Below are 144,179 nucleotides of genomic sequence, written 5' to 3' on the forward strand. Positions count from 1 at the left end.
TGTCAATCACTTGTGTGTTTTATTTTAATCTGTTGTGCGGTGTACGTCTGTCTAGGTCGTCACAATTTTCTATTATCAATAATAAATTCACAGCCTTGAGCTCGTTTATTCCTACATATTATTTATTAATCTTTTAAAAAAAATTAATCATTTAATTTTTTTAAATGTTAATTATTTTGATGCACTTGAGCTTCTAAAAAAATTTATTTTATTTTATTTTTAGGTTAAATTAGTAATTAATTTTTTTATTAATATCAAACAAAAAAAACATTATTGTAAAATAGTAATATTATAAAAGTAAGACAAAATGAGCAAAAAATGACGGCAAGAATGTCAATAGTTTAATGACAAGGATATTCTATGGTACTTTAGAAATATATGTTAGCTTATATGGCTATAAATATTGATTTTGATGATAACAAACCACATGTATTGATTAAGCAAAGATTTATAAATTGCGCTTTTATAATAAGAAAATGATGTTATGGAATCAAAGTGTTTTGGATTAAAATGAATGTATTTTAAAACCTTTGATATTGTTTTAAATTTCGGATTTAGATTTATTTGAAACTATTTAAATATTTTGGGGTCATTCTATAATTTCACATAGTTTTGGTGAAATCATAATTTCAGAAAGTTTTGAGATTGACAAAGTAATATTTAGAAATTCTGAAATTGGACCTTTTTGTAAAGTTTCATAACGTTTTGGGTCATAATATAGTTTTATAAAGTTTTGGGGTCAAACTATAAAATTAAAAAATATTTCACTGTAGCAAGCGGCTAACCGGATCCTGATAAACGGTAATCCGGTTGTTGGGCAGTAAGCTTCTGAGCATAAGCGGCTATCCGGATTTGACAAAGCGGCATACTGGATGTTCAGAAATTCAAAATTGTGGCTGTAACGATAACATTAAGCGGATAACCGGATGTCCATAAACGGTAAGCCGGTTATGACCAAAATGTGCATAACGGCTAGTTTTTGAGCTCAAACTATATAAACTCAAATCCTACTCATTTTCAAGCTCTCCAACAAGCAAAAACAAAAAGCACACGAGATATCTTGAGCCTTCAACTTGCAAAACACAAAACATTGAATCATTCCTTGTTCTTCATTTTTAAATATCTACTCATTGAGTGAGTTTCATTGTAACTTTCATTTCTTCATTTCAATTGTAAGAGTTTGAGTGTGTGAGATACTTGAGTGAAGAGATTGGGAGATAATCTCTTTGTTGTAAAGGTTCATTGACACCTTGAAGTCAATTGTAATCGGTTGAAGCCTTGGAAAGACTTGGATAGTGAAATCCTCAAGTTTGGATTGCTTGGAGGCGTGGACGTAAGCGGGGATTGCAGAACTACGTAAAAATTCGTGTGTTTGTTTCTCTTCTCCCTTACTCTTTAATTATTGTGCTTTTATTGAACTTATTGCTTTCAATTTTTATTAAGACATTAGATTGCTTGTTGTGTGGATTTGCTAGGATAATTTTTAAAATTTCAATTCACCCCCCCTCTTGGATTGCACACTTATATTTCAATATAGGTATTATATGAACATTAATCTCAAAATATAGAGACAAAGCGGGTTTTAACCTATAAATTCACATATATAATTTCATACATAAGTTTGTACTTACAAAACGAGGAAAAAACATTATTCATGTATTGTTTGACTTCTCGGTTGCAACCAATCTATATATAAGATTAAGATTTTCTCTTGATCTGATTATGTATTGTGTAAATAACTCACATATTAACTAATAGTTAATAAATAAAAAATAAAGAAATTAAATTTTAACCATATACTATAACTAAGGGTTAGTTTGGTAATATTGTAAGTTTTAAGATAATTATTATTAACTGTGATGTAACAATAATAACTATGAAAAAAACTAGTTGAACGATTGACAAAATTTATTTTTAAAAGTACAATGAATTTTGAAAGCAGTCGAATATTTTTGGCAAAACTTACTGTTAAATTACTATGAGAATGCAAATAACTGAATTGGATATAATGTTTATTCAAATTAATGATTTTATTTCCTAATTCATAAAGATTAATTTGAATTTTGAATGATTTTGAAAAGTTACTTATTCCATACTTTTGAAAATATGTTGTAACATAGAATAATTTTGTCAAAAATAATTTTTTGAAAACATTTACTAAATAATAAAATTAACTTTTAAATTTTTAAAATTACTTTTGGACCTAAAAAAATTTTAAATGGTCCATAAAAAAGAACTTTAAACATTCAATAAAACTCACATCAGGAAAGGATTCTATTAACAAATCTCGAGAGATGTGTGGTCATTAATTCTACGCCAAGACAAAATTGATGAATTTTTTTTTTTAGTATTTAATCCGTCAAGTGGGCTAATATAAACATGATCTTAGTAGAATTTCCAATGAAAGGGGAGATGGTTAATCAGCCTCAAACTTTCAAAGTTCCCATTTTCTACAAAATTTTTTTATTCTTCAATTTCTCAAGTCATCTACCTACCTACTACCAACCTTTCAAACCATTGGACGATAAATTTCCCCCACTTGCTTCCTTTTTCTTTGGCATGTATGTAGACTTGGTATTTCAGTGATTTTTTTGACGTTTTATGCCCATAAAAATTAAATAATAGATTCAACTAATAGATGTGTACTTACTTGTACAATAAATTGTGTACACTAGGCAAAACTAAATCATTTTTTTTTTTTTTGCATCCCACTGTTCTCTTAATTAAAACTCGGACAAACAGTAAAAATAATATTTCTTAAAAACTGTTCGGTCAAGTCCTTTGGGACAAAACTCAAATTTAAATAAATCCATAGGATGAATCGTATAGAAAACCCAAGTTGGAAAAATATGAAACAAAGAAAAAAAAATATGTAAACAAAATCTATCCAATCGTCTTTTCTTGGTGTGCATCCATTTTCGTAACCCCACCTTTGCCTGCTATCATCATATACATGCCATTTACATATACATAACACATCTCTCTCTATCTCTCTCGCCGAGTCTGTTACTATAATTTGTCTGGGTGAAAATGGGCAGAAAGTGCTCACATTGCGGGAACATAGGCCATAATTCAAGGACTTGCACATCTCACAAGGCAGTAGGTGGAGGAGGAGGAGGAGGATCATCACTTAGGCTTTTTGGAGTGCAACTAATTGACGTATCTTCCTCTTCTCCATCATCATCCTCTTCTTCTTCTATTGCCATGTCCTTGAAGAAGAGCTTTAGCATGGATTGCTTGTCCTCTGCGGCTGTACCTTCTTCATCTTCTTCTAATTCTTCCTCTCTAGTTTCCATTGATGAAGATAAAACTGCCGTCGGCTATCTATCTGATGGTCTGATCATGATTCCTCCAACATCTAATCATCAGCATCAAGAGAGAAAGAAAGGTACGGTATATGTGCTTAAATTTCATAATTACGATTAGTAAAAAGTTCATCAACATCCTGTAGTTTGGTAAAATGGTTACGGAGAAGAGTCGCTATATCCAAATGGAATAGTCGCCTTAAACGGACTGTTAGCGACCAATTCTGAAAAATTCTCCATAACTATTTTGCCAAAATACGGTATCACTATTCCTTTCCCGACAATTAATATTGAGTTTGTGCTAATGGCTGCCCCTTCAAATTTTATTAGACCTATGTATGTATGAACTATATATAATAACATATATATAGGAGTTGCATGGACGGAAGAGGAGCATAGGAAATTTTTAATGGGACTAGAGAAGCTAGGGAAGGGAGACTGGAGGGGCATCTCAAGAAAATTTGTGAGCACAAGAACTCCAACGCAAGTTGCAAGTCATGCTCAAAAGTATTTTCTGCGGCTTGCTAGTGATCTCAACAAGAAGAAGAGACGTTCTAGCCTCTTTGACATGGTAATTAATTATTGATACAGTATCATAACTTGGACGTTGTTCTATTTATATATAATATCGATTTTGATTAATTAATTAATTTCTCAAAGTTTCTGAAAAAATTAACAGATTGGAATCCGGAGTAGTATGGCTGCGGTGCATCATCGTCAAGTTAATAGTAGTTCCAAGCAGGAGGAGCAGCCAATTAGAGATGAATCAGCAGCTCGGCTGCATGGATTGATTGATTCACAGCAGCAGATTAAACCTTCATCAAATGCATCATCATCAAAGCCATCGTTAATGCCTCCAAATAATAGTATTTTATCACCATCTGATGATGATCTTGAGCTCAAACTTGCCACTCCAAATTCTGTTGAAGAAAATAAATCTTCACCTAAACCCCTCCTTATTAGGGTTACCTGATTTATGCTTCACTTTTTTTTTTAATTTTATTTTGTGTCAAAATCCCAGCAGAGGAAAAGGGTCGACAACACATTATTTATGGTGAAAAATGAAAAAAATCCACCCTTTTCTGTTAAATTATTAGGAAAATGAATAAAAATATTCATTTTTTTATTTAATGTAGTTTAAAGTTATTTATGAGCATAGCTGCAAGGATCTATTTTGTTCGCCGAGGATGACTCAAAATATTCCATGATCGGTGGGGCATTGAATTTAGTTTAGGCTTAAACAACCAAAATGTGACAGCTTTTTCATTCTCTTGTCTCTTATATTTTATCATCTTATGCTAACCTGTCCATTCTATTCGTGTGGATAATATTTAATCTTTGTATATGATGACATTTTCATTTTAATAAAGTGATAATGTCATTAAAATAAAAAATATAAATTTTAATATATTAATAATTATAATTTTTTTATTAATACATTAATTTTTTTTCTTATTAGTAACATCATCACTTTATTAAATAAAGATATCCTCTTAAATAACTAATTAATACGGGTAATTGTTAATTAAGCTATAGCGTACACTTCCATATAATGCAAGTACATAGAGATAGATGTGGAAAGGAACCAAAAGCAACATATGGAGGAGGATTAAGGCTTAATTTTGAAATTAATCTCTCTCTTGTATAGCTTTATTCAACATTAAAATATGTGGTACTACTTGTCTGGCTGCGGGAGAGAATGGGAATATCGGAAGAAAATTTTCGTATGTTATTGTTTCATGTGTGTCAAGCCATTGTTTTTAATAGGGTAAAAGCTTGTTTAGTCCCTATATTATGAGGTTAGTGTCCATTTAGTCCCTGTATTTTTAAAAACACCTCAAAACGTCCCTGCTACTAAATATTGACACTTATGCCATTGTTTTTGATTATTTTTAACTTGCTTTTACAATATTACATTTTTACAATAATGTTTCTTTTTTGGATATTAATAAAAAATTAAATTATCAAATTAAACTCAAAAATAAAATAAAAACAAAAAGGTAAATATTAATTTTTGTGGAAGCTCACATATGTCTAAAAAATTAATATCGTAAAAAATTACATTATCAATTTTTTTAGAAAAATTAATATTTTAACTCAAGAGTGTGTTCCACAAAAATTAATATATATATTTTTATTTTATTTTATTTTTTGGTGTTAAACTGGTAATTTATTTTTTTCTTTTTAATAATGTCTAAAAAAATTATTATAATAGGGTTATTTTTTTCTTTTTAATAATGTCTAAAAAATTATTATAATAGGGCAATATTATAAAAATAAGTTAAAAGGAACAAAAGATAATGGCAAAAGTGTCAATAATTTAATGGTATGGATGATTTGAGGTATTTTTAAAAATATAGGGACTAAACGGGCACTAACTTCAAAATATAAGGACTAAACGAACTTTTACCCCTTTTAATATTGAGTTACGCGTATTTAAACAGAACATTTAAACTGTAACCTCTAACATAACTCGTATGAAAATAAGAAGAACATTCATCTAAATCAAACTCAGAAGCACCAATAATTTGATATTTTTTTTTTTTATACCCATTGATCATAATTGTGAAAAAGTTGAAGTCTACGTATGACTTGAAGCATAACATAAATTTCAGCAAATCTTCAAGTTAATTCTCTCTCCACTTCCACCATCTATTCTTAATTAATTACAAGACTTATTATATTATTACAATTTTTTTTTATCTTATTAAATGGTCCCTGCCTTCTCTGCTGGGGTATAAAATGTTGATGAAGAGAGTGCACTTTTTACATGAAAAGAAAAGAAAAGAAAAGAAAAGAAAAAGCAAAATACAAATTCATGCATCGACAAATATAATAATTAAGTGGTCAATAATTACATTGAAATAGACAAGACTCATGCATTCTGTCATCATAAGTAGGTCTGGGGACCATGCTGATTTGATACACTTATTAATCGTGCTGCATTTGCAACCATGCATGCAGTATCATATTTCCGAAATTCTTTGCGTATATCTCACTTAAAAATTCGAGTCATGCTCAGATGTTGACCTTCGGATTTTATAAATTTAAATTTGAACTAATTAAATTCAGAGTTGTACGACGGTATATAAATTATTTATTTTACAATGTTTTATAACTCTGGCTCTAGTTGTCTGGGTAATTTTTAGTTTCAACACTATTTATAGAAAGAGTTATAAAATTCTGTCGTATGTTCAAATGCTCAATATATATGATAGATAGTACTGATGCTCTCATCACATCATTTTTCTATATATCCACACACACACTTGCATTCCTATATTAGGCCTGCGGTTACTTGTTAATTTTGTTGAGTCAAAATATATATCATAGGACATTTATATGTCAAATTAAACAGTAATTTTGATGAAAATACGCGACCGGTAAAATGCTACCCGATTAAGAAGAATAGGATATTCAAAGTCTACAATCTATATGAAAGCACCTTGGCTGGCTCCATTGGTAAAACGTCCGGACTCTTGACTTGTGAAAAGACGAGTATTATAATATTAATTACTATAGATATTGACAACAATTCATAGACTTTTTTATTCTTTGATCCTCCACCGTTAGAACTTAGAAGTTCTGTAAGTTGATTTGATAAACATTTATTAATTTATTTAAACTCTAAAGTCAATGCGGCATGATTTTCAATGAATTGACATCAACATTTGCAACCGAAATCCTGGATCTTAGACATTTTTAATTTCATTAAATTATGAATAAGCTGCATCTGAAAAAAATTAAGAAGAACATAAACGCTATTTGCACTCTAAATAAACTTCTTCTTCTTATTATTATTATTATAATATAGTGACATTCCACCAAACCTTAAGTTAAATGCATCTTCTTAAACGTGAATCATTGACCTCTTATTTACACACTACAAAAGTTAAGTTAAAATATACGTTTTCATTATTACTTCAAAATTTATTTTCAGGCACCTTACCACCCCAGAAATTCAATCTTAGATAGCTAGCCAAAGAAAAATATTTGGAAACTGTTTGACTAGGCCTATAAAGACAAAAACACTAATATCTTTTTTGTAAAGTTCTACATAACACCAATTAAGTCACATATAAGTAAATTTACAATTTTTGATAATCAACTATAAGCTATGTCCAATTATCTATATATATCCAATGGATGATGGGGATGATTATATTAGTGGTTTCAGAAGTTATGAAATATTACTATTTAATTAATGAATGACAAGCCATTTCAAATGAAATCTCTTGGAATATATTACTTTAAAAAATGTAGAATTATTGATAATCTACTATTACATAGGAAGATCTCATGGAATATATTATATAAGTAATTTTATAATAAGAGAATTTTTTATTTTAAAATAAAAGAAAAAAACATATTTCAATATCTATAAAATAAAATACATTATATTTAAGTGTGTGTTTCCAATTTCCTTAAAAGTACTCACTATATATAAAATTTTGAAAAAGGCAATCTATGTTGTAGATTGAGTGGCTAGTAAAATGGCACATTTCGTTGCCCTCTGACTCTTGTTTTAAAGATAAGGAACAAGGAAGAAATGAAGCTTGTCCACAATCAAAGAAACAAAAACCCATCATCATTTATGAGTGTTTGGCTGAATGGTTAGAATCGAATTCCTATTTCCTTAATTATAGTTCAGTGGAGATAATCTTCTCCATTATAGAATGTGAATAGAGGATATGTTCCTTCAATATTAAATAAACTAGTCTTATCAATAATCTAATATAAAATATGAGTAGAGTAGACGTTTATCATTGAATATTAATAAATTAGTTTTAATTATAGCATAATTATAAATATTGGTAGATTGATATCATATCAATAATAGTACGAGTGTAAACTAGTCTTATCAATAGTCTAATATAAAATATGAGTAGAGCAGATGTCTATCATCGAATATTAATAAATTAGTCTTAATTATAGCCTAATTATAAATATTGGAAGATTGATATAATATCAATAATAGTACGAGTGTGATATCAGTGGAAAGAAAATAAAAAACAGACATTGACCTTTCAACAAACAATGCAATGTCTTATTTACTGGCTGTAACCATCAGTGAGGTGTCACACTTTTTGGATTCCTCTGTTTACAAAGCATGCATGTAATGCATCCTGTAGGGGATAAAACTTTATTCTCCATCACATATAGATATCTCTGTTATCTTTTTCTAGAGTTTATATTTGCATATGCATTAATGCTACATACGTACAAATCGTCTGAATTGTTGTTTATTATGCTGTTGTCTTGCACGATAGCTATTTTTTGTTCATTTGGTTTCTTTCAATAGAACAATGTCAGTCTCATTTTTATAGAAAAAACTTGTTTAATTATTTATTTTCCTTTTTGAAGTTGTTATTTTTAGTTATTGTTGGTATGTGAATCGTAGTATTGTGCATATTCGCTTTGAAAGTTCTGTTGCCCTGAGAAAAAAATGATTTGCACTTGGTGATGATTTTGAGGGAAAATTATCAATACCCTTTGTTGTTTTGTAAATTATTCGGTTCCCTCATATTTTAAAACTCGTCATATTAAGAAATTGTTGATTTTTGTCGTTAAGAAAAGGTTAACTTCAAACAATTTTTTTTTTCTATTTTACGTGACAATGTGGTAAAGGCCATCATTCATAAAAAGAAATTAAAAAAACAAAAGTCTAAGAGGTAAAATAGTAAAATTAAAAAATTGAAAACTAACATTCTAATTAATGATACAACTACAAAATTTTGTATAAACTAATGTGACATATTATTATTATGGTTGAATAATAATAAAAATAAATAATATGGGCACGTGGTGTTTTTATCCAAAAAGACATTAGTTTGTAAAAAAAAAATCATTTATACAAGAGTTTGTATTTTGTAATCTTATCGTTATTTTTCTTTGAAATAGTATATACAGTCTTGATAGGGCAAAAAAATTTAAGGGAAAATTGATTAATTTTAACAAATAATATATCGTCGAGTAATAAGTCTTACCAGCGTAATGACTTTGACTGATAGACCACAAACTAACTGGTATAATAATGGCTCTATTGTAATGGATGGTGCGAGAGCGGAGTGATTAGTAAATAATGGAGAACCAGGTGTCAGGATATTATCCGAAGGTTTGAGATGGCCAGGGGCCATATAAAGCATACAGAGTCGAAACCCCCATTGGGGCTCCAAAAAGTGTGATTGGGTTGTGCTTATTATGGTATATGAATGGCAAGTGGATTGAACATGCTTTAGTAGCAAGAAACAGAAGCTACTGGTTTTTTAAGACTTTTAAGGTACCGTACATAGCTATTATGATTTATGAGGGTTTGATCAAGAACAAAGTGATTTTTGAGGGTTTGATCAAGGGCGAAGAAACAACGGTGAAGGCTGCTGATAATATGTTGTCTGATGGTTGCTAATTGCATAGTGAATTTGATTTTTTTTTTTTTCTCATTATGCGTACAGTTGATGGCCGATGGGATTCCCTACCTCACGAATCACTCGCTTGCTTTTTTGTACCACTAATGATTTTTCCAGTGACTGTTATTTTCATTAGCTTTTTTTTTTTCGCCCCCAATTCACTTCTTGTTCAGTTGTTTCAGTTTAGTGTTTTAAGATATTTTGAGAGATAAGGTTAACTGTGTTCTTCCTAATTAGTAGTATTTTATATTCTTTATTTAATAATAAGATTTCTTGCTTCATTGAAGTAGTAAAAAAAAAAAATATCATTGTTTGATGGGTGAGTGAATGGATGTATCTGTAACTGAATGAATGCCAAGAGGTGCTATTTATAGGTTAAAGGAAGAAGTGAAACTCTAAAATGAAGTGAAAAGCAAAGAAAGAACAAACTTCTGAAACGTTTAATTTTACTGATGAAAAGATAATGATAGGCTAGGGTACCCCTTTTATACTAAGAATCCCCAACATGCGAATCTAATTTGTTTTAACATAAGAAAATTCTAATATCCGAAATAAAGTTTTTTTTTTAAAAAAAAACCTCCTAATATAAAAATATGAAGAAAATTAAAAAAGAAAAAGAAAAAACCTTCATGCCAAAACGAAGGAAGGAATTTGTGGATGATCTGCTGACCCGTTACGAAGAAGCAATTGTGACTTGTACTTTTCTTTCCATAAATTTCCAAATGGCGTATTATAAATTCAGAACCAACATATGTAGTTCTGTTCTCGCTACAATCCCAAAAGGTAACCCACAAAAAAAAAAAAAAAAAAAGAAAAGGGAAAAAGAGAAAACATGTCCCACGTCACTTTTTGGCTTTAAGGAAAACAAATCCCTACAAGATAGGGCGAAATCTTAGCATAAAAGGTGGAGATTTGGCGAAGGACGTGTTTTTATCTTCTACATATTGTAGGGAGGAGATTGTTTCTTTTTTGGAGATAGGATTTTGTGTCTTTATGAAAGCCACAGAAGGTAAGGTTGCGTACTTGAGGCAAACTAGTGTTTTTACAAAGGATTTTCTAGAAGGTGTTCTTATTTATTTATTTTTTTGACTGTGATCGGCGCAATATGACTTTTTTTTCCTTCTTAATTCTATTAAATAAATACCTACCTACACATATTATACAAGACTCGAACGCAAGACTTAAACGTGAACACCTTAGCCTTTTCTTCTAGTATGATATGATAGATTACCCCGTATCACAAGACATTCTCGCTAAGGTCTCACAAATGATCTCAGCTGAGATGCACTAAAACGTACGTACGTGTAAACAAGGTCAAGTGTTTACACCTAGCGTCTCCTTTAGCATTTGGGGAGCAACAGCCACCAATTACATGAAGCTAAGAAAGCATTTCAAGAAAGAACATCATGTAAACACTAAATTAAAAAAAAATAAAAATTAATGCTTAATTTGGTCAAAACCATAAATGGTTATGATATTCAATAACCAAGAAAGTCCTATAAGGATCGCTGTTTATGACAAAGAAAATCCTATAAGGGAGCTTGCAATGATGTGGTTTTGGAAAGAATATATTGATTTTGATACGAAAATTGACACACACACACAACTTTCCGGCTAGCTAAAGATATAATAAACTAATCGGCCTCGGCCTTGAATTGAAGGAAATTCCTTTTATTGCATCGAGTTTCGGCATTCAATTGCTCCATGTGCAGTTTGGTTGGGGGACTTGTCAACGAGGAAAAGGGGACCACTTTCTTGTTGTTGTTGGGCAGACATCATGTCCGTTTTCTTGATATTGATTTCTGAACTGGAAAATTAAAATTTGAAGAAAAAAAAAAAAACGTGTGAGCGTGCTTCCAACATTTAATTCTGATTTTATGCTGACTGTTAAAGTAAGCGCCTGATTCTTTCTCTTGTTGGATAATATTTTCAGAACGAACGCCACCAAACTCATCATCCACAATTTACACAAGATAAGACCACTAAATTCTTGGTACAGCTCTATGTTACCTACTCTTTATTTATTTATTTATTTATTTTTTTAAACAGTAACCATAGATATATAAAACTTGTGTTCCAAAGTGACGCGTGACAGATAATGTGATACATGATAGTCATTAATCCATAATACATCATTTAGTTGGTGGATGATGTGATACGTGACAGATATTTGTTGATTAACACATTTTTGACGATATAAACTTTGTTAGCATTAACAATAATGGGCATCACTTTCAAATTTCAACCTATAATATCTTTTTGTCTACAAGATGAACTCTGCACATATCTTATTGAAATTCTTTTTTTTTTTTTTTCCATTTCTAATAAATCTGTAAGAATCGTGTCCGGGCCTAGAATCATCCCCAAGCCTAGTATCTCCTTTTTTATTTTTTTATTTTTTTGGGGTTAAGTTCTTTAAAATATTTTTAAAAAGAAAAAATTCTTACATAAGACGAAGAGAAGTCTATATGTAAATTCCCAATCATTACACTTAACATCAATTATCAAGGTATTTTGAGAAATGAATTAATAACAAAAATACTCAAAAGAGTTCACGGAGTGCCGTACCATTACGTGAACAAAAACGTGACTGATACATTCCGGAGCTTTCTGCTTGTTATGATTTCAAAGAAAAAAAAATCAATTGAAAAAAATAAAATACAAAAAATAAATTACATTACAAGATGGACACTATATTACAAAATTAGGTCATCGTCATCTGGGACGGTAACAAGATGACCTGAATGGGAAATTAGTAAGTATATACTCAGACGTGGGTCATTAACATCTTGGTCCCGGCTGGGCATCATGGTCTCTCTCACTCGAGCTTGGTCAGAAATAGAAAGCCAAGTGGGAATTGGGCAACAAATGAAGAGCTTTTAAACACACAATTTGTACATTCAGTCAAACCTCCTTGGCACTTTTAAGCACCTGTCCCCCAGAGCATAAGAAGCCCATCAGGATAAGGCTGAAATATTTTGCATTTTTTTTCTGGTTCGTGTTTTATTTAATATCATGAATCATGATGTGAGCCTTGGACCATCACAGTTATGCGCTTAGCACTGTCTGCACGAAGACTATCTCCCTTATATCCAATCTGGTAGGACAAATCATATTCAATATTACCTCAAAACACTCGCTCTGGCAGCAATTAGGCAAAATTCTAAAATTACGCGCCCTTTGCTTTGTACCAACTTATACATTACAAGTATGACTATATTCTGAAGACAGATGATTACCTCGATTGGAGAATCGGGGGAGAACCACCGCAACAGTACCCCAAGATTTACAACGGCAGGGATCAGCTTGAAAAGCAATGGTGTGGTCACCTGCAAATGGGTTAATTTCAATAAATGAAGGCCACTTGACATATAATGCAAATACCCGAGGATAGCCAAATAAAGAATACTTGGAAAACCTCACATGTCAGAAACATGTAACTAGACATCCCACATACCAGACTGAGAGCTGTCGTGCCAAGAAGCAACAGATACAGTTTTCCCTGCAATTGAAGAAACTTCAGAAACCTTTTTGGAAAAACAATGCAAAAGCTTTTGACAAGCACCGGACATTTCTGATTGATTCAGGCACAATGTTAAAGCCAGACTCTGCCGAAAACATATGCAACAGTTTATTCACACTTCTCATTCAAGTCCACCTAGTTCCATTTTGTTCAGTTAGACACATTATGCCAGGGAGAAAATTCAAATTACATTACAGGAAGTGAAACGACAGAAACCTCCATGCAACGTCAATTTTTATTTCCTTCCAACATCATTCTCAGCAACCAGTAGCTGGAGTTGATAGGTCTAAGATTTGACAGACGCATGCATGTGCAAACAATAAATGATACCATAACTTGTCCAACAAAAAGGCTTTTTAAAATAGATATCACACAATCTTTGATAGAAAAGTCACTTTTAGTTAAGGATGGATGCAGAAAATGAACGGAAGAACAAACCTCAACTAGATGGAGATTAGAAGCTCGACTAAGGAGAACAAAAGCAAATTCTCCAATTTGTGCCAGAGACATCCCAACCTACACATTTGGAAAAACTCAAGGCCTATTGTCTTATAAACAACGTAAAAAGTCAACTGTAGGCACAAAATGTGCAAGTAGTTCAGTGAAGTCTTACAAGAAGTGAAGTTTTGTTGCTGTATCGAAATCCCTTGATAACTGTGGCAACCACAACGGTTTTTACAACAATCACCAATAAAACAGCTGCTAGTAAAATATCAACATGATTCCAGAGAAAATGGACATGAATCAACATCCCAATACTGGCAAGAAAGAGAGCAGCAAAGAAGTTGCGAATTGGCTCAACCTAAAGATAATTAAAGCCCAAATAGAGCAAACACATGTCACAATCACAAATAAGAACACTTGAAAGATAATATAGGCAAGAAAGTCAAAGCATACATATTAAATCAACGTAAACTTTGAGCCCAAAGAACTGTTTCAAAAGCAGAGAGAAGAAAAAGAAAAAGGTTCAGAGGATAAAACATGACTAAGTTATGACAGTAGAATAAACTCTGGCAAATCTACCTCAAAGACATGCTTTAAAGGGCACTTCGACTTTGCTTACAAAGACATCGTTAATTGTGAAATACTAAAGAGTATGAGCATAAAAGAATGGTCCGCTACAAACTAAAGATAAACTTTACATGCTAAGAGGCATTGATTTTGAATAAATCTCTCATCATTTTAGATGATGATTGAGTCCAAAAAAGACATTGCAGCAGAATCCTGGAGCTTAGTTTTTAAATAGAAAGACCTAAAGGTCGGAGTAGTTTTATCAGTTAGGAATAATACAGTAAACTACCTAATTACTTATGTTTTTATTTCTTTCTTTGATATTACACCTGGTTCAATTTATAACTAGGGTTCATTTTCATTCACCACCCTGCAATTTAGCATAAGATGAGTAGAAATTTCAAATTGAAATGAAAATCTAGTGATTTTTTGTTTTTAACTCTGAGAATGGAGAAAATGATTGGCAATTCAAGAAACCTTTCTTCCTCGAAAAAGTTTATATCAATAGTGGCAAAGTCACAATTTTGTTCACAACAGTTCCAAGTTCCAAAAATTCACATAATAACCAACATTTGTACCAGCACAGAAGTTCTAAGTGGAACTTAAAATAGTTGAGCTATGATATATAGGATTCAAATTAGAATCTTTGAAGTTTAGAATCTTACTTGTTCAAGTGTATGTTGAGCAAGATCAGTTGTTGATATCATTACTCCAGCAGCGAAGGAACCCAGTTCAAGGCTCAGACCCAGCTTATCACTGCACTGAAATGTCATCAAAACCCATGTTACATACATCCATTCACATAAGTGTGCATCAGTTAAAATTAAATAGGATGGGATATGGGCTGGGTATCTATATTTTCTACATGCATGCACATGCACACATGCATAAATTTTAAGCGACTGGGAAGTAGGTTGGCCTTAGAAGTTGATGAGGCACCTAACTAAGGGACTGTTTTCATGGTTGAAAACTGACTATGACTAAAATCTAGTCATTCAGAATTTCAGAAGCTTTAAATGTGTGTTTGTGTGTTTTTATTTTCCTTTCAACCTAACATTGAGAACTTGATATTTACATCAAAACAGAATTAAGCACACAATTTTAAATTAACATTTAATAGAGATTTTGAATAAGTTTATTTAATATTAATTCTAAAAATCCATATAAATTTTATTTATTCTCCATCCATATAAATTTATCAATTTGTTATAACATGTCAAAACATTAATGGTGATGTTAATATTCAGGTGTTATGGATAAACATAGAACATTTCATTCAGAAAAAAAATCATCGCTACCTGAGACTGAAAACCTACAAAATCTTCGGCAAATATTTTATTGCATTTAAATCAATTAAACAAAATACAGATCTGTCCAACAATTAAACATATAAGAAAAGCTCCAAGAGCTTATAAATCACAAGGCAAGGAGAATTAGGAAATGAGACAAACCCAAGCAACAAGCAAGTAGAAAGCAACAGATGCTAGTTGATAGAGTTCATTAGTCTGAACATTAATGGTGACATTAATATTCAGATGTTATGGATGAACATAGAACCTTGAATTCAGATAAAAAATCATTGCTACCTGAGACTGAAAACCTACAAAATCTTCGGCAAATATTTTATTGCATTTAAATCAATTAGACAAGATATAGATCTGTCCAACAATTAAACATATAAGAAAAGTTCCAAGAGCTTATAAATCACAAGGCAAGGAAACTTAGGGAATGAGACAAACCCAAGCAACAAGCAAGCAGAAAGCAACAGATGCTAGTTGATAGAGTTCATTAGTCTGCAAAAGTAAGATTTCAGTTAATAGAGTTCATTGGGCTGCCCAAATAACATTTCAATCAAAGAGTGTCAACTCTACACTTAGAATTAAAAGAATCTATTCTTACCTGCGACGATAAGCTTATCATTAGCTTAAGACACCATGGTACACAAGTACGAGATAATATTGTCAAAATGGCCAGAAATGTAATCAGCGTCACCAACCTGGAATCAATATTATTGTGTGAAAAGCAACACATGGATATTTTACTAATAAGGCAAAAAGACAAAATTACCCAGCCAGGCAAAAGCCAAAAGTACTCATTTTCATCCAGTCAACAGGGAAATGACAAATTATTTTGAAGTTATTATTCCTAAACATATTAATTTTCCAGCATGTCATGAAACATTGTATTATTCCAACAGGTAAATTTGCTACCCAATAAATGGCATATAAAACATAATAGAGAAACAAAGAAGCGGTGGACTGAAGCATTTAAGTAATATTAGGGATAAATAGCATAAAACTATTCGAAAAGCTGATATTCAAGGTAGGCAGAAATAGCTCGTATAAATTTTGCATATAGCTCAGATTCTATACTTACGATTTAGTCATAGATATTACTCCTTGAAGAACTCCAGAAGAGCCACCAAGAACTGGAAGCAGAGCAAAGAGCAACCCCACCGCACAATCCTGCGGGCAAACAAGAAATATACCATAAGCAAAACAGATAATCAACTTTTATGGTTTACAGATCTAAATGCGAGAAAGTTAATACCTGCAAGATAAGGGTGCCAATCGTGACCTGACCATGTAGTGCACTTATACTATTTCTTTCCATCAAAAATTTCAAAACCTGCAGTCAAACAAGGTAGAATAAACATGCATATGAGGAGAAACTTTATATTCATTTGTATTTGATGAGAAACTTTTATATCTTGTATGAGAGATAAATACTACAAACTCAAACATAGTGACCAAGAAAAATGTTTAAGCAACCAAAAATACTATTCAACTAAACATTTTAATCAGAGGAATTTTTCTTATCTACATCACCCCGTAATTTGTGTCTAAGAGAAATTATATTAAAGCAGAAATTTTCAACAGTGTGCAAGCTGTCAACAAAAACATATCCTAGATGTATTGGTTACCTCTGATGATGAATTACAAATACAAAGATTTCAAAACAGTTAACTGTTAAATATAAATTCCTACCATATATGTGATTCATGTCAAGTCATGAAAAACACAATAAAAATATAATGGAGATATCAAGCATCTGATGGAAAAAAATTTAACCAACTCAACTTCCATGGCAGGATTCAGACACAGACACAAACCCAAGTATGACTCAAATAAACCTTCACCTCTCAGTTTAAAATCAGCAAATACAATAAAATAACACAGCAATGCACGAAAATTACCACTGCAGTTGAAGACATAGATAGCAAGACACCAACAAATACACCTTCTGAAGGCTTTCCACCACATAACTGCAAAAAGAATGTGACATTCATCAAAAACTCAAAGCTAGAATAAATAAGTGCAAGGTGTAAAATCCACTAAAAATATTAACAGCAGAATTAAATATTTTGTTTAGGCCAGAGCTTTAATATTTGTAATGGTTGTAAATAGTGTAAAATGCTGAATTCAAGGGATATCATCAGAGATATCACATGAACTTAAGGTGGTCTTTAGTTTTGGCACAAAAGTGGATTTATTATCAATGAACCTAATCATTTTGACAATAATGAGTCTTACTGATGCTATTATTCCACACAAGCACATAAATAGGAAAATCTGAAGAAGGCCTCCTAGAATGGCAACTGCTCGGACAACCCGAAGCTGTAATCATGAAATGAAACATTTATAACAACTGAACAGAAATAAATTGAAACGATGAATGTTAAAATAAATACAAACAAACCTTTGCCGTAGAAAATTCAAGGCCCAATGCAAAGAGAAGGAAAATCACACCAAATTGAGCCACTGTTTCAACCTGAATGAAAATAACCAGCAGAATATGGAAGCGATATGCAAAATAGAAGCAATTATATTTGAAGTGTACAAAATGAAGAGTGAAACAAACTTATTCTAATATGAAACTTTATCAAGGTGGCAAACAATATAAAACCTGCATGTTCGAGCTGGATCATACTTTCTTTTCATTTCACTAAGGAAGTATAATGTCAGAAAGGACCAGTTTTATTTGGTCAATTGTAGTAATGATTTGCAGATCAGCGGCTAATAATGGGCTTCTAAGTGATTAAATGCTTATCATTTCTTCCCACATGGACATATCTCATACACAAGAAAATTGTGAATGAACAGCGAGCATACGAAAACAAAAATATGAAACAAAAGTTCTAGAGTTATTTTGACCAAACCGAGCTATGAGAGAATTGTATGAATGCATTAAATCTTCCCCACAACTTTTAACTAAATCAACTAAAAATGGAAAGGGGGAAAGAGAACTGGGCCAGCATATATGCATGCAAAAGTAGCATACCTGCACCATCTCACTGACAAAGCTGAAACCCCCAGGGCCAATGACAGATCCTGCTAGCAAATATCCAGTAATAACCTGCAAAAATGTGAAAATTGAAATATTCTCCTTAAGGAGCAATGTATAAAAAGTTGCCCAAACCAAATTCTTTCTGAGACTCAAAATCTTATGGATTTACAACATACATCCCCAAAACACTTTATAAACCAACAAGAGAGTAGTTTATATGAACAAAAATAAACAAGAAATATTGGTCTCACCGGTTGCCCAGCACAAGCGAAGGCAATGCCACCACAAGTTGCAGAAACGATAACAACAACCAGATCAGATATCAACCTGTGCTTACAGCATTTAGAAGAAATTGGAATGGTCAATAAGTAGGTACTTTGACTTTGGATTGAATTTAAACAGAAGAGGCAATAATCTAACCTCAAATCCAGTTGTAGCACGGGATACTTTGACTTTGGATTGGATATAATAAAGACATTGTCCTGATTGTAAAAAAATTAAAATCAAATCAACTCAAATGCTGTCCGGTCAAAATTATACTTATTCAAGGCCAATGTCAACCATAATTTATGAACGAGGTAAAGATTTCAATGACCTGAACTGGACATACCTTCCGATCAATCAATGTTGGTGTATCTTCTGCTCCATTTTCATTATCCAAATTGAAAACATCATGAAACTGGAAAGACCTAACATAAGGCTCATAATAGCGTCAGCAATTTCCAAATCAGGAGTTGTGAAGGTCAAAATAGAATTACCAACCCCCCCCCCCCCCCCACCCAAAAAAAGTTTTATTAACAATGCCCCTTCAGAAATCTAAGAATGAAAAATAAAAATCCATTTTTTCTTTCTCGGAGCTACAAGTACATACTTCTCCTCCTTGGTTTCATTTTTCTTGTTCTTAACTCTGGCAACAGTTTCCAAAACAGCCTGGAAAACCCAAAATTATCAAGTTAAAACCATCATATAAGACCCTAGTTTGTTTGAGCAGCATCGAGAAGAGTATTGATTAAAAAGCTATCTGGGAAACTTTGAACATGGCAAACATAAAATTTTATTTAGCTTTTCAGTGAACCATCAGCAATAAATATTATGAAAATCAATTGTTTACCACCAAATGGTTCACTACGGAGCTGTCTTAGATATAATATTTCAGATTCACTTTTCATCCTTGAACACTTGGCATTTTTGCAACAATTCATAAGCACATTGATGCACATTCATTGTAGTCTGTTTACAAGTGATAATAACCCAAAAATGGCTCATATACTTCATATTCTCTACTACTAGTCATTGGCCAAGAAAAAAAAAATCACATAAGCTAAAGCAACATTACATACAGAATTTTCATCCATTATTGTCAAAAGTAATTGAAGGCATACAGATTTAAAGAATACGGTAACCAACCTGCTGTCCAGCAACACTATTATTAAAGCTACCAGGATCAGCAGCTGCAATAGGAAAACAGACAGTGAGCACAATATCTCTTGCATATTCCACTTGTTAATTTTTTTTCCCCTAATTCATCACTGAATTTCACTTCATGTGCTTTATGAAATCAGATATAACAATTTTTTTCCCCTTTTAAATGACAAGTTCAGATACAATGCATAAATGCGGATCAAATAAAATGAAACGAAATAGAAGACAAGCTGATCCACAACCTAGAAACCCTAGCTGAACAACCGCAAATCCAGATCTAGTACGGACCTTCGTTTTGTTCACTCTCATTGAACTCCTTTTCGAGAGCACGATCAATCATGTCGGCGAAGCTATCTTCCTTGGATCCTGTATTGTTCAACTCGGTTGTAGTGGCGGTGGCGGTGGCCGTGGCCGTGGCATTGATCTCGGAGTCCAACTCGGTGACGGACTCGGTGGACGCGAAGCAGAGAAGAAGAGAAACAATGACGAACAGCGTGAGGAATATCCTCATTGCCAAAATTGTCTATCAAAACGCAGCGTTTTCGTCTTCGTCTCGTTTCGTTTTGTCGAGAACTAACGAACGAACGAAGGAGAGGAAAATTTGTTTGTTATTTTTGTTCTTTCACTTGATGGTGTCTGTCCGTATGATTGTTGCTGGCAGTAGCTGCGGAGTGATGTCAGTCAGATGGTGGTGACTGCTGGTAATGAAATTTTGTCCTCATTACGCGCGAGACAGTGCGCGTGTGGTTGTTGGAGGCAGTGAGTTGGCAACGTTGCTATTTTCATTGCAGCCTACTTGACCCGAGAATGGCCCGATCTATTGAGGCGGACTCCGATTTGCGATTACGCCATAACCACCGTACCTTTTCATCTGAAAAGTGAAATGAAAGCACGCGGAATGATTTTCTAACTGATTCAAAAATGTAACGGGCAATGAATTGATTGTGTACAAAGATATTTTAAAAGTACAAATGAAGTAATCGAAGCTTTAATCTAATTTGATATTTATTTATTTTTAAAAAAGAAAAAAGCAAGTAAAATTTAAATTATTTTTTAATTTTTTATTTTCGAATTCAGATTGTTAATTGAATAAATTTGTTCAAAAATTATTTGGTTATCTCTTTATGTTCAAACTAGGATGACTTTAGGTAAATTTACTTACATTTATTTGTTTACATTAATTTTAATTCAATTGAAATTCTATAGTAACTTAACCTAAAGTTTAACACTCACAAATAATTTATACTTCATTGTAATTCTACAAAAATATTGGTTCTTGTAATTTAAATTATTTTAAGGAATTGAATCATAATATTTTGAATTTAATTCGATCTTTCATGTGGCTTTGTTGAATAACTTCCCTTGATTTACACTGAGCCCCAATGTCTCCCCAATTTTTTTATAAATGACTTTGCTTTCGAGATGGAAAAAAACCACGCAACAGAGTGGGAAGGCCGTGTTCTCACGCTCCCGAGAAAGCAACTGCACTGCACTACCACTACACCTGTCTGGATTAAAAAATGATTAGGTGCAGTGACGGTACATGGAATGCTATACAATATCAATTACATGATTAATTGTCTATTAAAGAAGGTCAAAGGTCTACTAAATCACGTGATCACAACCACTCGCCCTGGAACGACGGTCGGGAAACTGGAGTGAGAACTAATCCGAAAACCATGCTGTGCACATTTTTTACTCCTGATATAAAATCAGTCGGAATTTAGAACAAAATTTCAATCCGATTAATAGCTCGGGAAGTTTGTAAAATCAATCCCGATAGATCTCGATGTACCGGTATTTTTCTTGAAAAAGAAAGGGAAAAAAAAGTGCTTGTTTCTTTGGATTAATAACTTAATTGATTTTATTTCAATTAAGGCTTTGTTTAGGTTTAAGGTTGAAATATTATAGTAGTTTATTTTATAAGTTTTGATAAAATAGTGTTTGGTAAATTTTTTAAATAGATTTTTATTTTATAAATTTTTTCATTTTGACAAAAGTTTTTAAAAGTAAATAGGGATTGCTTTTTATAAGCCACTTATTAAATAAATTACTATACTTTTTTAAAATTCCTATTATAATCTTAATATTTTAACAAAATGATAATTATGTCTTAATTTTTCATAAGACCTAATATACAAATGAAACATAATTTAAATTTATTTCTATTTCGGTTATTATATAATAAAACAACATTTTCGATAATAAAATTTATTAAATACATAAACTCTTATTTTTAAACTCATAGCAATTACAAAAATGGTAAATTAGATGCTGAGTTTTTTTTTTAATCAACAACTTATTTCATTCATATAGTAAAAATAATTTATTTCATCAGCCACCGTAATTCCAAACTAACCCTAAGTGATTAAATATGTTTGTTTTTTTAACTTCATTTTTCATTCATTAAATTTTTAAGTTAATTTTTTTAGCTTTTTACTTATTTTAAAAATCGAATGACATTATTAAAAAATATTCTCCAATGTATCTCTGTGTAATTTAATTTATTTTCATCCTTAACTAAATAAAACTTACTAATTAGCATTATTATGCATCTCCATCACTTGTGATAATATTGTAGTAGATTTTATTATTTTTTATCTTTATTATGTTCTTTAAATTAGTATTATCATCTTTATATTTTTTGGATATTTTTTGTAGAGTACGTCCCAAACTACAATAAAATTGATTAACATTTCTAATTTAGAGTATCAAAAGGGTTATATTCACTTGAATGATTTATGTTATGATTAAATACTATTTTATTTATGTTCATTGAAATATTTATTATTAATTCAACATTTAAAATTTGTAAGGGCAAAAATATAAAATATTGATTTTGAAAATTTTTAAGTTAAGAAAAACAAATTAATGCTTATTATCATATATTAAAAAAAATGTCATTCAAATTCAAATACTTAGCTCTATCCAAACTAGTTTAGGTCTATTCATATTTTAAAAAAAAAATGCAACTTAAGCCTTTTGACACCCCTCTAAATTCCTAATAAAAATCATTTTTAATTAAATTAACTAAATAACTAAAAATTATATAATTTAATTATTGTTTTGAATAAAAATTCAATTAAATAATTAAATAAATTATTTTAAAAAAATATTTTTACATCATCCTATTTGATCATTTGTATTTATATTTTAATTTTTAATTTTTTAAAATAAAAATAGGTGATATTAAAAAAGAGTTTTATGAGGATAATCAGAAGTTGCTCATAGTTCAACTTTATTTGTAAGAGTCAGGTCCATTCTAGTTGGGCTGTGGCCTAATTTTTAGACCCTTGAGCTTGAGCTCAATGTTGTCAGGGGGGAACATGCTCAAGGTTTAACTAAAAGAAAGGCCCAGTCCTTGATTCCTCATGGAATAAAAGTAATATTTAAATGCACCCTTAAAGAATTCTAAGGGCAACATAAATTCTACATTATGTTCCATTTTCCTTAGATTATACTTTATAAAATGTGGGTGGTAAAGGAGTTTTTACTTCCATGAAGTTTGTTCATTCTTTTTTCTTCATCTTCAAGTGGAAAGACATAGGGATTTTGATGTAGAATGGTTATGTGGAATGAGCATGTATTTTCTGGATATTACAATTTAGGCAACATATATCTGTTTTTTGTGTATGATATATTATTTTAAAACTTGCGACGAGATGAATCAAATTCAGTGCATTATTCTGCCTTCTAGACAAGTTGAAAATTTCACTTCTTTCTCGGTCATGTTTTTTAGTTTTAAGTTACTTTCTTATTTTTCCTATTACTTTAAATATTTTATCTTCTTTTTCCTTTTAGATATCAAATTTATGTGCCATTTTTTTTGTTTTGCTTATTTAAATTACAAGAATTTTATTATAAAATAATATTTTAGATTGCCTATATTAGTAAATTTGCGATATTTAAGGTTAATATAAAAGGGAATCTAAAACCCTAGTTTTGTTCATTCAAACTTGTTTTAATAAAATATTCATTATTTGGAAACCTAACATTTACTATCAATTAACTTTTTGTGTTTTCGCATCATTAGATATACTTAGGTATACCTGCTGTTGGAAAAACGACGACAGAAAACAGTGTAAGTAAGCATAAACAAAAACAATGAAGGAATAGTGAAAACGAAGGAATAGTTAAGGCGTGAGGCAACACTATCCTTAAGACCAAATTTCGTGCCTCAAGATACAATATCTCGATGCAAGAAGGACTGATGAAGGCAGTTTAATCTCCAGGATACAATGACTACTATCGCATTGCTGCATTCCGACACGATAGTTTAGAACAACAAAACTCACAATGATTGCAGCAAAAGCAATATAGAAAAGAGAGCGTCAACTGGATAATCAGAGTGTAATATAATTAGCTCTTTAGATAGCTAGATACCCTCTAGCTCCTTTTCCTCTATAAATCAGAATTATAACTATACAAGGATTTAGAATAAATCTCAATTCAATTAGGAATCAAATTCTCAACTTAATTCTAATTATAAATAAATAAAATTAAAAAAAGGCCAAAATAATAAAAGGTGGCCAAACCAGTGCACATACACGACACCCCACGAAGGGGGTCCCCCTTGTGTGTGAATTATTAGGTGTGAGCACCTAGTTAATAGATTCTCGGAATAAGCTCTTCTCTTGGGCTTAGTTTCGTGTGCGTGAGCCTCCTCTTAATGGGCTTGTTACCACACCATATTTGATTTCTAATATAAACCAACTCAAGCTCTCTTATCTAAGCAATGTGGGATATTCGTATTTTGAAAAATTAACATGACTAAGTCTCCTATGCCAAAGATTAATAGAATCAACAATATAAGCAGAAGAAGAAGCCTTTTCATTTATTATGACATTGAATACATTGAGTTTGAAGAGTTCTCCACAACAATACCCTTTTCCAACAAACATCCCATTTTTTGTCTTTACAATTTTATCACCCTTAAAGGACACTTATCCTAGCTTTGCCCAACATATAAACATGCACTAGATTGTATATGATATTAGGAACATATAGTACATTACTCAGTGAGAGAGTTTTCCTAGATGTAAGCTTGAGAAGAATTTTACCCTTGCTTATGACAGGTGTAGATCGAGAATCGCCAAGGTAAATAATTTCTTCTCCTTCTCTCACTGGATTATAGTGAAAAAAAAGAGTTTTTATTGCTACATATATGGTAGTTTCTCAATCAAACAATCAGTTATAAATCGTTCAGAAGAAATATTTCCTCATTTTTAAGATTATTAACCAATATATGATATTCATGGATATGGTTTGACACAAATTTATCATCCACCATCCGATAATGCAGGAAATCACTAATATAATGTTGTTGAGTACCAACATCCTCTACCACATATTTTTTTTCTTAAGGAGTGTTCATATCTCAGATGCATTCTTATATAGACAATAAACATCAAAACAGGGAACTAATAAGAGTATTGAGTATTATATACCAACAAACCTAACTATCATCCTTCCAAATATGAAGTTTTTTGTCATAATCTTCAATGCCCTATGTTGGTAGTGATGATTGCAGAGCAAGGTTATGAACTTCCAATACATCGAAGACATTTTCTTGCCAGCGCTTGAAATTTTTGCCATTGAACAATTCAATCTTGGAGGCATCAAGCAACTTTTAGTGATGACAGCGGAAGCAGGAAAATCGATAAAAGGGAGATCTGCTAGTGCAGAAGCTATAAGGGTAGGAAGTCCAGCAGTTGGTGAAGATGGAAGATCACTGATAATTTAGTCTTAAGATTGTTGGAAAAACGACGACGAAAAACAATTGAAGTAAGAGAAGAAACAACGAAGGAATAGTGAAAATGAAGGAATAGTCAAGGTGTACAGTAGCATTTTCGTTAAGACCATATTCCGCGCCTCAAGATACAATATCTTAGGGCAAGAAAGACTAACAAAGGCGGTTTGATCTTCAGGATACAATGACTACTATTAGAATATTGCACTCCAACATGATATTTTAAATAATCAAAGTGTGATATAACTAGCTTTTTAAATAGATACCCCTAGCCCTTTTTCCTCTATAAATTCGCATTATAACTATACAAGGATTTAGAATTCGATTAGGAATTGAATTCTTAGTATAATTTGAGTTAAAAATAAATAAAATTATAACAAACGACAAAATCGTAAAAGGTGGCCAAACTCGCGCACATACACGACAACCCGTGGGGGTTCCCCCACGCGCATGAGTTATTATGCTTGAGCACCTAACTAATAGATTTTTGGAACGAGCTCCTCTTTATGGGCTTGTAACCACACTGTATTTGGTTTCTATATATAAACAAACACAAGCGCTTTTATTTAAACAATGTGGGATATTGGTATTTTAAAATACCAACTCAACCTCTAACACCTGCAAGGAAGCTCCAACACTTAAATAAGGGTGTGTAGATATATGATAGATGCAAGAAACACAAGCAAAGAGAGAATTTAATAAGAATGGTGACTTTAGTATCACTAGAGCTAAACTTAAATCAGTAGTTTGTAGGTACATATCTTGAGATAGATTTATTACTCTTTGGCTCGCCACGTGTCCTTCATTAATTTGGGGACATTAAATTTCTTTTTTTGCCATTTATTTCCTTTTCTCCAAAGTTAGAATATTTGCTGAAGTTATTGCTCTATTCATGAGTCATGTTATTTTGGATTAGCTTTGGTCTTTACGTGCTTCTCTTAACAAAGAGCGTGATATTTTTATTGGCGGCGCTTGTGTATGCATTTTTCTTTGGTGTTCGAGCAGAAGCTTGTGCATGTCCTGCGCATCTTATACTAACTATACTACTGTGCGGAAGTGAATTTGGAGTCCACCCAGATTAACTCTTGGTAGTATATGACACATGTCATTTGCTTATTGACTTGGTAATTTTGATACCTAAAAGTGAGGTTCGCTTTACTTCAAATTTTAAAAAAGGTGAATTAATTTTTGATCCATTGAATTTATCCAATCTAATGGTAAGATTTTAAAATTAAAAAAATAATATTTTTGTTTCAAGATTGAGTGACCTAATGTATGAAAAAATAAGTTTCTTTTGGAAGTCAAAATTTGAATTTAAGGGAATGCTCCCTATAAAATGTATTCCTAATGTACTAAATAAATCACATATAGGCTACAGGCATTATTCCTTTCTCATCTATTTTTTTTGTTCTAATTTTATTTCAATTACTCTATTATTAATTATTTGTTCCACTTTATGTAAATTTGTATTTGAAAATTGAAAATGATGCATCTAGTCAACTTAAACTAATATCTATTTTGAGCATTATACAATAAAACAAAAATTTAATAGTAAAATGCATCAGTTATATTACACTTTGTTTTTTACCCACTCTCTTAGCACCATAGTATATCAAATACATAGGTTTTTTTTTTCCAGCTTATTATCATTTCACGAGTACAACACAAGAAAATTATTTTACAAGCAGTAGCAATCTCAAACCTGGCCATGTTAAGCCTTAAGCTTTGGAAACACAGGACATAGCTTTATCTAATTAATGGAGTTGATTAGATAACCGTGTTTAATAGAGAAAAACTTTCATGTGTTGGTCGCATCACGTTAACATATTTCTAGACTAAAATTACCTTACATCCGACCAATTATAGTCTCACTATATGTCCACTCACTTTAATTGGCAGAATATTTATTCTGAAATAAAAAAATGCATAACAACAACAACCATATAATAGAAGTACCATGTCATTCATACAACAAGCAAATGATACTATTACATGTGAGCATTTATTTTGAAAAAATCACCATGCAAAGGAGGTACATGTCATACATGCATTAGTTGGTTACATTATATGTATTCTAGAATTTCTCTCGGTGTTGTTGATGTTGTTGATCAAGTAGTTCTCCTCCCAGTCACCAAATCACAAACCATTATTCATTTTGCTTTAAATTGCAGTCATAACTCAACAAATTCAGTGGTCTTTCATTTATTTGAATATTTTAATAAAATTGAAGTATCAAAAAATGTAATATAATATAATGTAATATATATAATGTAATACAATACAATATAATAACTATATATATTATATAATAATTCTCTAATGAGGATGTCACTACAGATAAAAAAAATACAGTCTTTAATGTATTGAAATATGATTTTTTTTTTGTAATTTACCGTGCATTCTCCCTTTAACAAAATGAATAATTCTCTAATAAGAAGATAAAAATAGGGATTTTGATACACTAGTAGATAAGAAAATATCATCTCTAAATATTGATTTGTATTTTTTTTTTAAATTTTAGAGGCATCCTCACTTTAATATCAAATGAAGATATTTTCGTTAGAAAAGGTAAACAAAGTGAGGGTACCATTACCAGACAAAAGTACAATCTCCAAAATATTGAAAGTTGTTTTTTTTTTAATATTTTAGTGGCATTCTCATTTTAACAAAGTAAAAATGTCCTCATTTGTGAATGACTCTCTCTCTCTCTCTCTCTCTCTCTCTCTCTCTCTCTCTCTCTATATATATATATATATATGGGTGCCTCTAAGTTACGTTAAGCGTAACTTACGTTTTTTGTCTTTTTTCTTCTGGCGAATTTCACACGAGTCCTTGTATTCTTTATGTTTATGGATGTATTTGCCTTCTTTTATCAATTATACATCTATTTTTCATTCTTTCCAATGTTCTTTTTATTTTTTTAAATAATAACATACGATTATCAAATGGCCAAACCTAGGTTACGTGTAACGCAACATACATTCAAGAAGTGAAATATCTATTGGCACCCTTGAATTTTATGGAAACTACATTAATTGAATTAAAATGGTAAATTAAAATATCAAATGGTATCTATTAATCAGAATTAATCAGAGTATATGTTGATAATGCCCTTTAATCAGAATTAATTCTTAGGAATGATTTTAACGGTAATTCTGAAAGCTATTGCATGTTAATTTTGAAGTCTGTCATGTATATTTTTTATATTTTTTATATAATTTCTCTTTAATTTAATTATATAATTAAATTACATGCAATAAACCTACAATTCAAGACTAGGATTAATAAATTTAGGACCAGAAGTTTATTCTGAATTTATAGATTTGTATGAATTTGATAATCATTTAATAATGTTTAAAGAAATAAATAAAACTTTAGAGAAAATAAAAAAATCGATAGGAGGGATGGAAGAATAATCAGAATTAATTCTTAGGAATGATTTTAATGGTAATTCTGAAAGCTATTGCATGTTAATTTTGAAGTCTGTCATGTATATTTTTTATATTTTTTATATAATTTCTCTTTAATTTAATTATATAATTAAATTACATGCAATAAACCTACAATTCAAGACTAGAATTAATAAATTTAGGACCAGAAGTTTATTCTGAATTTATAGATTTGTATGAATTTGATAATCATTTAATAATGTTTAAAGAAATAAATAAAACTTTAGAGAAAATAAAAAAATCGATAGGAGGGATGGAAGAAGACAAATACATCCACAGCTGTAAAAATTGAAAATAAAAAGAATTAGGAGGGTTCATATGATATTTGCCAAAAAGAAAAAGACAAAGAACATAAGGTACATTGATTGTAACTTAGGCGTTCCCATATATATATATATATGAGTGACAGATTCAAAGGACACAACTTTAAACACAATTTTTTAACCATTAGATAATTTAGATTGAGATCTAATGAATTGTGAAGATTACATATAATATTTAATTTTCTCTCTAGCTCATTCACGTTTCACTCCTCTTTTTTTTTTTCTTCCTAAGTTCCAATTTTTTTCTCTTCTCTTTCACACTTATTTCTCTAGCACTCTCAAACTCGTGCTTACAAATTTAATCGATTTTTTATTTTTATTTTTTTAATTAACCAAGAGTATGAAGAAGCCCTAGGTCGCCCCTTGGATAATTGATCACTGGTACCGGAGAAAAGGAGAGACAAAATTAAGATTATAAATTGTTTAGGGAGAAATAAAAGGAGAAAAAGAAAGGAAAATGGGGCCAAAGAGGATGAGCACTGCTCATCTTTCTCAACCGCCTATTTTATTGGCAAGATGCAATGGCCAAACTACCATTACCAAAGCCTAGACACTGCTTGTATATTCAAAGGCCATTTTAGGGAGACGAGGACAAATGATAAAGGGTGAGGAAAATATAGAGGGGCCCTCTCGGGTTAAATGGGGGATGGCAATTTGCAAGGGGCTAGGTCAACATGGCTGTCGGCTTCTCTTTTGTTTATATAAAAAAAAAGTATGGCAAGCCGATTAAATCTACTGTTATATGGTTATTTGGTTTTTTTTTTTCAGTTTTTGATTTCCTAAACATCCTGCTTTTATTGTTTAAACATAAATTATTTATTTATTTTTCCTATAAGCCCATAAACTGACTTGGGCGTCGGAGGATTCATGCCAGAAAAACTTCCGATGCCTCTTATCGTCTTCTGTGATTTCACATATTCGCAGGTTAATTACTAGTGGTCGCAGGACATCTTGACAATTGGCAAGCTGATTCTCCACCAAATAAATTTAATGCTGGTGCATGAGTCTGATATTAAGTCCCTAACCGAGTAGATCAGATTTCGACATGAACATAAATAAAATCAGATAGCAATACGTAAAATTCTTAACAATATTATATAACAGGTAAAGCTTACAAATGAAATATGTCTAATGCCTATGGTAGTTGAATCTAATACAATGAACATAATAAACTAAATTAATTGGGAGATTAATTGATCACTAACAATTGTAAAGTCGACCTCACCATGCTTTTTCCAAGCCCTGTCATACAGTAGCCACTGTTTTGAATGTTGAAATCTTATCAAAAGTTGATAATTTTAATTAAAATGGATTTTTTATTCTAATTAAAATGGATGCTTATACTATATAAGAAAGGGAAATGATCATTTTACTACCATAGTTTCCCGAAAGTGTATTTTACTACCAAAGGTTTGCACCGTTATCAATTCACTACTATTCCGTTAAGAACGTTAAAACTTTGTTGATGTCTTGCTGATGTCATAAGGGCATCAAAGACATTTCCAACTGTAAAATTAAAATTGTCTGTTAATTTGATAGATAAATGATCATTTTAATACCAAGTTTTAAGGAGAATTATCATTTTACTACCAAAGTTATTATGACATATAATGCTTAAATTACAACGGGTAAAATTGTCTTTTAAACTTTTGGGGGTAAAATCGACTTTTAACTCAATTTCTGTTAAACACTAACTTTTTTTTTTAACAGAATAGTAGTGAATTGATAACGGCGCAAACGTTTGGTAGTAAAATACACTTTTAAGCAAACCATGGTATTGACATAATATGTCAGAATAAATTTGGTAGTAAAATGATAATTTTCATATAAGAAAATTATGTAATAGAAGGTTTATGGAATTGAAACTCTTTCGGGGGGGGGGGGGGTTGAAGGGGGGAGAGAAAGAGAGAGGAAATTTAGTATTGTGGGATCCATATTAATTAATTAATTTTTAATATTATAAAATTATATGACAACTTTAATATTAACCTATAGATAAATTTGAATTCAATAGATAAAAGTTTGTGTATGAAATTATATTTCTTGAACGTGTATGAAAAGTTGTATATGAAATTGTATTTCTAATGAGAATATTTTCATTTTAATAAAGTGAGAATGCTATTAAGAGAAAAAAATACAGTCTTAAATATGTTGAAATCTGTGTTTTTTTAATTTAGTGACATTCTCATTTTAACAATGTGAAAATGCCCTCATTAGAGAAGGACCCTCTCTCTCTATGTATGAGTTAGGTTCCATTAAAAATCTCACATTTTAATTAAAGTATGAGATCCTAATTGGAGTCATTAAAATCTGCACATAATAACACACTGTGTAAATTTTAAAATAAAAAATAATAAATCATTAGATTCAAATCCAATTATCCAAATTAAAATCTTGTGTTTTAATGAAGGTCTAAGATTCTTAATCAAACTTATCTCTCTATCTCTCTCTCTATAAATATAGAGTGATGATACAGCCACAAACTCTTGTACAAACTTATTTTGTACAAACTGATGTGACATTAATTCATTGGTTAAATGAAAATATAAAATAATATAAATAAATAATGTGGGCCAAGAGATATTTAATTTAACCAATGAATTAATGACACATTAATTTGTACAAAATAAATTTGTACAAGAGTTTGTGGCTATATCATTACTCATAAATATAATCAAACTTATTTCTCTATCTCTATCTCTCTCTCTTTCTCTTTCTCCCTCTCTCTATAAAATATACATTTTGGATAGAGATGGCAACATTCCCCGCAGGGACCCATACCCGCGGGTCTCCGATTAATTCGGGTCGGGTATGGAGCCCCAAAAAGCTTTAAAATTAGAAATGGGTCTACTTTGGGGATTAACCCAAACCCCAAATATATTGCGGGTTTGGGTTGGGGAATTTTATCGGGCCCCGAACCCCAAATCAAACCCGAACTAATTTTTTAAATCAAAATACATTTTAATTTAATCAAATAATAAAAAAAATGTAACAAAACTCTAGATCTAAACTCATTAACTCACGGCCTAACCGCCTTCGCAGCCATTTCATTAATTAAGGTAATTTTTTTCCTTTTTCTGCAGCATTTTAACATATAATATCACTGTAACTGATATAAAAAATAAATAATAAGAAGAAGAGTTGAAGAAAGAAGAAGAACCTAGCAGCATTTTCCTTTTGGATGTATGCATATACTTGCATAAAAACAAACCTGAGATGAACTTGACCCCTAGCAAGCGTTTTGTTTGCATAAAAAGTGTCGGAATGTCACAAGTCTTTACTTATACATATATTTATAATCAAACATAGCTGGACGCTTAAATTTTATCGTCCGGCTTTTATTTTTTTTATTACGTCCGGCTTTTATATTAAGTATAAAGAAAGAAGGATTTTTGTCTAGTGTGTGATGTGATGTTACGAGCGTATAAAAATATAATTGGCCTCTCGCACCGTATGAGCCCTCTTTTAAAATATGCAACATGGTGCTTGATTGAGTGAAATGATTGGTCTTGGGTAGGGATGGCAATTGTACCCGCAAATCCGCAAACCCGCCCAAATCCACCCGCCAAAACCCGCCCGTTGCGGGTAATTTTACCCGTTGCGGGCGGGTTTAGTATTATAAATTAAAACCCGCACATGGATGCGGGTGGGTTTGGTATTAACCTTATATCCGGTGGATACCCGCATGGATATCCACCAAACCCGCAATATTTTTTTCAAATATTTTTAATTTAATTTTAATCTAAAAATATATAAAGAAAATAATGTCATTAATTAAATTACCAAATAGCCAAAGGCTCAAAGTTGTGTATGTGTGTATGTGGCCTATATCATATTCTAAAGTCATAATCTAAAGAAAACTAAAGGCATTTTCCTTCGAATTAGTATTTGAAAATATTAATCTTAATTATTATTATAGGCATTGTGTTGGATGGGTGCTTATGGTGGTGAATGAAATGAATATCTTCTCTTGGAGCTTGTTTTAAATGATAATATGAAATGTAATTATTATTTTTAGATACTAGTTTGTGTTTTTTAAATGGATTTGTGTAATTTATACTTAAATTTGAGAATTTGTGTTGAATTGATGTGGAAATTTTAATTTTTTATTTACATTATTTAAATATAAAATTAAGTATGTTATATGGAATTTGAGGTTATTATTATAAATTTATATATTAAACATTTGTGATTTTAAATACGGAAACCCGCAAAAAATCCGCCGGATACCATTGCGGGTTTGGTAATTGTTAAAACCCGCTGCGGGTGGGTTTTTGTACAAAAATTAAAACCCGCTGCGGGTTGCGGGTGGGTTTGGTAATTTAAATTTTGTGCGGGTTTGAGTTTGGTAATGGCAAACCCGCTGCTGGCGGTGCCCATTGCCATCCCTAGTCTTGGGGAAAAAAAAAATAATAAAGCTAGTGAAAAGAACGTGTTGGTGGATTGGTCACGAAAAACAAGTAATAAATTCGAAATTCCACAGCCAAAAAAAAAAAAAAAGTTAAAATTACTAACCACTCTGGAAAACAAAAGTTTAAAAACTGACCAAGCAGTCAAGCACCTAAGAAAAGGCGTTGATTTCCGGTGACATAAACAACTACGATTACACCATTCCCCCTACACCAACTCGTCTTTAAATGATCAGGCTAGGCCAGGCCGTTTCTATTGATCAAACTCAACCTCACATTCACACTCACACAGGCTGTCCTGTTCAAGAGTTGAATTTCAAACGTCAGAGATAGTTAATTAATGGCTGAAAATAATGAAAAAGCAGGTGGAGGTAGTGGCGGTAAAGACGAAGCAGGTGGTGTGTGGAAAGGTCCAGAGTTCAGGATTCATCTTCAGGGAAAGAAGATTGGTGATGTTCAGGTCAGGATTGTACGCAAGAAGGAGCTCCTAATAACTGAGCGTGACAGTATGGATTTGATTACGCGTTCCAAGTTGCCGAAAAGGGTAAGTACTAAGTTTACGCATTTCATGAAGGATGGCTTCCTCGTTGTTAGTTTCGAGAGATTGAGCTTCGGGAGAAAAGTTTGGAAAGTTTTGCTTGGCGGAGCGATTCTTGTAGGTGCCCTTTTTGGTTGCGTAACTGATGTAGACAGTTTTGCGGATCGCCAACGCAGTGCAAATGACGAGGGGAATATTGACGACGGCCAGTAGTGAGTGCTGAGCACATAGTCGGAGCCAGAGCCAGGAGGAGGAGAAAATTTTAGATAGCTTGTTCTACTTTAGTTTCGCAGCTTGCATGCATGTCATGTACGTGTTGATCTAGCTAGTTTCCTGTTTGAATAAATAAAATTTTGTAGTTAAGGCATGCTTCAGTCGTCACATTTAGTAATCTACGGGCTTTTCTCTTTTCTTCTGCAATTATAAAAATGCATGAATCACATGTGTCTATGTATGTTTATTGTCCGGATTGATACTCATTTAATTCCTATATTTTGGTTCAAGTCTTCGATTAATTCTTATATTTTGAAAAATACACTCTTAAATATGCAATACTCATGCCCTTACTTTTTTTTTCCGATTTTACAATAATATCTTTGATATAATATTCTTGACATTATTTAATTTATCTATTGAAAAAATTATTTATTTATTAGCAAATTAACTAATAAGTATCAATTTAAAAGAACTAGAATTTTCTATGTCCTTACAACAATCTTGCTAATAATTATTTATAAATAAATTAACATCAATCAACTTTAAGCAATGTTTGATATTCTTACAACTATCTTACTAATTAATTATTTTAAACAAATTAATTTACAAAATTAATCCTAAAAGAAAATTAATAATAAAAAAATTTACAGTAATTTTTATTTTACTTTTAAGGCAAATTTGATGAATTAATAATTTTTTTTATTTTCATTAATATCTCCAAAAATATTATCATAAAGTAAAGAAAAAAAATAAAGATTGCAGTGTAATATAATACATAATAAGGATGTCTTGAGATATTTTTTAAAATATAAGAATTAAACGATTATTTAACTCAAAATATAAGAATTAAATAAGTATTTATCCGATATATTCCACACACTACTAATAAGGAATTTCTTACTAAATCAAAGAAAGAAAATATAAATTCTCCGATATAAATTTGTGTGCGGACTTTAATTCTAACATTTGAGTTAAAATTATATACTAAAAAGTAGACTAGAAGCTGAATATATCGCTTATTTAATTTTAAAGAGACTTCTCTTGGCCCCTCTCCATAATATGCTCTCTATCCCACGTCCATCCCAAAGGCTCGAAAGTTAACCAATTGAGATTTGAACAGGGTACACGACAACAAACACTAGCACTACTAACGTGATATTTACTAAGGCTTTATTTGCCAAAAAAAATTATTTGTAAACATTAAAACAAAAAACCATTACTTTTTTTCAAGGCCAATTTGCTCTGGGTGATGAAGAATATGCTGTTCAGAAATACAAGGGCTCAATTAAGGTTAAATTTTCTGAAGTTAGACCTAATGTTAGTGATATGTTTAAAAATAAATGAGTAATGCTGAAAGCACTTTTTTATGCTAAAATTCAACGGAAGGCGGCTATAAAGGGCTTCTACATTTAAAGAGAGCCATACATTTGCCTCTTTTTTTTTTCTTCTTTAATAGTGCTATTTGTCTCTGAATAAGAGAGCACTGAATGGAAGCTAAATTGGATTTTTATGATCCGAAGTGATGCTCACTAGTTGAGCGTTAACTCTCGTTATTTTTATTCCTTCTTTACATTTTCATTTTCTTTTTAAAGATTTCGTTATTTAAGTTGGGCTTAAAGGTAGGTGTATGTATCAAAGGAAAAGGTGAAAGAGACTTCAAAGACAAAGATGGAGACTTAAAACACAGGAGAGTGGTGGGGTTGGTAAGTGCTTTATTCACGCCTTAATTAGCATTGATGGTGCCTATTTAAATGCCATTGAAACAGATGAATTAATAAGAAAGTGCAGTGTTATAACTCTACAAGAAGAAGAAGAAGACAAAAAGTTATTTTTGAGGGCAGTATGAAAGAAAAAGGAGCTAATATCACTGCAACCTGCTTAATGGGAAAAATTCTTTCTACGAGAGGCATTAGTCACGAGGGTATTAGAACAACTCTATAACAAGCCTGGTGTCCAATGGGGTGGTAAAATTAGGAAGCCTGTGAAATAAAATTTTCATGTTCATGTTTTCTTTAGAAGAAGACAAGCAAAGAGTGTTAACTAGAGGACCATGGCATTTTGATCGAACTCTTATTGTACTCTAAGACCTAAGTGTTATAGGCAACATTAGAGAGCAACCATTTTCACATGTCTCATTTTAGGTACAACTACATAATGTGCCTTTGATGTGTATGGATATAAGCTCAATCTGTGAAATTGGATCAAAGAGAGGAAAAGTGGAAAATGTAGCTACGGATGCAAAAGGGGATTGCTTTGGCTAATATAAGCAAGTTAGAAGAATCTCGATAGACATTACACAACGTTTGAAGATCTTAAGAATTGAACAAGAAGATGGGAAAGAAATTCTAACTGGGGTGGTTTATGAAAAGTTGCTAGATTATTGATTTTGTTATGGTTATATCGGGTATCATTACAAGAGTGCGCTAAGTATAAAGGCCAACCAAAAGAAGAGTTGGTGTATGTGGTTTGGTTTAAAGCAATTCCACTAGCTGATCGTATGAAATTTTATAAGAGCAATGAAAGTGAAAATAGGGAACAAGAAAGATAAATGAAAGCAGTTGCAAATTCAGAGAGCTCATGCATTTGCCATCTACAATAACTAAACCCAAGTGGTGAAAATAGGTTAGGGTCAACCCAATACCAATAAGAAGCAAGAAGCCCGGAAATGGATTTAAGGCACATGAAGGAGGAAGTTGAGGAAATATTAATGATCTAAGGGATAGAACGGAGATGATAGCAAGTTGATAGCAAAAAACAGAAGTGTGTAGATGGAAATGAAGAGGCATTTGAAAGCTTGTGTCAAAGAGCTGGAATCATAAATGAAAGTGAAAGTTTGGAGGGAAAGAATGTGAGCAAAAATTGTTAAGTGAGCCAAAAAGTTCACCAGCCCAAAATATTCTTACAACTACAATAGAGATGGCCAATGGGCCGGCCGACATAAAAACAAGGCCTATGCGTGCTCGTGCCTGTGTTGTGCTGTGCTGTGCCGTACCATGCCCACTATGCGTTTCGTGCCGTGTCCAATTTTTTTTGCTTAGGCTCGGCCCGGCACTGGTGTCGTGGGTCGTGCCGTAGAAAAAAAGCCCAATAAGCTTTTTTTCTAAAAAAATTTTTTAAGAGCGTAGTCAAGTTGTTAGCGTACTTTTTTCAAGTCTATATTTTTTTTAGTTATTTTTTTCAAGTCTAAATATTTTTAGGTCTATGCCTTTATTTAAATTTAACAAAATTGAAAATTCAAAACTCAAGTTCATATTCAATAATAATAAACTAATAATAGTAAGAGAATGCAATGTTAATTACTAAGCTTGACCCATAGTATCAGATTTTTTTTTAATACTTAACAACAACAACAATAATAATGATAATAGTAATAAATTTTCCTTAAGGGTTAACTTAATTGTTAGCTTAGACTTATATAAAATCATAGATCATAGTTCACAATAATATTAATGCATATTTATAAAATCATGATATTTATAATTTTATTCATTAAAATCATGATGTCAATCATTTATTTAATAAATTATAAATATAAATTAATTATAGTATTTTTTAAACTAAGAATTAAATGAATTTAAAAATTCAATTTCATGTTATTTGTAAAATCATAAAATTTTAACTTTACTTTCATTAAAAAATCAAACGTGCTTATAGCGAGCTTTTTTATTGTGCCGTGTTTAGCCAATCTCTAATTGTGCCACGCTCTTAAGGTCCGCGTGCCAAAAATTCTAAGCCGACTCGTGTCATGTCGTGCCCGTACCGTCCGGCCCATTAGCCATCTCTACTCTACAATGCAAATGGGTTCTAACGAAGATGTGGTAGATAATGAGTTATCTCCAAAGCAGCCTAAGAAGTTGATGGAAAACCCAAGCTCGAAACTTAAACAAAAAAGATAACACCAAAGTGGTGCCGAGTTCTTCTAAGCGGGCTAATTATGATATAAAAATGACAAGTCCAAAAAACAAGAAAACAAAGACGGCAAGCTTGAGTGAGAGTACCCAAAATTTGATTTTATATAATTCTCCCTCAGTAAAGTTCAAACTAAGCTGAGATATAACAATTATGGAGGTAGTAGAGTTGACAGAGTTAGCGATGAAGGAGATACTAGCAGAGGCTGGCATCCAATCCTACTGACAGCCATGAAATCATAAATTAGAACATCCGGGGTTTAGGGAATACCTAGATGTCCTTAACGTTAAAAGATATTCTTCGAGAACACAAGCCTTAGATTCTTTTTATATGTGAAATGAATATGAAACCTGTGTAGATGACAGTGAAATACTAACTAGGCAACCCAAGAGGGGGGGTGAATTGGGATTTTAAAAATTAAGCTAAGCGATCCACACAACAAATCAATCTAATGCCTTAATAAATTCGAAAACAATAAATTCAATGAAAGCACAATAATAAATGAGCAAGGGAAGAGAAAGCAAACTCAAGGATTTTTACGTGGTTCGGCAATCCCCGCCTACGTCCACGCCTCCAAGCACACCAGGCTTGAGGATTTCACTATCCGAGCTTTTCCAAGGCTTCAAACGTTTACAATTGACTTCAAGGTGTCAATGAACCTTTACAACAAGAGATTATCTCTCCAATCTCTTCACCCCAAGTGTTTCTCACACTTGTACACTCACAATTTGATGAGAAATGAAAAATACAACAATGAATCTCTCTTTAAGAGTGGATATACAAATTGAAGAGCAAAGATGATTTAATAAATAATGAGTTACGAAATTGAAGCTCAATATATGTTGTGTGCACTTGTTTATGCTTGCTTGGATTCCCAAAAATGAATTGGTTTTGAGTTTATATAATTTGAGCTAAAAAACTAGCCGTTATGCACATTTTGGTCATAACCGGATTGTCGGTTATGGACATCCGGTTAGCTGCTTAATGTTACCGTTACAGCCACAATTTTGAATTTATGAACATTCGGTATGCCGCTTTGTCAAATTCGGATTGCGGCTTATGCTCAGAAGCTTACTGCCCAACAATCGGATTTCCGTTTGTCAGGATCCGGTTAGCCGCTTGCTACAGTAACTGCTACAGTGAAATATTTTTTAAATTTATAATTTGACCCTAAAACTTTATAAAACTGTACTATGGCCCAAAAAGTTATGAAAGCTTTCAAATAGGTCTAATTTTAGAATTTTTAAATAATGCTTTGTCAATCCCAAAACTTTCTGAAATTATGATTTCACCTAAACTATGTGAAATTATAGAATGATCCAAAATATTTAAATAGTTTCAAATAGGTCCAAATCTGAAATTTTAAAAACAATATCAAATATTTTAAAATACTTTCATTTTAGTCCAAAACACTTTAATTCCATAACATCATTTTTCCATTAAATATGAAACCTTTATAATTTGAAAATAATGATTTATTTAAAAAGAAAATAATTTGAGCTTAAAAAATTAATCATTCTTAATCTTGTTTGTTATCATCAAAATCAACATTATGGAAACATATATGTTAACAGACAGATATGAGAAAAAACTTAGGGTTTGATAATCGCTTTAATATTCGTAGGAGTGTATGGGGGTGGACTGGCAATGTTATGGAACAGTAAAGTAGATGTGAATATCGTTTCTTACAGTAATCATCATATATATGCTGTGATTTATGGGGCCAATGAAGAGAATTTAAGATACACCAGAATCTATGGCCATCCATAAATTAAACAAAAATACACATTTGAACATTGTTAAAGAGGTTAAGGAGGCTTGCAAGTCTCTTTCTTTCTCTCTCTCTCTCTCTCCCTCCCTCTTTCTTTCGCATGGATATGCTTTGTTGACTTCAATGAAATTTTGAACTTGAATGAAAAATTAGGTCGTAAAGACATAAACTTGAGTGTGGTGGTTAAGTTTAGAAAGGCTATAAATGACTATAATCTAGCGGATTTAAGATGTAAAATTTATCCTTTCATTTGGTCCAATAGAAGATTTGGACCATTTTGTTGAAGAAAGACATATAGATTCTTTGGGAGTACGGATTAAAAGAATGGTCCTTATGAGCTAACAGTTTCTAATTTGAATACATGGTGCTCTAACTATAGCCTTGTTAGTTTAGAAATGCATGAGTGAAAAAAGAAAACTGTGAGGTATAAGAGAGATCCTACCCAATAATTCATTGTAAGGGAGTATGAAACCCTTATGAAGATTGTAGGTGTATGGTGAAAAATGAATAAATGAAATGTGGCGATTAGAATGGAGGACATCATGTTAAAATCTTTAAAAAGACAACTAGCACTTTAATGGCTCAATTGCAAATATAGTGTAAGAAAGAATTCAATGGCAGAAAAGAAAAGTTAAAACATTTAAAGAACAACTACAATCTTGTGAAAAAAGAAAAGTTAAAACATCATGTTAAAATCTTTAAAAAGACAACTAGCACTTTAATGGCTCAATTGCAAATATAGTGTAAGAAAGAATTCAATGGCAGAAAAGAAAAGTTAAAACATTTAAAGAACAAGCCCTTAGAAATAAAGCACAATTTTAAACAGTATAAAAAAGTGATGAGATCAAATGCACTGACGACAAATTGAAAGAGCACCAATTAATGAGGAAGTATATTGGAAGCAAAGATCTCAAGCTGATTGGTTAAAGGAAGGGGATGAGAATACGAAGTTTTTCCACTTAAAAGCTTTTTCAAAGAAAATGAAGAATTGAATTTAAGGAGTCATGAACCAGTAGGATGTTGAGCTGAAGATAGAGAGGAGGCTGATAGAGTGTTTTGTTAAAGTTTTATAAATATTTTTAGAGCATCTAGCCACATAGATGTGCAAATTGAGATAGAACATGTAGGTTGGCACCAAAGATGAATTTAAATATGAATGACTAATTGGATCTGCCTTTCATAAAAGAAGAATAATGGACATACCTTTCTTAAATGTGCCCAACCAAAGTCCTTGGACCAAATGGATTGCCAATAGCATTTTTTTTGAAAAAAACATTAGGACTCAATAAGGATTGGTGTCAGCTCTACTTGCCTCTATATCCTGAATGATAGAGGTACATTTACTCCTCTTAATCACACACACATTGTATTGATCCCAAAAATTCATAAGCCACAGAAGGTGATATATTTTAGACCATTAAGCTTGTGTAATGTCATTTACAAGATTGTAGCCAAAATAATTGCAAATAAGCTAAATTATATCCTTCACCAAGTTATATCCTGAGCTCAAAGTACATTAATCCCCAATAAACTAGTTACTAATAATATTATTATTGGTTATAAATGTTTGTATAAAATTAGATGTAGCAAAGGAAAGAAACATGGGTTGATGGCACCAAAATTAGATATTAGTAAGGCTTACAATAGAGTAGAGTAGAGTTTTTCGAAGCACACAATATAGGCTATATGAGACTGATTTAACCTCAAAGAGGACTTACATATGACTATACTTTATCTCTTTGCGTCTTAATAATATGTACAAAAGCTTTTTCCAACCTCTTTGTGCAGGCAGAACACGAAGGCTTATTCATAGGCTTCATTTCAGCAAAGATGCAACAATCCCAGATTTGTTATTTGTTGATGGCAACTTAATTTTCACCAGAGCAATAGTGGAGAATTGTAAACACTTAAAGGTCTTATTTAAATATTATGATAAAGCTTCTGCGCAGATCTTCAACTTCAAAAAATCATCTATGTTCTTCAATGATGGCACAAAAATCCACTGAAAACATCAACAACAGAATAACATATTTTGTTTAAGCCAGAGCTTTAGTATTTGTAATGGTTGTAAATAGTGTAAAATGCCGAATTCAAGGGATATCATGAGAGATATCACACGAACTAAAGGAGATCATTAGTGGATTTTGTTTTACTAATGAACCTGATACTATTATTCCACACAAGCACATAAATAGGAAAATCTGCAGAAGGCCTCCTAGAATGGCAACTGCTCGAACAACCCGAAGCCGTAATCATGAAATGAAATGTTTGTAACAAATGAACAGGAAATAAATTGAAAGGATGAATGTTAAAAAGAATACAAGAAAACCTTTGCCATAGAAAATTCAAGGCCCAATGCAAAGGGAAGGAAAATCACACCAAATTGAGCTACTGTTTCGACCTGAATGAAAATAACCATCAGAATATGGAAGTGATATAGAAAATAGAAGCAATGATATTTGAAATGTATAAAATGAAGAGTGAAACAAACTTATTCTAATATGGAACTTTATCATGGTGGCAAACAATATAAAATCTCGAGCTAGATCATACTTTCCTTTCGTTTCACTAAGGAAGTATAATGTCAGAAAGGACCGGTTTTATTTGGTCAATTGTAGATCAGAGGCTAATAATGTGCTTCTAGGGAATTAAATACTTATCATTTCTTCCCACAAGACATATCTTATACAAAACAAAATTGTGAATGAACAGTGAGTATGTGGAAAAAAAAAATATAACACAAAAGTTTTAGAGTTATTTCGACCAAACCGAGCTATGGGAGAATTGTACGAATGCATTAAATCTTCCCTATAACTTTTAACTAAATCAACTAAAAATAGGGAAGGGGGATAGGAAATGGGCCAGCATATATGCAAAAGTAGCATACCAGAACCATCTCACTGACAAAGCTGAAACCCCTAGGGCTAATGACAGATCCTACTAGCAAATATCCAATAATAACCTGCAAAATAGTGAAAATTGAAATATTCTCCTTAAGGAGCAATGTATAAAAGTTGTCCAAACCAAATTCTCTCTAAGACTTAAAATCTTATGGATTTACAACACACATCCCGAAACTTTATAAACCAACAAGAGAGTAGTTTGTATGAAAAAAAAAACAAGAAATATTGGTCTTACCTGTTGCCCAGAACAAACGAAGGCAATGCCACCACAAGTTGCAGAAACGATAACAATAACCAAATTAGATATCAACCTGCGCTTACAGCATTTAGAAGAAATTGGAATGTTAAATAAGTAGGTACTAAGACTTTGGATTGAATTTAAATAGAAGAGGTAATAATCTAACCTCAACTCTAGTTGTAGCATAGGATACGTTGACATTGGATTGACTATAATAAAGACACTATCTTGATTGGAAAAAATTAAAATCTAATCAACGCAAATGTTGTCCGGTCAAAGATTATAGTTGTTCAAGGGCAATGGCAACCATAATTTATAAATGAGGTGAAGATTTCAATGACCTAAACTGGACATACCTTCCGATAAATGAATGTTGGGGTATCTTCTGCTCCATTTTTATGATCCAAATTGAAAACATGATTAAACTAGAAAGACCTAACATAAGACTCATTATAACACTAGTAATTTCCAAATCAGGAGTTGCTAAGGTAAAAATAGAATTACCACAAAAAAAAAAGTTTTATTAACAATGCCCCTTTAGAAATCTAAGATGAAAAATAAAAATCTGTTTTTTCTTTCTCAGAGCTACAAGTACATACTTTTCCTCCTTGATTTCATTTTTCTTGTTCAATTCTGGCAATAGTTTCCAAAATAGCCTAAAAAACTTAAAATTATCAAGTTAAAACCATCATATAAGACCCTTGTTTGTTTGAGCAGTAACGAGAAGAGTATTGATTAAAAAGCTATCTAGGAAACTTTGAAGACGGCAAACATAAATTTCATTTAGCTTTTTAGTGAACCATCGGCAATAAATATAATGAAAATCAATTGTTAACCACTAAATGGTTCACTCTGGAGCAGTCTTACATATAATATTTCATATTAACTTTTCATCCTTGAACACCTGGCATTTTTACAACAATTCATAAGCACATTGATGCACATTCATTGTAGTATGTTTACAAGTGATAATAACCCAAAAATGGCTCATATAATTCATATTCTCTACTATAAGTCATTGGCACCAAAAAAAAAAAAAAAACTCACATAAACTAAAGCAAAATTACATACACAATTTTCATCCATTATTGTGAAAAGTAATTAAAGGCATACAAATTTAAAGAATACGGTAACCAACATGCTGTCCGACAACATATTATTAAAGCTACCAGGATCAGCGGCTGCATTAGGAAAACACAGACAGTAAGAACAATATCCCTTGCATATTCCACTTGTTCATTTTCCTCCCTTAATTCATCACTGAATTTCGCTTTATGTGCTTTATGAAATGGGGGATAACAATTTTTTTTTAATGCATAAATGTGGATCAAATAAAATGAAACGAAATAGAAGACAAGCTTATTCATAGCCTAGAAACCCTCGCTGAACTACGGCAAATCCAAATCTAGTACAGACCTTCGTTTTGTTCACTCTTATTAAACTTCTTTTCGAGAGCATGATCAATCATGTTGGCAAAGCTACCTTCCTTGGACCCTGTATTGTTCAACTCTGTTGTAGTGGCGGTGGCCGTGGCACTAATCTTTGAGTCCAACTTGGTGATAGAATTGGTGGACGCGAAGCTCAAAAAAAGAGAAACAATGACGAACAAGGTGAGTGTTAAATATTTAATGGCTACATAAGTTAATTCGAAAAGAACTTGATGAATTGAACTAGATCAACAAAACAAGAAAGCAATTCTAAGAATAGAATATAGAGCATTGTTTCAAGTTTACATCTTAATGAAAGAAAAAAAAATTGTTCTTTATTTATCACGACAGTTGAGATACATGTTGATTATGCAGAGAGAATTACAAGGATCACAAAAGAACCAAATTTTAAACCAAATAAACAAGAAATAATGTAGAAATAGATATTTGTTTAGGACCTAATCACCAGCTCCTGTTATTCTGATATTTTTGCAAAGAGGCATAGCTAATTCTCAACAAACTCTGCCTTATCAATATAAAATTTTTAATAAGACCCCTCCAACTGAAGTCAGTTTGCACACAGTCCCAAGAACTCTTCAAATCTTGCATTTAAGCCCAAAACATCAACAACTTATAACCTCACACTCTCTACCTTATAGACTCGGTTCAGTTGATCATTTCAGTAAAGCAACCAAAAAAAAAAAACCTTCAAACACACCGCTTAACAACTAGGGATTACTTTTGTTAACATGTCAGTAGGGTTGACATTTGTCTGAATCGTTGTTACTACAACATAATCTTTACAACCTCATCCCTGATAAAGTGTAACTTCACATCAATATGTTTGGTTCTTTCATGGTAGACTTGATTTTTTATGAGCTAAATTGCACTATGGTTATCATAAAAATCTGAACAGTCTCTTGCTTAAACCAAAGCTCATTTAACAACCCTCTCAGCCATATTGACTTCTTTATAGCTTCTGTTGTTGCAACAAACTTAGCCTTTGTAGATGACAAAGCCATAATATGTTGTAGAGTAACTTTCCAACTTACAAGGTAGTTATTTCACATGAACAGATATCCTAAAATAGACTTTCTGCTATCTAGATCCCTTGCAAAATCAGAGTCAACATGACCCTTGATCTCACTGAATTCTTGTTTGGTTTTTCCATACACTAAACCATGATCTAAAGTACTTTTCAAGTACCTCATAACCCTCTTCATAACATCCTAGTGAAGCTTACCAGGATTACTCATGAACATGCTTACTACACTTACTGCATAAGCTATGTTTGCTCTGGTACAAACCATTGTATACATCAAGCTTTCTATGGCCTGTGAACATGGAGTCTTAGCCATTTAAAACTTCTCAACATCCAATATTTGTGACATCCCATTAGAGGGTTTAAATTAAGCTCCCAAAGGTGTCAATATATGTTTTAAATCCATCATCCCAAACCTTTCCAACACATTACTGACATATCTTAATTAGCTTAAAAATAAAGTACCAGTAGCTCTATATCTAAGAATGTCTATACCAAGGATCCTCTTGGCATTACCAAAATCTTTCAATATATGTGACATCCAATTAGAGGGTTTAAATTAAGCTCCCAAAGGTGTCAATATATGTTTTGAATCCATCATCCCAAACCTTTCCAACACTTTACTGATATATCTTAATTAACTTAAAAATAAAGTACCAGTAGCTCTATCTCTAAGAATGTCTATACCAAGGATCCTCTTGGCATTGCCAGAATCTTTCATTTTAAATTCTCGCTTCAGCAGATTCTTAAGCTTCTCAATACCACCAGAATTTTTACCAACAATGAGTATATCATCAATATACAACAAAAGATACACAGCTCCATCTGAGTTTATGTTCCCATGATAGACACAACTATCATATTTGCTCTTGTAATAGCCATTATAGATCATAAACTAGTCAAATCTCCTATACCACATAGAGATTGTTTCAAGCTATATAGAGACTTATGCAAAAGACGCATAATCCTCACGTCCCTTTTCTTCAAAACCTTTAGGTTGTGGTATTAGTATATTTTCTTCAAGATTGTCATGTAAGAAGGCAGTCTTTACATCCATTTGTTCAAGCTTTAAGTCCAGTAAGGCCACCATAGCAAGCAAGGTTTTGATTGAACTGTGTTTAACAACATGTGAGAAGATTTCATTGAAATCAACCCCTTCATTTTATGTAAAACCTCTTGCCACTAATCTTGGCTTATACCTTAAGTCTTCAACACTTGGAATGCCCTATTTGTTCTTGAATATTCACTTACAGCTAACAATATTTCTATTCTCTAGATAAGGAACCAATGTCCAGGTCTAATTCCTTACCAGAGAATCCATTTATTCAGTTATTGCTTTAATCCAGTTATTGTTGTCCTTACTACTTAATGCTTCTGCGTAACTATTAGGTTCCTTAATTGAGACATCCTCTGCACTCATCAATGCATATGCAACCATATTTGCATATGCATACCTTTTTGGAGGTTTGGTAAACCTTCTTTCTTTATATCTGGCCAATTGATATTCCTGCAAGTCAATAGCTTGTGATACTACACCTCCTGTTACTTCTGTACTTTGTGAAGCACTTTCAGCAACCTGTGAAATATCTTCCTTAACTTGTGGTTGCATATCTTCTCTATGGATATTGATGGCTCAACTTCAATCTTGGTACTTTGATTACTAGCTTCAACATTCTTTACCTTATTTGTATTGATATCAGTATCAGAAGTGGCATAATCAGACTTATTGATCATTGCAACTTCATGAAACTAAACATCTCTACTAATTATACACCTATGAGTTTCACCATACCAGATTCTGTAACATTTGATCCCATCTAGATTATCAATAAACAAGCCCTTAACAGCCCTTGCATCAAGGCTTCTCTTGTTTGATGTAGACATAAGCAGGACATCTAAATATCCTGAGATGTTCATAATTTGTAGGCTTTTCAGACCAGTGCTCTTCAAGGGTTTTAAAACCAACTGTAGTATATGGACTTCTATTAATAAGATAACATGCTGTAGAGATAATTTTTGCCCGAAAACTTCTAAGAAGCATAGAGTTGATCAACAAACACCTTGTTTTATCAACAAATATTTTATTCATCCTCTATGCCAAGCCATTTTGTTGAGGGGTAAATCTTAATGTTTTATACCTCCTAATTCCACAATTCTGGCATTATTCCTCAAATTATTTGTTACAGAATTCAAGTCTATTGTCAATTCTCAAACATTTCACCTTGAAACCAGATTGAGTCTCCACCAAAGTCTTCCAAATCTTGAACTTTTCCAAGACTTGGTCTTTGGTTTTTAGTATGTAAATCCATACTTTCTTAGAATAATCATCTATCACTAACATGAAGTATTTACCCCTACTTAAAGATGGCACATGAGCAGACCCCTAAAGATCAATATACACATAGTCTAAAGGTTGTTTAGACACGTGCATCCCCTTTGTAAATTTGGAACTATGTGCTTTGCAAAAAATACAGTTTTTACAGAAGTCTAACTTATTTATTTTATCCCCATAAAGCAACCCTTGCTTACTCAACTCTTGCATTCCCCTAATACTCATATAGCCAAGTCTAAGATGCCATAACATAGTTCTATCAACATAAAAAACAATAGACATTACAGCTGACACAGGCACTGATGATCTTTCTAACACCTAAAGACCATTTTTCTTAACCCTTTCATTACCATCTCAGTCCCCTCCATAGTCTTTAAACTATTATTTTCAAATTTGAAGCATTATACATACTATCCAGCATGCCTAAAGAGATCAAGTTCCTATTTAGCTTAGGTGCATGCCTCACATAGAGTTCTAATAGTCCCATCAAACATCTCTATTTTGACAGACCCCATACCAACAATTTTGCACACATTGTTGTTTCCCATCAAAACTCTACCACCATCCACAGATTCATATTCATGGAAAAGATTTCTATCAGGACACAAATGAAAGGAACAACCTGAATCAAGGACCCATTGACCTTTAATATTGTTGTTTTAAGCCACCAACAAGTCAGCACTATGGTATCCATAATTAGAGGAGTCATCTGAGGCCACTATTGTATCTTATGTTCTTTCTTTATGGTCTTTCTTTTTCTTAGCACAATCCTTGATGTAATGACCTTGCTTCTTGCTCTGGAAACATTTCCTCTTCTTCATCTTTTCTTTTGCAGATACGTCATCCTTCTTTACTTGATTATTGTTCTTGTTCTTTTCGTTTTTTCTATCTGTACTAGCAACTAAACCTTCACCATTACTTACTCATGCCCATTATTCTTTTAAATCTCCTTAGAACTCAGAGAGACTTTCACATCCTTTAAGGTTAGAATGGATCTGCCATACAACATGGTGTCCACAAAACCTTTATAGGTTTTAGGCAATGAGCTCAGTAGGAAAAAAACTTTATCTTCATCACTAATTTTCACATTTTCAACCCTTTCAAGATCAAGAATGATCTTGCTGAACTTGTCATTGTGTTCTTAAATAGACACCCCATTTGTTATTGATAAGGTGTACAATATTTTCTTCAAGAACAACCTATATGATAAAGATCTTTTCATATTGTTGTACTTTTTTCTAATGCTGTTGGTGTCAATATGCAAGTATACACAACAAGTAATATAATAATAAATATTCAAGATCGTCTCTATAGGGATTGTTGTTATGGAAATTGCTACAACAATTTTATTAGTGCAATTTTTATTCTAAATTGGAATTAAAACAAATTATTAAACTAATGAAATAATTAAAATAAAAATGCAATAAAGAAAAATATCACGGTAAATATAAAAATGTAACCAAGGGGAATGGAGTAGTTGAGTGATGCTATAACATCTGTTACAGCACTGGGCAGAATCCTTATGCATCCTTAGCTGTCTCATGTTGGATGTCTTATATCTAAATGCAACTTAACAGTGACCAATTGTTATGCCAACATCAGATATAGTATTACACGTTTTAGATTCTAATTATCCTACAAGGTGAATCCTTATATATAGTTCATCACTAATTTTAGATTAAACATGAACTTTTTTGAATAAAGTTAATCCCAACTTAGGAAACTCAATATAAACCAAGTATTGCTCTGATATGTTCCACTAAGACCGGCCTTTTTGAGGCTCTATCTTAACTAGTATCACTAAATGAGTGGCCAACCAAAATAGTGAATTGAAATAAGTATTATCAAAACAATGTGCTATAGCAAACATGCAGCAACGCAAAATATCAATCAATTAACCATCAAGTTGGTTTATCACTCAACCACAAGTAAAACAAGAAGCCAAATAGTTTTAGCCATCAAACAATTCATCATAACAACATAAAAACAAGAGAACAAAAATAAGAGTTGAAATTCACTAGTTTTTATGAATCTGCTTGATGTTATTCTCGTTATCCTTAGTTGCAGCCCCAAATTCTCTTTCTTGATTTTTTTTTCTCTTGTTTCGTCTTTCAATTTCTTAATAACAACGACCTCTTATTTTTCTTTTCGTGTGTACTTCTTTTATAGTTTAGAATTAGGGCAACTGGAAGTCTAGGACGTGTAGCTATCAGAATTGGAAACTCTAGATCGCAATATACTAAGTATCTCATGAGAAATCTTCTTTATCGTTGCGCCAGGATTGCTACAACAACAATGCTACAACATTAGCTTCAACATCTGCACTGTTCTAGACTTGTTTCAATTCTGGTCATCTACAATTATGCATATGATCTAAGCACATAATTTATTCTAAAACAACACAATTTATTAAAAATAAACTAAAATAGATATTCATGCAAAATGTAACTAAAATGCAATAAAAACATGTCATTTACTCTATAAGTAATCTTGATTTTAGTCTAAAAGTGTTATGATAACTCTTATTTCATAGAGTTATCATATATACAGGCCTCCACCTTGTTGCAGATACCAAGGGCTTTCTTCTCCTCAGAGATTTCCCTCAGAATTAAGTCACTAAGACTTAAAATCAGTGAATTGTGAGCCTTATTATGTATCTGTCTTTTCTTTTCATCAGGGATTGAACTTGAAGCACCCCCAAGATCATCTTCCTCTAGAGCTGATTCAAGACCCTGATGAATAAGGACAACCCTCATCCTCATCTTCCAAAGTGAAAAATCACCACCAATGGTGAACTTTTCAATATCAAGTTTTGGAAGAGACATGTTCTTGAACCACCAAAGCTCTAATACCATTTGTTAAATCTTTAACGGCTACACAAGTTAATTTGTGAAGAACTTGATGAATTGGACTTAAAAAATCAAACCAGATCAACAAAACAAGAAAGCAATTCTAAGAATAAAATACAAAGCACTGTTTCAAGTACACAACTTAATGAAGGAAAAAAGCTGCTCTTTATTGATCACAACAGTTGAGATACAAGTTGATTATGCAGAGAGAATTATAAAGATCACAAAGAGCCAAATTTTGAACAAAATGAACAAGAAACGAGGAAGAAATCAATCTCTGATCAGGAGCTAATCACCAGCGCCTTTTATTATGATATTTCTATAAAGAGGCATAATGAATTCTCAACGAACTCTGCCACATCAACATAAATTTACAATAAGACCCCTTAAACTGAAGGCAGTCTGCACACAGCCCCAAGAACTCTTTAAATCTTGCATTTTAGCCCAAAACACTAGCAACTTATAACCTCACAATGAGGAGTATTTTGTCTATGAAATTGCAGCGTTTTCATCTTTGTCTCATTTCGTTTTTTCGAGAACGAACAAGTGAAGGAGAGAAAAATTCGTTAGTTATTTTTTTTCTTTCACTTGATGGTGTGTGTCCATGTGGTTGTTGCTGACAAGAGTTACGAAGTGATGTCAGTCTGATGGTGGTAAGTGGCAACTGCTGGTAATGAATTTTGTTAGGGGGATTGCCACTTTCTCCCTTACAGTAATTAACATATACCATTTACCATCCTTCTGTTTTTATAATGGCCAAAAATCCCCCTGACAACATAAGTTTACAATATTACCCTTATTTTTAACTACTCTTTTGTTTACATTTATTATAAATTAAATAAATTACATGAACAGAAACTAAATAAAAAAATTAAGTATTAAAAACAAGAAATATATGTTTTGATATGAGCAAAAAAATTAATAATAAATTTTTTTCTTGTAATTATTTATTTTGTGAACATTTTCTTATAATAAACATTTTGTAATATTTTAAAATTAAATGTAAAAAGTATAGGCAAAATATTTTATTATTTATCTTATAATAAATTTTTATTTGTCGTTCAAGTTTTCTTATAATAATTTTTTTATCATTTTACTAATAATTTTCTTATATATTTATTATAAGAAAATTTTCACAAAATAAATAAGTATAAAAAAAATTATTATCAATTTTTTTTTTCATATCAAAATATATATTTCTTGTTTTTAATGCTTAATTTTTTATTTTGTTTCTATTCATGTGATTTATTTAATTTATAATAAATGTAAATAAAAAAATAGTTGAAAATAAGGATAATATTGTAAACTTATACTATTAGGGGGGTTTTGCTCATTATAAAAATAGCAGGGGGGGAAATAGTATATGTTGATTACTGTAGGGAGAAAATTGACAATTTCCCAATTTTGTTATCGCTACGCGCAAGACAGTGTGTGTTTGGTTGTTGGTGGCAATGAGCTGGAAATGTTGCTATTTTATTGCAACATACTTGACCCGAGAAAATGGCCTGATTTGTTGAGGCAGATTCCGATTTGCGATTATGCCATAACCACCGCACCTTTTTATCTAAAAAGTGAAATGAAAGTAAAGGGAATGATTTTCTAACTGATTCAATAATGTAATGGGAAATGAATTGATTGTTTATAAAGATATTTTCAGAAGTACAAATGAAGTAAATTGAAAACTTTAATCTAATTTGATATCTTCTTATTTTTTAAAAAATAAAAAGGTTGGTAAAATTTAAATTAAATTTTTTGTTTATTACTTTTGTTTTTTTAATTAAATAAATTTATTTAAAATTTATTCTCTTTATTCGAATTTAAATAACCAACTAAACAAATATATTTGAAAATCATTCTATTGAAATTCCATAGAACTTAACTTAGTCTCACGAATAATTTGTAATTCACTGCAATTCTAGAGAAATATTAGTTCTTGTATTTAAATTATTTTAAGGAACTGAATCGTAATATTCTGAATTTAATCCAATCTTTCATCTGGCTTTGTTGAATAACTTCTCTTGGATCTTGATTGAGCCCCAATTTCTCCTTAGCGATTTTCACAAATGACTTTGCTTTCGAGATGGAAAACAACAAGGCACCAGTGTGGCTAGAATGTGTTCCTCACGCCCCTAAGAAAGCAGCTGTACTACAAATCTACAACGCATCTGTCCGGATAGAAAAGATTAGGTGCATGACGGTACATTTATGCAAAGTGCTTACATGATTGATTGTCTGTTAAGGAAGGTCAAAGGTCTCTTAAATCAGGAGATCACAACCATTCACCATTGAACAACGGTCTGGAAATGGGAAATGGAACTAATCCGAGCACTGTGCTGTACGCATGTATTACTCCTGATCTAAAATCAGACAGTACTTGGAACAAAATTTCATCCCAATTAATAATTAGGAAAGTTTGTAAAGTCAATCCTGATAGATCTCGATGTAGTGGTTTTTTTCTTGGAAAAAGGGGAAAAAAAAGGGAAAAAGTTTTCTTTTTAAGAGTCCACTCACGGTTAGAGTTGAAATATTTTTAGGATTACGAGTTGAAATGTTAAAAAACAATTTATTTTATAAGTTTAGATACAAATGGTGTTTCGTAATTTTTTTTTAAAATTGCTATTTGGTAGGTTTTTAAATTTTAAGAAGTTTTTAAAAATTGAGAAGAGATTACTTTTTATAAACAGCTTATTAAATAAATCACCATATTTTTTTAAAAAAATTCTATTATAACCTTAATATTTTAATAAAATAAAAATTTAAGCTTATATTTATTTTAGTTATTATATAATAAAACAGAATTTTTGTAATAAAATTTACCAAATATATATAATGTGATTTTTAAACTCATAGTAACCGTAACAATACAATTACCGAACATCAATCTATTTTTTTAATCAACAGTTTATTTCATTCAAATAGTAGAAATAACTTATTTCATGAGCCATTGCAATCCCAAACTAGCCCTAAGTCATTACATCTATTTATTTTTTCAAGTTAATGAAAATTTTTAGTCATTAAGTTATTACACTATTTTTTTTTAACTTTTTACTTAATTTCAAAAATATGAATGATACCATTGAAAGATGTTGTCCAAAATATCTTTATATAATTAATTTATTTTCATCCCTTCATAAATAAAACTTACTAATTAGTATTATTGCTCATCTTTATAACTCGTGATAATGTAGTACCAAATTATTATTATTTTTATATTCTTCAAATTAGCATTATTTATCTTTACATCTTTTTTGAATATTTTTCATAGAGTACATCATAAACTACAATAAAATTGATTAACATGATCTAATTTATAATATCAAAAGGAGCAAAGATATCCGCATATTAAAAAATGTGGATCCGGATGCAAGTGCATCCAGAAAAATAGATATTTGAATTCGGTTAATCTTATTTTAAATTAAAAATATATGTTAAAATTAAATTATAAATTATAAATTATAAATTAAATTTTCTTTGTCGATTTACGATGTTGTTGTATGTTATTTATGTTGAATTATTAATGGTTGAATTATGATTGAATTTTATTTCATATTATTAAGTAAATTATTGAATTTTATTTTAAATTAAAGATTAAATTAAAAATATAATTTAAAAATTAAATTTAAAATATAATTTAAAAATTAAATTTAAAAATTAAATTAAAAATATAATTTAAAAATTAAATTAAAAATATAATTTAAAAATTAAATTTAAAATATAATTAAAAAAATTAAATTAAAAACTAAAAACTAAATTTTATTTGTGATTTTATGATATTGTTGTAAGTTATTCATGTTAAATTATTAATTGTTGAATTATGATTAAATTTTATTTGATATTATTGGGTAAATTATTAAAATTTTAAATTATATATTAAATTATTGAATTTTGATTGTTGCGGATCCAGATATTTGGAATATCTACCTTGCATCCGTTGTGGATATTACCCTCATTTGGATCGGCATAGTTTTTTGTAGATTTAGATATAGAAATGTAAATTCGGATCCAAATTTTGTCAACCCCACACCCTAAAACCAAACTTCTTAGAAATAATTTTGTACTCATTACGACCTTGATAACCTTGTTTAATTACAGAATACATTGGTTGCACTATGTTAGCATGTTAGAGATAGAGCTTTTAACCAATTAAATATGTCATTTGGATAGGTCAAATGGTCTTACTATGAGTACACTCACTTTAATTTACAGAATATTATTTTAAAATGAAAAAACTTCCTCAATAGGCCTCTAAGGTGCTATTAGTCAAGTAGTTCTCCTCATGATTACTGATTCACAAACCAATATTTTTTGGAAAAATATCCACCGTCCACCTATTTTTTCCAACTTTATCAAAAATACACAATTTTTTTTTTTTGGTTGGAATCCACCTAAACTTACGTTTTGTTTCACTTCTCCACTTCCGTTTGCTGCCCGTTACGAAAACTAACAGATTCTTAGTCAAATGACTATTTTGCCCCCAGAACAAAAATAACAATTTCACCCTAAAAAAAAGCAAAAAATGGCAGTTTGTTATTGTAGCCGTTAGCTGCCAACAGCTACAATTTGGGGCATATAAACACAAGAATTAGCATGCATGAAGAGGCCACCCATGCAAGCTGCTCCCAACCAGGCATATAAACCTCCTCATACAACCATAATCCATAACACATCATAACTGTACCATTCATCATAACACATTGAAATATTACAGCCACTCAACCATTCATTCATTCAAACTCAAGACCTGCTCAACCATCATCCACACATCACTTGATTAACCATTCATTGAAACACATCATCTACACATTTAAAATGGCATCAAGTTATAGTTCAAGTTCTGTAGCCAGTGGACAGCCACAGAGAAAAATTAAATGCATTCCCAAGTACTGCTGGTGTGGCATGTAGGCGTGTGCTATGGTTTCCACTACACTACAAAATCCTAATGCAATGTTTTAGTCATGCAGGTTGAACAAATGCAAGTTTTGGCAATGGTTTACTACTGAAGCTCTCATATACCCTAGTAGAAGTGATCAAATGGTAGATAATCAAAATTTGGAGCTAAATACAGTAAACTTTGGAGCTGATGAGATGGTGAAGATAAAGAAAAGGCTTAGGCTGATTGAAGGAAAGCTTAAATATATAATAATACTGCTAGTGTGCCTCTGTGCAATTGTATTTATTAAAATGTAATGTATCCTATAAAACATGCATTACTGAAATAAAGCTTATTGTTGACAGTCCTAGCATCTATCTTTGCAATTCCATTTAAATACACCTTAAATAACATTTTGTTAACCACAATAATTGGAAAATATTATCATATCATAGTTATCCAAAAGTACAACCAAAATAACCATTAATCATATCATCAAATTACATTATAAATGACCTTTGACAGCCACATAATTATCCAAAATAACCAGTAATATGCCAAAATAACAACCAAAATGGCAAGTTAACAAGTTTAGTTTGTTTAAACAAGTTTAGTTTGTTCCCATTACAAAGAACTTGTGATAATTGAAGCTTGAGATGGATTTTGGGATTGGTTCAGTCCTGGACTTGATTGTCTTTCCCTTGTTCCAGCACCTCGAAGAGCCCTTATTTTCTTTGTTCCAGCATTTGAACTTTGACCTGGGCCACTAGGTATCTAAATTATCTATTATGTTAGTTTAAGAACTTGAACAAAAAATACAAAAATGTATAAATATTACACTAAGATAACACATTTCTTGCTGTTTCAGATGTAGTAGCTGTTGGCTGGCCTGAACCAATTGACTTTGCTACTACTGCCTATAAAATATGTTGATTTGTAAATGAATTTTATATTATACATAAAACAAACTATGAAGGCACAAACAAACTGCTAGCAGCACCTGTTTTCTTCTCAATCTTCCCTACTGTGAAGCATTTAATGGCTGGCTTGATGTTGTTGATGCCTACAAACCATTATGATAGTAAACATAACGACAGTATAAATATATTAAACATAATAAATAATAATAGTATATTAAATATACCTCAAAATTATTGTTCCTCACTCTATTTGACCTTGCAACAGATGGCCTCAACGGACAGCTTCTCACGTTGTGATTAGAACCACCACAAAATGAGCAAATGACAAAGAATTTTCTTTTCTCTTTCTGAGGCTCATTTACTGCTCTTTTTCTGGATTTTTTGGGCCTTGCAATATTTCTTTCAACAATTGGTGGGTCAATCAACGGCCTTCCTGTAGGCTCCCATGTACACTGATCTGGAAGGGGGCTGAACATCACTGAATAAGTGCTAAGGTAAGCTTGTCTGCTAAAGCAAGTTGGAACATATTCCTGAACTTGATGTCTTGCATATCCCATGGCAGCCATAGCATGTTCACAAGGGAGGCCAGCAATTTCCCAATAACCGCAATCACATGTGCTAGATTCTAGCTTCACAACAAACCTCCTAAGTGGATTATAACCTCTATCCATGACTTGAAAATTAAAATCACCAGAAGCTTGTACAATCATCTTCTGTGCAATCTTTTTTTTTTGGTCCAAGTCTTTCAAAACCTTAGGGGTCAGCTGTTTTTTCCAAGTGGCTGCCTCATTTCTTCTTTTTGTAAACCGTTTCATAAGTCTACATCTTATTTCTTCAAGCATTGTCAAGCAAGGTCTGTCTCGGTAAGCTAATATCCAGCAGTTGAAGCACTCCGATGCATTGTTATCGGTACGATCTACCATGCAATTTCTATCATATGTGTGCATCGACCAATTATAACTATGTAGTTCTCATTCCAACCACTCAAATGCAGCTTCTTTTTCAGCCTTGATCTCTGCCATTGCCTCGTCAAAATCATGCTTGTTACTGCTCTTGGCAGCTTTCCAAAATAATTGTTTCAACTGTGCACCAGCAAACGACTTAGAAAAATTAGCATAAACATGCCTAGAACATGCCCTATGATAGGCAGTAGGCCAAGTGGTTGAAATTGCATTAATCAACCCCTTTTGTCTATCACTAATGAAAGTGAACTGCCTTCCATCATCCAAATAATTATTCAAGTTCTCCATAAACCATCCCCATGTCTCTATATTCTCAATCTCACAAACACATAGTGCTAAAGGGACAATCTCATTATTGCCATCTATGCCAACAACAGCTAACAACACTCCACCGTACTTACCTTTTAAGTGACATCCATCTACTCTAATAAAAGGTCTACAGCCGTTAAGATATGCATTTTTTTGTGCTGGAAAGGCAACAAAAAACCTTTGGAATAATACTTTATTAGGAATAAAAATAGCATCACATAACACCTTGCATATTGCTCCTGGATCAGCCTTGTGAATGGCAGTAGCATAGTCAAATAATTTCTGATATCCCCTCGAATGATCCCCAAATACCTCAAGTCTTGCCTTTGCTCTAGCCCTATACAGTGTCAGCTTCCCAATCTTTAAACTATACGTCTCTTGCACATGATTCTTCAGAATATCAATCTTGACATTAAGGTCAACAACAACCTGACCATTTATTTTAGAAGCAACCCAAGCAGATGTAACTTTTACTGTCTTGTTAGTAAGCCTACACTCGTGGTTTTTGTTGTATTCTCGCAATATAAAACCAGTCCCATCATTCAGCTTTGCACCAGACACGTACCATGGATAGTTAGCTTCTTTACAAGTACCTACGAATCGTCTTGGCTCACTATATACTGTTTTAATGGCAAACCTTTTTCTAACCATTACCTTATGCAATATCTCCCTAAAATGACCAACATCTCTAAATACATGCCCTAATTTAAGCCTATGTTTCCCATCGGCACCTACTTTGTACTCATGTTGCTGTAAGTAATTAGTTAATTGGACAATGCCTAGCTCAACATCATCATCAGAAGAATCAACCAGTCTTCTTACCTCTTTATTAGCATCAGACAGATTGTCATCTGAATCGGATTCCAAGTCGCTGCTTTCACCCCTCTGATGATCTCCACTGTCCTCACTACCCTCGTCAATAATAGGTTTAGGTTCAACAGCACCATCAAATTCAGTTTCTATGAATTCCATATTAACATCATCATCATCACTATCAGCTCTTCTGTCTGAATAGTCAGATAGCCATGCATCCTCATTAGATTTATCAGCCCCAACAGCAACTTGTTCCCCAACAGCAGCTTATCTCCCGACAACAGTTTGTCCCCCAACAGAAGCATTTCCATCAACAAATTCATTCAACTGAGTAATTAATTCATCAGGCAACACAACTCCCAGGTTCGTTAATAATGCTTACAGTAAGGAGGAATCTTGAAACTGAGGGTGAAGAACTGGTACAACTTCAACAGTTAAAGTACTGACACCCACAATCTGATGAATTTTACGCAAAAATTCGAGTGCAAATTTTGAATCCAGTGCAACTTTCATCTTATTCTCCGGGTTCGTGGCATTCAACATAATTTTTGAAGTGGAGTCTAATCCATATGGACTCGTAATGTTTACAGCAGCCTCTTTTATCTTCCCAACAATACAATCAGGTTCAAGCAACCCTAAATTCTTCCTCGTGCCTCGAAAGAATATCACTAACTCTAGAGGTGGCATCCTGAATGTTCAAAACAAACGATCAGATTCACCAAAGTAACAAACATCCTGGAGGACTTTGTCAGATTAAAAATTATAATCTTTGAGAGATTCAAATTTCACATGCATATGCCAAACCTTCACCAGGGGGGCTAGGGCATATAGATAAATATTTTCTAAAAATCATGACCCATAGTGTAGCAACTACAAATTTTCAAAAACCCCAAATTTTGTAAACCACGTGCACAAGTACATGAGTATGCAGGGGATAAACATGCATTCAACCATGCTAGCAACAATCTTTCTTGCATGTGCTTCTCACCAGCCTTAAAACAACATATTACTTCTCAATTTATCATTACCATAAAAAAATGGACTCAATTTACTATAAATCAACTTAATCTGTATTCTAGGGTTTCAAGAAACAACAATTAACAACGGTCTTGATACAAATCTTAAATAACATTATTTCATACGAAAAATAAATGAAAATTAATAAATAAAACTAAACTTACTTGATACTATCTTCAAACCCCAGAAAACCTAAGTGTCGAGATTTCTAAACCGCTCACAGCTTCCCTTAATACCTCTGAATCTTTGACTTAACAAAAGTTTTGATACTCAAGCGTTGTTTGCTGATAAAAATCGATGGAAATTGCAGAAAGAATGGCAGGAATTTGTTGGTTCTTCATGCAGGGTGGTGGTGGGTCACTCGTGAATAAACATGGTTGTTCTCGTTTGCTTCTCTGGACCACTTTGTCTTGTTGTAAACGACGTCGTTTTTGGCTGCTATGCTGAAATGACCGATTTACCCCTACAACATCAGTAATGTTATAACGGGCAGCAAACGGAAGTGGAGAAGTGAAATAAAACGTAAGTTTAAGTGGATTCCAGCAAAAAAAAAAAAGAATTGTGTATTTTTTATAAAGTTGGAAAAAATAGGTGGACGGTGGATATTTTCCCATATTTTTTTTACTTTAAAGTACCGATGTTGCTCAACAAATCCAATGGTCTTTATGATGTAGGTTTAAGAGACACACTTTTAAACACAAATTTATATACAATATTATGACCATTGGATTAGAGCTAATTAACGGTTGAGATTAAAGTAGATATGACTTTTTTAATTTTAAAAACTAACAAATTAATGATGTGGCTTCCCATATAATAATAAATTATTGCTCATTTTTCTCTTTTTTAGCTAATTTATTCTCTCTTTTGTCATTTATAATATTAATCGTCTCTCTTATAAAAACACCAAAAGTAAAAAATTTTCATAAACCTAGGAACAAATCATCACATCCAAAAAGAAAGAAAATTGAGTGAAATAACCAAGGTAATAATCATTTATTGTTTTTTTCTCCTCATTGTCGAATTTTAATCTTGTTTTATTTAGTTTTTGTTAATCCATTTTCATCAAAATTACAATTCTAGATGGGAAATCAAAACTGGATCAAGCTATGAACATTGATGCTGAGCATTAATTTTGTAAGTTTTATTATAACTTCTTTTTCCTATATTGTTCGTTAGTTGCTTGTAATAGATAACATATCTTGTGTAGAAGGAAGATACTACAACAAAAAGGGTCATTTCTAGGGGCAAATGCCCTCAGAAATACACATATGCCCTAAAAAAAATATTAAGCAAAATTTTCGATGAGTCATCTGATAAAAAAAAAATTTCCGAGAGCATTGCTGTCGAAACGGAATTAAATGCCCTCCGAAATAAGATAGGGTACACCTAGTTATTTTTATTTTCAAATGTAACTTGCGCTCAAAAATAAAAGATAATTGGAAATATATTTCTCTTTTTGTACAGTGACCCCTGTATTTTATTTAATAATAATGTTATTTTATTTTTATTTTTGAAATTTCTATATTATGAAAGTAACATAACAAATATAATAATAATGCACAAAGTATACTAAATGTAACTTCATTAATTTCAAAAGTTCATAAAAGGACATCTATCATTCCAAAATACAACAAAAATATCAATTTTATAGTATCTTTTACATTAAAAGTATATATAAATGGTATCATCATATCTTGAATATGTTCAATCATCCTCTACAATAGCTTCTTCATTTTCTGAATCGTTTGCCTCGACATCATCATTTTTCTCCCCATTATCTCCATCATCATCGCCATCCGTCAAAACAATATCCTACATAAAAGAAGAAATTTTTAATCATTATTATTACCAAATCAGGAACTGCTATAACAATCTAATAAAGAAACTAAGACTAATGAGAATTTATACAACTAAAGAAAGTATAATAAAAAAAATCTATATATATGAATAAAATCTTCATTCCAGAAATATTTTCCACTCATCCACAGGTAAACCTTGATCTATGACAGTTGATCTTATTGCTTCCATGGTTTCTTGTAACAAGTATACATGTTTGTGTAAGTGCATATAGCAATGAAATCATGCAAATAAATGAGGAATATTATGAAAATTTAATATCAAATACACACATCCATTTCCTTTGCCTTGTTACTTGCCCATATTCCATTATTCCTTACATGAAACAATTTGAACTGCCCATATTCCATTATTCCTTACATGAAACAATTTGAATAAATCAATTGGACTAAGTTCACTCCCCATTTGTTGCTGCAACAAAGAATTGAAATAAAATATGGTTATATTATATAAGTATGTAAACACCACAATCATTATAATCAAAGTCAACTAATTTCTCTTACCACTTCTCTTCTATGCATAGCCATTAGGACTGAACCTGTAGTATGAATAAGTTTTGACTTGGCTCGATTCCTCTTGTTCGATGTGCTCATCTTCCCCTCTCTCTCTCTCTCTCTCTATATATATATATATAATAAGCATGAAATAAACTTAGTCAGAAAATTTATATACATGCATGAATGAATATTCTTAAACTGACAGTGAAAAAGGTTGCTCAATTAACATAAAAGATTACTCATTATTATTACCATCCACCCCTCATCCATCCATTTGTCTCCATATCATTGGAGGCACATTCTCTGGAGCATGTGCATAACGCTCTCCAATGGAGGTATACTTTTTTAAAATTGTGCCTCCTAAGCTCTGACATCCAATTAAGAAAATGAATTTTCACATGAAGTTCTAATAATTTGTAAAAATTTGATGCATCATTGTTAAGATGTTGGGACAAACTTTCATCAACTAGGCCAAATATATCATCATCATCATCATCATCATCATCATCATCATCATCATTATCTTTATCTTCATCACTATAATATCACCATCATCATTATCACCATGACTGTCACTGTTGCTATTTCTAATTTCCCCATGACATAAGATTTTTTTTATCCTAATATTTAATGTGCCTAAAAGCATAATTAAGAAAATTGTTCACTCTACTAACATATTTACTCGTGGATCTTTGTAATTGCATCCATGATTTATCAACCAACATTTTAACTTCAATCAAAAGAAATATATGAAAAGCATAACAATTATGCAGACAGCAACACAGTAGCACTCAAGATATATACAACATCATTTAAAGAAATAGAAGCCTGGCAGATTCTTAGAGAATCAGATTCTGACCTGCAAAATGTCATCAAGAAGGCAGCCACCACAAAGCATAGAGCTACTTCGTATAGTAGTACAACAATCAATACATGTGAATAAGTGCTTTAAAAAGGCTGGAAATGCTTAGAAAAGAAATCATTGCAGCAAGCTAGGAAAAGTTAAAAAGCTTAATATATTAAGTTCAAAGCTTAAGAAACTTGTTCTTGATATTACTATTGAATTTTATACACACTTTCAAAAAAAAAAAAAATCTTAAGCACGAAATTCATCTCACAAGTTATGATACAAACTTTCTTATCACTTTAATATGATACAACCAAACCAGTAATACTAATTATTTAAAATGAGGATGCACTGAAAGGGAGGCAGAAAAAAAAGAAATACAACTAGTTCACTACAGATTGAATTTTATCTCCTTGACAACTCCTCTGTTTTTATGTTCCTTTTTAGTTTTTTGGTATACACAAAAATGAAAATACCAATATACCAAATTCATGCAGCAAAATTCAAAGTACAAAGTTAACCATCACTTTGATATATCATTTACTTACATTTTTTTTAGTCATGTTTAATTTCTAAAAAGTAACTATCATTCTTGTAAAGCATTTAATTACTCATCAGAATGTCACCAGAGACACGTCTCTTTTTTTAGCATCAGCCCATTAGTTAGCTCTTGCAAACAATTCTATATACACATGACATCCCAAATGTTTATTTCATTTCATCTTCCTACAACTCCTCAAAATTAACAAATACCAACATCCTCTGGAGTCCAAATCAGATCACAAACAATGAATTCTAAATAATTAGCATCACATGTAAGAGCTCCAAAATAAAAATTAAAAAAGATGTAATAGCATCACGGGACTTATAGGAAGCTACCATTTGGCCTAAAACAAAATCGGAAGCAGCAAAAACAAATTAAAAACAAAATTTGAAGCAGAAAGTGAGTGATTACGTAAGAGATGGTAACAATTACAAACCTAGGCGAAATAACCAACCTTCAGACTCATCAATGATGGAAACTATAACTTGTCCCTAAGTTAATTGAAGGGGAAAAAAAGATGAAATTTGGGGCCAACGCTACAATACCCGCATGTATCACATACATGCAGGTAATAAAAAAAATTAAAAACATATGGCCATTGTTTGGCTGCCACTTGGCAGCCAAGTAAAAAAAAAAACTTGGAGCAACTGGTAAAGAGCAACCGGTTGCTCCATAAATTAATATTAAATTATGAAATAATATAATAAATAAAATAATAATAAAATACTAATTATTTTAATAATAAAGGCAACATAATAATAAAAAATTAGTTTCAAGTTTAATGGTAGTTGTTTCATATTTATTGGTCCATTAATCGGGATTGCAAGTTAATGATCCTAAGTTTTATGTTCATTGCCTTCAGTTTCAAGTTCATTGCCCTCAGTTTCAAGTTAATTTGATTTCAAATTTAATGGTCACAGTTTCAAGTTAATGGTAAGTGTTTCATATTTATTGGTCCATTAATTGGATGATTTTTGGGATTGCAAGTTAATGATCTTAAGTTCCATGTTCATTACTCTAAGTTTCAAGTTTCTTTGGTTTCAAGTTTAATGGTCTTAATTTCAAGTTAATGGTAGGTGTTTCATGTTTATTGGTCCATTAATTGCATGATTTTCAGAGTTGCAAGTTAATGATTCGAAGTTTCATGTTCATTGCTCTAAGTTTCAAGTTTCTTTGATTTCTAGTTTAATGGTCCCAGTTTCAAGTTAATGGTAAGTGTTTCATGTTTATTGGTCCATTAATTTGGGGTTACAAGTTAGTGATCTTAAGTTTCATGTTCATTGCCATCAGTTTCAAGTTCATTTGGTTTCTAGTTTATTGGTCCTAGTTTTAAGTTAATGGTAGGTGTTTCATGTTTATTAGTCCATTAAACAGGGTTGCAAGTTAATAATCCAAAGTTTCATATTCATTACTCTCAGTTTTAAGTTCATTTGGTTTCAAGTTTAATGGTCTTAGTTTCAAGTTAATGGTAGGTGTTTCATGTTTATTGGTCCATTAATTGGGGTTGCAAGTTAATGATCTTAAGTTTCGTGCTCATTGCCTTCAGTTTCAAGTTCATTGCCCTCAGTTTCAAGTTAATTTTGTTTCAAATTTAATGGTCTCAATTTCAAGTTAATGGTAGGTGTTTTATGTTTATTGGTCCATTAATCGAGATTGCAAATTAATGATCATACGTTTCATGTTCATTGCCCTCAGTTTCAAATTCATTTGGTTTCAAGTTTAATGATCTCAGTTTCAAGTTAATGGTAAGTGTTTCATGTTTATTGGTCAATTAATTGCATGATTTTCGAGGTTGCAAGTTAATGATGCTAAGTTCCATGTTCATTACCCTCAGTTTCAAGTTCATTTGATTTCAAGTTTAATGATCTCAGTTTCAAGTTAATGGTAGGTGTTTCATGTTTATTGTTCCATTAATTGCATGATTTTCGGGGTTGCAAGTTAATAATCTCAAGTTCCTTTGGTTTCAAGTTTAATGATCTCAATTTCAAGTTAATGGTAGGTGTTTCATGTTTAGTGATCCATTAATCAGGGTTGCAAGTTAATGATCCTCAGTTTCAAGTTCCTTGCCCTCGGTTTCAAGTTCATTGCCCTCAATTTGAAATTCATTTAGTTTCAAGTTAATGACATGTGTTTCATTTTTATTGGTCCCGTGTTTCATGTTAACCAATTTTTCAGGTTTTCATTTCTTTCATATTTAATAATAATAAAAAATCTCAGCCATTCGATCTACTCCAATTTAATCCAATGGCTATTTTTTATGGCTATTTTTTATGCATATATGAGATAGTAGCCGCACCCGAAATTTAGTGCAAATAAAGAAAGTAATAGTGAAATAAATCCCGAAGTGACTACACGAGCAATGAAGAATGAAGATTTGAAAAGTGAGAGATGTGAGTGCTGGTGTGCAATGATTGAAGATCTTTTCCTTTTTTTTTCTTTCTTTTTGTTCTCTTTAATTTTTTTTCTTTTTAATTAGGTTCTTTTTTCGTTTTCTTTTGAAAAGTGAGCAATGGACATGTTTGATGTTGTCCGTTTTAATTTTTTTTCCTTTTGTTTATTTTTTTGATCTTTCTGTATTTTCTTAGCTTTTTATTTGTACTTCATTCTTTCTGGTTTTTAATTTTATCAAGTGTAATTAAATTTACAAGAAAATTTTTTTTCCAAGTATCAGCGTGATATTATTGGAAGTTATAGTTGTGGGCTCGTGGTTTTAGTACTCTACTTCAAAGATCGGGGCCGAAGTGTGTAAATTTTAGAGTGCTTTTCTTTAAAGAAAATACATTTTCATTCTTTAGAAACATAGAACAAATTATGCATTAACTATTATTTGAATCATTATTATTGGGTATAAAACACAATTTCTTTTGACATTTTTGTAGGTATGTCAATGACGTAAAAATAATTTGATAACGTTTTTTATCGTGGTCAAATTTTAGAGTGTAGTTCTTTTATTATCAACTACTTTGGGAATGGGATGATGATTTTTTAGTAGTGGTACTTGCTGCCAAATTTTTTATTGATTAGATACATTTAAAAAAAAAAATTCGTACTTGGTGCCTCCGGATTTTCTTTTTTATTGAACACGTTTGAATATTAAAATATCATTTTGTAAGAGATGATCTATTAATAATAATTTTTTATTATTATTTAAAATTAAAATTAAATTAGTTCTATTAGTTTTTAATGATCATAATTAGTTCATGTCAACTTTAATCTCAATACTTAATTAGTTCTAATTTAATGATCATAATATTATGTTTAAATTTATATTTAAAAACGTGACTTTTGAACATATAATACATTTATGTTTCACTTAGATTTGCCATGTAGTCATATTAGCTGAAGTAACAAAGTAACGAAGCTCCCACTATATATGGTTTTGTTCCAAGTTAAAGTACATCCATTGATTTTACAATCCATTCAAATCCGATGATCCTTAATATTTTTGTGATTATTTAATAAAGCTGATCCACCTATGCATCAGATCTATTGTAGTCGTGGCAATATATGTGCATGCGTGTGTCTGTCTATACACACACACATATAGTGACCATTCAATTAAAGTAAGAAATAAATTAAAAGATAAGAAAAATACACATTTTAATGATAGTATATTTTATCATGTTGTATACTGAAATATGTATTTCTTTTTTCACCTTTCCCTTAAAATATTAAAGTAAGCGAATTTTTCCTCTCCCTCTTCATATATATATATATATGGGGAAACCTGTGGTGCAACTGTGGTACCGTGCCACAGTTGCATCCAACCGTTGGATGCCAGTGAACCCCACTAATCCAAGTGCATCCAACGGCTAGATGCAACTGTGGCACAGTACCACAGTTGCACCGTAGTCTGATCCTATATATATATATATATATAGGAATCACTTATTGAAAGATGGATAAAATATACACTCCAATTTAGTGTATTTTATCTTATAGTATTAAAATGTATATTTTTCTTTATCTTTTAATTTATCTGTTACTTTAATAATTTAAGGAATCTTTCATTCAAAAATAATAATTATTATTACTTTATATTCTCTAATGAGAAAGTACTTATTTTAACAAAGTGAAAATATTACTAACAGACAAAAAAATATGGTTTTAATATATTAAAATTTTTGTTTCTTTATATTTTAATAACATTCTTATTTTGATAAAATGAAGATGATCTCATTAGAGAAGGGCTCTTCTATATATATGAGTTAGGTTTCATTAAAAACCCTACATTTTAATTAAAGTATGAGATCTTAATTGGAACTATTAAAATCTTGACAAAATAAACATCATGTGCAGATTTAAAAATAAAATAAAATATTAAATTCCGTACTTTAAATAAAGTATAAGATTTTAAACTTTTATATAATGTCTATGTGTGCGTGCGTACGTGTGCGTGTGTGTGTGAAGGCACGCTTGCGAGAGAAAAATAGTAAGGGAACGACATTTTGGATGTGCGCGTATAATTGCATGGAATCAATCCTGAGATGAACTTGACCTGACAAGCGCTCTGTTTGAATGAATAGCATAATCAGCGAATGAATAGCATAATCAATGTTGAAATGTGGGATCACCAATGTGAAACATGTTCGACTTTATGACATATTGGAGAGTGGAATGCCCAATGATATATTGACACGCAAGACATTATACACACTAATCGTGCCCAATCTCGAATCTCTGAAACCGCGTTCGATTGAGCGAAATTTTTGCCCCTGCAGAAAAATAAAGCTAAGCACAAGCGCAAAAAATGTGTGGTGGACAGTGGACGCAGGACACAGATCACCAAAAAAACAAGGCAATAAATTCGAAATTTCCACAAGAGAGTAGGATGACTGACCACATTCAAAAAGGTTAAAAAATGGTATTAATTCTCTTGATTTTTTTTCTTTTTGAGTTTTTAATATTTTATATTATGTGATATATAATAATAATGAGTAATGATACAGCTACAAACTCTTGTACAAACTTATTTTGTATAAACTGATATTGTATGATAAGATTGATTGAATTAAATATCACTTGACCCACATGATTTATTTTTATTAATTTATATTTTCATTCAACCAATGAATTAATGCCAAATCAGCTTGTACAAAATAAGTTTGTACAAGAGTTTGTGCCTGTATCATTACTCAATAAGAATATATGAATAAAATTTAATTTTTTTTTATTTTCTAAATTTATTAATCACTAATTAAAATATAAATTTTTATTTAGGAGATATTTATAATAAGGGGCGGGTCTTAATCTTAAAAAATTACCACGTACCTAAAGAACAGGCCTCGATTTGCGGTGCGTAGATAATTATGATATTACCATTCCCCCTACGTCAGCTCGTCTATAAATCAGACGCTTTTCTTGATCACACTCATAGTAAACTCAAAGTCAAACTCACTCACGCAGGCTAGCCTGTTCAAGAGTAGAATTTCAATCCTCAGAAATAATTATTAAATGGCTGAAAGAAATGAAGAAGCAGGTGGAGGTGGTGGAATTGGAGAAGCAGGCCGTGGTGTGTGGAATGGTAGAGAGTTCAGGATTCATCTCCAGGGAAGGAAGTTTGACGATGTGCAAATTAGGGTTACACGCAAGGAGATCATAATAACCGAGTGTGGCAGTATGAATTTGATTACGCGTTCCAGGTTGCCAAGAACTGCAAGTAGTCACTCTACTCCTTTCATGCAGAATGGGTTTCTCGTTGTTACTTTCGATAGAGTGAACTTCGCGAAAAAGATTTGGAATGTTTTGGTTGGCGGAGCGATTCTTGCTTGTGACTTATTCGGTTGCGTAAATGATGTTCAAAGTTTTGCGGGCGATCGCCAACGCAATCCAGATGAACAGAGGAATGGTGACGACGGCCAGTATCAATAAAAAGCTGCTGATTGCATGCTGACTCTGGGCAGTGAGTACGTGGTTGGAGCCAAAAGGAGGAGAAAAATTTAGTTAGTTTTGTTCTACATTCATTTCACAGCTTGCATACATGCCTCGTACGTGTTGATGTGGTTTGTTGTTTGAGTAAATATAATTGCAGTTGAGGCATGCTTCAGTCGTATGTAGTAATCTATGAGCTTTCTGTTTTCGTGTCATATCATAAAAATTTAGCAACGCGGTGTTTGATAAAACTGTATTATTTGATAAATTGTGTTGGTATTTGATAAACCGTGCTCCCTAGGGAGCACAACTCTATTGTTCCCCATTTCTGGGAGAGCATAATTTCTACTCTTTATTTTTGGGGAAGCATGATACTGCCATTCCTGGGGAGTATGAATTCTTGGGGAGTATTATTCTCACTTCCTATTCTTAGAGGAGCATGATTCTTGCTCCCCATTCTTGGGGTATAACACATTATTTTTCAAACTCACAGCACCGCAATAGTACCATGGTCCCCTAAGAAATGAGTCCAAAAGTGGAGGATGACAAAAGTCATGGATCCGAGTGGCCTTTAACCCAGTTTTAGATTATGGACCACATAGGAAAAGCCAAGTCAAAAAAGAAGAGCTATCATTGAATCAAGACCAGCAAAATAAAAGTCGACAATGGAAGGACATTGCTTGGTCCAGAAGTAAATTGAATAGAGTTTGACACGGATACAACCTATAAAAGGGCATAAATTTTTGTAATTAAAATCCTAGAGGATAGAGGAGAGTTAGATAGAGTTTAAGTTAGAAAATGACTTTATCTATGGAAGGTTATAAAAGCAAAGGTCTCTTATAGTGTAAGGCACCAAAAAAAAGTAGCAAAGCGAGGGAGAGTTGAGTTGTAAGCGTGATCTTAATAAAATATTTATTTTTCTCTGCCCGTGAACGTAGGCCAAAGGCTAAATCACGTTAATTTTTTGTGTCTTTTTATTATATCGTCCCCATATAACTTAATTCTCTAGTTGACCAGAAATCTGCGTAAACAGTTTGACGCTGTTTGTGGGGAGTGGTATAAAACTATTATTAAGATCACGTCAAACCCTTAGTAACCATGAATCAGCGTAGTTATTGCAGCCGTAATAACAAGTTGCCCTCAGTTCCTAGTCCACCAAGAAGGCAGCACAGTAACGCCGGGTCACATCCACCACTCGCGCAGTAAGTGACTGATTTAACACAGAATATGGTCCGGGTTCTCTAGTATATAGAGAATTAGGAACATAGAGCAAACTCAAATTTGCCTCTGCGAGAAGAAGAAGGGCTACTGAATGACTTGCAAAATACTCTACAAGATAACAATAATAACTAACAAAGGGTTCGTTAGAAAAGCAACCCTACCAGATTAGGTAGAAAAGCAGAAACTCGTGCAAGTCATATTGATCACCCAAGAGACCTTTGACATATGTTGGAAGCCAAGCAGGATTTACGCTACAAGCTAAACTCAAAACGTTATCGTAAGAAGCATGATTTAGAGGGCTCTAGTGCTAGTACTGGGCCGACAAGTCTTGAAGCAAAATTGAAAAAGCTTATGATACGGGTGGATGGGATGGAGAAAAGTCATGTAGAACCACTCTCAGAGAAGGTAGAACCATCGTTCACCAAGGATATATTGGAGGCCCCATTGCTAGCAAAATTTAAAATGCCCCAAATAAAGTTATATGAAAGGGAAGGAGACCCAACTGAGCATCCAGAGACCTTCAAGTCATGGATGGAATTACAGGGGGCAACATGGGCAGCCATGTGTAGGGCTTTCTCCCTAACGTTTATAGGAGCGACAAATAAGTGGTATAAAAAGCTGAAACCTAGTTATATCTCTTTATTTACTCAGCTTAGTCAGATATTTATTAGTCAGTTTGTGAGAGCAAGAGACCATCAGCTTCCTCCAACTCATTTTATTATCAGTGAAGTGGGGGAAAGATGAGTCATTGAAGGACTATATTGTTCGTTTTAATAAAGAGGCAGTAAGAGTAGAAAATTGTATAGATGTGGTGGCATTAAACACCATAATGGCAGGCTTGTGCCCATAAAGATTCCATTATTCACTTGCTAAAAATGCACCAAGGACTTTTATTAAGTTGCCATTGAGAGTTCAAAAATACTCTAATGCCGATGAGCTAACCAATGCAAAGAAGGGAAAAAAAATCGAACTCTCAGAGAGCTGGAGAAAAACAGAAAAGGAAAGATAAACAGGTTAAAAATCGAGACAAAAGAAGTAAACTAGAAGACAACAAAGGACCAAGAATCCCACAAGTAGGTACTCTAGGTACACGCCACATAATATACTAAGAGAACAATTGCTTATGCAGATAAGGGACCTAGGCTTGTTGCGGAACCCCAAAGAAATCAGGACTACACCGAATCGAAGAGACAAGAGCAAGTACTGTAGGTACCATGGAGATCATGGTCGTAATACTAATGACTACTTTGATCTTAAAGATGAAATAGAATCCTTAATCCAGAGAGGATATTTGAAAGACTTTATAAAAAAAAAAAAGCGCAAGGATATTCAAAATGAAGCCCTAGCTAATACGCCACAAAATATTACTACAGTAGCACCAGAACATATAGAGAACTAAGATGTTGTAAGATGAGCCCCTATAAGAACTATTTTTGGTGGACTTGCAGGGGGAGGAGAACAGAGCACGAAAAGCTCACGTACGGGAGGTTCGAACAGTACTAAGGGTTTTATCGGTCAACCTAGTGGGTAAACCCTCAAAAGAGGTTAAGATGAAATATAATACCATCACATTCATAGAAGAAGAAGCTAGAGGGATACATCATCGCACGATGATGCTCTGGTTGTTTCAATAACTCTAGCAAGCAGAAATGTTTTCAGAGTCTTAGTGGAGAATAAGAATTTAACAAATATTTAATATGCATCAACATTTGACAAGATGAATATAGGAAGAGAAAAACTGAAGCAAATTCGTACTCCATTGATTAACTTTAGTTGAGAGTGCTTAATTCCTTTGGGTAGTATAAACCTATTAGTTACCATTGGAGAATCACATCATCAAGCTACCAATATGGTGGGCTTCTTAATAGTGGAGCACTCTTCGGTCTATAATATTATCTTAGGTAGATCAGTCCTAAATCTTTTCCGAACATTAACCTCAACTTACCACTTAATGATAAAATTCCCTGCAGAAACTGGGGTTGGAATTTTAAGGGCAGATAAAAAAGAGTCCAGAAAATGTTATGCCACAGCCTTAAAGGTCAAAATGAACAAATGAGAATGTCTTCAAGTCATGCTTGATCCTAAAGAAGAGAGAAACGAATAAAAAGAATCGCTAGTAGATGAGCTATACCTCATCCAAGTGCAGCACAATGATCAAAGTAAGACAATTCGTATTAGATCATCACTAACCCCAAAAATACAAAAAAAAAAAAAAACAGCTAGAAGATTTTCTTATATCATAGTCTAATGTGTTCGCATAGTCTCATAAAGACATGCCAGATATAGATCCAGAAGTTATAGTCCATCAATTAAATATAAATCCTAGTCACAAGCCAGTATGACAAAAGATGAGATCTTTCAATCTAGAAAGATACAAGGCAATAAAAGAGGAGGTAGAAAAACTTTTAAAAGAAGGTTTCATTATCCAAACGGGTTGGCTAATGTAGTGATGGTTAAAAAGCCAAACGGGAAGTGGAGGATCTGTATAGACTTCACTGATTTAAATACAGCATGTCCCAAAGACACATTTCTTTTTCCTAGAATTGATACTTTTATGGATGCATATTTTGGGTATAACCAAATTCATATGTACCTACCAGATAGGGAAAAGACATCTTTCTTCATGAATAAGGGGCTGTACTACTATAATGTTTTGCCCTTTGGGCTAAAAAATGTAAGAGCAACTTATCAAAGGTTGGTCAATAAAATGTTTCATGGCCTGGTTGGAAGAAATATAGAGGTCTACATAGATAATATGCTTGTCAAAAGCAAAAAAAATGAAAGATCATATCATAGACCTAGATGAAGCGTTCAAGATTTTGAAGCAATACAATATGAAGCTAAACCCAAGTAAGTGCGCGTTCAGAGTCTCCTCAGGAAATTTTTTAGGGTTCATGATAAGCCAGGGAGGAATAGAAGCTAACCCAGAAATAATTCAAGCCCTTCTAAATATTAAGTCTCCAAAATCAATTAGTGACGTTCAAAGGTTAATAGGAAGGGTTGTAATCTTGAATTGGTTTATTTCACAAGCAATAGATAAACGTCTACCATTCTTTAAAACCCTTAGAGGGGAGAAAGAAACGGTATGGATAGAGGAATGCGAGAAAGCCTTCCAATAGTTGAAAATGTATCTAAGAAATCCTTCAATTCTTTCTAAACCAATAGCAGGAGAAAATCTTTATTTAAATTGGCCGTTTCAGACTCGGTAATAAGTTCAGTATTGATAGGAGAAGAAAATAAGGTATAGAAGCCAGTTTACTATGTGAGTCATGCTTTGTTAGACGTTGAGACAAGGTATCTGACTATAAATAAAATGGCTTTAGCGCTAGTAGTATCCGCCAAGAAACTAAGGCCTTACTTCCAAGCTTACACCATAGTAGACCTCACAAACCAGACCTTGAGGCAGATAATGCAACAACCAGAGGTGTGAGGAAGGTTGGTACAGTGGGCTGTAGTGCTGGGAGAGCACGATATTATGTACTGACCTAGAACAATAATTAAAAGGCAAGCAATTGCGGACTTTATAGCGGATTCACTGGTAACCAATTCAAAAAGGCTAGAATTAGCAAAGCAATAATACCAACTTGGAGATTATATGTGGATGGATCGTTAAACCAACAAGGGAGTAGAGTAAGGTTAATTTTAGTCACCCCAGAACATACAGAGATAAGCTTTGCCCTCAGGTTTGCGTTTAAGGCCATGAGGCAGAGTACGAGGCCTTGTTTGCTGGTCTCAGGTTAGCAAAAAAGATAGAGGCAGAGAAACTAGAAATTTTTAGTGATTCACAATTAATTGTGAATAAAGTCATATCCAAGTAGCATGCAAAGGAAAGTAGGATGTTAGCGTATCTACAAAAGGTTAAAGAGCTACTAATGAATTTTGTAGAATACAAAATCACTCAAGTTTTAAAGGAAAAAAAAAAAAAAGCAAAGCAGATGCCCTTGCAAGGCTAGCATCAGCCATGGATGCAGGCTTAAATAGATTAATCCTTGTTGAGTTCTTACAAAATATGAGTATTAATCATGAGGAGAACAAGAAGATTAATCTTGTTAATACAATTGGGAGCTGGATGGATCTTATCATTAGTTACTTAAGAGATAAAAAGTTGCCTAATAATAAGGATGAAGCAAGGAAAGTCAGGTTAAGGTCAGCACGATACGTGATTTTGGGAGATGTACTATACAAAAGAGGATATTCATTATCTTACTTGAGGTGTTTAACGTCTAACGAAGCAAACTACGTGATGAGAGAAATCCCCAAGGGTATGTATAGTAACCATTCAGGTGCAGGGTCGTTCGTGCACAAAGCCATTTGCCAAGGGTACTTTTGACCTACGATGAAGGAAGATTCATAGAAATTTATGGAATGGTGTGACAAATATCAAAGGTTTTCCAACATACCAGGTCAACCCCCAGAACAGCTCACCTGTTGCTAGCCCATGGCCATTCACTCAGTGGGGGTAGATATCATCGGTCCAATGCCTACTAGTAAAGGGTAAACAAAATTTACAATTGTGGCTGTAGACTATTTCACAAAGTAGGCAGAAGGGAAACCTTGGCACAAATTACAGAACAAAAAACTATTGGATTCATATGGAAGTCTATCATATGTCAATTTTTTATTCCTTAGGCCACTGTGACGGATAACGGGAAACATTTTAATAATCCCCGTTTCAGAGGGTTATGCGAAGGCCTTGGGATTAAAAACTTTTTCTTTTCACCGGCTCATCCTCAAGCAAATGAACAGGTCGAAGCTGTTAACAAAATAATTAAGCACTACTTAAAGACTAAGCTAGAAAATCATAAAAGGGCTTGGGCAAATGAGTTACCATTTGTATTGTGGACTTATAGAACAACACACACCACAGCAACAGGAGAAACCACATACTCTCTTAAATTTAAGACAGAAGAAGTGGTCCTTGTAGAGATTGGAATGCCCTTTTATAAGGTGCAGTATTTTCAACCTAAGTATAACTTAGAACAACTGAACCTCAGCCTAAACTTGGTGGAAGAGAAGAAGGAGCAAGCTTAGCTCAAAGTAGCAGCACACAAACAATAGGTAGCTCGGTACTTCAATTCAAAGGTGAAGTTAAGAAACTTTCGGGTTGGTGATCTAGTTCTCAGAAAAATAATTCAGAGCGTAAAAGAGCAAAATGTTTGTGTGCTAAGACCAAATTAGGAAGGCCTCTAGAGAGTGGTAGAAATTGTCAGGCCTAGGACTTACTAGATTGCAGACATAAATGGAGTTGTACTTCCACATCCTTAGAATGCAGAACATTTGAGGATTTACTATCAGTAATGAAGCAGCATTAGTTGGTTTTCTTTTCTAAAAGTTTAGGCAGTTAATAAAGCTTTCTTAAGCCATTAGGAAGATTCTTTTTATGCTAATACAAAGTTATTATTAGTTTGTATTTGTGACAATTTACAAATGAAGTGCATCATTAGCTTATTCTAGAATTTCATATTACTGTTTAAAATTTTCTTTTATTTGAAAGAGGGTAGTCGTGGTCCAAAACGTGTAAGAGATCAACAAAAATGTGCATAAAAGGCAAAAGGTCATGCCCCCTTGAGAGTAGAGAGTATGCTTTTAAGAGTGAGTGGGGAGCAACAATCATACTCCCTAGGAAGTAAAAATCATGCTCTCGACGAGGGAGCAGCAGGAAAAATTAATGAGTATTCCTTACCCTCCTGAGAAAAAAAGAAAAGCAAGAAAAGTAAAAAGAATTTCTGGAAGCAGAAACCATGCCCTTAAAAGTAAAGAGCAGCAGCCATGCTCCTTATAAATTATACTCCCATGGAAGCAGCAGGAAAAATTAATAGAAATGCAAGGAAAGTATCAATTTTTATGTTACTTTTATGAAAATCCACAAAAGCAAGTAAAGAGCAAAAAGCAGTAAGACATTAAAAGCAAATACATTAATATAGACAGCTGGAACATGCTCAATTTACAACTTTATTAGTAGAGCAACCTCATTGCAAGACCAAGAAAAAAGAAGAAAGACAACAACTAAAAACTAGGGAGATAATATAAGAGGCAGCATCCCAGACATAATTGATAACGAGCATCATCAGTCTTCTAGAAAACAATAATCAAGTTGAGGGTAGTGGCTCTCAATCATGGCCTTAACCTTCAACGGCTGAAGCCTTCATACTTGGAATTTGGAGGTGTAATTAGTCAAGGGAGTTCGACAGTTCTTGAGCTTGGGACTGGGCATGAGTTAATTCTTCCCTTACAGCATTATGTTCCAACTTCAATTGGGCCACAAGAGCTTTCTCTTCACTTAGACACTTCTCCTGCTCATCAATCCTTTTTCTAGAAGCTTGGCCTAACGCAAGTAAAACATTCCTCTCCAACATCAGACTTTATATTTTTCTTTGATATTTGAACAACACAACCAAGCTATAGGAAAATGAACATAATTAGGATCCAACTTCATATCAGTAATGGTAACACAAAAATAATATTATTACTACCTGATAAATATTAGCAAGCATGGCTTTAATAGGATCAGAGTTCTCCATTTGCTTCACATTATCAACAGAGACATATTGAGGCCAAGATTGAGCAAAAGACCCAGATATACTGGAGCAGGATCTTTCTAAGTAAAGTTCTGTAAACTATCAAACAAGGGCAAAGTTCTTTGGCTTAGGCCTACTAAAAGAGGTGCAAACATAAGAGCATTGGTGGAAGCAAATGCAGAGCTAGAGCCTGTAGATTGTGAATATGAACTCTAATGAGTGAAAGTTGGAAATAAAATTTCTCACTGCAATCCTCTAACAGTTGTAGGTGTTTAGTGTGACCCTTGACTAGGTGCATTCGTAGAAGCAGATGCAGAATGAAAGCTAGCAGACTGAAAAAATGGAGTTTTACGAGTGCAAGATAAAAGCAGAGTTTTTTGCGGCAACCCAGGTGCAGTTTTAGGAGTTCGGTGCAACCTTTGAACAGTTTCAATTTCTTGGGAGGATGATCCCACAGACTGAAAGATTGGCATATCCCTAAGTTTACTGCTAATATTTGAAGTTGGGTATTTGTCTATCTTCTTATTTTTCTATGCGGTGCAGTCTCCAAGAGTCATAACTAACAAAAGACAAAAAAAAAAAGAAAAACAAAATATTACAACCTCCCAACAACATAAATAATATTATGCTTAAATAAAATTCACTTGGATATGGAATATTGGTAGAAGTAGAAGGGATAAAGCCAAAGGCAGTTAGAAAGCCTGGTTGAGAAATATATTTTCAGGGCTGCAAGCCTATAGGATCTTTAAAAACCTCATTGATTTGATGTTGCTCAGCAGAATTAATAGAGGTGCAGCCCAATGACACTGTAAAAAAAAAGACAAAAAAAAAAGAGTAAGTACGCTATTAAAGAAAAAGCACACCCTGTAGCAATTTCTTATAAAGCTACTTGAAGTAGAAAGGTTGGTTTGAACCCGATATCCAGGATACATATTAGGAGAATTTCCTAACTCCCAATCCCCAAGGGCGAAAATCCAAGAATCTTTCAAGGAACCATTATGAGATTTGCCCTGGGCGATTAAAGGGGAAGATTTAGCTCAAGCACGAATATAATATCAACCCTTGAGAGGGAAGTCTTTATCACCTAAAGACTCATTAGTTGGTAAATTCTCTGAAACTGACTAAATGTGGGATCTGGAAAACCCTTCAATTTCCATAAGATGTACATATCAATCACGGCACACCAGACTCTAGGGAAAAGCTGTGTCGGGGTACAGTTCAAGCAAATCAGCATATAGATTAAAAAGGGGTGCAACGACAACCTAACACTATAGCAAAAAAAATCAGGATGAAAGGCAATGGCCCCAGGAGGGTACTGGCTAGCGAGTTCACTAATTTGAGGCTTTCTAAATTCAATTAAACTTGGAATTTTATACTTGACTCCAAAAGATGGAATTGATTTATCAGAAATTGCATTCCCCACCCTATAGATGGACTAGTCGGGTTGGAGGTTAGTTTAGTCATAAGGAACAAATGACACAGGAGCAAAATTTATGGTAACTCTATAAAATAAGAGTTATCATGGCACTTTTAGACTTAAATGAATAATACTTAGAGAGTAAATAATATGTTTTCATTGCATTTTTGTTATATTTTGCATAAACATTCATCTTAGTTTATTCGTAATAAATTTTGTTTGATTTAGAATAATTTGTGTACTAAATCATATGCATAATTGTAGGTGTCTCGAAGCCCAAATTTCAAGGTAGGAATGCTGATGCAATAGGCTTGCAAAATATAGAAAAGAACTTGACTACAAAATAATTGAAACAAATCTGGAACAATGCAGTTGTTGTAGATATTGTTGTAGCAACCATTACTGTAGCAATCCTGGAACAATGACAGAGAAAATTCTACACATGATAATTGCATAATTGCGATCTGCAGTTTCCTAATTTGACTTATGCGCGACCTAGGCTTTTATTTACCCTAATTTTCAACTATAAAAGAAGCACACCTCATAACGAAAAGAGAGAGCCGTCACCCAAGGAGAAAAACAAAAAGAAACAAAAGAATTGCATAATTTAAGAGAGAGATTAAGGGCTGCACAAGAGGAAAAATTGCAGAGATCAATTGAGAGCTCAATCCTTCTTATCATTCTCTTGTTTTTGTGTTTTCTATTTATTCATGGGGATGTGTTTCGTGGCCGAAACTTTACTCTTTATTTTTCTTTTGCAAATCATGGACTAAATTTATTTTTAGTTGAGTGGTAAACAATCTTGATGGTTTATTGACTGAAAATATGTGTTGCTGCATGTTTGCTGTAGCATTTTGTTTTGATAGCATTTATTTTTATTTATTATTTCGGCTGATCACCCATTTAATGATACAAGTTTAGAGAGAGCCGCAAAAGGATTTATCTTAGTGGAACATATTAGAACAAATACTTGATTTTAGATTGGGTTTCCTTGATTAAGTTTAACTTATCTCAAAAGGGCTATGCTTAATCTAAAATTAGTGATGAACTAGACATAGGGATTCATCTTGTAGGATAAATAGAACCCAAGCGTGTAATGTTATATCTAATATTGGCATAATAACTTATCATTGTTAGGTTGCTTATAGATATAAGATATCCAACATGCGACGAATGAGGATACATAAGGATTCTGCCCAATGTTGTAGCAGATGCTGCAGCAATCGTGCCAAACATTAGAAAAATAGTCAAAACTATTAAGAGAGTTTATTCACTCAACTACTCTATATTCCCATTGGTTTTATTCTTGAGTTTGACGTGATAATTTATCTTGTTGCATTTTATTTATTGTGCTTTTATTTTAATTAGTATAATAGTTTCACTAATTGTTTTATTTTAATTTAGCACAAAATCTGCACTGTTAATATTGTTGTAGCAAATATGATAACATCAATCCTTGTGAAGACGATCTTGAATATTCATTACTTTATTACTTGTTGTGTACACTTATACATTGACACCAATAACATTTGTATTTATAACCAACAATTTACGACAAGGTGTATGTGGTCAAAGGATATGTGACAATAACCATCATCATCTTCAAAGTAATTATGGTAAAGAGAGTTGAGTTATTTTCATAATTATAAGACATTGAAATTGCTAAAAACAAGGAGAAGAGAAGAGACACTCACCAAGTAAAGCAAAAACCAAAGGTTTGAAACTCCACGAGGTGGGTAAATGGTGTAAAGGATGGTTTATATAGAAATAAGAAGAGAGAGAAACAACTTGAGCTTTTACGTTTTTGATAGAACAAAAAGCCAAAAATTAGGGAGTAGCTATTGTACAAAATATAAGATAGTCAATAAAACAAAAAGTGATACCTCCAAGAATGGGGAGTAGGAATCATGCTTCCCCAAGAATGGGAAGAAGGAATCATACTCTCTCAAGAATGAGAAGTAGGAATTATGCTTCTCAAGAATGGCAGTACCATGCTTCCCCAAGAATGAGGAACATGAATTATGCTCTTCCGAGAATGGGAAGCAAGAATCATGCTCCCTAGGAGCAGGAGAGTTGTGTTCCCTGGGGAGCACAACCATGGTTCCCTAGGAATGGAGTCCAAAAAAAAAATATTATAGCGGATAGTGTGTGGATATTTTCAATATACTATTCGTATAAACCCATCTTATATTTAGAAAATACTTACAAAAGTTGATATTATTTTTAATAAATATAAATTAATAAAAAATTTGTATAATTAATCAATTAATTCATTCTCATATTTCTTTTGTTAGTTCTTTTAACCATCTTTAACCATTATAGTTGCTTTAACACAAAATTTATTTGACTATTTTTTCTTATGACACGTAATGACCAAATTGTCGTAAAATATATGTATTCTTATATCTAATAATTTAGATACTTAATTTTTTAATCTATAATCTAACATTTTTAAATGAAACTTAATGGTTTTCAATATCCTATATGTAAATGACATAAATTTGAAAACTAATAATTTACATAAGTAATGTTCCATAAAGTTGCTATGTTAGTTTAATTAAAGATTAATAATTATACTTATAAAGTAGTATTCACACATCAATAAAAGAGCTTTGTATAAAATTTAAAAAAAAATGTTGAACCTAAAGTAATTTTTGGTACTTTTACCTTATAAGTATAATAGTCAATTTAAATTTAGGCTAAAGTAATCTTAGTAGTCAAACAAATAAAAAAAAAGATAGATTTAATTAATCAATCCTCCACAATTCTTCTTTATTTTTTTTAATGTGCACTTCTTGTAATTATTTTCTAGAAATAGAGTAGGCTTACAAAAATTGTGGGGGTGAACTTATCATTAACCAAAACAATATTGTTAGCTAATAAACTACTTCCTAATGTTTAATTCAACTAACAATGAGAGTGAGATAGTAATTATGCAAGTGGCGCTAGGAAAGAAAAAAAAAGGGTATAGTATTGGTATTGGATGAACTGCTAGTGTTGAATATATAAAAAGAGATAGAATTGCAAAAATTACTTGATTTAAAACTAAGTGCGTGCTGAAAAGTGAAAACTACGTTTTAAGGATTTGGAAAACTGTAATTTCCAATGTTTGATTTCTTCAATCTTTTGTTTGTATTGTATTTCTTTGTTATACTTAGGAGCTTGAGTTTCCAACGTTATTATAAAGGGTTTAGCTATGTTGGAGTTCACCTACGGTGGAGTACGAATCTCAGCCATACACGCAAAGTAATAAATAATAAATAATGAATTATAATGAGCTTTTTACTATTTATCACTTTGCATGTGTGACTAAGATTCATACTCCACCATAGATGAACTCCAACATAGTCATAACAAAGTATTTTACAACGTGCTTTCTTATGAAAGTCCATCTTAAGGGGCATTTATTTATGCCCTCTATCATAAAAGTCTTGGTAATTATCTTGTGTTTCGTCCTGGAATTTATTCGGTAAATATATAGGGATTAGCTAACTATATTTTAAGGTCTTGGGGCATAGGCAGATCCAAAATAGGACCAGCTGCGAACGTCCCCCAGCTGGCCTTTGAAAATGTTTAAAGGGTCAACTTTGATATTTTATATTTCTTAATGAGACTCAACTTTGATATAAAGTGAGTCATAATTAAAATAAGAAAGTCTGATCCTCTTTCTTCTTATAAAAAGACCATATTTCATTAATTAAGGTTACACTCAATAACTTTTACATGAGACTAAGAGTGAGAAACACATATTCCTTCCACTGTCATATTCAATATTTTAAGGCTATGGATTAAAGGTATTCTATTATTTTTTATTGATATGTAAAATTCACGTTTTTGAATCTCTTGCATTATGTTATGTGCTTGATTTTTCATAAATGTTATGGTCTAATTTACATGTTTCTCAATAACAAGAGCACATTAAGGTTGGCAAAATCTAGGTCCGGGTTTGGGTATCGCAATACCTGGACCCAGCTTAGCTGTAATTTGTAGACACCTAGGAACTGGGCTAGGTTTTTAATTTGGATTTTTGTTATCGGATTTTGTAATTTTTTAATTTATGTATGTTTACTTGTTTTGTAATTTTATAATTTTTAAATTTATTTCAATGAAATTGGACATGAAAAATATAAACTTTAAATGTTTAAAACTTTACATTTATGTAATAGATGAGTTAGATAAATATAAATATTTAAAAAATATATTTTATAATATTTTTTTAATAAAATCTGAATTCCAGGTTAGGTCCCAAATTTAACAAGTGGTGCCCAGGATCAGCCCACCTTCATACCCACATCGCTAGAGTCCGATTCGGGTTCGAACGGGGCAGGTATTTTGCCACCCCTAGAGCATATTAAAGCACAACAATGATTAAATAAAATCATGCAAAGCTAGGATATATCTTGTCGAAAAAGATATGTCCTGTATATCATTGCTCTTACTGATAATTGATATGAATGAAAGTAGAAAATATAAAAATATTTGTAAGAAACTATAAATATATATATATATATATGTTCCAGTCCTAAATTTTAAAGTACAGGAAAGTTCGGTAAACCTTTAAAACTGCATGGTTTAAAAGGATTAAAATTATAAGCCTTTAAAACCATGTAATTTGAAAGCTTTCCCGAACTTTAAAATTTTGGACTAGAAAATTACTATATATATATATATAAGTGAGTACAATGAGTTGGATGAAGTTTGCATGCACCAAAAAGGGTTTTGCTTGCACCAAAAAGGGTTTTGCTAATCTTCTTCACTTTCATAATTAATAATAACTTTAGAGATGTGTTACCTTAATTTAAGAGATTAGAGAGAAATTAGAGAGAGAAAGTTGATTTGAGAGAGGATGGATCTATTGACATGTGTCATTAATGCAATTAAATAACTAAAATTTTGTTTTAATTAATTTTTATAGACATCTAAAGTCATATGTGACTCTTCTCAAATTTTTTTCAGCAAATTCTTTCCCTCTCAACACACATCCTGCTTATAAAATTACAGTAGCTAAAGTTTTTTTTTCTTATTTAAGAAAGAAGAAAAGCAGAACTCAACTCTCTTATTGGAATGAAATTAACATCATCTCAACCTAACTTTTTTAATTGTTATTTTATTTCGAATAAAACTTATTAAAGTGTAAAACTAGAGAAAAACTTCATTTTTCATTTTTCATCATACAATTTTGTGGACGCAAATCTTCATTTTTCATTTTTCATCGTCTTGGATGGATTATCCTTCGACTAGGTTCTAAGCCGATGAAACTTGATGAGATTCAATCACACTTGCAAAATGTTTGGCAGCCTTCGAGTGCTTCGCACTTAATCCCATTGGCCATAGGCTTCTTGTATATTCACTTCAATGATGAAAATGATATGAGGAAGATTTGGGGCAGTGGAACATGTATGCCTCTTTCTTTTTTTCCCCAGTTTGCTGAAAGTCGGCGTGAGCTGAGAAGGAAAGAATTTGGGGGAAATTTTTTTACAAGAGTCACACGTGATTTTAGATGTCTATTTAGGTAAAAATTAATTAAAACAAAATCTTACCTATTTAATTTTATTAATGACACATGTTAATGGATTCTTCAAAGTCTAAGAGGACTAGAAAAGAAACTGCTCAAGAGAAGATCCGGATTCCTTTAAAGAGAACTATTTTCGAAAAAGAAAACATAGTCTAGTAGATAATAAAATTATTTTCTTACTTTTTTTTCTTTCTATCATCTATTTGAGTGCAACTAGTAAGATAACTTCATAAGATTACTTACAATCTAACTACTACAATACAAACTACAGCTACAATATAACTACAATAAATCGTACAATAATAATAACTGCAAATAAATAAATCGTACAATAATAATAACTGCAAATAATTAGCAAGCGTCAAGATCCAAGAATATTCTAACTGTTAATTGGTTTAACTAGTATGCAACCGTTTCACCAAGGCTTCATGCGGATGTGAAAAGCTACCAGGGAATACCGAAATAGCACGTGTGTCCATAATAATGACATAAGTAACCAGTTAATTAGTCTTAAGAAGAAAAACATTTGCTGTAAATGAAGGATCTTCTTTCCTTCACATATTGGAAATGTCAGACTTGTCCTTTGTTGTTGATTTCCAAAGCTCTGAATACATCAGTGTTTTACCTATAGGAGATACTCCGCTATTCAAAATTCTTATACATAAAAGAATTAGTAAGAAAATAATTGTTATTAAGCAGTGCAAAAGAATATTGTTGCCTTCTAAAGATCCCCTCTTCTTCTTTTTGAGAGAAGAGAAAAATGTTCTAACCTCCATTTTTCTTAGTAGAATGAAGATATGGATGTTTTCAGAAGAAATTGAAAAAACATAGTTCTCAAGAAGCATGGGGAAAACAAGAAAGTGAGTTCCATGACATAAGCAAGATGTCATGGAGCCAAAGAAATTTGAGTAAGAAAGTGAGCTCCATGAGATAAGAAAGAAAGATGTCATGAAGCCAAAGAAATTTAAGCAAGAAAGCATGTATGTGAGTTGGAAGCACATGGACATGACGTAAGCATGAGATCATGGAACCAAGGAAAGCGTGGTTGCATAAGAAGAATCTAAGGTGCGTAATCTAAACCTAAAAGAAAAATATAGAAACTTCGAAAATACAATTTGAGAAGACATAAACATAAGGATCGGATAAAACTCTAATTAAGTTGTGAAAGCTGATTAGAATAGGGAGTTATCATGGATTCAGGATGCCTAAAATGTATTACAAATAAGGATGATGCATGGTAGTTGAGTATTGCAAGTAGGGTACCTTTTGGAGAGCATAACTTGAGCTACAAGTGTTTGTTTTCGACGTATAATATATTATTTTAAAGCTTGCAACAAGAGAATCTAATTGCTTTTGCCATTCCGCCGTAGGGTTGAGCTCAAAATTCCACTTTTTCTATGGTCATTTCTTAATTTTAAGATTTTTTCCTATTTTTCCTCATTCTTCTAAGATTTTTATCTTTTTCTCTACAACTCGGATTTGAGTGCCATTTGTTTTTACTTTTTCTTTTATTTTGATTAGGAGAATTTAATTATCATATTATATTTCAGATTTGCCTATTGTGGTACATTTATGATATTTAGGCTTGTTATAAAAAGAGCTCAAAACCCTAGTTTCATTCATTCAAAATTTTCAATAAAATTTATCATTATTCAGAAACTTTTATTTCTTCTATCAATCTGCTTTTAACATTTCTGCTTTGTCAAAGGAGCTCTTGATACATAGAGGACATAGGAAAATAGCTAAAGCAAAAAAAAAGTCGTTAAAATTATCATTGAATAGTGAAAGTTACTCTTTTTATTCATGTGGACATAAGCTAAATATTGAACCACGTAAATTTTCTGTGTTTTATTTTTTATATTGTCCCCTTATTTAATTTTTTAATTAACCAAAAATTAACGTCAACAATGGAGATACCTTTTTCTTTTATTTATCATTACTTTATGTTGTATCCCTACTTTTAAGCAGGATGGGCCTTAGGTTAAAATTTCAAATAAATATTGTTATTAAAATTTATTTTATTTTAGTAGTAAAACTAGTAACTAAAGCTTAAGTTGTATATGTCCAATTTTATATGTATAACTTTGAAAAATGTGGATAAAGGGAATTTTTTTCTGTATTATTTGAGAGAGTAAATTTTTAAACTAATGCTCGGCTGAACGTTGGACTGTATTACAAGTTTATAGATCTAGAATCCCAATAGATTTCATATTATATTAAAATTTTAGAACTGCAGCAACCTAAAAAAATTTAATATGATGGAGATATTAAGCATCTGATGCAAAAAAGTTAACCAACTCAACTTCCATGGCAGGATTCAGACACAATCACAAACCCAACTATGACTTAAATAAATCTTCACCTCTCAGCTTAAAATCAGTAAATACAATAAAATAACACAACAAATACACCTTCTGAAGGCTTTCCACTACATAACTGCAAAAAGAATTTAACATTCATCAAAAGCTCAAAGCTAGAATAAATAAGCGCAAGGGGTAAAAATCCACTAAAAATATTAACAGCAGAATAACATATTTTGTTTAAGCCAAAGCTTTAATATTTGTAATGGTTGTAAATAGTGTAAAATGCTAAATTCAAGGCATATCGTCAGAGATATCACATGAACTAAAGGTGATCACTAGTTTTGGCACAAAAGTTGATTTATTACCAATGAACCTAATCATTTTCATGACAATAAGTCTTACTGATGCTATTATTCCACACAAGCACATAAATAGGGAAATCTGAAGAAGGCCTCCTAGAATGGCAACTGCTCGAAAAACCCGAAGCTGTAATCATGAAATGAAATGTTTATAACAACTGAACAGGAAATAAATTGAAAGGATGAACGTTTAAAAAAAAATATACAAACAAACCTTTGCCATAGAAAATTCGAGGTCCAATGCAAAGAGAAGGAAAATCACACCAAATTGAGCCACTGTTTCAACCTGAATGAAAATAACCATCAGAATATGGAAGTGATATGCAAAATAGAAGCAATGATATTTGAAATGTACAAAATGAAGAGTTAAACAAACTTATTCTAATATGGAACTATATCAAGGTGGCAAAATATAAAACCCGTATGTTCGAGCTGGATCATACTTTCGTTTCGTTTCACTAAGGAAGTATAATGTCAGAAATGACCAGTTTTATTTGGTCAATTGTAATAATAACACAATAATTTTAGAGTTATTTTGACCAAACCGAGCTATGAGAGAATTGTACGAATGCATTAAATCTTCCTCATAACTTTTAACTAAATCAACTAAAAATGAGGGGTGGGGAGGGGAGAGAACTGGGCCGGCATATATGCAAAAGTAGCATTCCTGCACCATCTCACTAACAAAGCTGAAACCCCCAGGGCCAATAACAGATCCTGCTAGCAAATATCTAGTAATAACCTGCAAAAAAGTGAAAATTGAAATATTCTCTTTAAGGAGCAATGTATAAAAGTTGCATAATACCAAATTCTCTCTAAGACTCAAAATCTTATGGATCAACAACATACATCCCCAAAAAACTTTATAAACCAACAAGAAAGTAGTTTATATGAGCAAAAATAAAGGAGAAATATTTGGTCTCACCAGTTGCCCAGCACAAGCAAAGGCAATGCCACTATAAGTTGCTGAAACGATAACAACAACCAAATCAGATATCAACCTGCGCTTATAGCATTTAGAAGAAATTGGAATGGTCAATAAGTAGGTACTTTGGCTTTGGATTGAATTTAAATAGAAGAGGCAATAATCTAACCTCAAATCCAGTTGTAGCACAGGATACCTTGAATTTGGATTGGATCTAATAAAGAAATTGTCCCAATTGGAAAAATATTAAAATCTAATCAATTCAAACATTGTACAGTCAAAGATTATAGTTGTTCGAGGCCAATGCCAACCGGAATTTATGAACGAGGTAAAGATTTCAATGACTTGAACTGGACATACCTTCCGATCAATCAATGTTGGTGTATCTTCTGTTCGTTATCCAAATTGAAAACATGATGAAACTGGAAAGACCTAATATAAGGCTCATAATAGCATCATTCCAAATCAGGAGTTGCAAAGGTCAACATAGAATTACCCCCCCCCCCCCCCCCCCCACAAAAAAGGAAAAAAAGTTCTATTAGCAATGTCCCTTCAGAAATCTAAAAATGAAAAATAAAACTCCATTTTTTCTTTCTCGGAGCTACAAGAACATACTTCTCCTCCTTGATTTCATTTTTCTTGTTCTTAACTCTGGCAACAGTTTCCAAAACAGCCTGAAAAACCCAAAATTATCAAGTTAAAACCATCATATAAGACCCTAGTTTGTTTGAACAGCAACGAGAAGAGTATTGATTAAAAAGCTATCCAGGAAACTTAGAACATGCCAAACATAAATTTTATTTAGCTTTTCAGTGAACCACCAACAATAAAAATTACAAAAATCAATTGTTTACTACCAAATGGTTTACTATGGAACAGTCTTAAATATAATCTTTCATATTCACTTTTCATCCTTAAGCACTTGGCACTTTTGCAACAATTCATAAGCATATTGATGCACATTCATCATAGTCTGTTTGCAAGTGATAATAACCCAAAAATGGCTCATATAGTTCATATTCTCTACTACTAGTCATTGGCCAAAAAATAAAAGAAACTCACATAAACTAAAGCTGTTGGGATTATGTGCTCTTTTAAAACATATTAATTTATTTTCTGATTAATAAAATATTTGAGATATTTTTCAATTGCATAAATATATTGAATAAGGTCTGTTTAATCATATTATATGTATTTATGTTATCATTATATGGATTCACAGACATAAATACAAGTTATCTTATGATTAAATAAATTAAGTTCGCAGTTGATAAATAGAGTTGGATGCTCTATTTATGTTTAGACTGTAGTAAATTTATTGAATGATTTGTCTTAATCATGTATGAATTTATTGATGTAGTTTGACTACATTGAGCCAGATCACATATGAGATTTAATTAACCTTGAAATGACTGTCAGACTTATTAAATCCATAGGCATTGATTTTACTGTAATCTTAATCTTGAGTTAGTTATGATTTTATGATTGCAATTGTTATTCCATTTGAGTTATCAATGGGCACGACACACAATTGTGGTCAAGATTACCCGGTATCTTGGTGAGAGCAATTATGAGTATTGAAATTATAGATTAACAATATAGAATTTGTACAACACATCTCTTGATGGGTTTTCGACACTTGATCATAGAATTCTTTGGCCAGAGTGTGTCAACATATTTAGTATGTTGAAAATGATCATTAGAGAAAACCAGTAAGTATCAAGGAATAAGATGTAATTAAATCGATTGGACAATTGAGATATCGATTTATTTAACGATGTGGTACAAAAGATTATGCAATAAAGAAATCGATGTGGCTTGAGACGAATTGTTATTCGAGCATACAAATATGAAGGTGAGTTCCAATCTTTTAGTGGAGTAGATTTAGAATTAAATAATTTGGCTAGTTTAATTACAGACCTAATTATTATATCCACTATTGTCTATTCCCAAATGATCCCCGGGTTAGCTCATTTAATTGACTGTGCCACTACTGGATTAATAAGAAAGATAACTAACTATTTGGGTTAAAAGCCTAAATATATTATTTAGTGGGAGGCTCCATGTAATGTACTTGTGTTTAAGGGGCATTGTGTTATTTTACAAGATGTGCCCCTATAACAAGAAAGAAGTAATGTTACTTTTGGTTTATAATTTTTAATTTAAATCAAACTTGATTTAATAGAATTAATAATATTAAAAAATGGAGCCTAGGGTTTCCACTAAATAGAGATATAAAAAATCTTATTTTCTCTAAAGAAGAAAAGGACGGCCACTTTATACAGATCAGAGAAAAAAAAATTTCTCTCTATTGTTGAGAGAAAAACTTTCTCGTGCTAGTTGGTTTAGTGATGACAAAGGCGCCTACATGTCAAGTGCAGATCAAACTTAAGTCATAGCTTGAAAAATTATTTGGTGGCGGATCGTGATCTAACAGGAGCGGTGGTGACAGATCATGATCTGACAGGAGTGGTGGTGACGGATCGTGATCTGGGAGCCTAAATCACCTTAGCGGAAAAAGCCAAATCGAATTTTCAAGTTATAATTTTTAGATTATAAATTCTTATATATTATATGAGAGCGATCCTAAAAATTTTTATAAAAAATTTAAAAAACTGATTTTTCTCCAACAATTGGTATCAGAACCATCTCATATTAATATATAAGAATTTCGTATGAAATCAATCTTGAAATTTATATATTAGAGTGGCACAATTTATTCAGATATATATTGTTTGTTTAATATATGAATAAAGCATATTTTGGTTTGTCTTAATTCATGGTTAGATTCTTGCGGTATTTTTCGTTTTGATCTGTAACAAGAGGGGTGGCTTTTTATCACCATGTTCCCTCTTGATTTATTTTACTGTTATAGAAATTTTGTAAGCCAAAATTGGCCTAGGAAATTTGTAAATCAATCACGAATGTCAGATTAGAGGAAACGAAGGCTGTATATTTTGACAACGGCAACGAATCAGGGCACTCTGCACGCAGCAAAGCAGCGCGCGTGGCCAGCAATGGCCATCAGCGCACACTGCATGTGTTGCAGCTGCAAGCAATGCTGCCAGCAGCGTGCATGAGGGATAGTGGCGTGTAACTCGCGGTTCCGTCATTTGGTAGCTTTCCAGCGTGGCAGCAATGGTTAAATCAGCGTCGAACTTGGATGAACAGTGACTGACTTTGTGTTGATGGCGGCTGGGGAGCGAAAAAGATGGATTTAGGGTTTTAATAGTTTTTATCATTAAAGTCCCTATAGTTCCATAGTTTTTCTTTTTGGGCTGATAAGTTTCAATTTTTTGCATTTAAGTTCAAAAACAGTTTTGGGCTTAATGAATACTAGTTTTAGACCCAATTAAAATTGGACTTAATGGATTAAAATGCATAAATAAAATTGAACAAATTAAATTTATTTTGGTCCAAAAGTTTTATTTAAAGAAAAGAATTTTATTTATTTTCTTTCAAAATTAAAATTAGACCAATAATAAATTTAAAAGCTAAATTTCTCTTACCCTATAAATAAAGACAAGTCTATAGAAAATGGACATTGACAAGAAGTCCAATGAAAATTAGGCTTAGGGTTAATGTATTTTTTCATTTTAGGAAAGCCATGAATTAAGATTATTTAATTATTTTTCTCTATGTTATGTTTTGGATGATAACATGCCATGATAACATGTCATATAGAATATGTAGTGCCACTCTATCCATAATGATATATGTCATTCATATATTATGAATCTCATTATATCGTTTGTAATTTGTGTATGTTTAATAATATTGGATATCATCTAGATAATATTATAGGAAGCATGCAATTAACAATATGTATGTTTTAAAAAGGAAAAACCAATTTTAAAATATTGAGTGGGAGAGGGAAAATTCAAGATAATTTTTCCCACGGACTCCATTGTTAGTTCAATAATAAAATTATATATATACCTCGACTTCATGTTACGGTGATGCTCCCTATGGAGGGTATATATATTAGATATTTTATTTGATGAACTTCTTCAAAGATAAAATTGAAATATTTTTCAATCAATTGTTCACCCCAACGGTGACTATTGATATGAAAAATACGTAGATTGAAACAATGATTATACACTCAACTAAAATTTGTTATTAACCTTCGCAACGAAGCTTTGTTAACAAATTTAGGCTCAAAGGAATAACAATAATTATTTTTCATGTCTCTACATGAAAGTAAATAATTCAATGGATAATTGGGTCTAGTAAGTGTAGATATGATTTCCTCAACGGATAGCTTGTCAAAGCGGTACTAGATTATCGTTACAATAAATTAAAATGCATTTATGATTTTTTACATTTTATCATTTATTGTGAATATTGTTTCAAAGTATTTATGCATATCTATTTTGTTTTTTCAGAAAATGTCTTCCATCAACCCATTATTAATTATCCTTGTTAAAAATGAACTCAACTGACGAAAATTATTTAGATTAGAAACGCAATCTATTTAATATTCTCACTACTAAAGGCTGCAAATATGTGTTGACTCAGCCATGCCCTCCAAAGCCAATGTTATACGATTATAGGAATCAGAGGAAGTTTTATGAGAAATAGTGCGAAGCTAACAAAATGGCTAAGCACTATATATTGGCTTCGATTTCTGTGGAACTGCATAAGAAACATCGAAGCATAGAAACAACCACTGAAATAATGGCTAGTCTTCATAAGATGTTTGGGCAAAATACTCATTTTGCCAGAGAATCAGCATTAAAATGTATTACGGATACTAAGATGGAAGAGGGCACAAGAGTTCGTGTTCATGTCCTCAAAATGATGAGCTGTTTAAATGAAGTAGAGATTCATGGTGTTCAAATCAATGATAAAACAGAGATTAACATGGTGATTGAATCTTTGCCTGATACATTCAAAGAATTTAAGGTCAGCTATATCTTAAACAATAAAGATATGACCTTAATTGAGTTAATGCACGAACTACATGCTATAGAAGAATTTTATCATAGTAGAAAACTTCCTAAAAAAAGATTCCCTTCAAGCTTAAGTCGAAAGATAGGAAGAAGCAAGAAAGAGTTGGGATCGACAAACTATCCACTAAAAGAAGTGGCAAGCCAAAAGGCAAGTGTTACAAATGTAGACAGAAGGGTCACTGGAAGAAAGATTGTCCTAAGATTATTAAAATCAAGTATAGGAAATTTTTAAGATTTCTAATTAGTTCAGATATCTATTGATTCATGCAATAATAAATTCTGAGATAACTAATCTTATTTGTAATTTATTTATTTGGTTTTCAGGAAACTAAGAGATTAAGTGAAAAAAGCTTCAAACAGCAATTGAGGACATGCTAGTTTATATAAATTGAAAGGCTAGATCAATTTTACAAGACTTTAGATTTGATATTTGTCTTTATTATTCCAAATATTAGAGGAATTTAATTTCGGTGACTTGTTTTAATAATTAAAAGTACACTGTTATTTTTTGATACTCTGTTTATTACTTATTTTGGTTCTTTATAAAGACAATTTATATCATATAAGTCTATTGATCTATTCAACACAAGATATAATGATAAAGAGTATATGCATTTATCTAAGAAAAGAAATGTTTCTTCTAACCAATGTCATCTCTGATATTTATGCTTAAGTCATATAAACTGTAATAAGATTTAAAAAAAATGATTAATGATAGGCTTGTTGGCCTATTAAGATTGATCATTAAAACTCTATAAATCTTATTTAGAAAAGTAGTATGACGAGAATACTCTTTTTGAACTAAAAGCATAACATTGTATTGGATGAATTAGCGCATACAAATGTATATAGACTAATCAGTTTACATGTTATAAGAGGTTATGAGTATTCTATCAATCTTGTTAATGAATATTCAATTTATTTATAGTTGTCTAAATGCGTCATGATTCCATTGCTTTTGAAATTCAAAAGAATACTTGGATAAGACAAAAGCAAATATACAGGAATATAAAAGAACTTCGATATGATCGAAACAAAGAATATCTCTATGGAGAATTCAAGCTCTATTTAGTTGTCAAACGGGATAAACTCCCACATATAAAGAACACTACGATACAATAGTGTAATTAAATGGAGAAACAAGAATCTTTTGGATAAGACAAGATATATACTAACTGGTTTATCATTTACCTTTTTTATTCCAGATACTAGTATTCAAAATTGCAAAGTTTATTGAACTTAGTTTCATCTACATCAGTGTCTATTACTCCAAGAAATTATGAAAAAGTCACAAACATGGTTTGAGACACATTCATATTTGGAGTTTACTAGTATTTGTACTAGAATCAGAGGTAGAGAAGATGAATTCGTGTTCAGAAGCTTGCATGTTTAAGTATCTTAAATGAACAAAGAAAATTCTGAATTATAGTCCTCAAGATAGGAATATATTTATAGACATATTCTTTACTTTATTTGACTATTTAATGACTTATTACCTAAGAGTAAGGTAAAACTAGAGAAATAAAAAGGAAATCAGGTTGATGCTCAGCTTTCAACACTTATTATTGAACAGAAAGAACAATAATAACCAGCTGATCAACACAGGATTATCCCTGAACAGCAGTAACTTTTAGAATCTCGTCGTAGTGGGAGTGTAACTAGGTTACCGGTGAGATACATGTTATTGGGAGAAACCTATACGGCGATCTCAGATGAACATGTACAAGATCCCATGAGCTACAACGAAGCTCTAATAGACATAGATGTTGAATTTTAGAAAAATGTCATGAATCAATAAATGAAATCTATGTATTCAAATAAAGTCTGGGAACTTGTAGAGGCACCAAGTGGGGTAAAACCTATAAGGTACAAGTGAATCTACAAGAGAAAAAGAAGAGTAGACGGAAGGATGGAAACATCTAAAGCAAGATTAGTAGCCAAATGGTTTACTCAGAAATAGGGAATCGATTATAAGGAAACCTTTTTTCCGATTACTATGCTTAAATCCATCAGGATTCCACTCTCCATTGCTGCAGCGCTAGATTATAAAAATTGGCAAATAGATGTCAAGACTGCCTTTCTTAATGGGCGTCTTGAAGAAGACATCTACATGCAGCAACCAGATGCATTCATACAAAAAGGTCAAGAACACATGGTATGTAAGTTGCAGAGATCCATTTATGGATTGAAGCAAGCATCTCGGTCATGGAACATCAAATTTGATCAAGCGATTAAATCATTTGGATTCATTCAGAACATTGATGAACCATGTGTGTACAAGAAAATTCAAGAAAAATATGTAGTCTTCCTAATTGGAAATGATATAGGAGTATTGACTAGAATAAAGAGTTGGTTAGCAAAACAATTTGATATAAAAGACCTGGGAGAGGCAAGATATATTCTTGGTATCAAATTACTACGAGACCAGAAGAATAAAACTTTAGCCTTGTCTCAAGCAGTCTATATCGACAAGATATTGGCTAGATTTAGCATGAAAAATTCTAAGACTGGTTTATTACCATTCAGACATGGAATTGTATTATCTGAGGATCAATCACCTAAAACATTTGAAGAGAGAGAAAATGAGACAAGTTTTTTATGCAGAAGCTGTGGGAAGTCTCATGTATGCCATGCTTTGCACTAGGCCAGACGTCTATTTTGCGGTATGGATGGTTAGCAAATATCAATCTAATCTTGGACCTGAACACTAGACTGCAGTCAAGCATATTATAAAGTATCTGAAAAGAACTAAAAATTATATGTTTGTGTATTCTGGTTATGAACTTATTCCAGTGGGTTATACTGATTCTGACTTTATGTTAGATAAAGATTCTAGAAAATCAACTTCTGGCTATGTGTTTACATTAGGAAGTAGAGCTATTAGTTGGAGGAGTGTGAAACAATCATGTATCACAGACTCCACAACTGAAGCTGAATATATGGTGCATCTGAAGCTGCAAAAGAAGTTGTATGGCTCTGTAAGTTCCTATAAGATCTTGAGGTGGTACCTATTGTAACTGCACCTTTAAACTATTTTATGATAATGGTGGTGCAGTAGCTCAATTTAAGGAACTAATGAACCACAAGAAATAAAAACATATTGAGAGGAAGTATCTTCTTATTAGGGAATAGTGTAAAAAGGCTATATGACAGTATCCCAAATGACATTAGATGCTATATGGCAGATCTTATTACAATGGTCATTAGTAGGAAACCTTTATAACCTGCACTTAGAGCCCTAGAGCATGTGCAATATGCCAAATATGTTTTAAGAGCTAGTGGGAGATTGTTGGAATTATGTGCTCTTTTAAAGTATATTAATTTATTTTCTGATTAATAAAATATTTGAGATATTTTTCAATTGCATAAATATATTGAATAAGATCTGCTTAATCATATTATATGTATTTATGTGATCATTATATAGATTCATAGAAAACATAAATACAAGTTATCTTATGATTGAATAAATTAAGTTCGCAGTTGATAAATAAAGTTGGACGCTCTATTTATGTTTAGACTGTAGTAAATTCATTGAATAATTTGTCTTAATCATTTATGAATTTACTGATGTAATTTGACTACATTGAGTTGGATCACATATAAGATTTAATTAACCTTGAAATGACTGACAGACTTATTAAATCCATAGGCATTGATTTTACTGTAATCTTAATCTTGAGTTAGTTATGATTTCATGATTGTAATTGTTATTCCATTTGAGTTACCAATGGGCACGACACACAATTGTGGTCAAGATTACTCGGTATCTTGGTAAGAGAAATTATGAGTATTGGAGTTATAGATTAACAATATAGAATTTGTACAACACATCTCTTGATATGTTTTCGGCACTTGATCATAGAATTCTTTGGCCAGAGTGTGTCAACATATTTAGTATATTGAAAATGATCATTAGAGAAAACCAGTAAGTATCAAGGAATATGATGTAATTAAATCGATTGGATAGTTAAAATATTGATTTAATTAACGATGCGGTACACATGATTATCAATAAAGAAATCTATGTGGCTTGAGACGAATTGTTATTCGAGCATACAATTATGGAGGTCAGTTCCAATCTTTTAGTGGAGTAAATTTAGAATTAAATAATTGGGTTAGTTTAATTACATGCCTAATTATTATATCCACTATTGTATGTTCCTAAATGATCCCCGAGTTAGCTCATTTAATTGACTACGCCACTACTGGATTAATAAACAAGATAACTAATTTTTTGATTAAAATCCTAAATATATTATTTAGTGGGAGGCTCCATATAATGTACTTGTGTCTAAGGGGCCTTGTGTTATTTTACAAGGTGGGCCCTTAGGACCCTTATGACAAGAAAGAAGTAACGTTACTTTTGCTTTATTATTTTTAAATTAAATCAAACTTGATTTAATAGAATTAAATAATAGAAAAAAAATGGAGCCTAAGGTTTCCACTAAATCGAGATATAAAATAACTTATTTTCTCTAAAGAAAAAAATGGCAGCCACTTTATACAGATCAGAAAAAAAAATTCTCTCTATTGTTGAGAGAAAAATTTGATCGTGTTAGTTGCTTTAATGGTGATAAAGACACTCACACGTCAAGTGCAGATCAAACTTGAGTCATAGCCTGGAAGATTATTTGGTGGCGGATCGTGATCTGACAGGAGTGGTGGTGACAGATCGTGATCTGGGAGGCTAAATCACCTCAGCGGAAAAAGTCAAATCGAAATTTTAAGGTACGATTTCTATATTACAAATTATTATATATTATATGAAAGCAATCCTAAAAATTTTTATAAAAAATTTAAAAAACTAATTTTTCTCCAACAAAAGCAACATTACATACACAATTTTCATCCACTATTTTGAAAAGTAATTAAAGGCATACAGATTTAAAGAATACGGTAACCAACCTGCTATCCAACAACACTATTATTAAAGCTACCAGGAACAACGGCCGCTATAGGAAAACACGGACAGTAAACTTAATATACCTTGCATATTCCACTTGTTCATTTTTTTCCCCTAATTCATCACTAAATTTCACTTCATGTGCTTTATGAAATCAAAGATAACAGATGTTTTTTTTCTTTTAAATGACAAGTTCAGATACAATGCATAAATGTGGATCAAATAAACTGAAACGAGATCTAGAAACCCTAGCTGAACAACCGCAAATCCAGATCTAGTATGGACCTTCGTTTTGGTCACTCTCATTGAACTCCTTTTCGAGAGCACGATCAATCATGTTGTCAAAGCTATCTTCCTTGGATCCTGTATTGTTCAACTCGGTTGTAATGGCGGTGGCCGTGGCTATGGCTGTGGCATTGATCTCGGAGTCCAACTCGGTGACAGACTCGGTGGACGCGAAGCAGAGAAGAAGAGAAAAAATGACGAATAGTGTGAGGAATATCCTCATTGCCGAAATTTTGTTTATCAAAACGCAGCGTTTTCGTCTTCGTCTCGTTTCGTTTTGTCGAGAACGAACGAACGAGAGGAAAATTTGTTTGTTGTTTTTGTTCTTTCACTCGGTGGTGTATGTCCGTGTGGTTGTTGCAGGCAGTAGCTGCGGAGTGATGTCAGTCAGATGGTGGTAACTGTTGGTAATGAAATTTGTCCTCATTACGCGCGTGACAGTGCGCGTGTGGTTGTTGGAGGCAGTGGGTTGGCAACGTTGCTATTTTTATTGCAGCCTACTTGACCCGAGAATGGCCCGATCTATTAAGGCGGATTCCGATTTGCGATTACACCATAACCGCCGTACTCTTTCTAACTGATTCAATATTGTAATGGGTAATGAATTGATTATTTACAAAGATATTTTAAAAGTACAAATAAAGTAATCGAAGCTTTAATCTAATTTGATATTTACTTATTTTTTAAAAATAAAAAATAATTAAAATCTAAATTAATTTTTTAATTTCTTATTTTCAAATTCAGATTGACAATTAATTTTATTTTAATTAAGGCTCTGTTTAGCTTTATGGTTGAAATATTATAGTAATTTAATAAGTTTTTTTTTTCATTTTGACAAAAGTTTTTAAAAGTAAATAGGGATTTCTTATTATAAGCTGTTTATTAAATAAGTTATTATACCTTTTTAAAATTTTTATTATAATCTTAATATTTTAACAAAATAGCAATTACGTCTTAATTTTTCATAAGACCTAATATACAAATGAAAGGCGATTTAAATTTATGTCTATTTTGGTTATTATATAATAAAATAACATTTTCGATAATAAGATTTATCAAACACATAAACTCTAATTTTTAAACTTATAGCAACTACAAAAATGGTAAAGTAAACACCGAACTACTTTTTTAATCAACAATTTATTTCATTCATACAATAAAAGTAATTTACTTCATCAACCATTGTAATTCCAAACTAACCCTAAGTTATTAAATATGTTTATTTTTTTAACTTCATTTTTCAATCATTAAATTATTAAACTAATTTTTTTTAGCTTTTTACTTATTTTAAAAAGTACGAATGATATCACTAAAAAATATTCTCCAAAGTATTTCTATGTAATTTAATTTATTTTCATCCCTCTAAATAAAACTTACTCATTAGCATTATTTTTATCTCCATCGCTTGTGATGATATTGGAGTAGATTTTATTACTTTACTCTTTTTTATATTTGTTTACTTTTATCTATCTTTTGAATATTTTCCATAGAATATGTCACAAACCGCAATAAAATTCATTAACATATCTAATTTACAATATCAAAAGGGTTATATTCACTTGAATGATTTATGTTATGATAAAATGCTATCTTATTTATGTTCATTGAAATATTTATTATTTATTCAACATTTAAATTTTGTAAGGGTACAAATATAAAATACTGAATTTTAGAATTTTTATGTTAAGAAAAACAACTTAATATTTATTATCATATATTAAAAAAATGCCATTCAAATTCATATATTTAGCTCTATCCATACTAATTTAGGTCTATTTAGATTTTTTTTTTTAAAATGCCACCTAAGCATTTTGACACCCCTCTAAATTCCTAACAAAAACCAATTTTAATTTAAATTACCTAAATAACTAAAACTTATATAATTTAATTATTGTTTTGAATAAAAATTTAATTAAACACTTAAATAAAATATTTTTAAAAAATATTTTTATACCCATCCTATTTGATAATTTGTAATTATATTTTAAATTTTAATTTAAAAGGGGTTTTATGAGGGTGACCACAGGCTGCCAAAATTGTCCAACTTTATTTGTAAGTCTGGTCCATTCTAGTTGGGCTTTGGACCAATTTTTAGACCCTTGAGCTTAAGCTCAATGTTGTGGAGGGCACAGTCTCAAACTTTAACTAAAAGAAAAGCCCAGTTCTTGATTCCTCATGGAATAAAAGTAATATTTAAATGCACCCTTAAAGAATTCTAAGGGCAACATAAATTCTACGTTATGTTCTATTTTCCATATATTCTACCTCATAAAATGTGGGTCGTAAAGGAGTTTTTACTTCCATGAATCTAGTTCATTCTTTTTTCTTTGTCTTGAAGTGGAAAGGTGTAGGGCTAATGACTGGAGTAAAGTCGTAACAAGGTAGCCGTACTGAAAGGTGCGGCTGGATCACCTCCTTTTCAGGGAGAACTAATGCTTGTTGGCTATTTTGGTTTGACAAGGAATTTTGATGTAGAATGGTTGCGTGAAATAAGTAGGTATTTTTGAAAATCATAATTTAGTTTACATGTGTTCGTTTTTTGTGTATAATATATTATTTTGAAACTTGTAACGAGATGAACCAAATTTAGTGCCTCATTCTGCCTTTTGGACAAGCTGACAATTCCACTTCTTTTTCAGTTATTTTTTAGTTTTAAGTTATTTTTTTATTTTTCCTATTACTTTAAAGATTTTTATCTTTTTTTTTAGATATCGAATTTAGGTGTTGTTTGTTTTGTTTTGCATATTTAAACTAAGAGAATTTTATTGTAAAGTAATATTTCAGATATGCCTATATTAGTAAATTTGTAATATTTGAGGTTAATATAAACGGAGATCTAAAACCTTAATTTTATTCATTTAGACTTTCTCTAATAAAACATTCATTATTTAGAAACCTAACGTTTACTATCAATTAACTTTATATGTTTGTGCATCATTAGATATACTTAGGTATACCTACAAGGACACTCCAACACTTAAATAAGGGTGTGTAGATATATGATACATGCAAGAAAGACAAGCAAAGAGAGAGAATTTAATAAGAATGGTGACTTTAGTATTACTAGAGCTAAACTTTAATCAATAGTTTCTAGGTACAGATCTTGAGATAGATTTATTGCTCTAATTGGCTCGTCACGTGTCCTTCATTAATTTGTGGACATAACCTTCCTTTTTCTGCTATTCATTCCCTTTTCTCCAAAGTTAGAACATTTTCTAAAGTTATTGCTCTATTCCTTAGTCATGTTATTTTGGATTAACTTTGGTCCTCATGTGCTTCTCTTAACAAAGCACGTGATACTTTTATTGGCGGTGCTTCTTTATGTATTTTTCTTTGGTGTTCGAGCAGAAGCTTGTGCACGTCATGCGCATCTTATACTAACTATACTACTGTTTTGAAGTGAGTTTGGAGAAAGAAAGCCTAGATTAATTCTTGGTAGTATGTGACACGTGGCATTTGCTTATTGACTTGGTGATTTTGGTACCTACAAGTGAGGTTCCCTTAACTTCAAAATTTAATTTAAAAAGGTGAATTAATTTTTCATCCATTGAATTTATTCAATCCAATGGTAAGATTTTAAAATAAAAAAATAACATTTCTATTTCAAGATTGAGTGACCTAATATATGAAAAATTAAGTTCTTTTTGGAAGTCAAAATTTGAAGTTAAGAGAATGCTCCCAAAAAAATGTATTCCTAATATACTAAATAAATCACATATAGATTACTAGTATTATTCTTTTTTCATCTATTTTTTTTTCAATTACTCCATTATTAATCTTTTGTTCCACTTTATGCAAATTTGCATTTGAAAAATGAAAATGATGCATCTGGTTAACTAAACTAATAAGTATTTTGAGCATTATACAATAAAATAAAATTTTAATAGTAAAATACATCAAATACATTACACTTTGTTTTTCAATTTATTATTGTTTCATGAGTACAACACAAGAAAATTATTTTACAAGTAGTAGCAATCTCAAACTTGACCATGTTAAGCCTTAAGGTCTAGAAACACAAGACCTAACTTTATCTAAGGGTAAAAGTTTATTTAGTCCCTGTATTTTAATATTAGTGTCCATTTAGTCTCTATATTTTTTAAAATGCCTTGAAACATCCCTGCCGTTAAAGTATTGATACCCTTATTGTTACTTTTTATTTCTTTTGGCTTACTTTTACAATATTATCCTTTTATAATAATTTTTTTGTTTAGACATTAATAAAAAGAAAATAATTAAATTACCAATTTAACCCTAAAAATAAAATAAAATTTATATTAATTTTTTTACAAGCACCATTTGCACACTTTGTAGTTTTCATACAATTTTTGACAATTAAAAATTAATATAAATTTTTTAATTTTCATTTTTATGGTTAAGTTGGTAATTTAATTATTTTCTTTTTATTAATGTCCAAACAAAAAAATTATTATAAAAGGGTAATATTATAAAAATAAGCCAAAAGAAATAAAAAGTAATGATAGAGGTATTAATACTTTAACGGAAGGGATGTTTCGAGGTATTTTTAAAAATACAAGGACTCAATAAACTTTTACCGTTTATCTAATTAATGGAGTTAATTAGATAACTGTGTTTAATAGAGAAAAACTTTCATGTGTTGATTGCACCACGTTAACATAGTTCTAAAATAAAATTATGTTACATCCGACCAATTATAGTCTCACTATAAGTCCACTCACTTTAATTTATAGAATATTTATTTTGAAATAAAAAATGCTTAAAACCAACAACCATACGATAGAGGTACCATGTCATTCATACAACAAGCTAATAATATTATTACATGTGTGCATTTATTTTTTAAAAAAATCACCATACAAAAGTGATACATGTCATACATGCATTAATTGGTTGTATTATGTATGTTCTAGAATTTCTATGGGCATTGACTGTGCTGTTGATCAAGTACTTCTCCTCACGGTCACCAAATCGCAAACCTATTCATTTTGCTTTAAATTGTAGTCGTAACTCAACAAACCCAATGGTCTTTCACTTATTTGAATATTTTAATAAAACTGAAGTGTCAGAGAATGCAATATAATACAATACAATACAATACAATACAATACAATTTACAATACAATAATTTTGTATATTATCTAGTAATTTTCTAATGAGGATGTCATTACAGACAAAAAAACACAGTCTTTAATATATTGAAATATGTTTTTTTTTGGTAATTTACGATGCATTCTTCCTTTAACAAAATGAGGATGCTCTCATTAGAGAAAGAATATATATCTATAGGGATTTTGATATATTAGCGGATAAGAAAATATCATCTCTAAATATATTAGAGACATTCTTACTTTAATATAAAATGAGAATATCTTTGTTAGAAAAGGTTAACAAAGTGAGAGTACCATTAACAGACAAAAGTACAATCTCCAAAATATTCAAATTTGTATTTTTTAATATTTTAGTGGCATCCTCATTTCAACAAAGTACAAATGTCCTCATTTGTGAATGACTCTCTCTCTCTCTCTCTCTCTCTCTCTCTCTCTCTATATATATATATATATATATGGGACAAATTCAAAGGACACAACTTTAAACACAATTTTTTTTAGCCATTAGATAATTTAGATTGAGACTCAATGAATCATGAAGATTACATATAATTTAATTATCTTTCATTAATTCATTTTCTCTTTCTTATTAACTCTCTCTCTAGTTCACTCACGTTTCACTCCTCTTTTTTCTCTTCCTTAGTTCCAATTTTTTTCTCTTCTCTTTCACGCTTATTTCTCTAGCACTCTCAAACTCAAGCTTATGAATATAATTGAGTTATTTTATTTTATTGTATTTATTTATTTATTTTAAATAACCAAGACTATGAATAAGCCCTAGGTCGCCCCTTGGCTTAATTGATCATTGTTGTTTAAGCCATTTAATATAATTAGTCACCATGGTTTAAGTCCTGGTACTGGTAGAGAGAAGGAGAGACAAAATTAAGATTATAAATAAAATCAGATAGCAATACGTAAAATTCTTAACAATATTATATAACAGGTAAAGCTTGCGAATAAAGTATGTCTAAAGCCTCTCGTCGAATCTGATACAAAGAACATAGTAAACTTAATTGGGAGATTAATTGATCACTAACAATTGTAAAGTCGAGCTCACCATGCATTTTCCAAGTCCTATCATACAGTAGCCCACTGTTTGGAATGTTAAAATCTTATCAAAAGTAGTGTGAAAATGGATGATTTTAATTAAAATGGTTGTTTTTTTAATTCTAATTAAAATGAATGTTTATAACATATAAGAAAATTATGTAGTAGAAGGTTTATGGAGTTGAAACAGGTTTTGAAGTGGCAAGAGAAAGAGACACACACAGAGAGAAAGAGAGGAAATTTAATATTGTGGGATCCATGTTAATTAATTATTTTTTAATATTATAAAATTATATGACAACTTTAATATTAACCGGTAGATAAATTTTAATTCAATGGATAAATGTTTGTGTATGAAATTATATTCCTTGAACATGTATGACAAGTGTGTATGAAATTATATTCTAATGAGGACATTTTCATTTTAATAAAGTGAGAATACTATTAAGAGAAAAAAAAACACAATTTTTAATATGTTGAAATCTATATTTTTTTAATTTGGTGACATCCTCATTTTAACAATGTGAAAATGTCCTCATTAGAGAAGGACCGTCTCTCTCTATATATGAGTTAGTTTCCATTAAAAATCTCACATTTTAATTAAAGTATGAAATCCTAATTAGAGTCATTAAAATATGCTTATAATAACACTATGTGTAAATTTTAAAATAAAAAATAATAAGTCATTAGATTCAAATCCAATGATCCAAATTAAAATCTTGTGTTTTAACAAAGTTCTAAAATTATTGATCAAACTTATCTCTCTCTTACTCCCTCCATAAATATAATATACATTTTGGATGTATGCATATAATTGCATAAAAACAAACCTGAGATGAACTCGACCCGTAACAAGCGCTTTATTTGCAAAAAAAAGTGTCGAAATGTCACAAGTCTTTATTTATACATATATTTATAATCAAACATAGCTGGACGCTTAAATTTTATCGTCCGGCTTTTATATTAAGTATAAAGAAAGAAGGATTTTTGTCTAGTGTGTGATGTGATGTTACGCGCGTGTAAAAATATAATTGGCCTCTCGCACCGTATGAGCCCTCTCTTAAAATATGCAACATGGTGCTTGATTGAGTGAAATGATTGGTCTTGCGAAAAAATAAATAAATAAACCAGTGAAAAGAACGTGTTGGTGGATAGGTCACGAAAAACAAGTAATAAATTCGAAATTCCACAGCCAAAAAAAAAAAAAGTCAAAATAACTAACTACTCTGGAAAAAAAAAGTTTAAAAAATGACCAAGCAGTCAAGCACCTAAGGAAAGGCATTGATTTGCGGTGACATAAACAACTACGATTACACCATTCCCCCTACACCAACTCGTCTTTAAGTGATCAGGCTGGGCCAGGCCGCTTCTATTGATCAAACTCAACCTCACATTCACACTCACACAGGCTGTCCTGTTCAAGAGTTGAATTTCAAACGTCAGAGATAGTTAATTAATGGCTGAAAATAATGAAAAAGCAGGTGGAGGTGGTGGCGGTAAAGACGAAGCAGGTGGTGTGTGGAAAGGTCCAGAGTTCAGGATTCATCTTCAGGGAAAGAAGATTGGTGATGTGCAGGTCAGGATTGTACGCAAGAAGGAGCTCCTAATAACTGAGCGTGACAGTATGGATTTGATTACGCGTTCCAAGTTGCCGAAAAGGGTAAGTACTAAGTTTACGCATTTCATGAAGGATGGCTTCCTCGTTGTTAGTTTCGAGAGATTGAGCTTCGGGAGAAAAGTTTGGAAAGTTTTGCTTGGCGGAGCGATTCTTGTTGGTGCTGTTTTTGGTTGCGTAACTGATGTTGAAAGTATGGCAGATCGCCAACGCAGTGGAAATGATGAGGTGAATATTGACGACGGCCAGTAGTGAGCAGTGAGCACATAGTAGGAGCCAGAGCCAGGTGGAGGAGAAAATTTTAGATAGCTTGTTCTGCTTTCGTTTCACAGCTTGCATGCATGTCATGTACATGTTGATCTAGCTAGTTTCCTGTTTGAATAAATAAAATTTTGTAGTTAAGGCATGCTTCAGTCGTCACATTTAGTAATCTACGGGCTTTTCTCTTTTCTTCTGCAATTATAAAAATGTATGAATCAGATGTGTCTATGTATGTTTATAGTCCGGATTGATGTTCATTTAATTCCTATATTTTGGTTTAAGTATTTGTTTGATTCTTATGTTTTGAAAAATACACTCTAAAATATGCTACACTCATGTTCTTACTTTTTTTTTTTTTTTGCTTTTACAATAATATCTTTGATACAATATTCTTGACATTATTTAATTTATCTATTGAAAGAATTAATTATTTACTAGTAAATTAATCAATAAATATCAATTTAAATGAACTAGTATTTTTCATGTCCTTACAACAATCTTACTAATAATTATTTATAAATAAATTAACATCAGTAAACTTTAAGCAATGTTTAGTATCCTTACAACTATGTTACTAATGAATTATTTAAAAAAATTAATTTACAAAACTAATCATAAAAGAAAACTAATAATAAAAAAATTTACACTAATTTTTATTTTACTTTTAAGGCAGATTTGATAAATTAACATTTTTTTTATTTTCATCAATATCCCCAAGAACATTAACGTAAAAGTAAAGAAAAAATAAAGGTTGGAGTGTAATATAATTCATTACAAGAATGTCTTAAGATATTTTTTAAAATATAAGAATTAAACGACTATTTAACTTAAAATATAAGAATTAAATAAGTATTTTTCCGATATATTCCATACACTGCTAATAAGAAATTTCTTACTAAATTAAAGAAAGAAAAATATAAATTCTCCGATATAAATTTATGTGCAGACTTTAATTCCTAACTGCTAGATGTATCGCATCGCATGGCAAAACAAAAAGTTCTAACATTTGAATTAAAATATATTAAAAAGTAGACTAGAAGCTGAATATATCGCTTATTTAATTTTAAGAGACTTGTCTTGGCCCCTCTCCATAATATGCTCTCCATCCCACCGTCCATTCAACATATCGATCTCTTCGCTATCCATCTCTCACGTCCATCCCAAAGGCTCTAAAGTTAACCGGGATTGAACAGGGTACATGACAACAAACACTAGCACTACTAACGTGATGTTTACTAAGGCTTTATTTACCCTTAATAATAAGTAATTTACAAAGGTTAAAAAAATTGTTTGTAAACATTAAAACAAAAAAACCATTGGTTTTTTTTTCAAGGGCAATTTGCTCTGGGTAATGAAGAATACACTGTTTAGAAATACAAGGGCTCAATTAAGGTTAAATTTTCTGAAGTTAGACCTAATGTTAGTGATATGTTTAAAAATAAAAGAGTAATGTTGAAAGCACATTTTTGTGCTAAAATTCAACGGAAGGCAGTTATAAAGGGCTTCTACATTTAAAGACAGCCATACATTAGCCTTTTTTTCTTCTTTAATAGTGTTTTCTCTCTTAATGGGAGAACTCTGAATGGAAGCTAAATTGGATTTTTATGATCCGGAGTGATGCTCACTAGTTGAGCATTAACTCTCTTGTTCTTTTTATTCCTTCTTTTCATTTTCATTTTCTTTTTAAAGATTTTTTTCTTTAGGTTGGGCTTAAATGGTAGGTGTAAGTATCAAAGGAAAAGATGAAAGAGAGTTGAAAGACAAAGATGGAGACTTAAAACAAAGGAGAGTGGTGGGGTTGGTAAGTGCTTTATTCATGCCTTAATTACACTGATAGTTCGTATTCAAATGCCATTGAAACAGATGAATTAATAAGAAAGTGCAATGCTATAACTCTAGAAGAAGAGAAAGAAGACAAAGTTATTTTTTAGGGTAGTATGAAGGAAAAAGGAGCTAATATCGCTGCAGGCTGCTTAGTGGGAAAAAATTTTATTGCTAGAGGCATTAGTCACGAGTGTATTAGAACAACTCTATAACAAAATTTCATGTTCATGTTTTCTTTAGAAGAAGACAAGCAAAGAGAGTTAACTAGAGGACCTTGGTATTTTGATCGAACTCTTATTGTACTCCAAGACCCAAGTGGTATAGACAACATTAGAGAGCAACCATTTTCACATGTCTCATTTTAGGTACAACCGCATAATGTGCCTTTGATGTGTGTGGGTATAAGCTCAATCTGTGAAATTGGATCAAAGAGAGGAAAAGTAAAAAAAAAATGTAGCTACGGATGCAAAAGGTGATTGCTTTGGCGAATACATGCGATTCAGAATCTCAATAGACATTACACAACATTTGAAGAAGATCTTAAGAATTGAACAAGAAGATGAGAAAGAAATTCCAACTGGGGTGGTTTATGAAAAGCTGCTAAATTATTGATTTTGTTATGGTTATATCGGGCATCAATACAAAAGTGCGCTAAGTATAAAGGACAACCAAAAGAAGAGTTGGCGTATAGGGTTTGGTTTAAAGCAGTTCCACTGGCTGATCGTATGAAATTTTAGAAGAGAAAGGAAAGCGAATATAGGGAACAACAAAGATAAACGAAAGAAGTGCAAATTCAGAAAGCTCATGCATCTGCCATCTACAAAAACTAAACGCAAGTGGTGAAAATAGGTTAGGGTCAACCCAATACCAAGAAGAAGCACGAAGCCCAGAAATTGATTTCAGTCACATGAAGGAGGAAGTTGAGGAAACATTAATGATCCAAGGGAAAGAATCGAGAGGATATAACGTTTATAGCAAAAAGGAGCACTATGTAGATAGAAATGAGGAGGCATTTGAAAGCTTGTGTCAAAAAGTTGGAATCACAAATGAAAGTGAAAATTTGGAGGGAAAGAATGTGAGTAAAAATTATTAGGTGAGCCAAAAAGTTTACGAGCCCAAAATATTCTCTACAGTGCAAATGGGTTCTGATGAAGATGCGGTAGATAATGAGTTATGTCTAATGTAGCCTAAAAAGCTAATGGAAAACCCAAGCTCGAAACTTAAACAAAAAAAAAAAAAAAACACCAAAGTGGTGCCGAGTTCTTCTAAGCAGGCTAGTTATGATACAAAAATGACAATTCCAAAAAGCAAGAAAACAAAGATGGCAAGCCTGAGTGAGAGTACCCAAAATATGATATTATGTAATTCTCCCTCAGTAAAGTTCAAACTAAGCTGGGATATAATAGTTATGGAGGTTGTAGAGTTGACAGAGTCAGTGATGAAAGAGATATTAGCAGAGGTTGGCATCTAGCCCCTATCGACAGCCATGAAAATCATAAGTTAGAACATTCGGGGTTTGGGGAATACCTAGATGTTCTTAACTTTAAAAGGTATTCTTCAAGAACACACGCCTTAGGTTCTTTTTGTATGTGAAATGAAGATGAAGCTGTGCAGATGACAAATATGAGAAAAAACCTAGGGTTTGATAATCGCTTTAATATTAGTAGGAGTGGTATGGGAGGTGGATTGATAAGGTTATGAAACAATAAAGTGGGTGTGAATATCACTTCTCACAGTAATCATCATATAGATGCTGTGATTCATGGGGAATGACAAGAATTTGAAATGCACCAGAATTTATGGCCATCCACAAATTAAACAAAAAAGACACATTTGAACATTGTTAAGAAGGTTAAAGAGGCTTGCAAGTCTCTCTCTCTCTTTCTCCCATGGATGCGATTTGTTGACTTCAATGAAACTTTGAACTTGAATGAAAAATTAGGTGGCAAAGACATAAACTCGAGTATGGTGGCTGAATTTAAAAAGGCTATAAATGACTGTAATTTGGTGGATTTAAGATGTAAACTTTATCCTTTCACTTGGTCCAATAGAAGATTTAGACCTCATTTTGTTGAAGAAAGACATGTAGATTCTTTGGGAGTAAGGATTAAGAGAATGACCTTATGAGCTAACAGTTTCTAATTTGAATACATGGTGCTCTGACCATAGCCCTATTATTTTAGAAATGCATGAGCGAAAAAAGAAAAGTGTGAGGTATAAAAAGAGATCTTGCCGAAGAATTCATTGTGAGGGAATATGAATCCGTTATGAAGATTGTAGGGGTATGGTGAAAAAGGAATGAATGAAATGTGGCAATTAGAGTGGATGAAATCATGTTAAAATCTTTAAAAAGACAACTAGCACTTTCACGGCTCAATTGCAGATATAGAGTAAGAAAGGCCTCAATGGCATAAAAGAAAAGTTGAAACATTTGAAGAACAAGCCCTTAGAAATAAAGTACAGTTTTTAACAGTACGAAGAATTGATGAGATCAGATGCATCGAGGATAGATTGAAAGAGCACTAATTGATGAGGAAGTATATTAGAAGCAAAGATCTCGAGTTGACTGGCTAAAGGAAGGGAATGAGAATACAAAGTTTTTCCACTTAAAAGCTTTTTCAAAGAAGAGGAAGAATCGAATTTGGAGAGTCATGGACCAGCAGGATGTTGAGTTGAAGATAGAGAGGAGATTGATAGAGAGTTTTGTGAATGCTTTACAAATCTTTTTAGAGCATCTAGCTAAATAGATGTGCAAATTGAGACAAAACTTGCGAGCTTGGTATCAAAGATGAATTCAGATATGAATGACCAATTGGATCTGCCTTTCATAGAAGAAGAATTATGGACATCCCTTTCTGAAATGTGCCCAACCAAAGTCCGTGGACCTGATAGACTGCCAATAGCATTTTTTTCTTTTTAAAAGCACTAGGACTCAGTAACGTTTGATGTCACCTCTACTTGCCTCTATATCCTGAATGATAGAGGTACATTTGCTCCACTTAATCACACACACATTGTATTGATCCCAAAAATTCATAGACCACAGAAGGTGACAGATTTAGACCAATAAGTATGTGTAATGTCATTTACAAGATTGTAGCCAAAATAATTGCAAATAGGCTAAAACATATCCTTCACCAAGTTATTTCCTCAACTCAAAGTGCATCCATCCCGAAGAGACTGATTAGTGATAATATCATTATTGGTTATAAATGTTTGCATAAAGTTAGATATAGTAAAGGAAAGAAACATGGATTGATGGCACTAAAATTAGATATTAGAAAGGCTTACAATAGAGTAGAGTGGAGTTTTTCGAAGCCCACAATATTAAAGCTAGTTTCTCTAGCAAATAGATGGACTTAATTATGAATTGTATTACCATTGTTTCTTTTTCTGTTCTTATATGGGATTGATTCAACCTCAAAGAGGACTTAGATAGGGCTATACTCTATCTCCTTGCCTTTTCATACTGTGTACATAAGCTTTTTCCAAACTCTTTGTGTAGGCAGAACACCAAAGACTTATTCATAGGCTTCATTTTGGGAAAGATGCAACAACCCCATCTGTTATTTGCTAATGGCAGCCTAATTTTCACCAGAGCAATAGCGGAGGATTGTAAACTCTTAAAAGGCCACTTTTGAATGTTACGATAAAGCTTCTGGACAGATCTTCAACTTCAAAAAATCATCTATGTTCTTCAGTGACAACACAAAAATCCACTGAAAATATCAACAGCAGAATAACATATTTTGTTTAAGCTATAGCTTTAATATTTGTAATGGTTGTAAATAGTGTAAAATGCCAAATTCAAGGGATATCTTCAGAGATATCACACGAACTAAAGGTGATTGGATTTATTACCACTGAACCTAATCATTTTCACGATAATAAATCTTACTGATGCTATTATTCCACCCAAACACATAAATAGAAAAATCTGAAGAAGGCCTCCTACAATGGCAATTGCTGGAACAACCCGAAGCTATAATCATGAACTGAAACTTTCATGACAACTGAACAGGAAATAAATTGAAAGGATGAATGTTAAAAAGAAGACAAGCAAACCTTTGCCATAGAAAATTCAAGGCCCAATGCAAAGAGAAGGAAAATCACACCAAATTGAGCTACTGTTTCAACCTGAATGAAAATAACCATCAGAATATGGAAGCGATATGCAAATTAGAAGCAAGGATATTTGAAATGTACAAAATGAAGAGTGAAACAAACTTATTCTAATATGGAACTTTATCAAGGTGGAAAATAATATAAAACCTGTATGTTCCAGCTGGATCATACTTTCTTTTCGTTTCATTAAGTATAATGTCAGAAAGGACCAGTTTTATTTGGTCAATTGTCGTAATGATTTGCAGATCAGCGGTTAATAATGGGCTTCTAAGGGATTAAATGCTTATCATTTCTTCTGACATGGGCATATCTCATACACAAGAAAATTGTTAATGAACAGCGAGCATACGGAAAAAAAAATATAACACAAAAGTTCTAGAGTTATTCTGACCAAACCGAGCTATGAGAGAATTGTATGAATGCATTAAACCTTCCCCACAACTTTTAACTAAATCAACTAAAAATAGGAAGGGGGGAAGAGAACTGGGCCAGCATATATGCAAAAGTAGCATACCTGCACCATCTTGCTGACAAAGCTGAAACCCCCAGGGCCAATGACAGATCCTGCTAGCAAATATCTAGTAATAACCTGCAAAAATGTGAAAAATTGAAATATTCTCCTTAAGGAGCAACGTATAAAAGTTGCCCAAACCAAATTCTCTCTGAGACTCCAAATCCTATGGATCTACAACATATATCCCCAAAAAACTTTATAAACCAACAAGAGTGTAGTTTATATGAACAAAAATAAAGGAGAAATATTGGTCTCACTGGTTGCCCGGCACAAGCGAAGGCAATGCCACCACAAGTTGCAGAAACGATAAGTCGATAACAACAACCAGATCAGATATCAACCTGCGACTACAGCATTTAGAGGACATTGGAATCGGCAACAAGCAGGTACTTTGACTTTGGATTGAATTTAAACAGAAGAGGCAATAATCTAACCTCAAATCCAGTTATAGCACGGGATACTTTGACTTTGGATTGGATATAATAAAGACATTGTCCTGATTGGAAAAAAATTAAAATCTAATCAACTCAAATGCTGTCCGGTCAAAGATTATAGTTGTTCGAGGCCAATGCCAATCATATCGGCGAAGCTATCTTCCTTGGATCCTGTATTGTTCAACTCGGTTGTAGTGGCGGTGGCCGTGGCCGTGGCATTGATCTCGGAGTCCAACTCGGTGACGGACTCGGTCGACGCGAAGCAGAGCAGAAAAGAAACAATGACGAGCAGCGTGAGGAATATCCTCATTGCTAAAATTTTGTCTATCAAAACGCAGCGTTTTCGTCTTCGTCTTGTTTTGTTTTGTCGAGAACGAACAAAGGAGAGGAAAATTTGTTTGTTATTTTTGTTCTTTCACTCGGTGGTATCTGTCCGTGTGGTTGTTGCTGGCAGTAGCTGCGGAGTGATGTCAGTCAAATGATGGGAAGTGGCAACTGTTGTTAATGAATTTTGTTATCGTTACGTGCGCGACACTGCGCGTTTGGTTGTCAGAGGCAATGAGTTGGAAACGTTGCTATTTTATTGCGGCATACTTGACCCGAGAAAATGGCCCGATTTATTGAGGCGGACTCCGATTTGCGATTACGCCATAACCGCCGTACCTTTTTATCTGAAAAGTGAAATGAAAGCAAAGGGAATGATTTTCTAACTGATTCAATAATGTAATGGGAAATGAATTGATTGTTTATAAAGATATTTTCAGAAGTACAAACGTAAGTAAATTGAAAACTTTAATCTAATTTGATATCTTCTTATTTTTAAAAAAATAAAAAAGGTCGGTAAAATTTAAATTAAATTTTTTGTTTATTACTTTTGATTTTTTTAATTAAATAAATCTATTTAAAATTTATTCTTTTTATTCGAATTTAGATAATCAACTAAATAAAGATATTTGAAAATCATTCCATTGAAATTCCATAGAACTTAACTTAGTTTCACAAATAATTTGTAATTCACTGCAATTTTAGAGAAATATTAGTTCTTGTATTTAAATTATTTTAAGGAACTGAATCGTAATATTTTGAATTTAATCCAATCTTTCATGTGGCTTTGTTGAATAACTTCTCTTGCATCTTGATTGAGCCCCAATTTCTCCTCAGCGTTTTTCACAAATGACTTTGCTTTCGAGATGGAAAACAACAAGGCAGCAGTGTGGCTAGAATGTGTTCCTCACGCCCCCAAGAAAGCAACTGCACTACAATGCATCCGTCAGGATTAAAAAGGATTAGGTGCATGACGGTACATGGAATGCTATGCAATAGCGCTTACATGATTGATTGTCTGTTAAGGAAGGTCAAAGGTCTCCTAAATCACGTGATCACAACCATTCACCGTAGAACAACAGTCAGGAAACGGGAATTGGAACTAATCCGAACACTATGCTGTACGCATGTATTACTCCCGATCTGAAATCAGACAGAACTAAGAACAAAATTTCATCCCGATTAATAATTCGGAAAGTTTGTAAACTCAATCCCCGGTAGATCTCGATGACCTGGTTATTTTTTTCTTGAAAAAAGAAAAAAAGAATTTTTTTTTCTACCTTAATAATTTAATTGAGTTAATTTTAATTTAAGACTCCAATTAAGATTAGAGTTGAAATGTTTTTGGGGTTACGGTTGAAATGTAATAACCAGTTTATTTTATAAGTTTTGATAAAAATGGTATTTTGTAATTTTTTTTTAAAATTACTTATTTTATAATTTTTTTAATTTTAAGAAGTTTTTAAAAGTAGGCAAAAGATTATTTTTTATAGGTAAAAGATTACTTTTTATAAACAGCTTATTAAATAAATCACCACATCTCTTTAAAATTTTTATTATAACCTTAATATTGTAACATAATAATAGTTTAAGCTTATATTTATTTTACTTATTATATAATAAAACATGACTTTTGTAATAAAATTTACCAAATACATATACTGTGCTTTTTAAACTCATAGTAACCGCAACAATACAATTACCAAACATCGAGTTACTTTTTTAATCAACATTTTATTTCATTCACACAATAGAAATAACTTATTTCACGAGCCATTGCAATCCCAAACTAGCCCTAAGTCATTAAATCTGTTTATATTTTTCAAGTTCATGAGAATTTTTAGTCATTAAATTATTAGGCTATTTTTTTAGCTTTTTACTTAATCTCAAAAGTATGAATGATATCATTAAAAGATATTATCTAAAATATCTTTTTATTTAATTAATTTATTTTCATCCCTACCTAAATAAAACTTACTAATTAGCATTATTACTCATCTCCATAACTTGTGATAATGTTGTACCAAATTATTTTTATTTTTATCTTTTTATATTCTTTAAATTAGCATTATTTATCTTTACATTTTTTTGAATCTTTTTCATAGAATAGATCACAAACTATAATAAAATTGATTAACATGATCTAATTTAGAATATCAAAAGGGTTATATTCACTTGAAAATTATTTATGTTATGATGAAATACTATCTTATTTAAGTTCGCTGAGATATTTATTATTCATTCAATATTTTAAATGTGTAAGGGCATAAATATAAAAATACTGATTTCTGGAATTTTTAAGTTAAAAGCATTAACTTATTAGATATTAAAAAAATATATGTCATTCATATTTAAACAGTTAACTCTATTCAGAATTCAGATAAATTCATTTCTATTGAGATTTCAAAAAATAAAATAAATAAACAAATGCCACCTAAGCTTTTGACACCCCTCTAGATTCCTAATAAATACCCATGTTTAATTAAATAACCCAAATAACCAAAAATTAAATAATTTATTTATTATTTTGAATAAAAATTCAATTAAGCACTTTTATTTAAAAATATTTTTACACCCATCCTATTGATAATTTATATTATAGTTCAATTTTTAATTATCTATTTTAGAAAGTTAAAAGATTTTAGAGCTATAAAATTAAAATCTACGTAACAAGAATAAAGTACTTTAATATTTTAGGAGCTGTATGTATTTTATAAATAAAAGTTTCTAAGAAATACTTTTTATAGAGTGAAGTTCTGCAGCAAGATGATTGCTTATTTTATAAATAAAATTTGAGATAATTAAAAAAAGTAAAATTCAAAAGGAATGTTAAAAAGATTTTAGAGGGGTGTTGAAATTTCCAATAAAAAAAAGTTTTTTTTTTTAAATCCCACTACCCAATGCCAACCCAACAATAGTAGTCCAATAAGTCAATAATACAAATCAGTTTTCTACAATTTTTTAAAATTTTAAATTAATCAAATGACAAAACCTAAAATCTAAAAACATGTTAGACACATTTTATTATTTTAGCTTTACCAAAAATAAATTATTTGATAAAAAATGTTTTGTAATTTTGTTATCTATAAAATATATTTAGTTTTATCAACATATATAGAGTCATTCTTTCATGCGAACAGACTATTAAGCTATGTTGTTTAATAAGTCAGTGCATGCACGGTATTAAATAATGAGGTTTTATAGTAAATTTAACACTGACTCCATTAAACCACATGATTTAATAGTATCTCCGCATTAATAAATAAAAAATGAGGGCACTCATACTTGAGAATTTCTATATATATACGCATTAGTTTTCTGAGAAAGAAAGTGGAAGGTTAATTTTAGAATTGAAATAGGTGTTACCGAAAAAAAAGGATTTGTAAGAGCGAACAGCACAAAAAATAAATAAATAAATAAAAGGCTTCAGCCTAGTCCATTCCAATTGAGCTTTGGCCCAATCTTCAAACCTTGAGCTCGGGCTCAATGTTGTTGAGCTAAATTAGGTCGCGCATGGGCTCAAGCTTTCTCTAAAAGAATAGCCTAGTCCTTAGTTCCCCATAAAATAAAAGTAATATATAAAGGCATGCTTAAAAAATTCTAAGGCACCCCAAATTCTACATTATATTCTATTCTCCATAAATTCTACTTTATAAAATTTGGGTGGTAAAGGAGTTGATCTTTTACGTTCATGAATCTGGTTCAATCTTTTCTCTTCGTCTTTAAATGGAAAGGGCACATAAAAACAAATAGGAACCTAAAGAGAACAAGCTAATGCAAATGCTTAGAGAGCCAATACTTCCTGCTAGTGACTAATTTGAAACCCTTCCTAGAACCATAGGCATATGGGCCAACAACACTAAAGTCGGGGTCAAGTTCACACCCCCTAGTACCCTTAGGCTCAGATACAAAGTAATCATTAGCCACAAGATCCCCATCAGACTAAACTCCTTATCTGATTGAAAAAGGATATCTGTAGAAAGAGAATTAAAATCCACAGCCAAAGTACGAATATCATCCACCATAGATCGAAAGAAAGTAAAACTGATGGATGCCCACTGAACACCCGGATCATCCAAGACAGGAGAAAGGGGATTAACATCCCCAACGGATCCATCAGCATCTCTCAAAGCAGTAGAGTCCCTTAAACTATTATCATCCCAAACTTTCATATCTGAACTAGACCTATCATTTGCAGGACCCTGAACAATAGGAACAGGTGACCAAGCACCCAAAGAAACACCTTCCCTACCACTAGTCCATAACGGCCAAACTTTCTCAGATTGACCTTGGATTGGAATAGGCCCCTATAAGATGTTGTCTGTTGTACTCACAGATTGCATAACACACACATGAGGTTGTATATTAGCATGAAACATAGGCATCATACCTTTATCGCCAACAACATTATCGTGCACCTCACCAGCTGGCTTCTAGGGCTTTTGGAGCCCAGGATTGGTAACTAAACAGTCATCAGCGAAGTGCCTAAGATACTTACACAAAGTATAATATGAAGGAATACGTTAAAAAATGATAGCCTGCCAAAATCCATCATCACCCTCACCAATCCAAAGCCTGGGCAGTAACGGCCATGAAACATCATACTTAATCCAAACTCTAACAATTGAGGGCCTATTAAAAGTAGGACTAGAATGGTCCACTTGCAAGGGCTTACCAATAGCATTAGCAATAGAAAATGAGGCATCTTCGCAATGAATAAAATGCATTGGCAAATAAGGCAAAGAATATTAAAAGTAGCACTAAAATGCATTGGCAAAATGAGGAATAATGGGAGATTCCTGACACAATTTAAAAGTAATTTTTAACTCTCAAGTATGAGAGTGTCTTGTTGTATTATAGCTCGGTGAGTCTGAGGTTGATCCATAGAGAAAAGATTTAATTTTTTATTATTTTATTTTATCTAAAAATTGAAAATTAAACTTAAATATAAACAACTTAATTTAAATAAAACTATGAAATTGAATTAGTTAGGGTTGTAGATCCACTCTTAGTAATAAATAAGACTTAATAAATTCTTTTTGCTATTTTTTAGATTTATTGCCTGAAAAATTAGTTATATAAATCATTATTATTTTCTCTTTAATTTTATGATGGATTAAGTATTTATTGTGCCAAAATTTAATTTATCTACAATAAGTCAAAATACCATTTTACCATACCTTATATTGAGATATTAAGAATTTATTGTGCCAAACTCCCTTATTTGTCTACAATAAATCAAAATTTCAAAATATAAAATGTGTATAAAATTAAATAGAAAATAATTTAATTTATAAAATTAAAAATAGAATTTGATTAAACATATTTATTTCCTAAGAGCTTCACCTTACCCTAACTATTATTATTTAGTTAAGCATAATTTAAATGAAAGTGATTATTAAAATTAAATTACTCATAAATAAAATGAATAAAAACAACTACAATTGAAAATAAAACTAAATTTATTTATAAAAAATAATTAAGCAAAATATTAAAAACACACTTAAAAAATAAGATTACAGGGAGATTGAGAGAAATTGAGAAGAACAGAGATATAGAGAGATATAGAGAGATGATGAAAAACATAAAAATGAGGCTCTATTTATAGAAAAATAAATTCATAATCCAGTGTCTTGCGGTCCATCATAAGCTTCATGTATGCTCTCCTCACAACCATTAGATCAAGATCCAACGGCTGGTCAAACATCAAAAGTCAACATTACACGTGGCATCATTTGACTCGTCTGATTTGGCCAAAGAACGGTTGAGATTTGGTGAGTTAATGGGTAGATCGAGTCAACCCGAATACAAAGATTCGGATCCTACAACTTGTTTCACCAACCATTGCCTCGTGGCACAATCATGGCCATTGAATTATGAACGGTTGAGATTTAGTCAAAATTTCCAGTTATCCCATGCACTCATATCTATTGTAAGCTCATTTTATCATCCAATCAGTGCTCGATCAATAGAAAAATTCAACTTTTTTTACACAAGCCCAATTTTATGCCGATTTTGACTCATCTTAAAGTTTTTGGACCTTCAGAATCCAAATTTAACATCCGTTTATCTATTTGGAGCCTCGAATTATGTGAAATTAATATTTTACCTAATAAACACATAAAAATACACAAAATTAGATATATTTAATACAGAATTAATAATTCCTAATATATTGCATAAACACAAATATAAATTATAAAATAAACACAAAATAATATTATGATAATTAAACAATTTTTAATACTAATCAATTCCTTAGAGCACCGAAAAGAAGTAGACAATTTGAAAATACGTATAGACTTACCATTTACATACCAGGTCTGCCTAACCCAAATACAAAAGTAATCTTCTTCAAGCCAAAGCTTGTCAACACATACTGATTATTTAGTAAAGAAACCTTTGCACTACCTTTCAACCCCAAAGAAATGAAAGTTTTTTGCAATCACATCCATAAAAGGATGGCTAAATGAGAACTTATTGACAAGCAATAATTTGAATGGTTCGGCCATGGTCTGAATTTTTACAACTAAAAAATGAACTGTAGCTTCACCTAAAAAAAAAACTGGCTTTATTGAGATTGAATAGGCTGAGGAGCCAGAAAGAGCATCAACAAACGACTTAGGAGGTCGTGAGGCAACATTGTGGTTGAGGATAATTGTTGGATTAGTACTAGAGGCGTAAGAGGCTTTAGCATAAATGTAGGCTTGGGCTTGGTTATGGTTTTGGCCTTGGGCAAGATTTTAGTTTCTATGGGGGATTCGGCTTTAGGCTTAAAGAGGGAGGTTGTGGGCATGGTTTGGACTTGGTGGTTGGGTTAGGCCTTTGTTCTGGTTTTGTATTTAGGTTTGGGAAGATGGGTTATGGTTACGGGTTTGGGCTTGGTTGTGTGTGTGGGGTTGGGGCTTGAGAGAGTGGGTTTAGATTAGGGTTGCTTGGATTAGGGCTGCTGGTGTAAGAGATGTACAGTGGCAGCTGTGATGTTAAGTGGTAAAGAGCAAAGAGGCTGTAAGGGAGGCAAGGTGGGCAAAAAAGGCTGTTAGGAGGTGACGGGCTGATGGAAAGATGGTTGTTGGGAGGGATTATCGTGGTCATGATGCCACTAGTAGCGGCTAAAAGTTGGGCAGTGAAGGATTGAGATGCATGAAAAGTCACCAGTATGGTAGCACGGGCCGTCAGTGATGTTTACGGAAGATCAGAGTAGGTCTCAAAGAATGGCAGTGGCAGATGGTGGGCATCATCAACAACTAGAAAGCCAGTGGCAACGTTTTGAACAAAAGGTTGCAATCTTAGGCTTAGATTTTGTGGCATTTGAGAAGGGAAAGAGGATGGGAAAGTAAAAGGATGACATGAGGAGATGGTTGGGGATAGAAAGAGAGTATCACTGCTGAGAATTGGTGGGGTGGCAGTGGTAGGTTGGATTTGAGAGTGGGAACGTGTGCGTACGTGCATGCGACTGAGTTAGTGGCTGCCAAGCTGGGGGAAGATTACTGGCAGGAAGAGGAACGTCCGGAGGTGTGATTGGCACTAAAAAGTAGACATTTAATAATGATAGAATTATTAGTTTTTCACTTAAAGTGTTTATGAATGCACTCATAACTTATAATTTTTTATGTTAAATTAATTCGCAATATGTTAATTTTGATCTTGTAAATATTTTTCAAGAGGAAAGATAGAATTGGAATTGAAAGCGGGAGCAAAGAAGAACTACTGGAGCAATTTGGAATGCATCATTGAGGAGATGCAATTAGTAAATATTTAAAAAATAATAAAATAATAAAAGGTTAGTGTCTTATTTGTACGAGGGATTCATATCCCAAAGTAGACAAGTCGTTGAAATGATGTTTAATGGTGAGTTTAGGGACAAAGGTTCTGAAGATACATTAGATTACTTGACTATATAGCAGAGAATGCACAACACTGGGATACAATTAGGTTTTATGAGTCATCAAGTAAACCTCAGCCCTCTCCATCTGGTGGAGGCTTGTACAACCTTAAGGAAGACCATGACCTTCAAACCAAATTTGCATAATTTACTAGAAAAGTCGAAGCATTGGAGTTGAAAAACAAAGGATCATGTAATGTTTGTTCAAAATATTTATTTTTATGTTTGCGATTCTACTAACCATTCTACGCAGGATTGTCCAACTTTGCCATCTTTGACAAAAAGTTTGCACGAACAAGTAAATGTTGTTGACAATTTCAAAAGGCCAAATTCAAATCCATACTCCCAAACTTACAACTCTTATTGGAGAAACCACACAAATTTCGTTTGGAGAAATGACAATCATGCACAGCCTTCACAACCCGCTCTTCCACTTCAAAATTTTCAAAACCCCTAGAGTTACCCACCATTTGTCCCATAACCAAGAAAAACTCTAGAAGACACATTGCATTCGTTTATTGAAAAACAAGAGTCGATCAATAACCAAACGATGCAAACCTTAACAAATTTGACATAAAATCTCTCCAAACTTACATATGCTCTAACCATGCATGAAAAAAAGAGTCAACAACACCCTCAAATGGGTAATTTAGGAAACCACGTGGTGGTAAAGTTGTCAAAAAACACATTCTGGACCTTCGTGAAACTAGTAAAGATTCAATTTCAGAGAATAGGGAAGAGTTTGTCGAATCTTTAACCCGTGAAGAAATAATCAACTCTCCTCACGTACCCCATTTCGTCAAGCACTAATCAAGCCAAAGAGATGAAACCACAGTCCAGAAATTTATGAGGGTTTTATATAAGTGAAGCTCAACATTCCTCTGTTGGACGCCATTAAACAAATACCTTCTTATACAAAATTTCTAAAAGATCCATGCGTTGTGAAAAGAAAACATAAGGTGCAAAAGAAAGTTTTTCTATCAGAATAGGTAAGTTTTATTCTCTCAACCAATAGTGCTTTGAAATACAAGGACCTTGGTTGTCCAACTATTTCTTGCATTTTTAGGATCATAAAATTGGACATGCTTTACTTTATCTTGGTGCTAGTGTTAATTTGCTTCCTTACTTAGTGTATCAACAACTAAATCTCAGTGAGTTAAAATCAACTACTACTACTCTTTTACTTGCTGATAGGTCGATTAAAGTACCAAAATAAATAATTGAAGATGTATTAGTTAAAGTCGATAAATTCATATACCTTGTGGATTTTGTTGTTTTAGAAATTGAATCAAATGCAAACAAATTCCCGTTATATTGGGTCGACCATTTTTAGCTAATGCTAATGCTTTGATTAATTACAAGAATGGAGTAATGAATTTATCTTTCAGCAACATAGCATTGGAACTCAATGTGTTCGACATGTGTAAAGGAGCTCACGATAAAGAAGATGATGATAGTGAGAATGAGGAGGTTGATCTCATTGAGCCAATCATTAAAGAACACATTCAGGATGAGAATTTTACAAACTCTGTAGAAATTTATTTTGCTTGCTCTTTTGAATCAAGCAAGGAAATAGATTGTGATGCAGCTAACATAAACCAATCCCAACACGAATTCCATCTAGTTAGTGCATGTGTATTGATTATAGAAAATTAAATGATGCCACTAGGAAAAACCATTTTCCCCTTCCATTTTTAGACCAAATTCTCGAGAAAATAGCTAGACACCCTTATTACTACTTTCTTGATGGCTACTTTAGCTATTATCAAATTCCTATAGTCTTAGAAGACTAGAAAAAGACCACATTCACATGCCCATTTAAAACATTTGCATTTAGGAGAATACCTTTTGGTCTTTATAATGCTCATGCAACATTTCAAAGATGCATGCTAGGCATTTTTAGTGACGTGGTTGAAAATTGTCTCGAGGTTTTTATGGATGATTTAACTGTATTTGGTAAATTTTTTTTATACATGTCTTGATAATCTATAAAGAGTTTTGGGAAGGTGCAAAGAAAAAAGGACTAGTTTCAAATTGGGAAAAATGTCATTTCATAACCACTTCTAGAATTGTCTTGGGCCATGTTGTGTTTCAAAATGAATTGAAGTTGACAAAGCCAAAGTTGAAGTCATTTCAAAATTACCCTCACCAAAGATAATTAGAGAAGTCCGTTCCTTTTTAGGACATGCATGATTTTATAGGATGTTTACAAAAGATTTTAGTGCCATATCTAGACCACTTTGTAACCTCCTAATAAAAGATACACATTTTGAATGGACTAAAGATTGTCAACAAACTTTTAAAAAGATAACTAGTCTTTTGACATCAGCCCCAATAATGCAACCCCCTAATTGGTCTTCGCCTTTTGAGCTAATGTGTGATGCTAGTGATTATGCCGTTAGTGCTATTCTAGGACAAAGAAAGGAAGGTAAGCCTTTTGTTATTTATTACGCAAGCAGAACTTTGAATAGTGCGTAAATGAATTACACTATAATGGAAAAAGAACTAGTTGTTGTAATATTTGCACTGGATAAATTTTGTTCGTATTTAATTGGTTAATCTACGATTGTTTATTTTGATCATGTTAATGTTAGATATTTAATGTCTAAACAGGATGCCAAGCCAAGATTGATACGATCAATTTTGCTACTTCAAGAATTTAACTTGGCAATCAAGGACAAGAATGGTGCCGAAAATGTTGTTACAGACAATCTTTCGAGACTTACAAATGAGTCCTCAATTGATACAACACCCACCAATGATTCTTTCACTGATGCATTTTTGTTTTTTACAAATAAAATTCCTTGTTATGCTAATATTGTTAATTATCTTGTAACAGGTGAAATGCCATGTGGCTAGAGCTCCTAAAACAAGAAGAAAATCTTAACAAAAGTAAAAAGTTTTTACTAGGATGATCTATACCTCTTTAAGTACTATTCTGATCAAATTTTTCGAAGATGCATACCAGACGATGAGGTAAGTAGGAGTATTCAATTTTGTCATTCTAAAGCATGCGGTGGCCATTTTTCTCCAAAAAAGACAACTGCAAAAATATTTCAGTGTGGAATTGATTTTATGGGCCGTTTTCCATCATCATTTGGGTTTGCATATATTTTTGTTGCTGTTAATTATGTTTCAAATGGATTGAAGCGATTCCTTGTCAGTACAGCGATCACAAGACTATGATATACTTTTTAAAAGAAAATATTTTGAGCAGATTTGGAATACCTCGAGCTATTATCAATGATGAAGGTAAGCATTTTTGTAACAAACCATTTGAGTCCTTAATGAAGAAATATGAAATTACACATAATGTTGCTACCCCTTATCACCCTCAAATAAATAGTCAAGTTGAATTAGCAAGTAGGGAGATAAAATAAATTTTAGAAAAGACAGTTAATCCAAACTATAAAGATTGATCTCTTCGACTAACTGATGCACTTTGGGCATATCGTACTTATAACTTTAGGAATGTCACCCTATCGGCTTATTTATGGTAAACTTTGTCACTTACCGATTGAACTTGAACATAAATCATTTTGGGCCATTAAAGCTTTTAATTCAAATCTTGATGATGATGGTAATGTGCATAAATTACAATTAAATGAACCTGAGGAATTAAGGAATGATGCATATGATAATTCTAGAATTATTAAAAGAATTTTTCGAAAAACATTTGAGATTAGTAAAAAAATGTTGCTTTATAATTCTCATCTTCATTTATTTTTAGGAAAGTTAAAGTCAAAGTAGAACCGTCCATTTATTGTAAAAAGTGTGTATCCATATGGAGCCGTAGAAATTGAGACTCCAAAGAATGATGTCACATTTAAAGTTAATGGTCAAAGATTGAAATCATATCTGAAATAGTAACCACGTGAAGTAGACACCGAAATTAATTTGAGTGACCCATCAAATCTTAATTAAGCGTTTTATTTTAATTTTTTTGTCATTTTGGTTTACTGTTATTTTGCCATTTGTTGATTTTTTTTCCTTTCTATTTCTTGATTGGAGCGCATTACGTTGTTTTTATTTGACAATTGTGTTTTATTTCACCATTTTTTATATTTATTATGTATACCTCCATGAGAAGAATCCTCTTCGAACATCTTAGAGAACTTTTACGTGTAAAATTTCACCTAAGAAGTTTGCTATGAGTTTGAGTTCTACAACCACCAAAGCTAGTATTCCATGTTGAAGATATAGAAAGACAACTAAGAGAAATAGAGGATGGTATTTATGAACTCTAATTAGAACTTAAGGTAAATTTGATAAAAGGACGAAGGTGAGTTACATGTTTGATTATATTCATTGTGTGTTTTAATGTTGTTTTGTTTGCCTTCACTTTTGACTTGATTTTGCAGACTTGATTCGTTTATTTGATATGTTTTGATTCACTGTCCTGTATAAATGGTGGATAACAGTACTCTGTGACCTTTTAAGTTGGTATTTTCAGTTTCCCACAATAATTGAAACCCCAAAGTCAAGCATGGAAGAAATACAATATAAATTGCATAAGCGTTTTCCTTCTCTCCCTCAAAATACTCTTAAGAAGATTTACAAAGCTCATTGTGAACGACTGCATTTGATAAAAGTCTGACTAGCAAGTGAGTTTTCTTATCTATTTGTTTCTTATATGCCTGATTTTGGTAAAAGCACATTCGCTAAAAAAAAAAAGAACTAAGTGGCTTGGCTCTAAATGTCCTAACTGTGTAAGACTTGCTTGCAACAAACCACATTGTAAAACTTTAAGAATGGTTTCTGTAAGTCGTGAATATAAAATCAAATTCTTTAAGGATGGCATGAGTAAAGAATCGTTGAATGATATCTTACAATCTTTTGAGACGCATCCGAGTGGATATGTTCAACATGAAATTCATAATTTATGGAAGTTGTTCCAAAAGAAAGGTGAACATTTTAGTCTTGGAAATCTAACTCTAAAAGACCATGTTTGCCAGTTTATAAGAAAACTGGATATGAAGCCTATCCTTAACCCATAGAGGGCGTTCAGGCTCTTACTGGACGTAAAATCAGAGGAAGATGTGAGCTACAAACACAATTACCAATAAATAACCTTTTATTTTATTGCTATTTTATCTTTTGCATTATTATTATTTTTGTGTGATTTTATGTCTAATCATTGTTTGCTTTTTCTTTTTTCTATTTGCTATTTACTTTTTCTGTTTAATTTTAAATTATTAAGCCAAATGCTTCACCTGTCATTTGACAAATACACCACCCCATTTACAAATGTGTATCATTGTGTCTGTCACCAAGATCCTTGAATAGGAGCTCATTTTCAAGCACTCACAAATTATTTCTTTTTAGAATTGTTCCAATAGCAGCAACTTCAAACATACAACTTAAGAACATTTGTGTGTTTTCTAAATTTCGCTATGAAAAGTATAAGGAGTTCGTTCAGGCAGCCATAGATCTTGGCCATGCTATAACAGAGAGAAAACTACATCTTGTATATGGAGGAGGTGAGCGAGGGTTATCAAATCTTGTCTCTAAAGCTGCTTTCTTTCGATGAAGCCAAGTGCTTGGCATTATTTCAAAAGCCTTAAAACCTTTAGGATGTCTACCAAGCCCACCAACTGGAGAAAAGTTAGTTGTCTTAGGTATACAAAAGAGAATATCTAAAATGTTAAATCATGCTGAAACTTTCATTTTCTTACCAGAAGATCTTGCAACTTTAAAAGCGCTAATTACATTTGCTTCTTAGGCCCATTTGAATATCCATCAAAGACCCATCGATTAATAACTTTTATGGTGGCTTAATAGTATTTCTTAATCATTCAATTAAAAATTATTTCATTTCACCCTCAACGAAAAAACTCTTTATTTGTGCTCATACTGCTTACGAGTTACTTGATCTTTTGCAAGCTTACAAACCAGAGCCAAATTCCATAACTTTGGCGTTGGATTGGGCAACTGATGACGATGCCGGTAACTCTCATAAAAAGTATAAATTAGATTTAATTCTCCGTTTGTAAATATTTTCTAGCAGTGGCCAGGTGATGTTTTTTAAACTCTACTCATTTCTTCTAAGACATTGAGGACAATGTCTCCTTCAGGTTGGGGGGAGAGAATAGTTGAACAATTGTGGAATGTCTCAATCCTGGTGATGTTTTTACTAATTTTTGTTGTAAAGACTAACTTTGGATAAAATTTGAGTCAAAGATGGCAAAATATAAAATGTAATATCTCTAGAAACATATCTTCTTAATTTTAAATTTTATGTTTTCAAAAAAAAATTGTAACTTCTTTTTCTTTTAATCATCTCCTTTAAGTTTTTGCAATCAGTCCTAACTTCTTTGCTAATTTAATTTTTTCGTGTTTTCTTTAACTTAAAAAAAAAAGAGTTTTTTTCTTTTTTGGTGTGATCTTTTAACATTGGATAACATGATGATTTTCAAATTTTGCTATTTGTATTATCTTTGGCCTTGAGTTATGTTACACCATGTTTTCTCCTTTGCATGTTGAAATATATATTGAGAAATTTGATGAGTGAAATTGATTAAGCCATTTGGAGGAATGTACATTTCATAATAAGTTCAAGTGAGTTTTTGAGTCTATTATCCTTGGAGAGTAATCTTGTTTGCCTATACAGCTTTACAATTTATTATACAAGATCTCTATATTTTCTTGTTTATCAAAAAAAATAAAAAAAAAGATTTGCAACCGCATCTGAAAGTCCATTGAACTAGTGGAGATGAAAGATTATTTAGAACACTAAAAGATGACAAAATGCTATCTTTGATTTATTTGAGTCTTTCTAGCCAATCCTATTATAAAGTATCCATATTTAACCCCTTTGAGCCTATATATATAAACTTTTTCTTTGGTAACTTATCATCTTGTCCCACTCCAATGTGAAGTATCACCTTACATTTTATGTTTTCCACCACCCAATTATATTTGAAAATAGGGATGATGATTATTCTTGATAAAGCTATATATATATATATATATATATATATATATATATATATATATAATAATAATAATAATAATAATAATAATAATAATAATAATAATAATAAGCAAAAAAAAAGCACCTTGTAATCTCCAAAAAAGTCCCATATTTTTCAAACGTATATTTTTTTCCCTATTATCCTTTCTTTGTTAGCATGTTCCTAGCCTACGTTATGTCCTAAAGGAGATTCTGACTCTTCAAGTAATTTGAGAAATGCCTTAGTTTTATCATTTGGACCCTTATTAAGTTCGTTCTCTAGAGAAGGATTACTAGGTAAACAACCTAAATTTGGAAAACACATTGTATCATATATCATCCCAATCATATCATCATCAACACTTGAATCATAGCTAACTTCCATTTCTTGGTTAGATTCCACAGAAGTACTAAGTTCACTATGCATTTTCCATTTTTTATACTTCGACCAAAAGCCATGCACTATAATATGCTCTTCTACTGCCTCTTTCACAACAATAAATCCTAGTGTCATTAACAACATTCTTAAATGCAAAATCTAAGAATGTCTTAACCTCGTCAATAAATGGTTTGGATGTCCTATCTGGCAAATCAATCCAACTCTTGTCCATTTTTACTAACTTTCAATGCACAATAAAATAAGTCAATTTACATTAATTCTTCACATATATTAAGTCAAGATATTTTTTCTTCTTTTTTTTCTTCAATGCACAACATTTTTTCTTTATATAATCTTCAATTTAGTCAATCTAATATATCCAATTCAGAATTTAGTAAGCAAATAGAATCACTCACAAAAGCTAATCAAACAAAATTCAACTACCAACATCACACTAGATAAACAACAGCTCAATAAAACAACTCATCTAATTCAAAATTCGGTGGGCAAGTAGAATTAGTCACAGAAGCTACTTAAATATACAATCACAAAAGCTACTCAAATAGAATTCAACAACCAAAATTCACTCTAAATATACTACAGCTCAGCAATCCAATCGTAGACAAATAAAATCATTCACATAAATTACTTAAACATAAAATTTACTCTAGATAAGCTAACAATCATCGATGAAAATAGAGCTAGATCTAGCCGAAATATCATCAATGCATGAACTTAAAATACAACAGTAATTAGAAAGCAAAGGAAAATAACGAGGATAAATTAAAAAAAATATTAGTTAAGTTCTCTCACCTGTGTGGTGTAAATGAAGAAGCAATGGATCCTGTAGCAAATGAGAACAAAAAGAGGATGTGAATTAGGCACCAATTTTTTTTCTTTATTAAATTGTAAGAATCAATTCGGCTTGGGTCTTTACAATTCCAACAATAAGCTTTTTCACATTTCAAAAATAAAAAACTAAATCTAGAAAGAAGGAGAAATAAATTTGAATTGAAAAAACTTACAAAAAAAAAGGCAAGAACCAGAGAAAGCACAAGCCACGGAGAGCCCGCTCTGTAGAGAAAGCATCAATTCATCTTATTTGGAGCTCACTTTGGAGATAAAAACCAATTCATCTTCGTAACAGCTCAGCCTGCTCTGTCTTCATAAAATAAATTGGAATTTGATTTTATTTGTTTTGAGAAATGAGGTAAAATGTGTTTTTCAAACAAAGAGTAAAGTTATAAGTGGACTGAGCTTTTGGTATAACGAAGAATAAAGGTAGCACAAAAATTAATAAGCTTTTTGAATTTGGGCTCAGTTTTGTTTAACCCAATAAAGTCATAAGTGGGCTGTGTAAGTGACAATTGCGACGGCTTATTTTGCAGTCGCAAGAGCTGTCGCGAAAGACACTTTCTTTTGTAGTGAATTATGCATTAACTATTATTTGAATCATTATTATTGGGTATAAAATACAATTTCTTTTAATATTTTTGTAGGTGTGTCAATGACGTAAAATTAATTTGAAAACGTTTTTTGTGGTGGTCAAATTTTAGAGTGGAATTCTTTTATTATCAACTACTTTGAAAATGGGATGATGATTTTCTAGTAGTGGTACTTGCTACCAAATTTTTTATTGATTAAATATTTTTGTTTTTTTTATAAAATTTGATACTTGGTGCTTGTGGATTTTTTTTTAAAGACGTTTGAATATTAAAATATCATTTTGTAAGAGATGAACTACTTTGTTTTGTAAGAGCTGAGTTTTATCGTTAGTTATAAAATTTTTAAAGTACAATATAAATGTCTAAACATAAGTCACTTGTGAATTACAATAGTGAGATATGATGCAGTTGCTACCGTTAAAAAATGAGGAAAACAATTTAATAAGATAGGCATAAAAATGAAAAGTAACAAAAGAGAGAATGTATTATGAAGAGAGAATATGAGGACCCACCGCATTAATTTATTAGTTTTTAAAATTAAAAAAAAGTCATGTTATCTTTAATCTCAATACTTGATTAGTTCTAATTTAATGATCATAATATTGTGTTTAAATTTGTATTTGAAAGCGTTTCTCTTGAATATAGTGCATCTATGTTTTATTTAGATTTGACATGTAATTATATGAACTGATATGTGTTCAATATTTAATTAATTCTAATTTGATGATCATAATATTATGCTTAACGGGTAATGTTTAGGGACCTCCCTTAAAGTTTGGTGTATTGACAGTTTGGTAGAAAATATTTGCATAATTACAAGACCTCCCCTGACGTCAGTATTTCGTTAGGTGGACCTTTAGTTGACTGCTGAAAATCTAAAAATACCCTTCTTACCAAAATTTTTCTTTATTCACATGATGAACTGTTGGGTAATAGAATTCGTGGCAAAATCACAAATTACGTAAGAAGATAAAAATATCCATTGGATAAAAATAATTGAAATTGCTTAATAAAAATTTTGATATTGCATAATAATAATAAAAAAATTGAAATAATGTGCCGGCGTTGCTGCATCCTGCATGCATATTATTGTTGTGATTTTATTATTACTAACTACTTCATAACCGGTACATGCCACAAGAGCCAAAGCTACCAAAAGAAATGATTTTCACATTGTAAACTTGACGGTACATGCGTTGGCACCGAGCATAAAAACCTTCTGATACTGATATTTGCTCCATCTATATTTAAACGTAGATCAAGTAACTATTAAATTAGGTTTTACGTCTCGAAAATCCCACTCTATAGTTGATATCTTTGAGTTTTGTTGGTGCATCAAATTTAGATCTAGAGCATCTTCTTTGTGAAACCCGAAGCACTTAAATTAATGGACTTATTGGAGTTGCTTATTCTTCTTTTGGAATGTTGCATGCAGATAGATTACAGACTTTGAGATAAGAAATACAATAAACAATGCCTCTTACATATATACATATGATTGAACTTAAGATTATGACACACTTATTTGAAAATTAGAATCAAACAGGGAAAATAGCAAGTCAATATTTTTTTAATCTGGAAAAGGGGAAATTTTCAGAGTTCATCACATGCCAAATTCATAGTCTTGTATCCACTGTTTTCCAGTTTGAATAATAAATAGAACCCTTAGAAAAAAAACATAGAGAACACCTCACATGGGAGCAAAAACTGTGTGTAAACCAATATACCTAACTTGCCTATGATTATAATCACATTATTTGGCAAATACAATATTACCTTCTCCAAAAAATTAAAAAACAAAAATACAACATTACCAAATTATTGAAGGTATTACAACAGCAAGGCAAAAGAACACCAAAGGCATGCACAAACCGAAAATCGCACACAACTCAAACTAAGTGTCATGATCCCAAACTGAACAATTACATAAACTACTGTGGGCTCTCTGAAAGATTATCACATTATAAGTAAACCGAAACCCATCTTTGATGAACTACATCTAGTACTTATAAAGCTCTTAAATTATTAGGCAATAGCTCTTATCAGTCATTACCTAGCAGCTTTTTTCAACTCAACACTAACAACCCCAAAGAGAAACAACATCCGGCAACATATTCATTAATTAAAACAAACCCATTGTTATTTTTAACAAAAAAAAAACAATATCATATAAGCCACTGATTCAAGCATGTAAGCTGTGTTTTCGAAGACTGACCTCTTTTGTGATCTAATTCTAGTCGTGGCAGACACTAGATGCTGGCGATACTTGCTTTGTGGAAGCTTTGGACTACCGAATGCCATCATCTTGTACATTAGATGAAAATGAATCAATGATTTCAAAAATTATTTGTGAGTTGCAAACACTTTTTCTCCAGGGATGGTGGCTTTTGTTCAAGTGTTAGGTGTGTTTAATTACCAAAAGGAGTACACTTTGTGAAAAAAATCATTTTCTATCGTCTATTGGATAATGATTGTGGCTGGGTAATAGTGTGTTTAAGTCTTTATTTCGCAAACATCGAAGCATGTTTTGTTTGAATTTTGATCTTATTTAAATTTTAAATCAACTTTTATATGTTTTCCCTTTTATATTGATGTCATACGTACTTTTATACTAACGTCAAGAGAGATCCTCGTAATTATGTGAATATTTTCTATCAGATTGTCAATACACTAAACCTCAGGGGAGGTCTCTAAAAATTACCTTATGTTTAAATTTATATTTAAAAGCGTGTTTCTTGAATGTATCATACATTTATGTTTCACTTAGATCTTCCATGTAGTCATATCAGTTGATATATGTTCAATACTTTTTGATAACTAACTAGCTATTCAGTTAAAGTAACGAAGCTCCCAATAAATATGGTTTTGTTCCAAGTTAAAGTACGTCCATTGAGTTTACAATCCATTCAAATTCGACAATCCTTAATATTTTTGTAATTATTTAATAAAGTTGATCCACCTATGCATTGGATCTATTGTAGTCATGGCAATATAAATGTGTGTGCGTGTGTGTCTATACATATGTGTATGTGTGTGTGTGTGTGCGTGCGCCTATCTGTCTGTCTGTCTCTCTCTCTCTGTCTCTCTTTATACACACACACACACACACACACACACACACATATAGTGATTCTTCAATTAAAGTAAGGAATAAGTTAAAAGATAAGAAAAATACACACTTCAATGATAGTATACTTTACAATGTTGTATACTGAAATATGTGTTGATGCCGAAATCCGATTGAGTCGGTTAGCGAATTGATACCAGACTCCTACATCAGCATTAAATTTATTTGGTGGAGAATCGGTTGGGTAATCGTCTAGATGTCCTGCAACCACTGGCGATTAACCTACGAATACCTGAAATCATAGAAGATAGTCAGAGGCGTCGGAAGTTTTTACGGCGTGAACCCTCTGACGCTCAAGTCAGTTTCTGGGCCTTTGCCAAAAAACTTGTGCCACCACTCATATGGCTTAATAAACATGGCCTTAAAAACCAAAAGCTTTTTGAGTCCTTTGCAGAAAAATGAAATAGAGTGTAAAAGAAAGGATTTTCCATGAGAGGAAAAGAGAGCCAAAAGACCCCCCTGCAGGAGAGAGAAAAAAAAATAATCCCCCCTAGCTAACTCCTCACTCCCCTCTTTCCCTCTTTGTTCTCTCCCACTTTCAGAAGTTAAGGATGAGATAAAAGTAATGCCCCCACTCTCCTTTTTTTCCTCCTTTTTTCGTTACCAAACACCAGTCCCCTAGTTTCTAGTATTGAGAGTTTTAACGAATCAAGACTGGAAACTATATAAATTTTAAAGTGACCTCGAGGTGGTTGCCATAAATCGGCTCGGGATTGCTAAAATTAACCTTGCCATTAACAAAAAAGTTTCAAGTTTTAAACTTTTACATGCCTTTAAATATACCATTTTCCTACTCACATAATCATGTAAAGCAGGTTTTATAAGTTCAGGTATTTATCTCACCTGAAGTAGGGTTTAAGACTTAGTCATTTATTTGCTTTAGAACATTTTTCGCTCATATAACTCTTGCTCGCGTAATCTTAGTCGGGCAAGAGCAGGCAAACTTTGACTTCGTCTCACTGCGAGGAGGTTTGGAGACTGTAAGCCTTTTACTTGTAGTACCTTTTTTTTTCTGCTCGCCTTCACATGGTCGAGCAAATTCTGGCAAGCTTGACTTATTGTCTCGCCATCGTGCAGGTTTTGAGACTTTGAAGCCTTTTGCGTGCCTAAGAAACTTTCTTGGGATTTTTTTATCTCTGCTCGCCTTCACATGGTCGAGCAGATTCTGGCGAGCTTGGCTTCTTGTCTCGTCATCGAGGAGACTTTGAGACTTTGAGACTTTGGAGCCTTTACTTACCTTAGAAACTTTTATTTATTTTTTTTATTTTTGAAATTCTCATTGTTTGCTCGCATAACTTGTAAATTGACATTAAGTTTGAAATGAAACAAAAAATGTGTAAATCACACATAAAATTAGTAAATTCATGAAAAAATTGGTAAAATAATGATGGAGTTATAAATTAGAAGAAAAAAGAGTAAACAAAACAAATACTTAGAAAAATGACAGAAATGTTGTAAATTGACATTAAATGTAATATGAAACAAAATATTTGTAAACTATACATAAAATTTGTAAATTGATGGAAAAATGAGTAAATTAATGTTGGAGTTGTAAATTTCAAGAACAACTTATAAACAAAAGAAAACTTAGAAAAATGACACAGTACTTGTAAATTGACATTAAGTGTGAAATGAAACACAAAATGTGTAAATCACACATAAAATTAGTAATTTTATGGAAAAAAAGGGCATATCGGTTGAAGTAGATTCATCTTTTTGATCAATCAAAACCCCTTCCCAAACCGTACAAGCTTCTTCCAAAGCATACGGCTTTCTGGATGTAGATGATGATATCTATACAGATGGATCTTATATATATCATATAATGAAGTACCACAATATCATATAATGAAGTACCACATGAGTGGATATATAGGAATCCAAATCTGCCGAATCACTCATGTTATGATCTTCTACATCCTAGGTCTTCCCGTTCCGTCATCTGGCTTATATTGGAGTTGTAAATTAGAAGAAAATGACATAAAACTTGTAAATTGACATTAGATGTGAAATAAAACAAAAACTTTGTAAATTACATATAAAACTAGTAAATTGATGGAAAAGGCAGTAAATTAATGTTGCAGTTGTAAATTGTAAGAATAACTTGTAAACAAAACAAAACTTGGAAAAATGACACAGTATTTGTAAATTTACATTAAGTGTGAAATTAAACAAAAAATGTGTAAATCACACACAAAACGAGTAATTTTATGAAAAAATGGCTAAATTAATAATGAAGTTTTAAATTAGAAGAAAAAGTGTAAACAAAACAGAAAATCAGAAAAATGACATAAAATATGTAAATTGACATTAACTGTGAAATAAAAAAAAAACTTTGTAAACCACACATAAAACTAGTAAATTATTAGAAAACGGGGTAAATTAATATTGGAATTGTAAATTGCAAGAAGAACTTGTAAACAACACAAAAATATAGAAAAATGACACAGAACTTGTAAATTGACATTAAGTTTGAAATGAAACAAAAAAATGTGTAAATCACATATAAAACTAGTAAATTCATGGAAAAATGAGGTAAATAAATGATGCAGTTGTAAATATGAAGAAAAAAGTATAAAACAAAAAAATCAGTGAAATGACATAAAACTTATAAATTAACATTAAATGTGAGATGAAACAAAAATTTTGTAAACCACATAAAACTAGTAAATTGATGGAAAATTGGGTAAATTAATATTGGAGTTGTAAATTGAAAGAAAAACTTGTAAACAAAACAAAAACATAGAAAAATAACACATACATTGTAAATTGACATTAAATTTGAAATGAAACAAAATATGTGTAAATCACACATAAAACTATAAATTTATGAAAAAGATGGTAAATTAATAATACAGTTGTAAATTAGAAGAAAAAAGTGTAAACAAAAAAAAACTTTAAAAAATAACTAAAAACTTATAAATTGACATTAAGTGTAAAATGAAAAAAAAAACTTTGTAAACCACACATAAAACTAGTAAATGGATGGAAAAAAAAAGTAAATTAATGTTGGAGTTGTAAATTGAAACAAGAATTTGTAAATAAAACAAAAACATAAAAAAAATGACACAGAACTTGTAAATTGACATTAACTTTGAAATAAAATAAAAAATGTGTAAATCACATATAAAAATAGTAAATTCATGGAGAAAATGGGTAAATTAATGATGAAGTTGTAAATTAGAAGAAAAAAGTGTAAACAAAACAAAAACTTAGTAAAATGGCAGAAAACTTGTAAATTGTCATTAAGTGTTAAATGAAATAAACACTTTGTAAACCACACATAAACCTAATGAATTGATGGAAAAAGAAAGTTAATTAATGTTAGAGTTGTAAATTACAAGAATAACTTGTAAACAAAACAAAACTTAGATAAATGACACAGTACTTGTAAATTGACATTAAGTATGAAGTGAAAAAAAAATGTGTAAATCACACATAAAGTTTTACTTCATGGAAAAAATGGTAAATTAATGATAAAATTGTAGATTAAAAGAAAAAAATGTAAACAAAACAAAATAATAGGAAAATGACATAAAACTTGTAAATTGACATTAAGGGTGAAATAAAAAATGTGTAAACCACACATAAAACTAGTCAATTGATGGAAAAAATTATAAATTATTGTTGAAGTTGTAAATTGCAAGAAAAACTTGTAAACAAAACAAAAACATAGAAAAATGACACAGAACTTGTAAATTGACATTAAGTTTGAAATGAAACAAAAAATGTGTAAATCACAGATAAAACTAGTAAATTCACAGAAAATGGGGTAAATAAATTATGCCTAATTAGTGTTAAAAATTGTATGTTTATTAAGGGATAAAAATGTTATTTTGTTTTATTAGTGTAATTTATATTTGTAATTGTGTAATATATTGTGAATTTCTAATTATTTTTCTAAATATTTGATTTTGTGTATTTTTGTGTGTTTATTAGATAAAAATAATAATTTCATGCAATTTGAGGCTTCGAACAAATGTATGGATGTCAAATTTGAATTCCAGAAGTCTGAGAAATTATGTCATTGTCGAGGAGGATCCAAGACTTTTATTGTAAATTTTTACGTTTTTACCACGGTAAATGTGGTAATTATAAAATTATAAGTTTTTATGATGTTAGGTATGGTAATTGTTAGTGGAATGTGTTGAATATGCTTGAGTGAATAAGTTAGGTTTATGTTTTATTAGTGGGACAAATGTAAGGTTAAGATGTAATTAGATTTTTTTATTTGTGTGGTGTGGATTTACCATGTATTAGTATAAATAAAGGGGGGGGGGGGGGGGACACACCTCTCCACACCTTCTCTTCTCTTATTTCCCCCCAAATTCTTCTTCTTCTCATCTCTCTTTGTAATTTATTTTCAATCAATAAAATTAGTTTTATTTCAATTTTCAAATTCCATTTTTAATTATGTGTTTTTCAATTTTAGTAATTTCCTTTATTAAAATTTTTTGAGCTAAATATTAATAGTTAGGGGAAGGTGAAACTCTTGGGAAATAAATATGATTTAATCAAATTATATTTTTAATTTTATAAATTAAGTTATTTTCTATTTAATTTTATACATATTTTATATTATGAAATTTTGATTTATTGTAGACAAACAAGAGAGTTTGGCACAATAAATTCTTTTTATCTTAATATAAGGTATGATAAAATGGTATTTTGACTTATTGTAGACAAATTAAATTTTGGCACAATGAATACTTAATCCATCATAAAATTAAAGGGAAAATAATAATAATTTATATAATTAATCTTTTGGGCAATAAATCTAAAAAAATGGCAAAAAGAATTTATTAAGTTTTATTTACAACTAAGAGTGAATTCACAACCCTAACTAATTCAATTTCATAGTTTTATTTAAATTAAGTTGTTTATATTTAAGTTTTATTTTCAAAATTTAGATAAAATAAAATAAACAAATTAAATCTTTTCTCTGTGGATCGACCTCGGACTCACCGAGATATATTATAAGTAAGCACTCTTATACTTGAGAGTAAATCAAATATTTTTAAGTTGTGTCAAGGTTTTAGCGTCGTTGCTAGGAAGAGGTATTTATTTTGTTTTATTTTTCATTTAGGTTTTTACTTTTTTGTGTAAATTTTCATTTGTCCCCTTTTCTTTTTCTTAAATTCTCTTCTACCCCCACATCTTTCATAATTTTAGTTTCACCCCAACAATTCTCATTTCTTGCTCATTCTTCTCATAATTATGTTCTGACCCTAAAATCTTTCCGAATCTTCACTTTCATCCCACATTTCTCAATTTTAAACTTCTAAAAATTACGGTGTGGCTATAAAATTATAAATAATTTTCAATAAGATCCCTAGACGAAATTTCTCACAATAATTAGACTTGGACTTATTTGGACTCAAATTAGACTTAATTTGGACCAAACAAACTAATTACTAATTTTTTATTTCAGTATTTAATTTTCAATTTTTTTTATTTCGCATTTTTTATTTATTTTTGTTTTATTTTATATGGTGGGTTCAACCAACATTTTTTTATTTCACATTTATTTTATGCTTTATTTTTTTTAATTTAATTGGTGGGTTCAACCACCAAAGTTGTTATTTAATTTTAAGTTATTAATTTTCTTTTGTACACTTATATTATTTGCATATTTAATTTTCATTTTTTTCTTTTTGAAATTTTCATTTAGTTTTTGTGTTACTAATTTGTTTGTTATCTTTGTGATATAATTATTGTATGAGACATTGGTTTCGAACTTCAAGTGGCAGGTTAATTCGTAGATCTCAATCACCACCACCAATTATGAACAAGATCCAAGACGAAAACAATTTAGGCCAACTTAATCCTCCAATTGATCAGGGAGACAACCAATCTCAACATGATCAGAATCAACCGAGAATTTTGAGAGACTACATGAATCCAACAAGAACTAGAGCATCGTCGTGTATAGTATTTCCTCCAGAAGCATCTCGATTTAACTTCAAACCAGGTATTATCCAACTTTTACCAACATTTCATGGTTTAGAATCTGAAAATCCATATTTGCATCTAAGAGATTTCGAGGAAGTTTGTAATACATACACAAACTAAAATTGTAGCATAAACATAATTAGATTAAAGCTTTTTCCTTTTTCATTAATAGATTAAGCTAAAACTTGGCTACAAAACCTTAGATCTGGATCAATAAGAACTTGGAATAACATGCAAGAATAGTTTTTGAAAAAATTCCTTCCACCTCATAGAACAAATTCTTTTAAAATGCAAATCACTTCTTTTTCTCAAAAAAAAAAAATGAAGAAACATTATACCAATATTGGGATAGGTTTAAAGAATTGCTTAACATATGTCCACACCATAGTTTTGAAACTTGGCGATTAGTCACTTATTTCTACGAGAGCTTAATACCACAAACTAGACAAGTTGTAGAAATGATGTGTAATGATAAATTTAAAGATAAAAATCCTGAAAATGCACTAGATTACTATTGTGCAAATTTTAATGTACTCGCAAGCGCACGAATCTGTTGTAGTATAGACTAATGGTGACGAGTGTCGATCCCACGAGGAGGTGGATTTTAATTATATATAGAATTAATTTTGTAAATGGGTAGTTGGATTTATGGTGGAAATGATTTGGAATATGCTAATAATTAAATTAAAATGGCGAGAATAAATTCTAAAATTGGAATTGCAATTGAGAGAATAAATTGAAGAGAAAATCTATTAAATTGACGTACTTGGGTATCTGGATCCGTATCAACATGCATCATGGGCTAAATATTCCTTATTAATACCAATTAAATCATGAGGGGGGAATCCACACCTCATGAAACCACGCTCTAATCAATATGGTGCTAAGGGCTTATCGTGCCAAATAATAATAACCTTATACTAGAGAGTCGGTGTAACCAAGGCGGTATCTAGACAAGATTAGTATTATTTGTCGACGAGAAGTCAAAACATCCACAAAAACTAGAGGGGAAGAGAAAATAAATTTACCCAAATTAAGCCCATGACACATGTTGAGACTTCACCTTCAACCCAAGCTTGAAAGAAAATTAGCTACTCATAATTGAACTAGGGGCAAAATGGAAATTTATTAAAATACAAAGAAAATACAAGATGGAGAGGGAATTACAGAAAATGGAGTCCAAAAATGGATTCAGAGATATCAAATTAGGGGGGGAGGCCCCCTTTTTATAGATACATGGAGTAAATCATGGCCATCGGATTAAAAACAGTTTGGACGCTCAGGATTGCGCCACGTCATCAGTCAACAGTCCACGGTTTGACCACGCGGATGAACAGTAACGCGGTTTGGTTGAAAATAATCCTGTGTGATGCATGTACCGTACGCGAGATTTTTCATCCACTGATATGCTGCCACGTCACCATCAACAGTACATAAGAATTTTAGCCCAACAGGATCGTGACACCTCATCAGTCAATACCACATCATCAGTCAATGCCACGTCATCGATCCGTCTATGTGAACAGTGTTGTGAACAGTAATGTAGTTAGTACCATACACGTGAATAGTACCGTATATATGAATAGTGCCATTTTTCCTTTTATGCTCCTCCTAAGGTTTTCGACCGTCCTGAGTTCAAAAGTGATGTCCGTTTTGCCGTCTGATCTCTCCTTTATTGTGAAATGACTATAATGCCCCTAAAATATATAAAATATTTAATTAAAATAAAACACATGTAATTAAATCACAAGAAGGTTAAATACATAAAAGTAAGGGTTGTTAGTAAGACTTGAAATGTAAAATGACGGTTTTCTCCTTTATTAATATGCATTTTCTAACACTCAACACACCCCCAACCAGCTTATTGCTAGTCCCTAGCAAATGAAGCGAAAATAAAATTCAAATTCAAAATGATTTTTTTTTAAAATTTAGAAACACTCGTGTTTATTCAATGAGATTAATGATAGCAATCAAATAAAAGTATAAGCATTATCTCCAGTCTAAAGTAACATCACACCCACATCAACCATCCACATGAATCAGCCCAGTAGACTTTGTTATAACTACTTTCAAGAATGACATGTCAAACCCCAAAATCTCACTGGAAATAGTGACACTCTCACAAAGAAATTAAACCCAATAAAAATAGTCACTCCAATAAATGATAATTGAGAAAAAATAATGAAGAAGTGATATCACATGCTCTCACCAAGATGAAATAAATATGCCCTCAGCTTAAAAATAATACGATCTCAAGTCAAATAAAAACTGTTAGTTAACCCAATTTATTTATTTATTTTTTTATATGCACCACTACATCTTTTTAGCCCATATAACTAGCTTCTACTTCAGATTATAGTTCCCTAAAATCAGGAAGGACTTTTATTAGGATGTAACGTAGGCTAGGGACATGGTTAACAAAGAAAGGAAATAAGGAAAACAAAGTGTATGTTTGAGAAAAATGCAGAGAATTTTTTTTTTTTTGGAAGTTGGAAGGTGGATTTCACCTATTATTGTTATTTTTATTCTTTTGAAACAACAACTTTTGTTTTGTTTTTTTTTTTTGCTTTTTTTTTTGTATAACTTCACTGAACAACATAATTATTTACATTTTCTCAAACATAAATAGGTGATGGAACTTATAAGATATCGGGTAATATTCCAAATCGGAGTGGGTCAAGATGATAAGTTGACAAAGAAAATATATATATATATATATATATATATATTTTAAGGCTCAAAAGGGTTAACTATGGATATTTAATAAAAGGGATGGTTAGAAAGGCTCAAACGGATCAAAGATGGCATTTCCATCGTCTTTTAGGGCTCTAAATAACCTTCCATATCTACTAGTTAGATGGGCCTCCAAATGTAGCAACACACTTTTTTTTTCTTTTCTTTTTATTAAGGGTTAACTCAAAAGAAATCTAGAGATCGTGTATACAATAATAAACTATTAAACTGTATAAAGAATGGGCAAAATGGTTACTCTCCAAGAAAAATGATAGGCTCAAAAACTCACTTGGTACTTATTATGACATGTTCATTCCTTCAAGCAACTCATATATGTCTCCGACATCAACATGTAGAGTAGCAAACATAATGTAACATCACTTAAGACCAAAGATAATACAAATACTAAAATTTAAAATTAATCATGTCACCCAATGTTAAAATAAATCACACAATTTTTTTTAAACAACATTCTACCCCCCAACCTATTCTAAACATGAAAGGAAAATATGCATGCAGAAATGTGAAAATGATACATAAAAACTAATTAGAAAAGTTATACATAAAATGATAGAAAACGAAAATGATTTTTTATTTTTTTTAAAGAAGATGCGTTTCTAGAGGAACTACACTCCATATTCAGCCATCTTCGACTCACAAGTTGGAAAATGTATATTTATAGAGGAGAAATTAAAAAGAAGAAAAATAAACATAAACACATAATAAAGAAAAAGAAAAAGAAAATGTCTGAATTTTTTTTAAATTTTTTTTAAATTTTTTTTTTTAAAACGATGAAGATGCGTTTCTAGAGTCACTACACTCCATATTCAGCCATCTTCGACACAAAAAGTTAGCAACAGTTAGTTTCTACAACAAAAATTAGTAAAAACTTAACCAAAATTCCACAATTGTCGACTATTCCCTCCCCCCAACCAGAACGAAACATTGTCCTCAATGTTTGAAAGGAAAGAAGTAGAGTTTAGAAGACATCACCTGGGTGGTGCAACACAGAAAACAATATTTACAAGCGGAGAGTTAAATCTAATTTGTACTTCTTACTGCGGCTACTGTTACCATCATTATTTGGGCGCTCCAACACAAAGGTCCAGGGGTCTGGCTCCGGTTTATAAGCTTGTAACATATTAAGTAGCTCATTAGCAGTGTGAGCACAAATAAAAAGTTTTTTTACATTAGAAGGAATGAAATAGTTTTTTATTTCATGGTTAAGAAATGCGATAAAGCCATCATAAAAGTTATTGACATTTAACAAACCGATGAGTTTTTGGTGGATGTGCAGATGGGCCCAAGATGCTAGCGTGATAAGTGCCTCTAGTGTTGCAAGATCTCCTGGAAGGAAAATAAAAGCATCAGCATGATTAAGCATTTCAGTTATTCTTTCTTGCATACCTGAAACGACTAACTCTTCTCCAGTTGATGAGTCAGACGAACTGCCTAATGGTTTTAGGACTCTTGGGATGATGCCTAACACTTGACTTCCTCTGATAAAAGCTGCTTCTGAGACCATTTTTGATAACCCTCGGTTACCTCCTCCATACACCAAGTGTAATTTTCTCGCTGCTATGCTTCGACCAAGATCTATAGCTGCCTCAACGAACTCTTTATGTTTGCCATAGGTAAATCCAGAAAGCACACAAATGTTCTTGAATTGTCTATTGGGAGTAGCTGCCATTGTGATACTTCTCGAAAACAATTTGTGAGTGCTTGACAAAAAAGAAATCACATTTAAGAGTCTTGGTGATAGTGGGTCATGGTTGTGTATGAGGTAATATGTCAGTGTCAAATAACGCGTAAAGCACGTGGCCCACAAGTCAAAAAGAAAACAGTAAAAAGGAAAAAGAAAACAGTAAAAAGGAAAAAGCAAACAGTAATAAAATTATTAAAGACAATAATGCAAACAATAAGACAATAGTGAAATAAAATAACAATAAAGTAAAAGGATATTTACAGGTAGTTGCGATTGTGGCTCACATCTTCCTCTGGTTTTACGTCCAGAAACGGTTTGAACGCCCTCTATGGGTCGAGGATAGGCTTCCTATCCAGTTTTCTTATAAACTGGCAAACAGGGTCGTTTATAGTCAGATTCCCGAGACTATATCGTGCATGCTCTTTCTGGAATAATGGCCATAACTGGAGAATCGCTCCTTGCACATATCCACTGGGATGCGTTTCAAGAGACAAAAGGATATCATCCAATGACTCCTTATTCAAGCCATCCCTAATGAATTGAATCTTATCTTCCCTGTTATCAGACACCATTCCTAAAGAACATGGGTTTTTATTGCAACTCATTCTGGCACACTTATGACAAGCAACAGAAATTCTTCGAGCTCGTCGTTTTCTTGCATAATTTTCTTTACCACAACCAGGCATGTATGCAATAAATTTTGGAGGTAACTCACCTGCTGATCGTACTTTTGCTTCGATTAA

The 144,179-nt window shown here is 31.8% G+C and overlaps 2 protein-coding genes and 2 long non-coding RNA genes across 8 annotated transcripts; 1 reads left to right on the forward strand and 3 right to left on the reverse strand.

Annotated features, from left to right (window-relative positions):
* The first annotated feature begins 2,845 nt into the window (after positions 1 to 2,845).
* On the forward strand, positions 2,846 to 4,436 carry LOC102624682 (transcription factor MYBS3). The gene is made up of 3 exons (XM_006475356.4): positions 2,846 to 3,388; positions 3,677 to 3,876; positions 3,985 to 4,436. The coding sequence occupies exons 1-3, from the start codon at positions 3,031 to 3,033 to the stop codon at positions 4,276 to 4,278; spliced, it is 852 nt and encodes a 283-aa protein (XP_006475419.1). The 5' UTR covers positions 2,846 to 3,030; the 3' UTR covers positions 4,279 to 4,436.
* Positions 4,437 to 12,238: 7,802 nt separating this feature from the next.
* LOC102624979 (K(+) efflux antiporter 4) lies at positions 12,239 to 113,259 on the reverse strand. 5 transcript variants are annotated; one of them, XM_052438173.1, is made up of 21 exons: positions 113,081 to 113,259; positions 20,244 to 20,296; positions 19,941 to 19,984; positions 19,405 to 19,463; positions 19,144 to 19,222; positions 18,954 to 19,015; positions 18,785 to 18,860; positions 18,528 to 18,602; positions 17,946 to 18,017; positions 17,780 to 17,863; positions 17,443 to 17,511; positions 16,797 to 16,874; positions 16,623 to 16,711; positions 16,146 to 16,242; positions 15,986 to 16,039; positions 14,912 to 15,007; positions 13,849 to 14,037; positions 13,674 to 13,751; positions 13,170 to 13,214; positions 12,952 to 13,041; positions 12,239 to 12,809 (listed from the first exon to the last, which is right to left on the reverse strand). In XM_052438173.1, the coding sequence occupies exons 1-21, from the start codon at positions 113,242 to 113,244 to the stop codon at positions 12,726 to 12,728; spliced, it is 1,737 nt and encodes a 578-aa protein (XP_052294133.1). In that variant the 5' UTR covers positions 113,245 to 113,259; the 3' UTR covers positions 12,239 to 12,725. The 5 variants fall into 5 exon arrangements, with proteins under 5 accessions (XP_052294133.1, XP_052294130.1, XP_006475421.1 ...); XM_052438170.1 differs by lacking the exons at positions 15,986 to 16,039; positions 113,081 to 113,259 and adding an exon at positions 15,698 to 15,751 and having other exon boundaries at positions 20,244 to 20,910; XM_006475358.4 differs by lacking the exon at positions 113,081 to 113,259 and having other exon boundaries at positions 12,239 to 12,643; positions 20,244 to 20,909.
* LOC107176635 (uncharacterized) lies at positions 111,082 to 113,073 on the reverse strand. Its single transcript, XR_008053398.1, has 4 exons — positions 112,935 to 113,073; positions 112,501 to 112,847; positions 111,927 to 111,998; positions 111,082 to 111,580 (listed from the first exon to the last, which is right to left on the reverse strand). It is a non-coding gene; the product is annotated as an uncharacterized LOC107176635 (long non-coding RNA).
* A 15,685-nt stretch (positions 113,260 to 128,944) lies between the features above and the next one.
* Positions 128,945 to 129,640, reverse strand: LOC127902603 (uncharacterized). The gene is made up of 2 exons (XR_008055021.1): positions 129,500 to 129,640; positions 128,945 to 129,318 (listed from the first exon to the last, which is right to left on the reverse strand). It is a non-coding gene; the product is annotated as an uncharacterized LOC127902603 (long non-coding RNA).
* Between the last annotated feature and the right edge of the window lie 14,539 nt (positions 129,641 to 144,179).

Source organism: Citrus sinensis, chromosome 1 (assembly GCF_022201045.2).
Source record: "Citrus sinensis cultivar Valencia sweet orange chromosome 1, DVS_A1.0, whole genome shotgun sequence".
NCBI classification, from domain to species: Eukaryota; Viridiplantae; Streptophyta; class Magnoliopsida; order Sapindales; family Rutaceae; genus Citrus; species Citrus sinensis.

Coding starts and splice junctions, on each gene's coding strand:
- LOC102624682 (XM_006475356.4), top strand. CDS start 3,031: ATGGGCAGAAAGTGCTCACATTGCGGGAACATAGGCCATAATTCAAGG. Junction 3,389..3,676: donor GCATCAAGAGAGAAAGAAAG/GTACGGTATATG, acceptor ACATATATATAG/GAGTTGCATGGACGGAAGAG. Junction 3,877..3,984: donor GTTCTAGCCTCTTTGACATG/GTAATTAATTAT, acceptor AAAAATTAACAG/ATTGGAATCCGGAGTAGTAT.
- LOC102624979 (XM_052438170.1), bottom strand. CDS start 20,466: ATGAGGATATTCCTCACGCTGTTCGTCATTGTTTCTCTTCTTCTCTGC. Junction 16,875..17,442: donor CTATGTCTTCAACTGCAGTG/GTAATTTTCGTG, acceptor GTTTGACTGCAG/GTTTTGAAATTTTTGATGGA. Junction 13,752..13,848: donor GCAACAAAACTTCACTTCTT/GTAAGACTTCAC, acceptor CCAAATGTGTAG/GTTGGGATGTCTCTGGCACA.